Here is a 117,536-nt window from a genome sequence, read left to right on the forward strand (position 1 = left end):
AAATCATTTTCCTCGCCAAATAATGTCTCTTACCACAAATACTTAGTAACTTCTTCAAATTCCAGCTCTTCTTCACTCAACTTGTCTCCTAACATGGAGGTAGACCCCTCGATCTAATTAGATGATAGAAGTGAGAACATCACGAGTCAAAATTTAATAGAAATTGAAGCTGTGCTGCTAACAACAATAATAAATTTGGAATATCCTCGGAGCGGATTGTAAAAGTTATTTCTGCAACAACTAAATAAATTGGGTCAAATCTCAGATTAGACTTAGAATTAGAAATATTCTTGCGTTGACTTTTACGGGTTTCAAGAAATGGAAGTTGTTTTCTTTTTCCTTTATAAATATTTGCGTTTCACATCTTATTTTTGTCTTTCCTGATGTCTTTTGTTAATTTGAATGCAATTGTGATGAAAGAAACAAAATTTTATATTGTATGCGGAAACGGTTTGCTATAGAAGGAATCCATTTTCATGGCATTGAGGAGATTTACTCTTAGAAATTGAGATCCAAACATTCAGAAACGCCTTTAGTTGCTCTCTTTAGCCCATCAGTTGACTGTGAGTGGAGATTTATTCTTTTTTCTTCTTCTTTTTTGTATTTTTTATGTGCAAATTTTTTTTAGTGTAAATTAGAACTTGTCTAGTGATCGTTGTTAAATCTATGGACATGCTTAAAGCCTTGTAGCAGCAAGGCCTATTGAGATTACCCATTGTCATAGATGCCTATCAATATCAGCAGGTGGCTCCGCCCTAACAGGATTTTTTGAGAACATGATGGATATTCATGACCCCTCAATGAGTTCTGACCATAAAGATAACGAGTGTAAAATCACTACTTATATAATTTTACAGCTTGAAAATTTTCAATTTCGACCCAGCAACTCGGAATCCAATATAGTCTTCAATCACTGCTCGAATGTTCAGACCCTTTTTAAAAATTGATAACCAATCTCAAGTTTTTCATAACATGTCAAGACCCCTTTCGAATGTTGAAAATGTTCAAGCGGTTAAAGAACGAGAGATCAAATCAAACACTCATTAAAGAACGAGGCCGTGGAGATACCCAACTTTGGGGCCGTAGATCCTAGCTTGGCGTCATCGGAGAGGCCGCCACACTTGACGGTCGCCGCTGCTAGAGAGGTGGCCCCCTTGCTAGAGAAGTGGCCCAACGTGGCGGAGAGGTAGCTCATGCAGAGGAGAGGCAGTGGCTGTGAGAAAAACCCGACTCTCCTTGTGTTTGCTCTCTTTAGAAATCCTATCATGGTCTATTCCACCCATTTTCCTAAGATTTTTTTATCTTGGCTGTATCCATCCTTTTTATCCCTCTTTTATCTTATCCTAAACAGCTGCCAAACACGGGATATGATAAAATATATCTTATTTTATGTTATATCATGACAACCAAACACAGCCTGAAAACACGTCATAAGAACAATGTACATGCTCAAACCCCGTCAATGGATTTTGATCAGCATTAACTGGAATATAAAAAGCATGCAAAAACAATTCGCAACATTAAAATAGAATATCAAATCACGCTATCATTATTATTATTTTTTATCTAACACGCTATGATGAGTTTACATTAATTGTATTGTAAACGAAAAAACCTTGCATATAAAATAGTACCATCTAAAGCACAATATCTATGGCCGAGTTTTGTAATTACTTTATACCATCTATTGAGAAATATAAAATAAAGTATCATTTTTTATTTTGTGGATATAATACGGGATGAACATATTCTTTTGGTACATAAACATATTAATCGACTAAGTGAAATATGTAAAATAAGTTGAAAATTCAAGTATTCATGTGCGAGTATAATATGACTTGCATTTGATATGTGTGTAATTCGTTTTACTCCAAAGAAAACTAGCATTTTGCGTAAATTTAGTAAACGCACGAGAGACACGAGTTTTATTGAAAATCACGTACACATGCCATGTGACGGCTGGCCAAAAAAAAAATCAAAGTTTGAGACTTGAAATATAAGAGGATATGGACTTGGTAACCTTGGGAGTAATTTGATAGTAACAAGTCTAGCATGAGAAATAGTTTTAGGAGAAGCATATAGTCCGAATTTGCTTTTCAAGCGTTTCCAATTTTGGGGAAACAAAGACAACCATGGAAAAGTTCTATCTTTGAAAATAGGCAACCGAAATTTAGTCCTCTACAATCGGAGGACTAGCGGTTAATCTTGTCCCCCATCACTACATATTGTAACAACTCACATAAGAATTCATCAAACTTCTCCATAACCTCTACTAATCAAGGAAGGCAAGGGGAAAAAAAACAAAGAGAGAAGTCCCGGTGATGAAGCTGTGGATCATTTTCTTAGCCATCGTCGGCATGGTGATGATCCGCCACGCCGAGGCAGCCACCCCGATTTCAATGGGAGCACTTGATCCGTGCAGAGGTCCGCACCCGCCACCCGGTTGCCACACCCACCCGCAAGCCCCTCCCACTCCGGCTAATAAGTATGACCGCGGATGCATCAAATTCAATCGTTGCCGTGGTGATAAACCATGAGAATAGGTTGTGTGGGTGTGGGGTGTCTGATTTATTGATAGATTAACATAGCAAAAGGAAAATATGTAGTGATATTATTGTAGTTTGCTCATAGTTTGTTTGATACTAGCTGAATTGAAAGAATGCGTAGAAATATGTGGATTTGAAGATTCTTATTCTTTTAGATTATTGCTCCCATTAATATTTTTGCCAGAAAATCAATTTCTTTTGTTGAAAGAGAGCCCATTGGTTAACCCATTGTATAATTCTTTCATGAATGTCTATACTTGAAGCTTTTGTGAAAAATAATGCAAAGGCTCAACTTATATCTTAGAAATTCTAAAAGATAGGAACTCATATCCGTTTATACAATAAATAATTAATAGGTTAATTAATGTCAGTGCTTGTTATTTCATATCCAAATGTATGATGACATTGTATTTTTTTGCATTTGAGTACTTTAAAAGGTCGCGAGGGTACTATGCACGATTATTTTTCCGATCTTTTGGAGTATCCAAATTGATAAATTCACATGAATGGAAAATTTATTCTCGGTACCAAAAATTATATTAACGAAAATTGAAGGACCTTTGAAGTGTGAATAATATATAAGTTGGAATTTAACGCGTTCTATTTGTCATTTCGGAGGCCGATTTGTTACGGGTATTATTGATGTCTCTACTTTTATCCTCTTTTTAATAATAGGTGTCATATAGACGAGCATATATCGTGTCCTTAAAAGCACGCGATATTAAAGTAGAATATCGAATCATACCATCATGAGTTTACATCAATTGTATTATAAACGGAAAAAGCTTGCATATAAAAGCACGCGGGATAGACGGAAGTTTTACTGAAGATCACGTATGTCATGCTATAGTTTGAGAAAGACTTAATAATTGAGAGGAAGACGACTTGATGAGCTTTGGAAGTAATCTGGTAATGACAAGTCTAACGTGAGAAATATTTCGAGAAGTAAATAACCATAATTTGTTTTTCAAGAGGTTCTAACTGGGGAAAAAATAACCAATATTTAAAAATAGGCAATATAAATTAGTTTGAATTCCTTCCCAGTCAACAGACTACGGTTCATCTTCTTCCATTGTCACTATATATAGCATAAACTCACAAGAGAATTCATCAAATTTCTCCATAACCTCTACTAATTTAGCAAGACAAGGGAAAAGAATCAGAGAGAGAGAGAGAGAGAGAGAGTGTGTCCGGATAATGAGGCCCTGGATCCTTTGCTTAGCCATCATAGGCATGGTGGTGATCCACCACGTCGAGGCGGCCACGCCAATTTCGATGGGGGTACTTCACCCATGCCTCGGTCCCAACCCGCCACCCGGTTGCCATGCCCGCCCGCAAGACCCTCCCACTCCGGTAAATGAGTACACTCGTGGATGTCTAAAATTCAATCGTTGCCGGGGTTAACGACCATGAGCACACTCGTGGATGTATCAAATTCAGTCGTTGCCGGGGTCATCAACCATGACTATAGATCACGGATGTCGACTGTAATTTATTTGATTTATTAATATTATTGTACCTTGTTCATAATTTGTCCGATAACCGTTCAATTGAAAGAAAGTATGGAGATATATGATTGAATTATTTAAGAAGTCACGAACATAATTTATCTGATTGCATTTTTTCTTTGGAAAGGGTTGCAAGTACCCTACGTGCGTGCCATATTATTTACCCGGTCTTTCGGAGAATCCAAATTGATAAATGCACCTAAATGGAAAATCTATTCTAGGTACCACAAATGTGGGAAGGTTGCCAATTAAAGGATGATAGATAAATTAAAACACCAAAATGGAGGGCCTGTAAAGAAAGTTCAATTGTGAATATTGTACAAGTTGAAGGACTAAATTGATAGATCATGAACTTGAGAGACAGTACATGGGAAACGGACAATTGTCAATAGACTATTCTAAAAATGCCATATCTAGTTTTGTTAAATTGCTTTAATTCTACTGGATTGAATTTAACCAAACTGTTGTCCAGCTACTGTCTAAAAAAAACTATATATTATGTATCTTATGTTTTGGTTTAATTCAAACTTCAAATTCTATAGTTGCAATTAAATCTTTAATTTGAATAAGTCGCCGTATACAATAATTTTTTTTAGCACAAACGAAAAATCAAGCACCACGCTAAATGAAAAATAAAATTTCATATTTCTCATCTTCCACCTAACGATTTGGAAAATTCACTTTTGAAAAAAAAATCCCTCTTTTATCAACTAAATTAGAATTCCAATTTTAAAGATTTAGTTATGATTTTCTATTTATCTTCCGGTTCCTCAAATTTCTAGGCTAATATAGCATGTTGATGACCCATTGCGCTGTCCAATAGCTTTGTTTACTCTATTTTGTAAATTTCAGCACTTTAAATCTGTCCAGTCAGTAATGAAAATAGTTAGTTTTCTACCAAAAAAAAAATCTGACAAACAGAAAAAGGAAAAATTGTATTATCCAGCAACAAAATGAATAAGGATGTTTATCCCGTAAATCAATAAAGATTTTTATTTCTCGACCAAAAAAAAAAAAAGGATTTTTATCCCATACATCAATTCCAAAAGTAAATTATGCCAATTGACAAAATCGCAATTAATCGACAATCACTGGACTGAAAATATAAATAGATGAAATAACTGAAATATTTGAATAAATTCGATCGAAAAAAATGAAATATTTGAATAGATGCAGAAAAACTGGTCTTGATTGTCATAATTCAATGCCATAACGGACATTTGCGTTTGGGTTGTATTGCTTCAGCCAACTTCTCCAGTTTCTTCTGTACCCTTCCGAGATTAAAAGGTTTGCTGAAGGGCATGGCTTTTGATTCCCGATTCTAATTCCTCTGCTCCCGCCGACGCTGGTGCCTGAATTTGACTCTTCTGACTTTTATTTTGCACGGACACAGGCGAGAAGACACGCGTCGGACACGCTCCAACACATAATCAACGAAAGGGATAGGCTGGACCAGAGCTACAAGTCAATCCCAAAATGCTTTGATTGAGTTCCTAATGGAAAGCAGACGGCAGCTCATGCAAGATGGAATGTGCACATTACAGAAATGTGCAAATTCTCATATTACATGTGGCAACCAATTGATCATCACAGAGAAAACCCAGTTGCGAAAAGCTTCCCCTGGTTCTGTTTCTCCCCTGTGAACTTTGAATTTGCTCAACCACATCAAATTCTCAAGGTGACTAACTGAGCCGTACTAGAAAACAATTTCCACAAAGAATCGAACCCGGAGAATCTCACCTAACCCGCGATTTCTCTCTCTCTCTCTCTCTCTCTCTCTCTCTCTCTCATGACAGTACGGCAAGCGGACTAAATTCGAGCTCCTACACCCACAAACAAAAATCTTGTCGGCCTGCTACTATCCGAAGAAACGAAGAATCAAAAGCAGGTGAAAAGGAAGGGAAACCAAAAAAAAAAAAAAAAAATCGATGCTCGGTCGAAGCTTCGTCTCCTCCACAGTTTTCTCTCTCGTTCTTGGAATTTGCTTCTCCAACTGCTGGAATCGAACTTCATCATCGGCTTCCTCGTTACAGAGCTTCTGTGGCGTCGACCACTGACAGCGACCGTGACCGTGGGAAGATGCTTGATATTTTCTTTGAGCGGCAATTTGATTCCTGTCTTTTTTTTATTATTATTTTGGGAGGCCTAAAATCTATAAAATAGAAAAGAAATGCAATTATCATTTTCATGTGAATAATTTTTTTTTAATATGGTTCGTCGACAAAAAAATATTTACTAATCAAATAATTACAAATACTTTAAAACTACGAAAATGATTTCCGATCTAAATAGAGAAAATAAGAGTAAATGATACACATGGTCCCCGAACTTTAACCCCGATGTACAATATTATCTTTGAAATTTTAATTTTATTTAATGTGATACGTGAACTTTTGGTACATGTTCAATTTAATCTTGAGACAATGTGAAAATATTCAATGTACCAAAATTTTGGGAATTATATTGAACAAAATTGAAAGTCCAAAGATCACATTGGGTCAAAATTTAGAAATCGCTTGTGTCATTATACCGATAAAATCATGTTCCTCGCCAAATAATGTCTCTTACCATAAACACTTAGTAACTTCTTCAAATTCTAGCTCTTCTTCGCACAACTTGTCTCCTAATATGGAGGCGGACCGCTGGAGCTAAGTAGAGGATAGAAGCGAGAATATCGCGAGTCAAGATTTAAAAGAAACTGAAGTCGTGCCGCCGACAACAGTAATAAGTTTGGAATATCCTCGGAGCGGATTGGAAAGGTTATTTCTGCAACAAATAAATAAATTGAGTCAAATTTCAGATTAGACTTAGAATTATAAATATTCTTGCGTTGACTTTTATGGGTTTCAAGAAATTGAAGTTTTTTTTTTTCCTTTATAAATATTTGCGTTTTACATCTTATTTTTGTCTTTCCTGATGTCTTTTGTTATTTTATTCAATTGTGATGAAAGAAATAAAATTTTATATTTTATGCGGAAACGGTTTTGCTACAGAAGGAATTCATTTTCATGGCATTGAGGAGATTTACTCTTAGAAATTGAGATCCAAACCTCCAGAAACGTCTTTAGTTGCTCTCTTTAGCTCATAAGTTGACTGTGAGTGGAGATTTATTCTTTTTTCTTCTTCTTCTTCTTCTTCTTTTTTGTATTTTTTTCCTGCAATTTTTTAAATGTAAATCAAAACTTATCTAGTGATCATTGTTAAATCTACGGACATGCTTAAAGCCTTGTAGCAGCAAGGCCTATTAAGACTACCCATTGTCATAGGTGCCTATTAATATCAGCCGGTGGCTCCGCCCTAACAGGATATTTCGAGGATACGTTGGATATCCAAGACCCCTTAATGAGTTCTAACCATAAAGATAACGAGTGTAGAATCACTACTTATATGATTTTATAGCTCGAAAATTTTCAATTTCGACCTGGCAACTCAGAATTTAATATAGTCCTCAATTACAGCTTTATCAAGAAATTCTAAACCATTAGAGGAATCGAGGCTTGGAGCTCTAATCGAACGCTTTGAAAACGACGGTGATTCTAGAGTGTGTGTGTGTGTATATATATGAAGTAAGTCAAAAGTTGAAGTACTTTTTCTAGAGTATAATATGACTTGCATGTTGTAGGTGTATAATTCGTATCTTAACTTTCATAACTTTTATAAAAGCGCGAGGAGCGCGAGTTTTATTGAAATCACATGCGTGTGTCATGTTACAGTCTGAGAAAATCAAAGTGTGAGACTTAACTATTGGGAGGATGATGACTTGGTAATCTTGGGAGTAGTATATGGTCATGACAAACCTAATATGAGAAATGGTTTGAGGAGAAGTATTACTAGAAAGCAGGGACACTCTCCGAGGGCTTCCCTATTGTGTCGGACGTGTGTCGGTGTCTGATAGGCGTGCGACACTCTCCAACACTTAGTCAAAAGGTGTCGGATATCCGATACGTGGTCAATACTTTGGACAGCCAGCGACATACAAGTCTAGCATCTCGACGCGCCATTCCGACATGCACTGGGTTAATTTTAAATATTTTTATTAAATTAGGGTCAAAATATAAATCTATGAAAAATATATATACTTAAATTATATACCTAGCCATTTCAAAATTAATGTATCCAGACAACCCAAAAAAAAACCAATCGTGAATCTCTAATAGAAGAAGAATAATAAACTCACCGTTGATATGAAATTCTCTAATTTTTAAGAAATGAAGTATCGGCATGTCGTGTTGTATTGTATTGGTGCTACTTAGGAAGTATATAGTCGTAATTTTTTTTTTCGGCAATGGAAAAGATAACCACAGTAAAAAATAGGCAATGGAAATTTAGTTTGCGTTCCTCCTCAATCATAGGACTGGGGGTCAATCTTCTTCCGCCGTCACTATATATAGAGCACTGGACTCGTGCAAAGGTCCCAACCCGCCACGCGGTTGCCACGCCCACCCGCAAGCCCCTCTTGCTCCGGCAAATAAGCACGATCGGAGATGCACCAAATTCAATCGTTGCCGTGGCGATCTACCATTAGTATAGACTATAGTTCAGGGGCGTGGAGTGTCCGATTTGTCAATAAATTCGATACGGAACATGGCAAAAGTAAAATGTTCATGGCTTGTCTCGTAATAGTTCAACTGAAAGAACGGATAGAAATATATGGATTGTATAGACTATAGTTCAAGGGCGTGGAGCGTCCGATTTGTCGATAAATTCGATATGGAGCATAGCAAAAGTAAAATGTTCATGGCTTGTCTCGTAATAGTTCGACTGTAAGAATGGATAGAAATATATGGATTGAAAGGTACTTACTCTTTCACATCATATTTTGGAAGGACCTTCACAGAAAGTTCATAGTGTAAATAACATATAAGTTGGGCTTTAACGTATTCTAACTTTTTTGTCTTCCTCTTTTATATGCCCAGAAGTTCTGTTAATGGTCTATAGAAGGAAAAACAGAATATCGAATGATGCTACCATAGTCTCCCAGAACCTAAAACTCTCATTTTCTGAGTGTGCTTCACACCACAACATCTCCGTCCACTATACATCCAAACACGTTAATAAGATACTTAGGCTCCATTAGTTTTGCGAAAAGTAAATAATTTGAAAAGTGTTTTCCTAAAAATGTGATCGTTTATATTATTTTAAAAAAAATGAATGAACGAAAAATATTTTCACCATCCACGAAACTATTTAATCTCTTCCTTTCCTTTCACTTCCTTTCTTTTCTTTTCTTTTCACTTCATTTCCCTTCTGACTTAAATTAATAAAACACAGAGCGATCACAAAATTGAATCACACTCTTGCTGTTTTTGTCCCCCTTACTTCGAGCTTTCTCGATTACCCTAAACAGATGTTATACCAAAATATACACACAGATGGACCCAAGCAACATATCAATCACAACAATTCTTTGATCGGGGAGAATTGAATCATACTTTGAGGCGTGAATACACTATCTTTAAGGAAATTGTTTGCTTTACAAGGTTGCCAATGATTACTGACAAAAATTCTTCCGGATATAAAAAAAAAGTCCTCAAAATTGAGAATACCGCAGAACAATTACGGCGATTCTTGAAAATTTCTCAGAAGAAAAAGCAAGTAGAGAATGAAGGCCGTATTCTAAGAAAGAAACGAAAATTGAAGAAGTGAAAATATTAAACTAAAAACGTTGAATTTATAACCGTGAATTTCAAAAGGACGCAACTTTTCACGTTTTAAAACTGTAAATTTAGTTTTTTTTTTTTTTAATTCTTAAAAATAATTGTTAATCGCAGGTACCAAAAGGTTTAGTCCACTTAGCTTGTAAGGGTGAAACATTCCACGTATATATTGGTCCGTACACTCATAATTTTTTCTACGTGGGACAATGCACCTCTTTGTTTTAAAAATCAAACTATGTACAACTACTGCATGTGCCATCTTTAACTGATCATCGCTGAGAAAACCCAATTGCCAAAAAAAAAAAAAAAAATCCCACGGACTCTGTTTCTCCTCTGTGAACTTCGAATTTGCTCAATTACCTCAAATTCTCAAGATGACCGCCGTTTTCTCTCTCGTTCTTAGAATCTCTTCTCCAACTGTTGGAACAAACTCAACCGACACATCATCGTCGGGTCACTTGTGATGGTTGCGCGTTGAAAATTTCCCTTTTTTCCTTTGATGAGTGTTAAAAAAAAATTATACAAATAATCCATGAACTTTGGCCTAACATATCGAATTGTTTGGAATGTTTAACATGATTCATGAAATATTGGCAAATGGTCAATGTGATCTTTCCTTTCGCTCAAGTTGAATTTTTAAGAATGACGAGTTAGGATATCCATCTACATACTTTATGGAAAAAAAAAATTACCCTCTTCCTTGACATCGACGTTTCTTCCTCCTCCTCCTCAAAATCAGACTCATAAACGAATTGCCTAGAGCTTCACGGACGAAGATGGTTTGATAGGTTGAGTTCGACACCGGCATAGATTCGGATCTTGGGGTAGTTGAAGGCGCGTGACCTAAATATGCCTGTGTAGGTGAAAACGTCGAATCCGAGCGAATTGGATGTGAGGATACTCGAGTCGGAGAATTCTGCCTTGCTTAGGCACTTCGAGCCCCGCTTGTGCCACGGAGCTCGTCTTTGTTATAAAGGAGCTGGTGTTGTCAATGTGGAGATCATATTAAGGTCTCAAAAAGAAAAACTTTGACAGTTTTTACTTAATGGTTATAAGGCTTAGCTTCTTCTTCTTCTTGTCCTTATATATATTTTTGGGGGTCCATCAACCTAGAGCCGAAGAGTGCAAAGCATCATAGAAATTAAGGCTAAGTTCGTTTCGCGAAAAATTATGTGAATTTGGAAAATAATTTTCAAGTCATTTTTTAGGAAAACGAAAATATTTTCCGATATTCGGCTGAAATCTGAAAATAAACTGGAAAATATTTTTTACCGTCCAATATGGAAAATAGATCGATTTTCCTTCATACACTCATTCAATATGGAAAATTGAGTGATTTTCCTCCATGCACTCTTTTTAGTGGTTTTTTTCTTTTCTCTTTTTCAAAAAATTTCAAAATTTTTATTTTTCTCTTTTCTTTTTATTTATTCATGTTTTCAGTGACCGGCCGTTCGCCTCACCTTGCAAGATTTGGCGAGGCTTGAACTCACCGACCTTGGCCTTGGCCGGCGACCAGCCAAAGGTCGAGAGAAAATAAAAATAAAAAAGATTTAAAAAATGAAAATTCTGATTTTCTTAAAAATAAAATAGAAAATAATCAAAAAGAAAAAGAATGTGAAAAAGTAAAGGAAGGAAAAATGAGGGAAAATATTTTTCTCTTCTAAAAAAAAGAAATTATTTTCCACACTTAAAATAAATTATTTTATCCATTTTTGAAGGTGTTGTTTCTATGGGTGAAAAATGTTCTCCTTTACTCATTTATTCTTTGTGAATCCAATGCTGGAGAATCTGGAAAACATTTTGTTTGAAATTTGTTTTCGGCGAAACGAATGGAGAGTAAGTGAAAGAAGAAAAGTGAATGGCCTCTTTGTTTTTTTTTTTTTGGGTCGGCGGTCTGTGTTGGAGTCCCCAGGTTTGAGTTCAGTTGTGATGATTTCTCAGGTGGAAATTTCTTTCTGACTTGAGATGAATATATCTCACGTGGACAATTCACATGGAACCTTTTTTTTTTGTCCATTCAAACTCAACAAATTGCAAGTGACGTTGCCGAATTCCATTAATGAATTAACATAAGGACGGTTCAACCAAAAAAAAAAATTAACATAAGAACGGCATTAAACATTTTCAGAGATCACTTTAAACAATTTAAAGGCCGATGGACGCCATGGATGACAAACAACCCATATGTCGACCGTGAGCCGTGGCATATGTATTATCGGACGGTGTTTTAGGGCCTGCATGGTAACCATTTTCATTCTCCGATTCTCATCCCGGAACAGTAAAAAATGATAATGCTGTTTGATAACGTAAATAATTCTGATTCTGATTCTGTTCTCGAAATCGGTTTTGGAGAATCAGAATCAGTTTTAGAGTAAAATCCAGAAGTAAAAAAAAGTTGCTTCTGGAAAAAGAATGACTTTTGAAAATAGCAAACAGAATGAAGTTTCACATCTTTCATTTTTTCCTTGTAATTTTCTCGTCATTTTTTCCCCTCCACCTAATAAAAATAAATAAAATAAAAATAATTTTTTTAAAAAATAACAAAAAATTTAGAAAATCCTAAAAAATAGAAAAAGCTTAAATTATGCTAGTTTGACCTTATTCTCATAAAGTTGGGCCTAAATTTCATAGATTTCATAGATTTCACTCTCCTACAAGAATATTGCAGAGGATGAGGGCATCCAACATGCATACCGGTAGCCGTGCGTCACAAGATGTTTCTATGTATTTAGAAAACACAACATTTAAAGAACTTTAAACATCATGTATTAAAATTTGTATTTCATTCATGACATGCTAAAAAATAATGTATTTTAAATTATTTGAGTGTGCATTGAAAATTAGTTTTTAATTTAGGATGAAATTTTATAAATTAACCGCATAGTTATTTGACTTAAATGAAAAAAAATAGGGAAAGAATCATTTTTTTTTAAATATAAATTTTGTGCAGTTATCAAACACGTTCTGATTCTCTAAAACTCATTTAGTAACAGAATCAAAAAATTCATTTGAATCAGAATCAGTTTTTTTGGATCATAATGAGAATCAGAGAATGATAATGGTTACCATGCAGGCCCTTAGTCCTTACATATTGCTTATATACATCCTTTTAAACAAAAATGAAAATTAAATCTAATTTAGGGCTCACCGTCAAAACTATAGCCACGCTTAAAGCCCCGAAGAAAGGCCTATAGAGATTCCCCCTTATCGTAGGTCTCTACCTATATCAACGGTGTTTTAGGGCCTGCATGGTAACCATTTTCATTCTTTGATTCTCATCCCAGAACAGTAAAAAATGAGAATGTTGTTTGCTAACGTAAATAATTCTGATTCTGATTCTGTTCTCGTAATCGATTTTGGAGAATCAGAATCGGTTTTAGAGTAAAATCCAGAAGCAAAAAAAAGTTGCTTCTGGAAAAAGAATGACTTTTGAAAATAGCAAACAGAATGAAGTCTCACATCTCTCACTTTTTCCTTGTAATTTTCTCGTCATTTTTTCCCCTCTACCTAATAAAAATAAATAAAATAAAATAAAATAAAAAATAATTTTTTAAAAAACTAACAAAAAATTTAGAAAATCCTAAAAAATAGAAAAAGCTTAAATTATGCTAGTTTGACCTTATTTTCATAAAGTTGGGCCTAAATTTCATAAATTTCATAGATTTCACTCTCCTACAAGAATATTGCAGAGGATGAGGGCATCCAACATGCATATTGGTAGCCGTTGTTGACACCTAAATTTTGACGTTCCATTAGGTGCATATTGCATAGAAAAATTAGGAGCCAACTTCAATTCCTGAAATATATATTATTAGTTAATCGCATATAGTTATTAGGAGCATTTGCATTAGGATCATACAATTGGATATTAATTGGACGACGGCGGATGAGCTTAGATGAACATGATGAATTAAACTCGCATTGGGATACTCCCATTGGAAACTTCAAACTGCTGAAATTTGCACGAACAAGGAAACTTCGTTGATGAGCATTTATAACACTAGAATGGTGGTCACGTTGCAAATATGAAGCAATCGGCACAATCCCACGATATTTGTGCATAATCCATTAATTTGGGAAGCAAGCATTAAAAGGGGAGCGAATCAGGAAAATGAAGAGGGTTGAGAGAAATACTGGACTGTTTCATCGCCCAAATCACGCGAAAGAGGAGGAGAGGTTCTGTCCTTTCCTTGAGTGGATTATGTCTTACGTCTTTCACGTCGAAAAATGGGGATCGGCCAATGATGGGGAGGGCTTATGGAAAGAAAGAAAGATTGAAAGGAAGGAAGCCCATGAAATCATTATTGGCATCATCTTGTGAGCAAATTAGCGAGACTATCAAGCATTATATTGCAAATCAGTGAGATCATGAAGGGGATCAATGATTCATCGACTGTTCTGTGATATTCTCTTGCCTTTTAAGGTCAAAATTAACGCATATACAAGGAGCATTCACGGTAGGGAGAGAGGGGAGAAGGTTCATTGCCATTCTTTTTTTTTTCACGGCCAAGAAAAGTGAGATATAGTGGGGGAGTTGATGATTTCCAAGCACGCATAGTGAGACCAAAAGAAAAAAAAAAAGAGAGGAAAACAGAGAAGACAGAGAGAGAAAAAGGGTCGTCCACAGTGAGAGTTCTTCAGAACACTTTAAGAGATATACGAGCGAGAACCAGAAATCTCTGTGGAGATCTCACAGCTTGATACGCCGAACTCCAGTATTGCGTCCTTCCCCTCGACGATCGACGACTAGCATGCTTTGCGGACTCACCGCGACTCCTTGACCCCTGTTCTACTCCGCCTCGGCGACGAAATTTTCGTTCTCCGACTTGACAACAGCAGCTAACATTTACTTGCTTTTGGAGAATTCTTTACTTTTGCAGATTTCCTCGACGTTCCAGATTCCCTTTCGTTGAGCCATCACGCTAAAAGACCTGCTGGGTATTTCTCCCATTGTCCACCACGGTGACTCACGAGCATCATCGGTTACGTACCAAATCATCTGCGATTCGTTATCTGTCATTACGAATTGGAAATCAAATTGTTCGAAATTAGGTGATTATTTGATCTAATTTTAAATTCCATTTTTTTCCCTGATTTGGACTAATATGATTTTATGTGATTTTAGGCATCATACCATCAAGGGTTACTGCACAATGATCAAGTTTGATTATTAATTTGAGCCGCGAGACATGGGTCGTTTCTCTAAGTAAGCTTGAATTTACCACAGTCAATACTTTGTCAAGATTATGATATCCATTAATTTATGACGCGAGACACGGATTATTTTTTCGGATATCATAACCTTTTGCCTAAAATTCCGAAATGTCATGCAATGGATTGAGTTATATTCTTATCTTATACTGAACATTTTTTTTTTAAAAAAGGGCATAAAAAAGAAGGTTGCATTTTCAATACAAATCTGATAAGGTGCATGTCAAATTAGGTTGATTGTAGTTGGATTAAATTTTTTTTTTCATGCCACGTGACATATTAGAATAGCTGCATTTAATTTTAATCGTGCATCTCACGCATTGCATCTTAGCATAGTCATCACTTAAAAAAAAAACTAATTAAGATTGCATTCTTGCATTAACAGTTTAGTTTGCATGTTAAGACCGAACAAAACAAAAAAGAAAAAAGAAACTTGTTTTGGTTGACTTTTTTTTCTCTCTTGCAATTTATCTATCATTTATTTTTATCGGTTGTATTGCATACCTGCATGGACATTTTCACATGTTAAGAGATAGGTTCTAAAATGAATCCAAACTGTCAGCCAAACATTTTAAAAAAAAGGGTACCGAAAGGTCGTTAGGATAGTCTAGCGTAACCAAGTCCCCGAACTTGTAATCTCTGGTCCGTAGGAATAAAGTATTTCTCCCGATACTTTATTTAGGTGTCTAATCAGTCTACCATAAAATGATTAGTGGCGACTCCAATTTGAAATTCTTTTTTGCTTAATTATTTGAACCATAAGTTGCGAGTTGGTAGAGTTCGGGAGGGCTCGAGCTAGGTTAGTTAATTTAATTAACCTAGTAATCCATTAACCTAGGAAAATTCCGATTTTTAGGTTGCGACAACCGTGCGTCACAAGATGTTTCTATGTATTTAGAAAACACAACATTTAAAGAACTTTAAACATCATGTATTAAAATTTGTATTTCATTCATGACATGCTAAAAAATAATGTATTTTAAATTATTTGAGTGTGCATTTAAAATTAGTTTTTAATTTAGGATGAAATTTTATAAATTAACTGCATAGTTATTTGACTTAAATGAAAAAAATAGGGAAAGAATCATTTGTTTGAAACATAAATTTTGTGCGGTTATCAAACACGTTCTGATTCTCTAAAACTCATTCAATATGAGAATCAAAAAATTCATTTGAACCAGAATCAGTTTTTCCGGATCATAACGAGAATCAGAGAATGAGAATGGTTACCATGCAGGCCCTTAGTCCTTACATATTGCTTATATACATCCTTTTAAACAAAAATGAAAATTAAATCTAATTTAGGGCTCACCGTCAAAACTATAGCCACACTTAAAGCCCCGAAGAAAGGCCTATAGAGATTCCCCCTTATCGTAGGTCTCTACCTATATCAACTGGTGGCTAAGCCTTAAGGTTGTATTTGGTCATCTAGATTTCTAGTCAGAATATGATTGGATAGGATAAAAGAAGAAATCCAAGAATTTCGCCATATCCTATCGATTGTTTGGCGAACTACGGATTTAAAGTCGGATAAACAAATACAAAGCGTGGCTAAAATCGACTCTATTTTGCTGAAAAATCGGGATGCTTTAAAAATTATTCAATAATGAGTTCTGATGATTGAGTTATTATTGAACAGAGGTTTGTGTTATCTAAATTCGGGCACAACATCTACGGAACAAACCCCATAGAATTGGGGGTCTTGATTTGGAGTCGAATAATTTGAGAATGACCTGCTGGCCTTGCTCGTTATCTTGTCGAGTGAGTAAACAAGTGTTAATCAATCTAATTATTTGGCCTCTTTTCGCAAGTTGAAGATGCACCGATGGAGGTCGTCCAAGAGAGCACTTTCGAATGTCGAGACCCTTTTTAAACATCGATAACCAATCTTGAGTTTTTCATAACATGTCAAGACCCCTTTCGAATGTTGGAAAGGTTCAAGCGGTTAAAGAATAAGAGATCACATCAAACAATCATTAAAGAATGAGGTCGTGGAGATACCCAACTTTGTGGTCGTAGATCCCAGCTTGACGTCATCGGAGAGGCAACCACACTTGACGGTCGCCGCTGCTGGAGAGGCGGCCCCCTTGCTAGAGAAGAGGCCCAACGTGGCGGAGAGGCAGCTCAATCCGGAGGAGAGGACGTGGTTGTGAGAAAAACTCAATTCTCCTTGTGTTTGCTCTATTTAGAAATCTTATCATAGTCTATTTTACCCCTTTCTCTAATATTTTGTTATCCTGGCTATATCCAATCCCATGTATCCCTCTTTTATTTTATTCTAGATAGCTGCCAAACACGAGATATGATAAAATATATCTTGTTATGGCTTATATCCTAACAACCAAATATAGCCCGAAACCACATCATAAGATCAGTAGACATGCTCAAACCCGTCAATGGATTTTGATCAACATTGACTGGGCTATAAAAAGCATGCAAAAACAATTCGCAACATTAAAATAGAATATCAAATCACGCTATCATGAGTTTACATTAATTGTATTGTAAACGGAAAAACCTTGCATATAAAATAGTACCAGCTAAAGCACAATATCTATGGCCGAGTTTTGTAATTACTTTATACTATCTATTGAGAAATATAAAATAAAGTGTCATATTTAATTTTGTGGATATAATACCGGATGAACATATTCTTTTGGTACATATACATATTAATTGACAAAGTCAAATATGTAAAATAAGTTGAAAATTCAAGTATTCATGCGCGAGTATAATATGACTTGCATTTGATATGTGTATAATTCGTTTTACTCCAAAGAAAACTAGCATTTTGCGTAAATTTAGTAAACGCACGAGAGACAAGTTTTATTGAAAATCACGTAATTATGCCATTGGACGGCTGGGGAAAAAAAATCAAAGTTTGAGACTTGAAATATAAGAGGATATGGACTTGGTAAGCTTGGGAGTAATTTGATACTAACAAGTCTAGCATGAGAAATAGTTTTAGGAGAAGCATATAGTGCGAATTTGCTTTTCAAGAGGTTCCAATTTTGGGGAAACAAAGACAACCATGGAAAAGTTCTATCTTTGAAAATAGGCAACCGAAATTTAGTCCTCCACAATCGGAGGACTAACGGTTAATCTTGTCCCCCATCACTACATATTGTAACAACTCACATAATAATTCATCAAACTTCTCCATAACCTCTACTAATCAAGCGAGACAAGGGGGAAAAAAACGAAAGAGAGAAGTACCGGTGATGAAGCCGTGGATCCTTTTCTTAGCCATCATCGGCATGGTGGTGATCCGCCAAGCCGAGGCAGCCACCCCGATTTCAATGGGAGCACTCAACCCGTGCAAAGGTCCCAACCCGCCACCCGGTTGCCACGCCCACCCGCAAGCCCCTTCCACTCCGGCTAATAAGTACAACCGCGGATGCATCAAATTCAATCGTTGCCGTGGTGATAAACCATGAGAATTGGTTGTGGGTGTGGAGTGTCTGATTTATTGATAGATTAACATAGCAAAAGGAAAATATGTAGTGATATTATTGTAGTTTGCTCACAGTTTGTTTGATACTAGCTGAATTGAAAGAATGCGTAGAAATATGTGGATTTGAAGATTCTTATTCTTTTAGATTATTGCTCCCATTAATATTTTTGCCAGAAAATCAATTCTTCTGTTGAAAGAGAGCCCATTGGTTAACCCATGGTATAATTCTTTCATGAACGTCTATACTTGAAGCTTTTGTGAAAAATAATGCAAAGGCTCAACTTATATCTTAGAAATTCTAAAAGATAGGAACTCATATCCGTTTATACAATAAATAATTTATAGGTTAATTAACGTCAATGCTTGTTATTTCATCTCCAAATGTATGATGACATTGTATTTTTCGCATTTGAGTACTTTAAAAGGTCGCGAGGGTACTATGCCCGATTATTTTTCCGATCTTTTGGTGTATCCAAATTGATAAATTCACGTAAATGGAAAATTTATTCTCGGTACCAAAAATTATATTAACGAAAATTGAAGGACCTTTGAAGTGTGAGTAATATATAAGTTGGAATTTAACGTGTTCTATTTGTCATTTCGGAGGGCGATTTGTTACGGGTATTATTGATGTCTCTACTTTTATCCTCTTTTTAATAATATGTGTCATATAGACGAGCATATATCGTATCCCTAAAAGCACGCGATATTAAAGTGGAATATCGAATCATACCATCATGAGTTTACATCAATTGTATTATAAACGGAAAAAGCTTGCATATAAAAGCACGCGGGATAGACGGAAGTTTTACTGAAGATCACGTATGTCATGCTATAGTTTGAGAAAGACTTAATAATTGAGAGGAAGACGACTTGATGAGCTTTGGAAGTAATCTGGTAATGACAAGTCTAACGTGAGAAATATTTCGAGAAGTAGATAACCATAATTTGTTTTCCAAGAGGTTCTAACTGGGGAAAAAATAACCAATATTTAAAAATAGGCAATATAAATTAGTTTGAATTCCTTCCCAATCAACAGACTACGGTTAATCTTCTTCCATTGTCACTATATATAGCATAAACTCACAAGAGAATTCATCAAATTTCTCCATAACCTCTACTAATTTAGCAAGACAAGGGAAAAGAATCAGAGAGAGAGAGTGTGTGTGTCCGGATAATGAGGCCCTGGATCCTTTGCTTAGCCATCATAGGCATGGTGGTGATCCACCACGTCGAGGCGGCCACTCCAATTTCGATGGGGGTACTTCACCCGTGCCTCGGTCCCAACCCACCACCCGGTTGCCATGCCCGCCCGCGAGACCCTCCCACTCCGGTAAATGAGTACACTCGTGGATGTCTAAAATTCAATCGTTGCCGGGGTTAACGACCATGAGCACACTCGTGGATGTATCAAATTCAGTCGTTGCCGGGGTCATCAACCATGACTATAGATCACGGATGTGAGCTGTAATTTATTTGATTTATTAATATTACTGTACCTTGTTCATAATTTGTCTGACAACCGTTCAATTGAAAGAATGTATGGAGCTATATGATTGAATTATTTAAGAAGCCACGAACATAATTTATCTGATTGCATTTTTTCTTTGGAAAGGGTTGCAAGTACCCTACGTGCGTGCCATATTATTTACCCGGTCTTTCGGAGAATCCAAATTGATAAATGCACCTAAATGGAAAATCTATTCTAGGTACCACAAATGTGGGAAGGTTGCCAATTAAAGGATGATAGATAAATTAAAACACCAAAATGGAGGGCCTGTAAAGAAAGTTCAATTGTAAATATTGTACAAGTTGAAGGACTAAATTGATAGATCATGAACTTGAGAGACAGTACATGGGAAACGGACAATTGGTCAATAGACTATTCTAAAAGTGCCATATCTAGTTTTGTTAAATTGCTTTAATTCTACTGGATTGAATTTAACCAAACTGTTGTCCAGCTACTGTCTAAAAAAACTGTATATTATGTACCTTATGTTTTGGTTTAATTCAAACTTCAAATTTTATAATTGCAATTAAATCTTTAATTTGAATAAGTCGCCGTATACAATATTTCTTTTTAGCAAAACCGAAAAAGCAAGCACCACAGTAAACGAAAAATAAAATTTCATATTTCTCATCTTCCACCTAACGATTTGGAAAATTCGTTTTTGAAAAAAAAAATCCCTCTTTTATCAAGTAAATTAGAATTACAATTTTAACGATTTAGTTATGATTTTCTATTTATCGTCCGGTTCCTCAAATTTCTAGGCTAATATAACATGTTGATGACCCATTGCGCTGTCCAATAGCTTTGTTTACTCTATTTCTGTAAATTTCAGCACTTTAAATCTGTCTAGTCAGAAATGAAAATAGTTATTTTCGACTCCAAAAAAATTCTGACAAACAGAAAAAGGAAAAATTATATTACCCAGCAACAAAATGAATAAGGATATTTATCCCGTAAATCAATAAAAAAAATTTATTTCTTGACCAAAAAAATAAGGATTTTTATCCCATATATCAATTCCAAAAGTAAATTATGCCAATTGGCAAAATGGCAATTAATCGACAATCTTTGGACTGAAAATATAAATAGATGAAATAACTAAAATATTTGAATAAATTCGATCGAAAAAAGATGAATTATTTGAATAAATGCAAAAAAACTGGTCTTGACTGTCATAATTCAATGCCATGACGGACATCTTGGCTTGGATTGTATTGCTTCGGCCAACTTCTCGAGTTTCTTCCGTACCCTTATGAGATTAAAGGTTTGCTGAAGGGCATGGCTTTTGATGCCCGATTCTAATTCCTCTGCTCCCGCCGACGCCGGTGTCCGAATTTGACTCTTCTGACTTTTATTTTGCACGGACACGGGCGAGAAGCCATTTTTCGTGTGTTGGACAGACACGTGCCCGACACGCTCGGACACACAATCAACGAATGAGATACGCTAGGACTCGCATGTCCCCGACCCACCGTACTCTCTCGTTCTCGGTTCTTTACTCTCGCACAACGACGATACCGTGGACTCACCTCATGTTGCCTCACGGCACCGCCTTTTGTCACCTCACCCGAGGAACTTGCGGAGGAGGGTGGCGGACATGGCGCGGACCTGGACCTAGACGGGGGTGCAGGTGTGGAGGAGGTGGGCGGCTGTGGCTGCGACTGCTGGAAGGGAAAGAAAAAGTAGGGGGTGGGGGCAGAGGACCATTGAGCTGCGCTTGGGAACTGGCTGGGATTGGGTTTCCAAGTGAGAGGGGTCTGTATTCGTGATTTTTTCTCATTTTTTCAGGAAATTTAAAAAGAAAAGAAAAGTACGGGGTGGGGACTAATTAGGGCAAATCAGGGACAAATGGATACTTAGCTGTTAAATGTGAGTAATGATTGTAGTCTTTGGCTTCTTTTTGTGTATTTATTTTTTTTGATTAATTTCTGTTTTGGAGGAAAATGAAATTTGCCATTGCGATAGAAATAATGAATCATTATTTTAAGTGTAAATTCATTCTAGGCCTTTTTTTTTAATTATTTATTCATTTATGAAATCATAAAAAATGATAATTTATTATGTATGTATAAAAATATATGCTTAATATACAACATGTTCCAATGTGCCGAAATTCTATATTTTTTTGGAAATCACGTGTCGGCGTATCGTGTCAATATAACATAGCTTTTGATTGTTAGGAATTGATTGAATTGTTTGACGGCAAAAGACAAAAAAAATAGCATTTTGTTTGGTATTTTTGTCGTAAGAAAATAATCTTCAGAGACTTTTAAAGTCACCGCACGTTGTCAAAATGATTAAACCTAGAGGTAGCTTTGTGGGAACTGCTACGAAAGTACCATGGCCAGACAAGTCAAAACACCCTATTTTACAACCGTAAAAGTTACAGAAAAAACGTAAAACCCGTATTTAAAGATCAAGCGCCAAGCTCCATAACGGGTAAGGAAGACCATGAAAGAGGGCTTCTTTCCATCACTAATTTAGCTCCTATCTTATCTTGTAAATTTCTCCGAAACTTTAGAGAATACTCAATTTGTAGTCAATCTTTTTCTTCTTTGTAATACATTCATCTTTATTTCCCTGCAAGAAGTCTCACTTGAGAGTTTAATCCAACTCTCTTGCATCTACTGGATTTTCAACTTGGCGATCGAAGTATTTTCAATCATTTTAGCAAATAAGGTATTTCCAGTCATTTCAACCATTTGTAAATTTCGGTTCATCAGATGTAATTTTGTCAGTATCATACCCCCTTTTTTACCGTGGCTCAGGGAGCTTGAATTCTTTGAAAAATATCTCCTACGACATCAACTCGGCTGACGCTTTTTCCACTCCTCCTCTAGTTTCGACACTCCGTTTTTATGTGTTTTGACCATCCTATCTTTTGTGCGGCCTACCACTTATTGTATAGATTTATATGCTTCTTTCTATTTATTATTTTGTCAACTGTTTTGTTTCCCGTCTTCTTTTTTCCCTTACGGGTCCCACTTTCTTCTTCCTCCTTCTTCATCCTTTCCACACTTGTTTATTATCCTTCTTCGTCCTCCACACTTTTGCTGTAAAGAAGTGGTGCTTCTCAATATTATCTTCCATGATAAAAACAGGAAGAGAGAAGCCGTTCTTCTCAATATTACCTTCCATGATGGAAGAAAGCCTGCGTGCGGAGAAGGAGGGCTCGTTGGGGAGGTCACCGACGAGCCTAATGCCGATGCCGACGAAAGTGAGGAGGATGACAGGATTGGCATCATAGATAATAAATCAGGGTTTCTGGAAGGAGTGGAGGCATACAGAGGGAATGCCTTGCGACGGAGGGAACAGAAAGATGGGAGGCGTGGAAAGGAAGAAAAAGGCGGAGGAGGAGGAGGAAAGCGAGATCCAAAAGGGGAAAAAGGAAGAAACTAAATAAAAGAGTTGAGAAAATAATAAATAAAAAAGAAAATATTAATTTATATCAAAAGTGGTGGGTCACATAAATGATAGGATAGTCAAAATACAGGGAAAAAAAATATATATGAGTGTTAAAATCATATAGAGAGAGGAAAAAGCGCGAGTCCACCAACTCGATTTGAGTAAATGAATCAATTATGATATCTCATAACAGACCTTCTTTGATAGATTAAGATTACCTTAGAAAGGAAATTTTCTCTCAAGATAATTATGGAAGGAAAAAGCTGCTTTTTCCCAAAATTTAGTAAAGAACAAAGGGACCTTTCACAATCAAAATGGTATATTATTGACATGCTTTCTCTACATGGAATAAAGATTCTCTATATTGATAAAGCAAGAAAAGCTGCTCTGTTTTAAATTACTAATTTGGAAAATTGTCTCCTGATTAAGGCTGTATTTTTGTCAAAACCTTTTTTTTTTATTTTTATGAGGAGAGATTGCAATCACGCCTATTAGAAAGCAAGATTTACGGCAGGATTACCAAAATTACATGGAGAAATGGTAAAAGAATAGAACTTTTACTTGGGGCAATTAATTCCAGTGGGTTGGTAAACTCTGAGCCGAGAAATGGTCATTGTCATTTTGCCAATTGGCCGAGAGCCAACCCACTCGGGAACCGATCGACTTTTTATTTATGCGAAAGACAATACACTCATAATAAAATATAAAAAGTCGCACCATTTCACTACAAATTATATGTTGGTTAAGTGATTGTGCTGCGGTTCGGTTCAATTCTTAATAGGTGCAAAAGTACTTATATTTCCAAACGAGTTTTTGAAACCAGATCCAAACCGAAAACGGGGCCTTAAACCAGTTCCTGGGTAACATGCTCACCCCTTAGTTTTACTTCAAGGAAATAATGGTTATGCTCACATAATTTACTGATTTATAAGTAGTACAACCAAACTGCTTTCTCAAAGTTCCATAATAAAACATGAGTTCAAGTTTCCTTTAAGCCTTTACATCGTTTGGGAATAGATAACCCCAAATTTAATCCTATAACCCCAAATTTATTCCATGTTAAAGAGATCGTATTAATGACTTTAATCGGTAAGTTTTAGCGGTACTTCAATCAAATCTACAAAATGGATCTCATTAATAGGGATGTGTTTGTTTCCTGAAAAATGAATTGTTTTGAAAATATTTAATTAAGAATGATCGCTTGTATCAGTTATAAAAATAAATAAACGAGAATATTCTCTTCTCTCACGAAAATATTTATACATAAATTGTTGTCGATAATGGAAATATTTGTCATCAACTAATTATTTCAAGCGATACAAGCAATCATTTTAAAGAAATTTTTTAAATATTTTATTTTTCACGAAACAAATGGACAAAATCTTATTTTCTTTTACGCTCTCCTGAATTTTCAAACGGCACTTTGTTGACAAAATAGACAGAAATTATCTCGACCAAGTTAAAACGAAAATATTTATCTCAAGAAGTAATGAGTACTTGATATGTTGAGCACTTTGTAGGCATTGTCATGTGAAAAAATCATGCATGAGACCAAAATAATTGTTCCTTTTTAACACTTTTAAAAGGGAATAAAAGGAAATTGTTCCCTCCATCTTTATTTATCATTATTTCTTTAAAATCGACTTCGATTGTTCTAAATTCATGATATTATAACCGCGAAATCGCAAAAGTTACTTTTACCCCACTCGACTACTTTGCTAACTTGAATTTAATTTCGGACGCAGGAGTGTAACAGTAATTGACAAGGCGAGCACCAAAATTTGGAAGAGACGACTCTTTATCATAGATCGGGCAAGGGGAGCCTCTTTTTGCAAATCTTTATTTTCTTAGTTCTTTTCGAAGCAATTAATGTTGTCGATCATCACCGATACTGCTCGCATTTTCTCGGAGGTATTAAAGCATATCGAACACTTGGTGTAAGATCACGAATTTTCTCCACATTGAAGGACATTAGTCGTTATTTGAAAAATAACAAGAGCAAAAATAGATAAAAAAATATTTATTTTTTTGGATAAATGTCATATACAAAAAATAAAAGGAATAGATAATAAAATAATCAAAATAAAGTAAATATCGTAAGACGGCCGAAACCCAAAAGCCCACACCCCACCACCATCTCCAAAGCCCAACTCCAGAAAAACCATCGAAGCAGCAAACCTGCCCTCCCCGATCAGCTCAGAACCAGAGAGCAACAGAGAGAGCAGGGAAGAAATCGGAGAAGCAGGAGAAATCCGCCCGACTCTAGGTCTCAGAATCGATCGGCGAAATGAGGAGCAGGAGCGGGAAGGGGTGACCCCGCCGGGCCAGCACCGACGATTTCGAGGCCGGCCGGCCGCCGCGTTCGCCGGCGACCACCAACAGCGGCGTTGCCCTCTTCCGGCGCCTTCGAGGCCACCTACCTCGGGTAACCGCGGTGCAGAGGCTGGCTGACCTCGCTGAGGTCGGTCGTGTCAGGATTTTGTAAGTTTCGAGGCGTCTGAGGGTTTTAATCGGTCATGCAGATCATGTAGGAGTTAACAGTGAACACTCCTTTTAATTTTATTTTGGGTCATTTTTTCTCCTATGGTTGGCGGAAGGGTCTGGTAATCGTGTGCCTGTGCTGTGCAATTTATGGTGGAAGGCGCTTTTCTGAGTGCGAATGGCCTGGATTTGACGTGCTTTGATGTCTTTCTGGTTTGTGAAGCTTCATTCTGGGGTTTGCATAGTGTGATCGGACCGAATGGCGGCGCCTTCGTCGTCGCACCATGTCGAGTTGGAGGCGGCCAAGTTCCTGCAGAAGCTCATTCAAGAATCCAAAGACGAGCCTGCCAAGCTGGCTACGAAACTCTTTGTGGTGCGTGCTTGTTCTTTGACCATTCACTGTTTCTGTTGTTCCCTTGAAGTGCTTTAATCTTCCCTCTTTGGTAGTACTTATTGACTGCCATTAATTGCTTAGATATTGCAACACATGAAGTCGAGCGGGAAAGAACACTCGATGCCGTATCAAGTAATATCAAGGTAACAGCCTTGTTTTAACCAGCATATGTGGAGGATTCTTCAAATAGCTAGATTTGAAATGTTCTAGAGACTTGCTTGAGGGGAAGAGTTACCTCTTTGGTGTGTGGATATGCTGACTGTAAGTGCTAATTGTCTTTATGGACATGTTTCTTCAGTTTCACGTCTTACTTGACTGCCATCATGTGGATTTGGTGTGAAAAATGCAGGCGAATAGATCTTCAACTGTATTTCACATTTCTTAACCTGCAGCATCTCTGTTACAATGATCAATTGATGCTTTTTATGCTTGAATATGAGGTTTTCCTTTTCGGCTTATGCAGAAGGAGATGTTTTATTTACCAGTTGTGTGAGGATCGCTACTCTCTTTGGTGCAAATAGCCTAATGATGGTTTTCTTTGATTTTGTAATATGTATCTTATGGCATCTGTAAAGTGGCAGATCGAAGCAGGAGGGACTTTTGAATATGTCTGAATTACATTTTTGTCGATTCTTTCTTCTTGATCTGGTTTCTCTCACATAGCTTTTACTTTCGTCCGCTTCTCTTAAGGGCTATGGAGACTGTGATTAATCAACATGGTCTCGATATTGAGGCCTTGAAGTCTTCACGCCTTCCTTTATCGGGGGGAAGTCAAACAGGAGAAGCTGCCGCACCTACACATGCTGGTAAAATCTCCTATAAAATTTCATTACCCTCATGTGGGAAAAATTACTTTACAAACTTGATGTGGCACTGGCAGTGCGTCACTTTTTGCTTATATGATCTTTCAGGATCTTCACAAGCGGCCCTCCCTACCACAGCAGGCCTGGCTGAAAATGAGATGTCTAAGAGCGATCCATTTTCTTCAAATAGGCAACCAGTTGGTCCAAACGTTGGACCTGTTTATTTTCACGAATCCGCAGCGCATAGAAGTGGTCATTCACTCGAAAATGAAGGTTTATCCAGTTTTGACCCAAGGTCTGCTGGTTTACAGTCACAGGAAAGGCATGATCAGGCAAGTTGGGGAAGACAGCCGGAGGGTAGAAAGCTCGACACTAAGAGAAAAAGAGGAGACTCATCAGGTGCTGAATCAAATGCCGAGAATTTCCAGAAAGTCGATTCCTCTAATTCTTTGGTCCATCAGAGGAAGGGAAAAATGAACAAGGTTGAACCACTGGGGAGTTCAATAGTTGGAGGTGAGTAATTAAACTCTTTTTTTTCCCCCTTGAAATGGCTATTTGATGGTTCGACCTCATCTTTACCACTTACTGTGTAATCAGTTTCAAGATCCAGGCTGGAAGATCAAATGCAGGCGGGTGGTTCTTCACATGGTTTTGCTCATAAGATGCATGGTGAAAGAAGCATGGAAGTCCTTCCTGTTGCAAGTTCTACCGAGATTGAGCAGAGCATGAGCAAAAGTGCCTCCCAATTCATATCCTCTGCTCGAAGGGACGACGTTTCTACTGCTGTTGGCTCTGGAAGTCTGTTGGAACATGATAGAGGAAAGTCAAGCTTTCTAGACCATGCAAGAAGGAACATTCAGGTATTCAATTTTTATACTTGAAGTTTGAATGTGCGCGAGGATGTCGTATGAAGGGGCTGCTATTCAGTTCGGTAGTTAACTTTATAAAACACTTCCTTCCAAACGCGAATTCCCTTATGTTTATGAAATAAGTTTTTGTTGAGGTCTGATGTCCATGGACTCAAAATCCACTTGCAGATGTATCTTTTATTTTATATGTTGTGATCTGACTTGAATGCATTTCGTGAATAATTAGATACTGGCCTGCAAATTGTGTCTAATGGTGGAGATTTCATTTTCTATCTTGACTGTTGCTGCCAAGGACAATACTGTTCGCTCTACTTTGATCATCTTGTTGTTGCCTGGTCATTCAATGCACTTTCTTGTCAGGATCTTTTGAATTCACTTCTTTTTCAGAAAGCCTCTTATGAGAAAAGGGGGAAAACACTTGGTCATTATCACCAAGGACTAAGAAAGGTAGGTGTTGCAGCCAAAATACAACAATATCCATCAACAGTTGATGTAGAGTGATAATAACAAGCTTGCCCTGTAACAGTATTGGGCAGTGGGCCATATTGTTAAGAGGCTGAGTTAGCAACTGGACACGAAACTTTACCTTTAGCTAGTTGAATTGGTCATTAGGACTTCTGCATTATGGCTAGAGGTAGCAGTGGCTGTTGTAGTAGTGCATTTCTGGTATCAACAGTTGATATTATACTGTCCGATCCTGCCACAAACTCTTTCAAGTACTTCAACAGCCTTCCATCAAGGTGATCTTGTTGTTTTTTATTTTCCCATCAGTGCCTGTCAAGAGTGTAGCATGGAAAAAGAGGGTTGTCTTTGACAGGAGACACTCTTTAAAAGACACAGGCATCTTTCAACCCGGAAACGGGCTTTAGGCAAACTTGCTGGGCTGGACTAATATCTTCTTCTAGAATTTTTGAAGGCTTTTACAATAGTGAGATATAGGGCCATTTACCAAAGAATGGGCATGGGCATATTTTAACACGGAAATGGGCTTAAGGCATACTTGCCGGGCAGGAATAATATCTCTGTTTATAATTTGTAGAGGTTCTTACTATAGTGAGTTTTAGGGCCATTTACCAAAGAAATATAGTAGTTTATCAAGTTTTGGGCAAAATAAAAGTAAACACAATGGGCTTTAAAACTGGTTAGCTCAATAAAGCCCATGACCCAAATAAGGTAAATAGTTTTTAGTGGTCTTGACTAATTATTGCAAATGTAACTGGATTATAGAAAACAAAATTTGATGACTTACATTGTGCTTTTTTATCTGTTTCTTTATAATCGATGAGTCTCAACCATCTTGACACAAGAATAAGGTGGTTCATCGATTTAATTCTCTCTCTATTCTTCCAGTTTTCACGGCAAAATCAATGTTAAGATGTGACAAAAATATTCAGCCTCTCGATAATTATTGGAGTCCTTGAGTTATCAACGGTGTACTCTTTAACTGTAAATGTAGAGTATGACAATAAGCTGTTAGATCATCGTGAAAGGATTAGGGAGAAGTTCTAATGATACCTGACCGTGAGATGCTGGCACAGAAGTTCCAGAAAGAGGTCTTGGAGATAAAAGGAGCACTTTTTGGTCTGGTTTAATAGTAATATCTCTCTGCCTTGGTCCCCTCCTTCCTCCTTCATTTTTGCTTTGGTTTGATGGATTTTTCCAGTTTCGCCTATGAGCTTATGATAGCTGCATATTGGTCCCTTTTTTGGTCCAAAGTTTCTCGTGAAACAAACAAAATGGTTTCATGATGACTGAAGTTCTGTTGAAGATCTAAATGGCAGATTTGAATTTTGCTCCACATATGCATTGCTGCAAATGCGCACTTCAATGTTAGTTTGGCGTGGAATCAAAGAGGTGGTTGTTGAAGGATAATGAAAGGTTTATGATTAATGACTAGGAATCTATCTGTACAATACTAGAGAAGTACTTTGAAGTAATGGTGACAGACATTAGCTGTGGAGTGCTTGGAATATACAGGGCAACATGGAGAAGAAATTATGTGCAGTAGGCCTGAAGATGATGAGAAAAAGATAATCTAATTATTGGGACCTGAGCTACCAAACTGTAATCTCTAAATCTTAATTCAATGTAAGAGTTGAGCACTTCCTGAGCCACCAAACTGTAATCTCTAAGTCATAATTCAATGTAAGAGCTGTGCTTTAATTACTTGAGCGCTTCTTGAATTGTTATTGAAGGAGGTATTTGTAATATTAATTGTTGAGGTGACAATATGGCTTGATGTAGTCATCAACTCCTGGTTTGATATTGCATTTTAGTGTCAAAGCCTTGATCTATTGTTTTCAACTCTATTGTCGATTCTTCAAGCTACAGCAAATGCAAGAACCTTTCTTCATGTGACATATCTTGTTCATACTCTCTGAGATCTGTTTGAAGGTACCTTGTCAAGCTTGCTAAGGTGCTCGTCTTTAGGTTTTCCCAGTAATTTCACTGGAGTTAGCATTCTGTCCCTTCTGGGTGTTGTCCTTTAATGGGCTCCTATGCTTAAATTTTGGCACATGCTGAGTTTCTGGTATGTAGGATTTACACCACCCACTGACATGTATATTGGGAACCCATGCTTGTTTGCTTGTGCAGGATCCTGGGCAGAATAGTGTCTCCGAAGCGATGTTGCCTAGAAGTTCGACTTTCAAAGAGACAGGGAAACGCCTTTCTGTCCCTGGCATGCTGTTTAAGGAACAACAGTTAAAACAACTCAGAGCTCAGTGCCTCGTTTTCTTAGCCTTCAGGTAATAAGCTCTTTATGAACCTATTTTGGGTAGACATATTTCTTATCAAACTTTTGGTTGCTCACAGGAATGGTATGGCACCAAAGCCTTTGCACCTGGACATAGCTCTTGGAAATATGTATCAAAAAGAAGGTATGCATCTTTTCGATTGAACATTCTAGTTTTAATCCCTTTGCATCTTTGCAAGTTAATGAGCAAATAACAGGTGGCTCTATGGATGGACATCGACCTGAGCTAGTTGCTTCTAAAGAAGTTGCACAATTGTCTAATGAGCCCTCAAAAGTTCCTAATCTGGCAAATCCACTTGGTAGACTGAATAAGGTCGGGGAAACTGAGAGAAACTACCCAGCTTCAGCAGCTGGAAATCTATTGGGTTCCAATTTTTCGAAAGAAGCCAACCAGCCAAAGCTGTTGGAGATTAGTGGCAAATCATCTTTAGACCATAACGCTCATGAAGAAGAAAGGAGACGCCTTATAGCTAATAAAAATCTGGAGTCTGAGATGCAAAATCAAAGTGACTCACAGTTTCGTGGTGATACCCGCCAGCCAATAGTATCAAGTGCTATGGAGTTGGGAGTTGGCGGTCAGGTCGGAAATGTCGAGAAGGATAGAAGAGCTTTTATCGATGAACATCACAATGGAATTCTGATGGATGCTGAAAATGGGATGCCAAGAAGTGTATCTCGTGGTAAGAACTTAAAATATTCGAAGAGATTATTTTGGAGGTAAATGTATTTTGAGATGGGTCTCTCGATGGAGGCAATAAGCCTTCAGTTCATCAATTTGCTATTAATAGCTGTTTCTCTTTATCCTAGAAGTGCCAGCAGTGGGAGCAGAAGAGGAAGAAGAAGATAACTCACCCTCTTGTGGGCTGCCACCTCCAAAGCACACCATGTTGGAGAAGTGGATTATGCATCAGCAGAGAATAAAATTCTCTGATGAGCAGAACTGGTCTCAAAAGCGGCAGAAAGCTCGGCAAAGAATTGCCACGTCCTTTGAGAGGTTAAAGGTCAGTCAAGGGAAATGTGCTAGTCGCTTACTCTTTGTACTTTGTTGTGCTGTATGTCCATATTTATACTTTTCCACCCGACCCTCCTGATATCTGGAGCTAAATTTTTTGGGGTTTTTATTGTTTATGTAAGAAATTCTATCTATTTGCGGCTTCAAAATGTTTGGACAAGAAAGTATTGCTTCTGGTGGAAAAGGAGTTTAACCTATTTCTTTGACTTTCTCTAGGTTTATGGGACAAATGAAGCTACGGAACATTTTACTTTATGTGCTTATTTAGTCAGTGAATTCTGCTTTCTTCATAGGACCTTTAAGTGAAATTCAATCAAGCCCATGATAATCACACTGAAGATATAGTTTTGTTGATGACATGAATTTTCATTAAACTGATGCTGAATCTATGGGACAAGGACCAACAAACATGAGTTAGGACATTGTTGTCATCCTTACTAAAATGCTTTGATTAGATCCCTGTGTATGAAAGGTACATTGTGATTATGGCCTCTGCTAACTGCTATAATGCCTGGCAGAAATCTGTGAGCTCTTCTGAGGATTTGTCCACAAAAACCAAAAGTGTCATTGAATTGAAAAAGCTGCAGCTATTGGCGCTTCAACACCGTCTGCGGAGGTATTTGTTGTCCATTCAGATTTTCATTTATTTTAACGGAGAATACTTTTCTCATTTGTGGCATACTCTATTTGTCCTTAAAAGTTCTGATGCAGTCTGCATTGTTTGTGCAGTGATTTTATGAATGATTTCTTTAAACCAGTAGTGGCTGAAATGGATCACTTGCGATTATTCAAGAAACATAAACATGGTCGCAGGACAAGACAGATAGAAAGATATGAACAGAAAATGAAGGAAGAACGTCAAAAGAGAATTCGTGAGCGGCAGAAGGAGTTCTTTGGTGATCTAGAAGTTCACAAGTATGTCTCTGTTTCTGGCTTTAGTTTGTGGTATTTTCATGTTGTTTGTATGTTTTTGATTTCAATTACCTGTCCCCTATGGTGCTCTAACTGCTTATTATGACTTCATTTATTCTTGACCTTCAGAGAACGACTCGATGATGTGTTTAAGATTAAGAGAGAACGATTGAGGGGTTTTAACAAGTATGTGAAGGAATTTCACAAAAGGAAAGAAAGAATACATCGTGAGAAGAATGACAGAATCCAGCGTGAGAAGCTCACTCTACTTAAGATCAATGATGTTGAGGGGTACCTGCGCATGGTACAGGTAGGACTTAGATTCATTCAGACGCCATTGATTCTTCCTATCATTTATTTTTGTCGTTTTGACATGGAATTTCAACATTGTCGCAGGATACGAAATCAGATCGTGTTAAGCAGTTGCTCAAAGAAACTGAGAAGTATCTTCAGAAGCTTGGTTCCAAGCTACAAGAGGCGAAGGCAGTGGCAAAACGCTGTGACAATGATATTGATGAAGAACAATCTTTAAATGTATTGGACAAGAGTGAATCTATTTTTGAGAATGAAGATGATTGTGACCAGGCAAAGGTATGTTACTTTTTCTGTTTTGTTTGGTAAACAAGTGTCACTTCTGAACTCTCCTTAATTTATACTTGTCTGGCTTGTTGTATGTTCCGAACGCGTTCTGCAGCACTATAAAGAGAGCAATGAAAAATACTACATGATGGCTCACAGGTACTGTTCCATCTCTCGTCATAACATTTTGTAGCTGCTGAAGATTTACTCTATAATCTTATGGCCACTGTCATGTCCTGGTTATCGATATGCATGCATTTTCTACTTTTACTGGGATTACTTGTGTTTCATGTACTTATTGAGAAAGAATAATCTTCTGCAGCATAAAAGAGAGTATAGCAGAGCAGCCAACCACTCTAAAAGGTGGAAAGTTGAGGGAGTAAGTCTCTCTGTCTGTCTCTGTCTCTCTCTTTCCTGCAACTTCCTTTTCCCTTCCAAAAGCCTTATGTTTATCCTTCTTACCTGTCTGAGGGAGGTTTCTTTTGCCTTACCCAATTTGAGATCCTTTACAACATAGTATCTTGCCTTCAGGTACCAATTAAATGGTCTAAGATGGTTGGTCTCTCTGTACAACAATCATTTAAATGGAATACTTGCCGATGAAATGGGCCTTGGTAAAACTGTTCAGGTTGTTATCCGATAGACCCATTATTATTATGAAGCAGCTTTTCTTGCTTTCGGTAGTCAGAGTTTTCTTTACATGCTACTGATTTTCTGATACTATTTGTTTTAGGTTATTTCCTTAATTTGTTATCTGATGGAGGCAAAAAATGACCAAGGGCCTTTTCTAGTTGTTGTACCTTCTTCGGTTTTACCCGGCTGGGAGTCTGAAATCAAGTTCTGGGCCCCTGGCGTGCTTCAAATAGTCTATGCTGGTTCTCCAGAAGAAAGACGTAGATTATTCAAGTAAGTTAATCATCTCTCTTAGTTTAATTTACTTGTTTTTTTTTTTTTTGGGGGGGGAGGGGAGGGGAGGGAGGCAGCAGTCAGCTTCATCTGAGTGAGAAATTAGTCAATCTTCTGGAAATCGTTCTTCCTTGGCCTTCTTGTGGCATGATGGCTGCCCCTAATCCCTGGTTAGAGATTGCCACTGCGATAGGCATCTCAGTAGTATGTGGAATTTACAAAAGTAAAGGGTTCATCATCTGAGTAGCGCTCAGTGTCTTTATGCATCAGGTTCATCTCAGTAGTATTGTAGCTCAGAAAGACGGATATTCCTTGCTCATTGTCAGACAATCAGTAGCCCTCAAATTCATCAGTCACCAACTGTTAATATGCTTGTTTGAGTGTTGATTTATACTTCCAGAAGTAATTATCTGAATATATACCCGAAGATGTTCACGACTTATGGCATAGATTTGTAGATTCAATATTTTTAGAGTACAGCTCTGTTTTTGTTTTCTGCAATCAGCACCCTTTCAGGATCCTTCATTCATCCTTCAAATGAATTGATTAGAAGGTAGGAAAGTAAATTGTAAATGGTGCTCTCTGTACCTAGATACCTGCCCTTGGTTGTTGGAGCTTTGCTGCTTTCAGCTTTGGTCTCGATGTGGATTTCACCTACATGCATCCTGAATAAGTTCACTTGTGTCAGTTTCTCATTGAATTTTGCTGTGACCAAAAAGTTCTATGCATCTGAGTCTGGCATTATATGGAACATTGACAGTTACTTGTCCAGTAAATCTTTTGACTTTGACACTAGAAGTCTTGAGATTTGTTTTGCTTCAACATATGATGCTTCGTGTTATGTTTTCCAGGGAAAAAATTGTTCATCAGAAGTTCAATGTCCTTCTGACAACATATGAGTATCTTATGAACAAGCATGACAGACCGAAATTATGCAAAATACACTGGCGCTACCTTATCATTGATGAAGGTCACAGAATTAAGAATGCTTCTTGCAAGTTGAATGCTGAGTTGAAACACTATCAGAGCTCCCACAGATTGCTTTTGACTGGGACACCATTACAGGTGCATCATATAGGAGATTGTTCGGTCTTTATCTTGTTAGTGGGTGTTGGGGCAATATATTGACCACAGTATATATCCAAATTTGTCCAGAACAACCTTGAGGAGCTGTGGGCGCTACTTAACTTCTTATTGCCAAATATTTTCAACTCATCAGAGGATTTTTCTCAGTGGTTCAACAAACCATTTGAGAGCAATGGTGATAATTCACCAGATGAAGTTAGTTCTTCCTAAACTTTTGATATTTAGGGTACACAGAGATATTGGTATGCAGCAAAATCTCACATTAATGTGTCCTTGTGTCATTCAGGCACTGTTGTCTGAGGAGGAGAATCTTTTGATTATCAACCGGCTTCACCAAGTTCTTCGACCATTTGTGCTTCGAAGGCTGAAACACAAGGTATGTGGTGTTTAATAGATGAAATGCATCTGATGTCCCTTCTTAAGAATGCAACCAGTTGTGCATTTGTCTTGGTAACTGTAATTACCGTAAATTTGATACTTTTGTTGTCCTATTCATGGGAAGGTATTTGGAATATCTGTTGTCATTTGACACTGTAACTAGCATGCTGGACCAGAATTTGGTTTAATTCGTTATAATACCTCTTTGGCCGTTTCGTTGGCTCTGGATTTTGTGCCTTGATAAGGCATTGTCCCTACGTAGTAGAGCATGCCCTCCCTGGAACTTGGTTATACGCGCATTAAGAGTTCAAGGTCGTATTAATGCACTGACCTTAACTTTCTTATGAATGTGGTGAAAAGCTGAATCCAAGCAAAACTTTTAAGTTACTGGAGCACTTAGTATGTACAAACTACAACAGCAATAAGTATTCTAACTGAAAAAGGTGCTGTAATCAAGTTGTCTTATTTATTACTTTTATGAGTTCTACTGAAAAATCCAGAAGCATCCAATATCTACTACATTCACCTGGCCGCCTTAAGTCAGTACAGAAATGCCACTGTTAAGACAATTTCCTAGATAGCTTTATGCGTATGTTAGATAGCTTTACGCATATGTAACAATGGACTGGCACTTAAGGAGCTACAAAAAATTGAATGTGGCCTACATAATATACAACGGGAATAATGCACCTCTTTACAGAGAGAGCTAGTGACATATTTTTATTACTGCTCCAAGGAATGGGATAATATTTCATAAGCCAGGCTTGCACCTTACGGGCTTAGACAGAGCTTTTATGCTAAACCATATTTTCAGGGAAGAGAACGAAAATAGACTGCGGATGGTGGATCCGCTACCTTACTATGTCTACTGAACTGCCCTTACTACCCGCTTCCATATGATTGACGCTTGAAACAAAAGATTTCTCTCCTTCCTGTATTTAAGTTACATGGCCCAAGGAAAAAACCTGAGCGACGGAATATTCTCTTTCGAAGTTTCCCCTCTCAAACTTCTTTCAACAGGACAAGTAACAGGAGATGTGCTCCAATAGCTTGATTCCAATATTTTGTGTAATTTAGGCAATCTCCAAAAGACTTGTCAGTTAGTCTTTTCTGGTTAGATTAGCAGTGCCATCGAGCCGAAATCCTCTTTTCTTGCTATATCTTAGCTCAAGCAACTGGGCTCAAACCCATTCAATGGGTTAAGATACTTTAGTAAGTGTAGCTTGATCTACATACGGTTATTTCTAACAGAATACGTACTTACTGAATATCTGTCATGTACAAACTCATTTCTGATGGAAAGTTTTCCGAGTGGGCCTTTCTAATCAAATTTGGCAACTTGCTATTCTGGTAAGTTATGTGGTTGGCTTCCATATTATCAGGCATCTTTATGCTGGTCGCATTTGGTGTCTTATTGATCACCTTTTGCTGATGCATATGTAAATTACCAATGTGACATATGTAAATTATCACCGTTTTCTGAGTGGGCCTTTCTAATCAAATTTGGCAACTTGCTATTCTGGTAAGTTATGTGGTTGGCTTCCATATTATCAGGCATCTTTATGCGGGACGCATTTGGTGTCTTATTGATCACCTTTTGCTGATGCATATGTAAATTACCACTGTGACATCTGTTAATTTGATCATTGAGATGAAGAGATGGGTTAAGGATGCTGAACGTGGTTTCTTTGTCAGCTGAATGTTGATGTTTCTCATACCTTTGACAAGTTACTTGGCTAATTCATTGCAATGTTCCATGCTCTTCTGGTAGGTTGAAAATCAGCTTCCCGAAAAGATTGAAAGGCTAATAAGATGTGAAGCCTCTGCATATCAAAAGCTGCTGATGAAGAGAGTGGAACAGAATCTGGGGTCTCTGGGGAATTTTAAGGTTTAGTTTCTGGAATTTTGCTCTCTAATGGAAGAATTTTGTAAATTGTCTCACTAATCGCAAGTTTTTGGCCAATATTAAAGTATTCCTTTCATTTGGCTGCTTCTTTGCCAGGCACGGGCAGTGCAGAACTCTGTAATTGAGCTTAGGAATATATGCAATCATCCTTATATCAGTCAGCTTCATGCAGATGAGGTTTTTCTCTTCATTCATAATGTGTTTCGTTCTCTGTGATGTATTGATTTGCAAGTTTAGGAGGTATTCTTGAAATTCTTTTTTGAGATAAACAACTCCAAAACTAAAGCTTTTATGGTACCTTTTACTCTGAAATTGTAGCATACGGTCATTTTATGCTTGCATACTTTTTTCACTTGGACATATAGAATTAATTGAGTTGTGTTTTTGCTAGGTTGATAGTTTAATCCCCAGGCATTATCTGCCTCCAATCATCAGACTCTGCGGGAAGCTAGAGATGCTAGATCGTTTGCTGCCGAAACTGAAAGCTACGGATCATCGTGTAAGAGGGTCATGTGCATACTTATATTACCCACACTATATGTATGAATGTCATCTATCATATCCATGTTGAACATTTCATTATTGAGACTCTTCCACTGGTCAGTAAAATTAGATTACTGTATTATAGTGATGGACGTTAATTTTACTAGTGTCACTTTAGAGTGACATCTGAAATTATGATTCTCATATCATGCATCAATGATCTTATGATTTAGAGGAATGTTTCCTTTATGGACCTCGTCGACATCTACATAGTTTTGCTTGGAAAAACTTGGCATTTTTGTACCTTTTGAATGGGCTGGTTTCTGTGCTAAGAAACTCATATTAGGGAGAAAATTAAATTTTCTTATTCATCAGGTTCTGTTCTTTTCCACAATGACGAGGTTGCTTGATGTAATGGAGGAATATCTCGGCATGAAACAGTATCGCTATCTTCGTTTGGATGGGCACACATCTGGGGGCGACCGTGGTGCTCTTATTGACTTATTCAACAAGCCTAATTCTCCCTTTTTTATATTTTTACTGAGGTAATATTGGGTAACTTCCTGAAAATTGTAAGTTATTAATTTGTTGGAAATTGGTTTTTTCTTTGCCATCTAGCTCTAACAATGAATGTGGTAAGATGGCCGCTTGCATTATACTTGGCCAATTTTCGGGCACTGCTTCTCATAGGATGTTCTTTGCTATTTTCTATGATACTGATGTACCACTTGCAGAAAAATGCCGAGCCCCAATTATTTAATAGTTTTGTTGATGGATCTTGTGGTTGGATTAGTTTTGTTCTGTATTGATGACAAAGCTTTTTCTATGTTAGCATCCGTGCTGGTGGTGTTGGAGTAAACCTTCAGGCAGCTGATACTGTAATCATATTTGACACTGACTGGAATCCACAGGCAATATATGAGATCCTTCCCTCTTATTTTTTAGCTATCATATAGGAAGATTCTTTGTAGCTGAAAAAGCTTCTCTTTTACTTGGAGCTTCTCAGGTCGATCTCCAGGCACAGGCTAGAGCACATAGGATTGGCCAGAAAAAGGATGTACTGGTTCTTCGATTTGAAACGGTTAGTTTGTTTGTGCATGAAGTTGCCAAGTTCATGTTTTAGTATTCAAGTGTCTGAAGTTGACAAGTTTTCGGACTTGCATGGTCATTTTCCCATTATAAGATTAGCATAACGCTCACAACAGAAGTGATTTTCCCCTAGCATTACAAAATTTCCGCACAAATATTCAATAACCAACTTCCTTAAATGGAATGAAAACAATTTCTACTTAGCTATATCATATCTTGAAGAAATGAAATATGCAGCTGTCAATGGATTCTGTGATTGAATGCTGCTAGACAGAATTTCTCAATATGAGAAAGCGATTCTAAATAGTGTCAAACCAGAATTATTAGATATAGATTAGATCAACCGCGGATATGCGACTCCATTGGAAAGAACATTGTGCCTATCGTGATTTGGCGCAACTGATGCACCAGCTTCCGATGTAGTATCGAGAGAAGCCTGCCCTACGGTATTGTAACTTTATTCAGCTGGCCTAGCCGATGGAGTGGATGTAGCATCCCACTCTATTAGCTCTTGTAGACCTTCCTTTTAAGAACCGAGGGAATGAAAGTGGAACCCTTCCTTAAAGATAGGAGAAAGGAATCAGATAATTTAGGCTCTTCAGCAAGTTGGAATTGATGTCAGGCCCTTGGTTAGGCCGACATAGAGGAAACCATACCCTAGGATCAGCTTGCGAATTTGTGGGACCATATTAGAATCATTACCAATGGCATGCTGTGTGCCTAAGTGCGAATAGACAGTGCAAGCCTTGTTATGCCGGAACTTTTGTCCACGTTATTAGGAAGTGCTTCCAGTGTGCCTTTGATATGTTGCTTGCCTTGTTCTAAAAAATTCCCCATATCTGTTGGGTGTAACATGCCAGACACTAGCATTTGGAATGTGCATTTGCTGAAATCTCTCTATCTACTTAATGTTCTAAGGTTCAAACTGTAGAAGAACAAGTGAGAAAATCAGCGGAGCACAAGCTTGGAGTTGCCAATCAGAGTATTACTGCTGGCTTTTTTGATAATGACACCAGGTAAAATGATATTCTTAAGCCAGTAGTTCCTCCTGACCAGTGACAATTCCTTTCTCAGCGAAGTAGAAGTTCAAAGGTCTCTTAGAATTAACATAAGATGTGTTTGTTTCATTTCACAGTCCAGAGGATCGAAGAGAATACCTAGAGTCTCTGCTTAGAGAGTGCAAGAAAGAGGAAGCTGCTCCTGTCCTAGATGATGATCGTCTAAATGACATTTTAGCCCGCAGGTACCACAAGTATAAATTAAAAATTAGAAAGTTTTCCCTGCTGCATTTAGTGTACTTGTGGACCTCAGGCAAAGTAGTTCAGTGGTTTTCATTTTTTTTTTTAACATTCCTGCTTGGTGGCAGGTGAAAATTGATTAACATAGCCATCGGAATCTGTTTGTTCTTTCATTTTTTTGGTTGAGAAGATGTTTTGGGATACTTGTGTCTGTGTAGGTAGTTGAATGGAAATCAATCTCCATTTGGAGCAACCCACTCTCTTTTTTTGGGTGTTCCTCTTTAGCTTTGCTCTTGTTGATGTCGATCGATTGTTTAGCCAGAATCCCATATTAAAACTGCATGCTTGCACATCACTTTGTATTGCTCCCTTTGTTGGACTGACCTTCTGAGCTGTAATTTTCCATGACATAGAACTCTTCTATTTGCCAGGTCCTCTTTCGCCTTTATTCAGTATTTGTAGTTTTCTTTACTTCTTTCCTTCCTGTTTCGTCTTCATGGCTTGAACTCTCATCCCTGTATGTATATGTGGTATAACTACTTGCAGCGAGCCAGAGATTGATGTGTTCGAGTCAATTGACAAACAAAGACATGAAGAGGAGATGGTATGCTTTGTAGGATGATTAATGTAATGTATTTGCCGAACTGTTGTTGCCAACTGATAATTGATATGGATTGATGCTTCAACAATGCAGGCCACATGGGCAAAATTGGTACATGGACGGGAGAAAGATGATTCGAAACCTCTACCTCCATTGCCTCCTCGCCTATTGACTGATGATGAGTTGAAAGAATTTTATGAAGCAATGAAGGTGTATGAAGTATCAAACAGCGGGATGACGTCGACAAATGGTGTGAAGCGGAAATCTGGGTATGCAGGCAGCCTTGATACTGAACAATATGGACGGGGCAAGCGTGCAAGAGAGGTTTGTTTATTTTGTCTGTTTTTAGAAATCTCCCGATTGACTATGATGATCTTCTATGGCATGTGCTCGCTTTGAAGGATCCCTTACCTTTTCTTTGTATGGTTACTTGCTCAGGTGAGGTCATACGAAGAGCAAATGACTGAAGAGGAATTTGAGAAAATGTGTCAAGTCGAATCTCCTGGATCTCCTAAGTTGAAGGATGAAGATGTAAAAACAAACTTACCTGTAGAGCCCAAAGGGCAGGCCGTTGTTACACAGCCTTCGGCTCCACTTCCTCTGCCTGTGGCTCCACTTCCTCTGCCTGCATCATCTCCTTCTATACAGCCATCACCCGTGAGCGCAAAGAATGAGGTAACACCTCCAGCTAAACGAGGACGAGGAAGACCAAAACGAGTGGTTGCACATAGTTCTCCAACAGTACCTGTTGTTATAGCCCCTACTGAAGCTGTTAAACTTCATGGAGACTCACAAGGAGTTCTTTCTACCCACCCAGCTTCCTCCGGTCTTGAGCAATCTCAGGTATCAACTCCTTTGAAAACTGATGTCATGGTCATGCCTCAATCTGCTGGCGGATTCACACCTACATCCCAGGCAAGTCCTTTTCCTCCTACTGTTGGTCCTCAAACTACCCCTGGAAGTCATTCTGTTCCGCCAGAGGCAAAAGAACCCGGACGGAAGGCTCCAGGTCGAGCGGAAGCACCAAGAGGCAGGGGAAGAAAAAGGGCTGTGGTGGGTCACGCAGCTTCGGATCACTTACCTATTCTGGATCCAACAACAAAGGAGCAATTTCCGAGTAAATCTGCTGATTCAACAATGATTAAGACCATTACTCCCAGTGAAGGTGCTTCCATTTCTCCTGCAACCCAAGGTCCTCAATCTACTTCTGCAGCATTAGTTGGAGTAGATTCGAGTGGGACATCGATTCCTGTTGTAGGAAGTGCTTTGAACTCCATGCAGCCATCAGGCCCTTCACCTCTGTCTTCTACTGTCGTAGGTTCTCCATTGATGAGTTCTAGCCCTTCCACAGTTTTGGAGATTAGAGGGGATAGTCAAAAAAGTCAAAGTGGTGGTGAAGCACCAAGGCGTGGGCGAAGGAGAAAGACTCCCACATCTCACACTTTATCTGATGGCCCTATTGGTCAGGATGTGAAATTGAATTCAAAAGCAGACCAAACTGGCAAATTAAGTGTTAATGAGATGAATAAGCTAGAGGTCTTTAGTATTGAAATCGGTAATGTTGGGACTGCAAGAGCTGGTGAGCTCTGTACACCAACAGGTGGATCTGTTCTGGACACGAAAAATTCAGACTCTGTTCAAAGCAAGCAGTCAGTGGGCTCATCAGCAGCTCAAGGTGGTGGCCATGATGTCTCAAGTGAGTACCTGCAGATGCATGAATGATAAAACGAAATGTCAGTTTCTTAAAACAAGATAAGTTTTTGTAGAGAGGTTACTAAGCATTTGGAATTTATGCAGGTTCCTTAGGTCAAATTCAAAGTGCTACTTCAGCTGATGTGGCATCTGCATCTTCAAAAAGTGGCGGGCCACCAGGAAGTGCAGGTGGAAGTCCATTGCCTTTCCCTGTACTAACAAGTACTCTTTTGGAAGGAGCACACGTGGCTTTGTCAACATCTAAGTCTGCAGCATCCATTAGCCTTGATTGTTCTACACCTTCAGAAAGTAGCAGTAGAGCTGTGTACTCTCAAGACGGGAAAAATGCTCATGGCTTCGTTTCAGCCTCAACTTGTCCTCCTGGTTCTGTTCAAGTTACAAGGCAAACTCGTAAAAACCAGGGCAGAGCTGAGACACCCAGGCGGAGGGGCAGGAGGCCGGCTTCTGTTTTGACTCAGGTTCCAGATGTCTCATCAGGTCAGCATACAAAATCTATTTTTCAGACACATGTTAAACTTGCAGAATCATTTGTAAATAAAGCAATTCTTATGATAGGCAAACAAGATGTTGATGGTCAGCAGCTGATAGATGTTACCAAGGATCCAAAGTCTACATGCCCAACTGATTCTCCTTCTAAATTTAAATCACCTGCCAACTCAACAGGAGGCCAGGACACTTCCTCCAGACCTCAGAGTAAAAGTCCACCTCACTTTCTTTTTCTCTTTCTAGGCTTATATTATAAGCCTCAATTTTGGACTTGTGATCTTTTGCAGGCCTCAATTTTGGACAAAAGAACAATGCTGATGTCCGTTATGTTGCTACTATGATGAAGGAAATTTTGTCGGAAAACCGGTTGTCCAAAACTAAAATTGGTGAACGGTTGCATGGAGAGAGTTTGTGTACCTCAATCTTGCAAAGTTCAGGTGATGCTTCTGTTGAGGTGAACAAAGAGCAGAGTGTAATGAACTCAACTTTTTCAGGTAGATCAATTGCAGAAATGGATACTCCTGGGGTTGATCTTCAAACTCAGAGTAATCAGCATGAGTTTGAAGGTAGTGGAGCGGTAGAAGAGAAAAAGTTGCCAATTGTTTCAAAACTTGTAGTCTGTGCCCTTGAAAGTAAGGTAGCCACTGGCTCTTTAGGCACTTTTGTCAAAGGGCAAGTTACTTCTGAAAGCTTGGATGAAATGCCTGCTGTTCCTCCTGGTTTTGAGAAATTTGACATTTCAGCAAGCAAAATGAAGATTGGTGGACAAAGTGAAGTTGTGTACGCACTTCCATCAGTTGCAAGTGAGACCTCCCGTGAGGTGACTGTAAACCGAACTTCTGAATATGCGAAGGAGTCAGCTATTTCATCAAAAAAAGTAGCTACAGATAGTGACAAGAACTCCTCTATGAGAGATGATTCTGTTTCAAACGAGGCTCACGACTCAAGCTCTTGTATCCGTGAACCTCCATCCCTGACCACTGTTGGCTCTGCTGAAACAGGCACTGGTTTAACACTACCTGATGGAGAGTATTTCGTGAAGGATGTTGCCACAGAAGTTATACATGCAGATTTAAATCTTGTAGAAGAAGACAATGTTAAACAATGTGCTTCTGACGATGAGAATAAACTGAAGACCATTGAGAAAACCCCTGCAGATGCAGTAGAATCGACTGAAAATTTTTGTCAGAGACAAGCTGCTTGTGGTTCGGACAATGAGAATAAATTCAAGTCCATGGAGAAAGCTCCTGCAGATGCTATAGAATCGACTGAAAATTTTTCTCGGAGACAATCTGCTTCGGTTGATGGTCACGCATCCTGCATGGGGGTGCCTTTGGCATCTTTAGGCAAAGCAGGGCTGACAGTGACTGGCGTGAATAGTTTTGGTTCTGAAGCAGATATCTCTTGTAGGGACTCCGGGAAGTCTTCTTTTATTGATGTTGCCAGTTCTATTGGCCCCTCCTCAGAGACAACAATTGGCAGTGATTCAGGTGGTTGTGAAGTAGAGACAGCAATCCTTGAGAGTCAAGGCCATTCTGCTGTGCCTGATCCTACTGCCTTACAGGAAAGCGATGCTGAACGAAAAACTGAGCTTCCATCAGAGGAGCACCTGAATTCACCCCATGGCAGCAGCCTCGATGGCTTCGGAAGATCAACGAAAATTGATGCTGTCAGTGATTATCATGAAGTGGTTAGATCTTCGCTTTCAGAGCATTCAGTACAATTGGTGCCCCCTGAGACTTATTTGGTTGGTGATGGCCGAATAAATGATTCCCAGGCTGTTCGGGCTAGCTCAGGAAATATCTCAGAAAGTGCTCTCCCCTCGCTCTCTTTGATGACAGAGGAAGGACAGAGCGTGAATGCATGTGAAAAAGTTCATGTTGGAGGCTCTGAAGCAACCCAGGACAAGGAGACTGCTGTTTGTGATGCTGTCCCTCAGGTTAGTGAAATTGTCTCAGGAAGCGTGCCGAAGAACATGGATCTGATGCTAGCTTTGGCGATGAAAGGAGATAAAACTGAAGCCCCCTCAGAGAATGTTCCGATGACCAGTGGAGTTGCTTTACTGGAAGCAAAAGTTGACGAAGCTCAGACTTCTGACAGAATGGAAGTTTCTGAGAATGCTGACAGGGTGTTAGGTAATTTGTCAAGAAATGCAGATTTACCTTTAACAACCAATGGAGAAAATTCAGAAAGCTCAATCCCCATGGATATCGACATTGGCAGCTCAGTTGTGAAAATACAAAGAGAAGGGGAGGAGAATGGTGCTGTAGATAGAACCAACTTGCCTGTGGTCAACGGGGCTTTGCCTACATGTATATTGGAAGAAACACATCCCTCTTCAAATATCTGTGCAGGTGAAGGACCTATAGGGGGCTCAAATGTCATGTCTTCGGCTGATTTTGTTGAGACACTGGGTGGAGAAAAACTTGAAGCTGAGGCAGATGCTTCTCTGGAATTAGGGAATGGTTCAGAGAATCGATTGGGAGATGCATGTCTGCCTTCATCTTCCATGGTAATACATGAAGGAAAAAGTGACAATTCACCAGTCAAGGAAATCAATGATGGTGAAATTGCTTCACAAGGGAGTGAGATTGTGCCTGAACTTGCATCAAGAAGCATGGAATCTTCTCAAGTGAATCAGCTCGAGCCCAGATTGGTATCTGAAAAACACATTGCTTCCCCAGTGACAAACATCGAGTTGTCTGAGATGAAACCTGGAGTACAAGAAACTGATATTGGTGCTGGCAAGGATAATTCTCAGTTTGCTGAGGTTCTTCCTGAAGATGCTTCCGACAGAAATGAACCATTACCAATGCAAAGGACAAGTATGGAAAAAATTCAGGATGACTATGAGGAGGAAGCAGATGAGATTTGCGATGGGATTGATGCTCCTCATGTTGATGGGAATGTACCTGTAAACCTACATGAGGGAAAAAGTGACAATTCACCGGTCAAGTGTCCTGTTGAGAGTTCGGCATCATTTGAGAAAGTACAAGGGCCTATCGAGGAAATCAATGATGGGGAAAATGCTTCACAAGGGAGTGAAATTGTGCCTGACCTAGCATCGGGAGACAAGGAATCTTCTCAAGTAAATCAGCTTGAGCCCGGAGTGGTATCTGAAAGACTGGTTTTTTCCCCTGCGACATACGTCGAGTTATCTGAGATAAAACCAGGAGGACATGAAACTGATATTGGTGATGGCAACGATACTTCTCACATTGCTGAGGTTCTTCCTGAAGATGCTTCCGACAGAAATGAACCATTACCAATGCAAAGGACAAGTGTAGAAAAGATTCGGGATGACTATGAGGAGAAATCAGATGAGATTTGTGATGGGACTGGTGCTCCTTGTGTTGATGGGAATGAACCTGTAAACCTACCACAAAGGATGGAATGCTCTCAGGAAGAATTAGTTGAGGACTCCTCCAAGAAGAGAGCCGACGAGTATGAAATTGTTGATGTGAGAGATCCTTCTCGGCTTGGGGTTGTACCTGATGATGGATCTAATGTGGATCCTACTGATGTTGCGACTGAACGTACATCTGGAAGAAGTGAGCCTTTATCTACCCAAATTATAGGCACAGAAAATGTTCAGGACTCCTTCGAGCAGAAACCAGGACATGGTACTTCAACTGATGATGGAATAGATAATACTCCGGTGGGCGCAGTTGTGCATGAAAATCCATTGGAAACCATGGATCCTCCTCAGGTAGTTGAGCTTGAGAATGCCTTTGACAAAAATGAACCTTTATCTTTTCAATTGACAGAAGAAGAAACTGTTCAGCCTTCCTTTGAGGAGAAACCAGCAGAGCATGAAACTGCAATTTGTGAGGGAATGGATGCTGCTAAGTTGGGTGGTTCTGTGCGTGAGTATCCATCTGAAAGCATGGATGTGGATCCTGTGGATACATCTGAGAGAGATGGACCACTGTCTTTCCAACTGCAAAACAAAGAGAAGATTGAGGATTCCTTGGAGGGGAAAGCTAATGAAATTGTACAAGGCGATGGGGGCATTGCTCTCCTAATTGAGGAGGGGCCTGAAAATATATCAGAAAGCAAGGACCCCTCTCAGGTTCCTGCAGTTACTTTGGAAGATGTATTAGAGGAAAATTCCTCTTTGTCCTTGCCAACGGAAGATGAGAAGGTTGAAATCTCATCAGAGAGAAAAGAGGAACGGCGTGATACTGAATTTGGCAATGAGATAGATGCTTCTCCGGTTGGTGGGGCTGGGCTTGAAATGGTGCCAAGTGTCGATGAGTCTCAGTCTGCTAGTATCGTACCTGAAGATGTTTGCACTATTGATCAGTGCTCTCGCCAAGTGAAGAATGAAGAGAAAGTTGAGGACCCTGCTGAGGTGAGACTGGATACTGAAGTTGGTGACGGGAAGCATACTTCTCCGATGGGTGCGGCTGTGCTTGAAGAGGTACCCAGTGTTGATGAATCTCAGCCTGCTAGTATTGAACCCGAAGATGTTTCCACAATTGATCAGTCCTTTCTCCAAGGGAAGAATCAAGAGAAAGTTGAGGACCCTGCCGAGGTGAGACTAGATACTGAAGGTGGTGATGGGAAGGACGCTTTTTTGGTTGGTGGGGCTGTGCTTGAAGAGGAGGCCAGTGTGGATGAATCTCAGCCTGCTAGTATTGAACCCGAAGATGTTTCCACAATTGATCAGCCCTCTCACCTAGGGAAGAATCAAGAGAAAGTTGAGGACCTTGCCGAGGTGAGACTAGATACTGAAGTTGGTAATGGGAAGGACGCTTCGCCAGTTGGTGGGGCTGTGCTTGAAGAGGTGCCCAGTGTGGATGAATCTCAGCCTGCTAGTATTGAACCCGAAGATGTTTCCACAATTGATCAGTCCTCTCTCCAAGGGAAGAATCAAGACAAAGTTGAGGACCCTGCCGAGGTAAGACTAGATACTGAAGTTGGTAATGAGAAGGACGCTTCTTCGGTTGGTGGGGCTGTGCTTGAAGAGGTGCCCAGTGTGGATGAATCTCAGTCTGCTAGTATGGAACCTGAAGATGTTTCCATAATAGATCAGTCCTCTTTCCAAGGGAAGAATCAAGAGAAAGTTGAGGACCCTGCCGAGGTGAGACTAGATACTGAAGTTGGTGATGGGAAGGATGCTCTCTCGGTTGGTGCGGCTGTGCTTGAAGAGGTGCCCAATGTGGTTGAATCTCAGTCTGCTAGTGTTGCACCTGAAGATGTTTCCACAATTGATCAGTCTCTCTTAGGGAAGAATGAAGAGAATCTTGAGGACCCCTCTGAGGTGAGAATGGAAATGTGTGGAGCTGATGATGGGGGGGATCCTACTCAGCTTACTGGGGTTGCGCTGGCAAATGTACAGACTGGAGGTCAGTCACAGGTTGCTGCATCGTTGCCGGAAACCAAAAATGCATCTTTCCAGGTGGATGGCGAAGAGAAAGTCGAGGATTCGTCTTTGGAGAAGATGGAAGCTCATGAAGATATACTTGGTGATGGAATTGATGCAGGTGGGAATGCTCCTGGAAGTGCATCAGAAAGGTTGGGTCATTTTCAGGACGTTGGAACTCTGACTGAAGACTCGTCAGAAAAGAACCCACCTCCATCTTCTGCCGATGCAAACGATGAGTCGGTAGAGAAAGTTGCCGAGGAAATTCCAGTTTCTGATGACACAGAAGGAAGTAGGAGTGAGCTGGATACGTAGAGATTGCTACGGAGAGTCCTTGTAATTTATTGTGTTAACTACAACGTCACCAAACATTAGCTCATACAATGTGTTTTAGTAGCTTAGAAAATCATATTGCTCTTGTACCAACCTGTCTTGCAGTCGATGTATATGGAGAATAGGGACACATCTTTATATGTAAATTGCAAAGGCTAGTGCCTGTTTCGGGGTTGCTGTCACACGTGTCATCTGAAAACCTTATGATGCAGGGCTTATTATCATTAGTCGGAAGTCTCTGAAAGCTCTGTATTTTTACCTAACTTAAAATGGATTTTAAAGCTTTAAGACAGACAATCAGGGCTCGCACGTTTATGACCGGTTTTGTACATACGGGAAGTGTTACTGCTAAAAGCCATTTTTGAGACCAGAATGCGGAGCTTCATTTATAGCCAAAACTTTATTGGACTGCTCGCCAGGATTGATCGTCTACTCAGTCCCGTGGTAAACTAATGGCGTAGGATAATTAAGCATAGTGACAGCCATACTCAAGTTGTGATAATTTGAGGGAATAAACATGTGATATTTATTACAAAAAAACTCTCTACTACTATGACATTTGGATTTGGAGCTTGTCTGGTCCTCCAAACCTTTTCCCATATTGTTTAGGAGGGTGAGTAGAAACAAGTTATACCTAGATTTGTTTGATAGTGGTTATGATCGCTATGAAAGCCATATCATTCTGCAATGGTTTTGCAAAGGCCATTTAACGGCTTTCTAATAGTTTTGTAAAGTTTGATTTATTTCTTCATAAAATATTCAATATTTTATAACGTCTATATAACGGTCATCGTTTTCGATTATTACCAATTAATTTATAACGCTTTCTTGACGACTTTCTCTTTCGTTTTGAATATAAAAAGAGGTTTTCTTTTCTTTTTTTTCACTCTTGTTCAAATTTTTTGTCTTTTCTTTCTTTGTTGGGTCACATTGTTCTTGTTCCTTCTATTATTTTATGCGGAATAGAGAAGAAGTTCCTTCTATTATTTTACGTGGAATAGAGAAAAACATCTGTTTTTTTCAATAATCTTAAGAATAATAGCCTTATGGATTCTCAAACTGAATTGTCGCCGCCACCGCCATAGTTGACGCCTCTACCTGCACCGCTCCAATTGTGCTATCGCCCTAACCATGTATGTCCTTCAAGGCTCTAATTGAGCTTTGGTTTGTCCTTGTTATAATATGTCTCGAGTTTGAACCAACAACGAAATCGACATAAGATGAATTGTGATTTACGTGGACCTTCAAGTATTGAGCAAAGAAAGATGGCACGGGCACGTAATCTTTCTTTGGCAATTGTTAGATGTAAAAGAAAAAGAAAAAAGTTGACCATGGACTCTGTTGACTGGAGTGACCGAATTTTAGTGGATATCCAAGATATATCACGTGGGTTCTTATCACGTGGGTTCTTAATTTTTGAAAAGTTCAACTTGGACTTTTGAATAAGAGATATTTTGGATCTCTTTGGAAGTGGATAAGATGCATGAGATTTGTTTTGGATTTCTTTCCTGTTGAAATCCAAAGTGGCGTTGGTCTATTCAACGTGAGAAGTAAACTTGTGGCGGTGGACTTCACATCCATATATATTCATTGAGATCGTGAGTTTTTAGAAGGCCTTGAAGCACCGATTTCGTGTGAGTGCTTGGTGTGCCGAAGTTGATGCAGAGTTCTTGAAGCACCGTTTGTCGAGTGCTTGCTCGTGGGATTTATTCTGTGGAATTACATCAAGTATTCAAGTGTCGAAGCCGATTAAATCTTGAGGTTAGATTTATGTAATTCCTTTGCGAGATTGAGAGATTGTTTCGCTAGGAATTGTGGGCTAAACACTGAGTGCGTTCTTGAATGTAATTGGGGCTGAGAAACACTGTGAGTGTTTGAGTGACTCGAGTGTGGTTCTGTAATCTCCGTGTATCGCTTGTTCTATAGTGGAATTCGTTCTTGCTCTCCCCGTGGACGTAGGTCTCTACGACCGAACCACGTATATCCGGTGTCCGATTTATTTTCTTGTTTCGTCTATTTATTGTTCGATCGCTTGTTCCGCGCAACAATTGGTATCAGAGCTAGGCTTGTCGAAGTTGAAGCGAATCGATGGCGACGGAAGAAGTAAAAGTGAAAATCGACAGATTTGAGGGGAAGGACTTTGGTTTCTGGAAGATACAGATTGAAGACTATCTCTATCGGATGAAGCTGCACTTGCCCCTGTCCGGGGAGAAACCAGAGACGATGAAGCAAGCTGATTGGGAATTGCTAGATAGACGAGTGCTGGGTGTTATTCGAGCGACGTTGGCTCGTAACGTCGCGTTTAATATCGTCAAAGAGAAGACCACTGCGGGTTTGATGAAAGCCTTGTCGGATATGTACGAGAAGCCCTCTGCGATCAACAAGGTCTATTTGATGCGACGTCTGTTTAATTTGAAGATGAGCAAAGGTGCGTCTGTTACTAATCATATCAATGAATTCAATGTGATCGTTAGTCAATTGAGTTCAGTTGATATTGACTTTGAAGACGAGGTATGTGCTTTGATTCTATTATCCTCATTGCACGATAGCTGGAATACCTTCATTATCGCTGTTAGTAATTCCTCCGGGTCAACAAGTTTGACGTTTGATGGTATTCGAGATTTGATTTTAAGTGAGGATATCCGTAGAAGAGAATCTGGCGAATATGTATCTATTGCTTTAGTAGGTGAGAATAGAGGAAGAACCGATACTCGTGGTAGTAGAAGTAGTATGAGCTCGAATAGACGCGATCGATCTAGGACCGGTGGTGCTGTCTGTTGGAACCGTGGCAAGAGAGGGCATCTTAAAAGGAATTGTTTTAAGCTGAAAAACGAAACGGGTAAGGGAATTAGAGTTGAATCTGCGGATGATGTTGCAGCTATAGCCGATGATTCTGATGTTGTCGATAGGGTCTTGTCTGTCACTGAGAATTCGTCATTTGACGGATGGATTATGGATTCTGGTTGTTCTTTTCATGCTACACCAAACAGGAATTGGTTTGCTACTTATCAATGTACGGATAGTAGTAAAGTGCGGTTGGGGAACAACGCTGAATGCGATGTTGTGGGTGTTGGTGATGTTAAAATCGGGATGCATGATGGTATTGTGAGGACATTGATCGGAGTAAGACATGTTCCGTAATTGAAAAAGAACTTAATTTCCTTAGGAACCCTAGATTCAGTTGGATGCGGGTATTCTTCACAAGGTGGAGTTCTGAAGATTGTTCGAGGTGCCCTGGTGATAATGAAAGGAATCAAGCATGGTGGTCTGTATGAACTTCAAGGTGAGACATTGACGGGTTTCGCTCCGGAGACGTCGACATCCGTTCGAGAGTCTAACGATTGCTCAAGGAAGGCCCGGGTGTACGTGCCGGTGCACAAGTTTGATGCTGTTGTCGGGAACACGCGGTCGAGAGCTTTGATTGAGGTGGAGACTGCTAAGTCAATCAAGCATGTGCGAACCGACGGTAGCATGGAGTTCTGCTCAAAGCTAGTAAATAAATTCTGCATGATAAAGGGCATAGTGAAACATCGCACTAGTGCCAGTATACCACAACCGTTTGCGGAATTGATGAGCAAAACATTACTAGAGACAGCCCGTAAAATGATCTCTAGTGCTGGTATGGCTAGAAGAGTTCTAGTGGATGCGCTTAGTATGGCGAGCTACCCGGTGAATAGATCTCCATCGATTGCGATAAGATTTCGGACTCCCGAAGAAGTGTGGTCAGGTAACGTTGCTAATTATTCTACTTTTAGAATGTTTGGTTGCCCGTGTTATTATCGAGTAAGTGATGGTAAGCTCGATGTGAGGGCAAGGTGTATATTCCATGGCTATGCACGAGGTGAGCGGGGCTATCGGTTGTGGTGCTCAAATATAAATTCACCTGTTCGCAATAGAAAAGTTACCTTTGACAAGTCTCCAGTACTTCGGGCTAGGAGTGTTTGTGGCGGTGTTAACACGGATCCGAACGGTGTTCGGCTTGAGGTGGAGTTGCAACCAGAAACTCCCGAGATAGCGAGTACTAGCGTGGTAATCGACACAGATAGTGCTTATAGCGAGGTGGAGCCTGTAGAGCCAACGGTTGCTATAACTGCTGATATTGATAAGGTACATGTTCGATCTCCCGACGGATATAGATGCAACGGTGGTTTTGTTTTATCTGTGGTTAAAGAGCTTGTATCGGAAAGTTCTTGTGGAGCAGTTAAAAGTGCATGTGGAGTTGGTGTTCTAATGAGATCCACGGTTATAGCGAAGTTCAAGCGCGACTTGAACTTGGATGATATTTGTGGCGGTTAAGCCCATTGGGGCTGTGGGAGAGTAGTAGCAAGAAGTTCGGATTATAGCGAAGTGATTGTGATTTGGCTCAAACGTCGAGCCAAGGTGGAGATTGTTATAATATGTCTCGAGTTTGAACCAACAACGAAATCGACATAAGATGAATTGTGATTTACGTGGACCTTCAAGTATTGAGCAAAGAAAGATGGCACGGGCACGTAATCTTTCTTTGGCAATTGTTAGATGTAAAAGAAAAAGAAAAAAGTTGACCATGGACTCTGTTGACTGGAGTGACCGAATTTTAGTGGATATCCAAGATATATCACGTGGGTTCTTAATTTTTGAAAAGTTCAACTTGGACTTTTGAATAAGAGATATTTTGGATCTCTTTGGAAGTGGATAAGATGCATGAGATTGTTTTGGATTTCTTTCCTATTGAAATCCAAAGTGGCGTTGGTCTATTCAACGTGAGAAGTAAACTTGTGGCGGTGGACTTCACATCCATATATATTCATTGAGATCGTGAGTTTTTAGAAGGCCTTGAAGCACCGATTTCGTGTGAGTGCTTGGTGTGCCGAAGTTGATGCAGAGTTCTTGAAGCACCGTTTGTCGAGTGCTTGCTCGTGGGATTTATTCTGTGGAATTACATCAAGTATTCAAGTGTCGAAGCCGATTAAATCTTGAGGTTAGATTTGTGTAATTCCTTTGCGAGATTAAGAGATTGTTTCGCTAGGAATTGTGGGCTAAACACTGAGTGCGTTCTTGAATGTAATTGGGGCTGAGAAACACTGTGAGTGTTTGAGTGACTCGAGTGTGGTTCTGTAATCTCCGTGTATCGCTCGTTCTATAGTGGAATTCGTTACTGCTCTCCCCGTGGACGTAGGTCTCTACGACCGAACCACGTACATCTGGTGTCCGATTTATTTTCTTGTTCTGTCTATTTATTGTTCGATCGCTTGTTCCGCGCAACAGTCCTGTTTTGTTGTCAAACTGACTTCTTGTTTTTGCTAGTAGACCAATGCTTTAATGGTGTTGTGGATGTTTTTGTCATGTTAACAGAAATCATGAAAATGGAATGATTTGAAGAACTTTGATTTTGACCCGTCTCTGTTTAGTTGGTGAATGCTATTCTCCTTGAGTTTTATGAGAGAGTTCCACCAAATGGTATCGTTAATGAGCGTAGAAATTGTTCATTGGTTGAGCCAATTGGGTGGATAAGTATGCCCTCGGAATTTGTATTTTCTGTTTGGTCCCTATTAAATCGGCAGATCTTGTCATGACAATTCATTGCATTGCGAGATGAAGTTGCCACCCTATCTCATCATCCCTCGAGAGTCAGAAAGCGAAGCGGACTCTTCTTTCGAGTCGGAAGTCCATTAAGAATTGGCTATTTTGACCCTTTCGAAACAACTCGATGAATTTAGTAGATCCTTCCAGGAGGAATCAATGACCATAGATCGAACATATCAAATTTTTACAGTGGGATGGTTAGCTATTCATGGGCTAGCTCTGCCTGCCGTTTCTTTTTTAGGGTCAATATCAGCAATGTAGTTCATTCAACGATAAATCTAATAGAAATTATACAGCTACGACACAATCAAACCCGAACGAACAAAATGTTGTTTATGTTGTTCGCGAATCCACTCTCGATTTTGATTTGTGTGCCATGTTCAAATGCATTGGTTTAGACTTACATGTCATGATGTTAACTAAGGAATAAATCCATTACTTCCTATACACTACGGCTGCATTACTCTCCATCAGAAAGAATTTTAGGGGGCGAGTCCTTGAGAGGTTCAGAACCCAACTTGCCCAAAAAAACTCGTCTTGCGGACTGTTCCTAATATTCTCAAGGGGTCACAAGATCATATCAGATCCTCTGTGAAATCGAAGTGTTACATTAACATTGTTAGGAGATAGAACCAAATTCCGGTCCTCTAACTTATACTATTCTTTTCGATCGATCCTTCGACTTCGTTTCGCGCAATTTGGAATCCTCCAGTTTGCTCGATATCTGCAATCAAAACCGCGTCCCCTGTTTTGCCTCCTTCCTGATGCAGGGCTCGAAAGCCGCTTCGCAAGAGAATGTGTACATGTTACTATGTTAGTTCAACAAGCAAATGTGCAAGACACAGAAGTTTTTGTCTTTTAATTTTATTAAATCAAGTTAGAGATTTTTCATGAGGCGGTAAAGACAGAAAACTGTCTTCATGATAGAATGAAGAAAGGGGGCTTTTCCAAATCTCTGTATAAAGCTCAATCAAACAGCAGTTGGATACAACGCAATTGAAGATTTCAGGTCTTTCTTCCTCCTGTTTTTCGGTGGTGTGAATCGCGAATTTGATTACCGTGCTATCGAAAAACTGGAGAGTGGTTCGATACCGAATATCAATCCCCATTAACGCTGGGAAGAGATGGCAGTTGGAGGGAATTTCGCATCTGAAGGACGGGGTGGGAACTATGACGGTGGCGTCACGCCTTTCGTGGTCGTCGCCTGCATTGTGGCAGCCATGGGCGGTCTCCTGTTCGGTGATGACCTCGGTATCTCAGGTTGGTCACTCATTTCCTTGACGGTACAAGCTTTGAGATGGTCCACTTCAGTAATGAATCTGTCCCAAGCAGATGCTCTTGCTATAACGTGGTGCATCTTGCTTTTACAATGGACGTAGATGAACCTTTCTACACGTTTTTGCAGGTGGGGTTGCTTCAATGGACGATTTCTTGCTCAAGTTCTTCCCATCAGTGTACCATAAAACGAAAGACGGTTCGCTGCACGAGAGCCAGTACTGCAAGTACGCAAACGAGCTCCTGACCCTGTTCACCTCGTCCCTCTACCTCGCGGCCCTCGTGGCTTCCTTCGCTGCATCCGTGATCACCAGGGTCTACGGCCAAAAGATCTCCATGTTCGTGGGAGGCCTGGCCTTTCTCATCGGTGCAATCCTCAACGGGAACATCGCAGTGCTGATAATTGGCCGTTTATTGCACGGTGTCGGGGTTGGATTTGCTAATCAGGCAGATAAAACTTAGCTGCCATGCTGCTCATTCTCTTGCGTTGTTTTAAGCTGTCAATTAAAGTTTTGCTTTTTGATTACCATGGCAGTCGGTTCCGGTCCATCTGTCGGAAATGGCGCCAGCGAAGATGGAGCGCTCAACATCGGCTTCCAAATGGCCATCACAATCAGCATTCTGGCGGCAAATTTCGTCAACTACGGACTGCAAAGATCGAGGGTGGATGGGGCTGGAAAGTCTCTCTGGCTCTAGCAGGTGTCCCTGCGATGCTAACGATCGTCGGATCACTCTTCCTGCCGGACACTCCTAAATCCATCATTGAAAGAGGCCACCGTGAGGAGGCCAAGAAAATGCTTCAGAAGATCCGCGGGACCGAGAATGTGGACCACGAGTTCCGGGACCTGGTCCAAGCCAGCGAGGCCGCGAAAAAGGTCGACCATCCCTGGAGGAACATATTGGAGCCGAGGTACAGGCCTCAGCTCGTGATCTGCTTCCGCGTCCCATTCTTCCAGCAGCTCACCGGCATCAACGTCGTCATGTTTTACGCGCCTGTTCTGTTCAAGACTTTGGGTTTCGGTGACGACGCCTCCCTCATTTCTTCAGCCATCACCGGCATTGTTAACGTCGTTGCAACGGTGGTTTCGATAGTCTCGGTTGACAGGTTTGGAAGGAGAGGCTTGTTCCTTGAAGGAGGAATCCAGATGATAATTTGCCAGGTAAAACCTCGGATAGTTTTTCAACGGCCATGGTAACATTGCACAGTGAAGACGGAGAGTAATCTCATCACATAGTGAATCACAATCAAAACAAAGTCGGTTACTGTCAGCGAATGCACCTGCTAATGGATGACCACATTACAGATTGCGGCAGGAGCACTGATTGGCGTAAACTTCGGAGTCGTCAGCCAAGGATCCTTCTCCAAAGTCAAAGCCGATCTGCTCTTGATGTTGATCTGCTTATATGTAGCGGCATTCGCATGGTCGTGGGGTCCCCTTGGGTGGTTGGAGCCTAGCGAGATCTGCCCGATGGAGATCCGGTCGGCCGGCCAAGCGATCAGCATATCGGTCAACATGTTCTTCACCTTCGTCGTCACTCAGGGGTTCCTCTCTACGCTCTGCACCCTGAAGTTCAGCCTCTTCTTCTTCTTTGGCGGCTTCGTGGTCATCATAACCATCTTCATATTCTTCTTCCTGCCCGAGACGAAGAACGTTCCAATCGAAGAGATGAACGGAGTGTGGAAGGCGCATTGGTTCTGGGGAAAGTACATTCCCGACGAGGCCGTCCTAGGTGAGAATCCACATTTTAGCAGATAGGAGTACATAGAAGAAGCTTACTGATTTCTAGCATGTGTACATATTATTCTTTGGTAAATCTATCTGCACATGATATGCTAAAAGCAAAATAGTAGCCTCTACTCGTCTCATGATTTAAGTACCATGCACGTAAAAGTTATGGTGGTTTTCGAATTGGTGCGAGGCGATGATACTAAACAAAAACTTGCACTTAACAAGTCCGATGTCAAACGAGGAACCGAGCTACGGTTTGAAGCATCTATACCGGAGAATGCAACGGGTGTATTGTCTACGGGTTTCACGAATCACAGTAGTTGAAGGCCCGGCTTTGCTTCTGGGGAAAAGGGACCAGGAACTACAAATCGATTGCATCGACGCGGTAAGAAGTCGTAACGACAGCAACCAATGAGGCACTAAAGATGAGATGCAGGAGAAAGTTAAACTGGTTTCTGCAATCATGTGATACAGCCAGAGTTCTATAACTTCGACTTCTATCGACGAATTGGCAATTATCTTTAGGAGTAGGCTAAACACCTGTAGATGCCATTCCTCTACTGTAGATTAGAGGCATTAGCACGAAGAATGACATAAATGTTGGCAGAACTGCCTTTGGCAATTATTCAACTTCTTGTCAACTGCGTAGGACACCATCGCATGAGAGACAGCCATAAAACCTACTCTAAAGTCCGACATATCTGCAGACATATCGATGAACAAAACTCGAATGCAGTATACAGCCCGACTCCTTGATTGTACCAGCATTACAGAAATTCTGGAATAGTAGACAATTTACATCTTAACGACATGTTTATTTCAGAATACTATCATGTTACAAGAAGCTAGCAAAGAATTCTGTCTCCTGCACAGTGCAGAAGAAATCGCAAAACAAAGCTACACTGAGCATGACTTCCAAACAAACTCAAGTTGATGATCATCTGTAGATCCCAAACATGCTCAAAGGCTAAGCCGAAAAGGCTTCTTGCGAACTAGCGGACGACATAAATAAATCCTGGGAATCAATATTCGTCGTGTGAATGCATTGTAATTAATCTGGACCAAGAGCATGAATTGAGAAGAATCCAAGCTTACAAGATAACAAAGAAATCACAAGGACCCCCCTGAAGATCGACTTAGCCATTAGAAGGATCCTAACCTGACTCACTGCATGAGGATACATGTTACCTATCAGAATCATTGTTTTACCATTGTGTGAATTATTGTCACACGACAGTACACTCGATGGACATTGCCAGTTTGGTGCTATTAAGCAGAAGAGCAGAGGTGACTTGTTCATGAAGGATTCAAGTAGGTGAAATATGGAGGGAAGGAGGAGGCTAAATTCTGCGAAAAGAAGCGGAAAAAAGGTTTCGCCAGAAGCTGGCTTATATGTGGTTAGGCCGTGCATGACACCGCTTCCGGAGCAGAATTTCTCCCCTTATTCGGGCTAGAAACCATTCATCTCTCTTCGTCGCTCCCTCCGGCGACTTCCCGCATGAGGCTATTAGCAACGCCGCAGTCCGGCCGCACAGCTGATTCACCGTTTCAGGGATCTCCATGAAGCTCGCGGCGATGAGGATGTCGGTTAGATGGCATTGGATTTATTAGGCAGGTGTTCCAGTATTTTTTGTGGATATTAGAGAATTGTTCGATCGGAGTGTCATTGATATTTTGTTTTTTTTTTTTACATTCATCGCTTTCTTTTTGGATTAAATTACTTCTTAACCTGCACTCATTGCTCAAGTATAATTGAAGGTATCAGCTTTTGCTTTGGGTGTCCGATGAAATAGCCATTTTTTCATTTTTTATTGTTGGGAAAGTTCCAAATGAGGATCAGAAGTGTCCTTATTTTCTCAAATAAGGACCTAAAGTGAAATCTTATTTTAAATATAGGCCTAAAATATTGTCATTGTTTCAAAGAATGCCCTAAACAAGGTATTTTCATCATTTACTTTGTTATTATTTTTTCTCCTTTTTTTTTCCTCCTTCCTTTTCGCCGGTGGCCGGAACAGGTCGCCCTCGCCGGTTTTGGGTGAGGGTCGCCTTGCCAATAGGCGGCAAGGGCGACATCGCCCCTGCCTAGGGGAGGGGACCCTTGATTGCTCTCTACAAGGATTGCCCTCACCGGCCATAGATAGAGATGTCAAACGAGAGACTCGAGTTCGGTTTGGGTCAAGTCGAATATGATCCAACTCATACCGATCCATGTAACTCGTTTTGACTCATTTTCTTTCGGTACAAATTTAATGACTAATATCTGATTCAATATGTAATACTTAGATACTTGATTTTTTTATAATTTATTAAGAAATTAAAATAATTTCATGTAATTAAAATTTCTTTAATTTTAAAAAAATAACTTTTTTTATAAAAATTTATCGTGTGCGGCCGCCCGCCACCTCCGTGTGCCTGTGCCACCCGCCGCCTAAGATGCACCGACACGCGCAGAGAGCCACCACGTCAGTGTTGGACACGGTCGCGTGTCCGACACGCGTCCGACACTCTCGGACACGTCCGGACACACGGTCAACGCGTGTCGGACTTCCGACGCGTGGTCAACGAGCTGGATACTCGAGCGACACGCGAGTCCGAGAAGATCTGTTGTAGTTCGAAAGAGGAGAGGAACTGAAGGAGTACAGGGTGGCGGAGGACGTCGGCAAGGGAGGTGGGGTAGAGGCTGCTCGTAAGGTCGAAGGGGGCGAGCTAGCCGTTGGGGACGGCGAATCGGTGAGTAATATAGACCTCACAGGATGTTGATGAGAATCGCGAGCCTCTGTCTTGAGCTCGGTCTCCTCTGTTTCGTTTCTTTCTCCGTTGTTGGTATGGGCCTTTCGCGGTGCCAGAGAACAGCGATGGTGGCCGGCACGACGGCAGGGCTGCAACCGAAGTTCGCCAGTAGTGTGCGACGATGGGTGAAACGGCAGAGCTTACGGGCTGCCTCGCGGGCGAGGAAAGGCAACTTTCACGCCACCTATAACAGCCTAGAACTTGCTCAAGTCGTCCTCGAAATCAGATGGGTACGTCAAAAGATCCTCGGAGGGAGCAAACTGGCCGCGGTTCACGTAGACAGAGACCACGATGACGTTGGCGTCGCGGTGGGCTTCTCGGATCAGGGACAGGTGGACCTCGTGGAGGCAAACCGTGGTGGGCACAAGGTCGAGGGATAAATACAGTACAAGTGTCATAATTTTGTACGGTATTCACTTGAGTGTTATTATTTTCAAAAAATTCACTTAACTGTCATGTCGGAGCAAAATGGTTCACTCGAGTGCCATTTTTGCCGGAAAAGTTGACGTGAACTTTTTGCTATTATTTTATTAATTTCTTAGTGCCGCGTGGATCTTCTTCATATATTTTAAATATTTTATGGAGCTTTTTATTATTATTTATTCATTTTGATGTTTTTATTTTTATTTTTATTATTTAATATTTAAAAAAAAAGATACCTTTAGGTTTCTCGATGGTGGCCGGCCTAGGAACCAAGGTCGGTGAGGCTACGACGGCTTGGCCGACTATCGTCGCGGCCTCAGCGGCTACGGGCGAGGGCGCAAAGTCCTCACCGGATCTAGGCGAGGGTCTAGCCGGCCACCACCGGCCGGCCCGGGGGCCGGGGTCGGCCACCATAGAGAAATCAAGGATTTGTTTTTTTTTTTAAAAAAATTCAATAATTAAACAAATCAGAAAAATAAAATCTGCAAAAAAAAATGAATTAATGAAAATTTTCATGTGTACATTAAATATTCAAAAAATCGGTTTGCTGGTGTCATGTCAATTTTTTCAGCATCCACGTCGCCTTTTCCGACATCCACGTCAACGATAGCACTCAAATGAATGATTTTTGAAAGTTATGGTACTCAAGTGAACGCCGTACAAAAATTATGATACCGATAGTATACTTATCCCCAAAGCCGATGCTCTTGTCCCGGCATCTCACGGACCTCGACCACTCCCTCATCTCGGTTTTGTTCGTGATGACCAGTGGTTCTTCGGTGGACGACGCCATTGGAAGACACTGGAAGGGATGTGGAGCGAGGAATTCCTTGGGTTAGTTTGGAGAAGGAGAGCAGAAATTGGCCAAGGCCGAAGGAGAATGCAGCAGCTCGAATGGATTGGGCTGCTGTTAGGCGGTTGAGTCATTGAGGGTGCGTATGGTAACGCTCCGGAAAAAGTGTTTCTGTTCCCAAAGTGTTCCCGGAACACTTTGGGAACAGAAACGCGTATGGTAAAAAAGTGTTCCCAAAGTGTTCCGGGAACACTTTTCAAAAACAGGAACACTTTTGGAGCAGAAACGAGAAACAAAAAATACTTGTTTCTTTGTTCCCGGAACACTTTTTATCAAAGCTTTTGAACACATTTTATAACGCAAGACGAACACTTTTTGCAACCCTCTGTTCCTGGACTATTCCTTCACACTCTCAAAGACGACGACTTTTTATCAAAACTTTTGAACACATTTTTTTTTGTTAGTTACCAAACGCGTTTCTGTTCCCAAAAATCGTAGCCGGGAACAGAAACAGAAAAAAGTGTTTCTGTTCCAAAAGTTGTTCCGGGAATGTAAACGTTACCATACGCACCACGAAGAACGTCGCAAAGCGAAAGGAGATGGCGGGAGGAGGCGATGGGCGGAGTCAACGGGCGAAGGCGGTCGCCGGTGATGGGTTAATGTAATTGATGCCAATTTACAAGTGATGCACGGGAAGTTGGCGGCCACGGGTCAAAAGCGAGTTGAGTTGAAACCCATATTTGAATAAGTTTTATTATATTAAATCCATATTTGACCTGTTTTTCAAATCTACTGAATCCATATGTGCCGAAACATTTATTTCACTAATTACTTCAAAGGGAGATGGGATAAGAACTTAGATCACTCATATGGCTCCTTCAAATTTGGTTTCTATCTCTCTCATACCCAAAAGCTGGACTCTAATACCAGTATTGGGTGGTTTTGGACACATCTCATCCCAAAAGCTAGCTCAAAAGATGAGATTTTCCCTCACTTGTCTAAACCGATCAGCAGTCTATTCCACAATCGATGTGAGATAACCCCGACAGTATGTACATTTCTCAAATTTGTAAAGATTTTCATCTAATCCAAAAAAATTTCAATAGAAAATCAAGTTCATTCCTCCTTGGCCATTTTCCGAATGGTAATTAACTTTTCAAACAATATTCCTCCCAACCAAATCCTATCCTCTGGCAATTTTGTTGGGGGGGAATTTCATGAGCGTGATAGTTTGAATGGATATGGCTTTCCCTTTGTGCTCTAATATGGATCTATAGGAACTTCTTTTGATTTCGTAGAATTTGCAATTTACAGAGATTTTTCTTTATGCACATTAGCAGGCATGTGTAAGAAATTTTTTCTTTTTATTTCGATTTTCTCGATGATGTATAGGAATTCCTCTTCATAAATTTTGACGTAATTAATGAAAATTCCTTTTACAATGTACTCCGTTTCTAACGAATTCAATTTGCTTCTAATGGGATATAGAATGGGCATCCGATCAATTGCTATGTATTGCCCTGTTTCATTCTCAAATCTCTTATGTAGAAATCTTGATAAGAAATCATTTACACAAGGGTTGGGCTTGTGGTCGCGGTGGCCACCGTGTCGATGGCCATCACGTACGGCTCGACGGTCTTCTCCGTCACTCCCAAGTCGCCCGACCAGATCTAGCGGCGGCTCTTCCATGGCTTCGCGCCGTTCTTGCTGAGGCTACTGTTCCAGACAAGCAAGTATTGATTGTGGGTCATGTCCTACCGAACTTAACTAATTAGGAGGTGCGGATTAGTCTCCATTGATTATGTGGTAAATAATTTAATTTCGTGAGAAGTTCTCTCTAATTTCTCATTATCGGTGCCTCTTCTCCTTCCTAAAGCCGCTTTGCATGTGGCCTTTCCAGCCCCCTATTTTTTTCGCCAATTTTTCTAAAACAGGGAAATCGAATTTATCATGCATGGATACTTGAACAAATCAGATTCAAATCGAAAACAATAACGAGGCAAAGAAAATACAAAGGTTTCAGAAAACATTGTAATTAACAAAATTTGATAATACCCACTCATGGGTGGCTCGGTTGGTTAGGACACACCGGTTTCGGGTTCGATTTCTCAACTAAGCACCTGTGATTTAAGTAAAAGGTCATGGCGGTAGGTTGTTGTGCTAATCTCCTTCGATGAATAATCGAGGTGCGCACAAGCTGGTCCGGACATCTCGATCATAGAAGAAAAAAAAATAAATTTGATGATCGAGCTCAAAATGGGTTCTCTAGATACGCATGATACTCAATAGTTTCGCTTGATATTGAGGTATTTTCGAGTGCTTCAGGAAGAGTAGATGAACAATTTAAATATATTCGTTTTGGTATCGAGCGACATAAATATCGAGCTAAAGAGGATCCGTCGTCATGAAGACATGTGTAGATACGTATAGAATTTTTATGGACGCAATGTAGGTAAGAACGTTAGTGACACAGGATTGGGGAAATTGTAGGGTTTTTTTTCAATTTAATTTTTTGTAAAATATTTATGAAATCATTTTTTAAAAATAAATATTTACTAGTTTGGGCCTCGCTCGGCAGTTGGGTTGCCGAGCAAGGCTGGGCCTTTTTTTTATTTATTTATAATTTCATTTTTTTAACTGTTTTAATTATTTATATTTATAATATTTAGTTTATTTCATATTTTTTTAACCTGTTTATATTTATTTTATTTATAGTTTTTTTTTCTTGTGAAGCTTATCTTTATAACATAATTAGTAATAATTAATAGAAAAATTATTAAGATCTATAATTAATAACTAATGTTGTAATTATGTAATTAATTAAAAATATTCATAAAATAAAATTGATAAGATATATGAAATTAAGGAACCCCCTTCTTAATTCAATATCTTTATAACATAATCAATCGAAAACTCATCTAGACGATCACGAATAGCAAAAATTGCCATTAATAAATCCCAAAAATACTAAAAAAAAAATAGGAAAAATTCTCTAACTACTAATTAAAAAACCCATCTAGACGATCCCGAATCGCAAAAATCCACACTCATCACCGCCAACGGCGGTGAATATTGATTAGGACACCGTTTCGCTTCAAGAGACCAAATTTGAGCCCGATCCGATGTTGTCGACTTGATCCGCCGATTCTTAACATATCACTGTTTCGCCTTTCGATTGAATTTTTGTCTGTCCAATTCATCTAGAAACGTACTACTAATACATTCTGCATCACTCTAGCAAAACTACAAAAGCTGATAAAATTTGTCATTTATGAAATGTAGGGAAAATGGCAAAAGAAGGGTTTTTTTTTTCAATTTAATTTTAAAAAAATATTTACGAAATGACATCTAGATCCTCGTCCTCCTTAATTTCATATATCTCACCAATTTTATTTTATGAATATTTTCAATTAATTACATAATTACAACGTTATTTATGAATTATAGATCTTAATAATTTTTTATATTAATTATTACTAATTATGTTATAAAGATAAGCTTCACAAAAAAAATTATAAATAAAATAAATATAAACAGGTTAAAAAATACTAAATAAACTAAATATTATAAATATAAATAATTAAAACAATTAGAAAAACGAAATTTAAAAAAAAAAAAAAAACCAAGCCTTGCTCGGCAACTGCCGTTGGCAGTTTTTTCTATATCGATTGGAAAAAAAAAACCCTCCTTTCCCTCTTTCCTCTTTCAATCCATTGGCAAACTGTCGTAGGTAGTTTTTTCGATATCGAGAAGTAGCATCGAAGGGAGAAAATGCAAAATTGACAAGGAAAACGACGTTTTTTGGGGAAAAAGCCGGGCCAAACCGCCTCTATGGGGGTTTGCCAATGGATTCGTCTCGAAAAATTACGTGAAATAAAAAAAAAATCTTCTCAAACGAACGTCCGAGCGATGAGATATGCTCTTCTAAAGTTTTGTCCTTTCTTTACTCGTTTCCACTATTTTGCTGCGGTTTTTAATCTTTCCATGCGATTTTTAACTCCTTTGCTGCGGTTTCCCATCTATCTATTACTGCGGTTTCCAACATATTCTTGCGGTTATATTACATTATATCATAACATTATTTATTAATTATAGATTTTAATAAATATTTACATTAATTATTACTAATAATGTTATAAATATAAGCTTCACAAGAAAAAAATTATAAATAAAATAAATATTCTAAGTATCAATAATTAAAAAAAATTCGAAATTTAAATTTTGTAAATACTAAAAAAATAGGAAAACCTATCTAGATGATCTCAAATCGTAAAAATCCATTGTTCATCACCGCCAACGGCGGTGAATATTGATTAGGATGCCGTTTCGCTTCAACCGACCGAATTTGAGCCCGATCCGATGTCGTCGATCCGATCCGCCGGTTCTTGATACATATTATTTCGCCTTCCGATTGGATTTATGTCTGTCCAATATATGAATATATCATGAACATCTCATTTTTTTTTTCATATATCTTACCAATTTTATTTTATGAATATTTTAAATTAATTACATAATTACAACAATATTTATTAATTATAGATCTTAATAAATTTTTACATTAATTATTGCTAATTATGTTATAAAGATAAGCTTCACAAGAAAAAATTTATAAATAAAATAAATGTAAACATGTTAAAAAAATACGAAATAAACTAAATATTATAAATATAAATAATTAAAACACTTAAAAATGAAATTAAAAAAAAAAGCCCCGCTCGGCAGCCCAACTACCGAGCGAAGCCCAAACTCGTAAATATTTATTTTTAAAAAATAGTTTCGTAAATATTTTAAAAAAAATTAAATTGAAAAAAAAACCCGAAATTGTAACGGAGGGTGGTGGATCGAACCTCTTGTTCTTATCCGAAACACCCCCCCTAAAAACAAAAACCCTTTTGTTCACGAGATCGATGCGAAAGAGAGAGCGGAGGGCCGCACACGTGGCTTCAGGGCGCAGGCGGATTGGTCAACGTCGGAACCCGAAGATAAGTAGGGCCCACTTGCTGCAAGGCTCCTGACAATGGGGACGACACGTGTCAACCGATGTGGGGTCCGATATCATCCGGATGTTTCGGGATGCGATGATCGACTATACGAGTCCATTGGAAAACTCATTGCAACCGGGACCGCTCAATCAATCGGAGCGGTCCACGTCGGCACGTAGGCGTTGGAGCTGCGCGCAGAGTATCCTCCCACTTTCATTTAGAGAGAGAGAGATTGTACTTCGTGCTTTTTCTTACCTGGCTCGATTACGGCGCCATGGGACAGATCTTCGACAAATTCCAAGGTAACCGAACCGCCATCTCTCTCTCTCTCTCTCTCGCTCTCTCTCCGATTCATCGTTTCCAGTAATCAACACCTCTCCGAACGGGATGATTCGGGCGTCTCTGAGACTTGTTTTTTTTTTTTTTTTGGCTACGTGGTGATTCATTTTTTAGTCTCGAATCGTTGAGAGTTGTTGCTATACGAATCGTTCCAATCCTTTTTCAGACAGAGAATCAAGTAGTCCCCTTTTGTCTGCAGCATGCATGTCTTTTGGATTGAGAAACCTTTTCAGTTCATAACTCACGGCGACGGAATTCTTGTCTGGGTGAGCTAGATAACTTTTGGGTTCTTGTCTAGCGGCAGCTGCCCTGGTTTCTGTTGACGCAGGACGTTCTGCTACTGATCCTGTACACGGTGGTGTTGGTTGAGTTCTTATGGAACTCCCTTTGCGGGGCTTCGTGGCATATTCTGTTCATTTTCCATCTTCTATTACAAGATGGTAATTTGTTTGCTGTAGGGGATCTGAATGCATCCTTGATATTGCTCACCATGTCAGATTTATGCTTGAAAAATTGCATTTTTTTGGTGCATCGTAGATGCGTGCGTTTATGGTGCTTCGCGCATGCTTTTCCAGTTAAGCTTCAACTTCGCGATGGAGTACCCAAGACAAAGCAACTTGTTAGTGAACTTTTTAAGATGCGCTTGACAGTTTTAACATATTGTTCAGGCAAGGAATGGAGGCGAAAGCAAATCAGAAAAATTACCGATAAGGTTTTCGATCGCGTGACAAACAATGTTGAAAGAGCTAGCCTGACGTTTGAAGATCTATATATTGCTGTTTTGCTTGTGTACAAGTAAGAGTCTCTGGCGAACACCTCTCTATACTTTATTTACCCGGCAAGTAGGATAATTTTTTTTTTCTGTTGTAGTGATATCAATAAGCATCTGCCTGGTCCACATTTTGATCCACCCTCAAAAGACCGAGTTCAAATAATGATACAGGTACTTCTCTCATATCCTCAATCGTACGCATCAAAGTGCATTACACCACGAAGTGGAGTTTAGTCCTCTACGTCCTGTTCTTCTTTTTCTTTGCAACGCAACCTTCCCTCCACGGTGCTTGACACGTGGGGATTTTAGACTTTAGAACATGCATTTCCTTGAAGAAGTGTTCTACTACCGCTTCGTATGTCTATATGGTACTAGTTGGTGTGGTCGGGCAAGTTTTGGCATGCCATTCAGATGCTGACTCTGAACTTCCTAGAAATAGGAGTGTTAGGTTGTGCAAATGGCTATAGTAAGCAGTGGTCATTCAGATGCTAACTCTGAACTTCCTAGGAAAAGGAGTGTTAGGTTGTGCAAATGGCTATAGTAATCAGTGGTCCTCAAAGACATGGCCTCCAATCCATTGATGGCTGATTTATAGATCATCTATGTTGATGTTGACATGGATGATCACATGGGGTAAGCTATATAGCTTGTTGCTTTTCCATGGTTATAGGATATTAGCGATTGTTAGTTGAACTCGAGGTTCGAAGAACTCAAACTAGTATGTATTTATCTCCCTGGAAGTATCAAATGCATTTTATTTGAAATTCTCGAAAGGATCCTCATTGAAATGATGGTCGTAGCCTTTTTGATCCAAAATACTTTAATGCTTGATAGATTGATTCGGGAAGCGAAGAAAAAATAGTGGAATCAATATTTGTACAAATTGACCGATCCATACATCTGATGGTGCTTGTGCTTGAAATTCTTGAAAGCGTATTCGTTGCCTTGTGCACAGGAATCCGATGTCAACATAGATGGACAAATCGATCGTGAAGAATTTGTGAGTTTCATCGAGCGGCTAACGTCCGACACATTTATAGTCGTCAGTCAGGGATTGATTATCACATTGGTTGTGGCACCTACTATTGCAATGGCAACAAAGAGAACTACCGAGGGTGTCCCAGGAATTGGTAAAGTGGTGCAAAAGTTACCAAACTCAGTTTATGCATCGCTTGTGACCATGGCCGTTGTGCTGTTCCAGAAGTCAATCCAGGAGGTTTAACATTCCAGTTTAATATAGTATTGGATACCTACATCTACAATATACTGAATGATATTGTCGTTATGTACATGTTACTTGCGAAACAAATGTTATGCTTAACAGCTAAGATTATGATATTTATTTTTCCTCGATTGATTATCTGTGAGAAGATTCGAATTCTTGAAACTTGAAGGGCCTGGTCGCCGATAATAGCAGCTGGATATTGCCACTCGCCACACATTCTCAGCTGCTACCTGTGCTGTGCTGAGCTGTGGGAGCCTAATCAAAGCCGACATTTTATTTTCACGGTTTTCTGTGGTCTTGGAGAAGAACATTTAAAGATGAACTTAAGATATGATAGTATAAAATTAGAAAATCTCTTTCATACTGTTGAGGGTTGCTTCACAACATCTCATCATATTTGCTTTCGTGTAAATATGAAGTGAAGAACGTGAATTTGGTATTGCTTGGAATTTCATGCATTTTGAATCAGTTTGGTGGCTGATTACAAGAGATCAGTTATCACCTATTGCCGTGCCTTCTCTAACATGCTACATATCCAGAAAACGCCTTGTTTTTTCTCCTAGTATCCTTCTGTTTTGTAACTGGAGTCGAGGGGAAAGAAACAGAAAAAGCTCATTGAATTGGCCGACCCACTGGTTGCAGAGATTACCTTGGTGGGCATTTCTTGCAACCCATAAGTTCGCCACAGATTTAATTGAGTTTCGATTCGATTATGTAGATGGAAGACTTGCAGGAGACCAGGTACTGCTCTTGAACTTGAACTTGAACGTTCAAAAGCAGAATAATAATGCAATCTGAAGGTACACGGCAAGCAGGTACACGAGACGACGAAACTGGCAACGGTGATTCCATATTGACAAGAGTAATATCAAAATGCATCTATTATTTCTGGTACGAGACGCGCACTGTGCATGTACCATCCACTTCACTCGATTCAACAGCCGGGGAGGCTCCTCTTGAACCAGTAGCTGGCCTATCTGAGAGGAACTCAAATGGGATTCAGAGCTAAAGACAGCAAAAACTACAGCTGAACAGGCGCTTCTCGTCGATCTTCTGCTCACGGCCCAACAATAATCTCGAGCACCTCGCAGTTAAACATTGAAGAACAGAAAAAAGCATCAGATCAGCCTACCTTCCAGCAGCTTGTGCCAATTTCATGGTACCTTCGTGCCTTTCCAGCTTTGCTTTTGGCCGAATCAAGTTGTTCTGCCAATATTAACATTGGTCACCTAAGTTCCGATCAAGTCTTTCACCCAATCGGTAGGATAGATCACATACTTAGCTCAGATGCTTTCGCCTTCTGGATGGTCATTCCGAAGTACATGTTCCGGTTTTTCTAATAAACAGACTGATCAAAGAATAGAGAAGTAAATGACTCCTCTTTACCTATCTTCAAAAAGACACATTCATTGTATTTATTTAAATCTATAATGATACATATTTGGTTTTATGAAGTTCAAATTCTAAACTCCAACAATCTTCCTTTGTTTTTATGGTAAAGAGCAAGAAATGATAGATTCAGTATCTACAGTATGAAATATGAATCTCTTCAATTCAAAACCTTTTCAGTACATAGAGGTTAGTGTTCTATCCATGCTTCCTGGAAGTTTCTGCCGATAACTCTGGTCTTCTCAACTCATAAGATTGCAGTTCAGATCTCACAGCGACAGAATTCATGTCTAGATAGTAAACTAAATAACTGCTGAGTTTTTGTCTAAGCAGCACCCCGGTTGCTGTTGCTGCGCGACATTCTGCTATTGATCTTGTACATGATGTTGGTCAAGTTATAATGAAATTTACCATTTCCTATTACCAAAGAAGCAATTTGTTGCTGTAGGGGATCTGAATGCATCCTTGACATTGCTTGTCACGTCACGTGTATGCTTAAAAAATGCATTTTCGGTCCATCTAGATTTCGTGTGTTTTATGGTGCTTCACCCACTATTTTCCAGTCGTGCTTAGTAGTTAGTAAACTTTTTAGATGCATTTGACAGTTTTAGCTTATAATTCAGGGAAGGAATGGAGGCGAAAGCTAATCAGGAAAATCAACGATAAGGTTTCGATCGCGGAACTAACAATGTTGAAAGAGCTAACCTCTGGTTTGAAGATCTATACATTGCTATTTTGCTTGTGTACAAGTATGAATCTCTGCGCCAACAACTCTTTATACTTTATTAACCCAGCAAATAGATTAAACGTTTTCTCTCTTCCAGCAATACAAATAAGCATCTGCCTATTCCACATTTCGATCTGCCCTCGAAAGACCAAGTCCGAAATATGATGAAGGTACCTCTTCTTGTATCTTGAATGGTATGCCCAAAGTCTATTACGCTGTGTAATGAAGTTTGCTCCTCTACATTCTTTTCTTCTTCTCTATGCAAATGTGAGCTTCCTTACACAGTGCATACTCGTCAGCATCTTCGACTTCTAGAGTATGGATTCCTTTAAAGAAATATTACCACTTCATATCTCTATTTGGTACTAGTTTTCAAAATTCTTGAAAGGATCCTCATTGATATGATGGTTTTGTAGCCTTGGTTTTGGTGTTTGAATGATGGGCTCGGGAGGAGAAGAGGAGGTTGTGGAATGAATATTTGTACAGATTAACCGACGCATACATCCAGCAGTGCTTGTGCTCGAAAGTCATATCATTTGCCCTGTTTACAGGACTGCGATGTCGACCTGGATGGAGAGATTGATCGTGAAGAATTTGTAAGGTCCCAGCGGCTAACATCCGACACGATTGAAGTGAAACAAAGAGAACTGCTGAGAGTGTCCCTGGAATTGGTAGAGGGGTGCAAAAGTTACCGAATTTCAGTTTATGCATCGCTTGTGACCATGGCAGTTGTGCTGTTCCAGAAGTCAATCCAGAAGGCTTAACACTCTTTAAGTAATTCAATATGTTGGTATCGGATAGCTTCATCTACAATGCAGCACATGATATTGTAGTCGTGTAACACGTCACTTGCAAAACAAATGTTGATACTAAGCTGAAATTATGATACTTATCTTGCTTTGATTGATCCTCTGCGAAAAGATTCGAATAATAGCAGCAGGACATTGGCAAATTGCAAGAAGCACAGACAGTTACGGGCGGAGTTAGGTCTGCTTCGTTTTCTCTGTTTTCTTTAGTCTTGGAGAACATTTAAAGATGAGCTAGGTCGCTTCGCAAAAAGCTAAGTAAAGACCGCGGATTTGGTTTCACTTGGAATTTCATTCTGAATCAGTTCGGTAGTACTTGGTTCGTTTTGTTTTAAGAAAAACTGCAGAAAGCTTCCGAACAAACCTAGTCAGCCATACCATGGCTGGTTACAAGAGATCAGATCATCACTCATTGCCGTTCCTTCTCTCTAGCATGCTACATATCCAGAAAGCGCCTTGTTTTATCTCCTAATATCCCTACGTAGGGCAACTGGAGTGAGGGGAAGAAGGAAAAATCTCATTCAATAGGTTGACCCATTGGTTGCAGAGATTAGCTCGGTGTGCATCACTTGTAACCCATTCCACAGATTCAACTAAATTTAAATAAGATTCTATGCATGAAGTTACCGCAGAAGACCCAGTAATGCTGCTTTGAACTTGAACTAATAACTAGCCAAAGGTTTTTTTTTTTTTTTTTGGACAATAAGTAGCCAAAGTTGAATAATAGGGTTTTGGTTCCTTTGGGTGAGTGTGCACAAATTAGCACTCGGAAGAGGTGGGGTCGAGAGCTCGTTTCTAGCTTTCCGAATTTGACAACTTGTAAAAGCAGAATACCGCAATCAGAATGTACACAGCAAGCAGGCACACGAGACAATGAAAATGGCAACGTAACGCGATATTGACAAGACTAGTATCAAAATGCATTTATCATTTCCGATACCAGTCGAACTCAGAGCATGTAGTACCATCCACTATGCTTACTACAATAGCTGGGAGGCTCCTCTTTAACCATTTAGCCAGCCCTTCTGAGAGGAATTCAAATGGGATTCAGAGCAAAAGCCCGCAAAACTACAGCTCAAAAGGCGTTTCTTATCAAACTTTTGTTCTAGGGTATAACAGCTTGAGTACCTTGTAGCTGAAGATTGAAGAGCAGAAGAAGCATAGCCAGCTATCTGCCATTTTGTGCCGACTTCATGTTACATTCAGCCTCTCCAGCTTTGCTTTGGCCGAACCGACTTGTTCTGCCAAATAGTCATTATTACTACCGGTCATAAAAGCTATGATCGCGGAATGAAAAAGTCTTTCACCCGAACAGTAGGACAGATCACATACTTTGCTCAGATGCTTTCGCCTTCTGGATTGTCGTTCTAAAGTATATGTTCCCATCTTTCTGATAAACAGACTGACAAAGAAAACAGACACAAATGAACCCCCTCCATTTCTTTCAGGGAAATCAAATTTGGAATACATGTCAAGAGAGAAAACACTCATTTATCGGGGCAAGGTCACTCAAAACAACAGTTTTCGATCTGTTCTGGCCCTTGCACTTATGTAATCAGATCAGTCAAACATCGAAGAAATCGCCGCATTATTCTGCAATAATCTTCACATAACGGCATCCGTTTTACGAAGAATTCATTCCTACTGCAGCAAGAGGCTTGCTTTAGTCTCTCTGAACAATTTTTCTTTTTTTTTTATCCTGAGGAAACAGCAGCTAAACATATGCACTCATTGGGGCTTCTGCTAAGGAGAGGCTACTACTATCAAACTTTGAAAAGTGAAAAAAGAAGCAGGATAACCCGTAAAACCGTCCCATTTACGCGCGGATCAGAATCAAAATCGCAGCTTTTGACGATTGAACACTCGAAAGAGGGCAGGAAATTACGAAATTAGGGCTTTGAAGGTACCCGAGAAGGCCGAAGACTGTCGAGCTCAGCGATGGCGATCTCATGGTTTCTCACCTGAATCAGCCACACCATGGCTTTGTGATCAGTGGAAAGCTACAATTTCAGGAAATGCACCACACACAGAGACACTAAGCGCGCGTATGAAGAAGAGAGTAGACCTGCTTGATGAGATCGCGTTTGGCGTCTTCCATCTCTCTCGCTTCTCTCCTTGTCTCTCCTGCTTATTCTGGGATTCGAGTCCCGGCAAACGTCCCTCGGGGGTCTTGCGTTGTGACTTGTCTGTGCTCTGCACAGATTTTGGCTTTTACCTTATAGAGCAAGAACCTTCTTGAAGAAATGTAGCGTTAATTCAAACGAAAAATCCTTGTCGCCTAAAATTTATTCTAAACCTTTCGATTTAATTAATTTAGTCACTTTTTAATAATTTTTTAATTATTTCAATTCCATATTTTTTTTAATTTATTTTTATTTTTTTTTTCTTATCCTTGTATTATTTTAATTTTTCCACTGTAGCTGACTAGGGTCATTGGAGCTTGCCCGCCAACTAGACAAAGGCTACAAAGTCCTCACTCGGCCTTACGCCTCCCCCGACCATCGTCGGTTATGGGCGAGGTGCAGGTGCAAGTGATCGCAAGTGAGGCAAGTGGTGAGGTTGCCCTCACCCACCTTCACCTGTGCCTTGTCCTAGTAGGTGGTAAGCTCCGGCAACCCTCGTTGGCTACCGTAGAAAAAGAAAGAAAAAAAGAAAAAAATGGAAATAATTAAAAATAAAAAAAAAAAAAATTTTCAAAGATTATTATAAAAATATATACGTAAACGCCAACTGTGACATGTAGGACGACCAACATCCACGTTAATAATTTTTGACCTAAATGATCCGGATGGGATAAATTAGCAAAACGTGAAATTATTTTTGACTAAATTAATCCAATTGAAAAGTTTAGAGCCGAATTGACTACAATTAACACAATATGAAATTTATAAAACGTTTAGTCAATTCAATCATAAACTTTTCAATTGGACTAATTTAGTAAAAAATAATAAAAAGTCCTAAATATTTTGTCATTATGTCAATTCAGTCCTAAATTTTTTTTTTGTTTACCAATTGAGTTCTAAACATTTTGTATTTATACCAATTTAGTCAATTCGGCTAATTTTGGTCATAAATCATTAACATGGACGCCACCCATTGCACGTGTAAATGCTGGTCTTGAGTGAACAATTATTTACTAAGCATTTTAATGTATTTTTTTATTTTTATTTTGTATTTTTTTTTTCCTGTTTTTTCTTTTTCTTTCTTTTGTTTTTCCTACCCTTCCTTCTTTCTCTAGTTCTTTTGGATCACATTTTTCCTACCCTTCCTTCTTTCTGGGCTAAGTTTGGTAACTAAAAAAAAATGTGTTCAAAAGCTTTGATAAAAACTCGTCTTTGAAAGTATGAAGGAGTAGTCCGGAACAAAGGGTTGCAAAAGTGTTCATTTTGGTTATAAATGGTGTTAAAGCTTTGATAAAAGTGTTAAAAAGAAACAGTATTTTGTTTCGTACTCAAATGTTCCATTTTGTTCCGACCTTTCACTTTTGGCGTTACTACGCCTCGACTAGACACATTGGCTCGAGATGAGGGCAAGGGAGTGGACCTCGCATGCCAATGACCGGTAGGGGCAAGCCTGGCTCGCCCATCACCGAGGTCTGGGGATTGGTTGGAGGAAGAAGGAAGGGAAGAAAAAAAAAAACAAAGAAAAATAAAAGAAATAAATAAAAAAAATTGAAAATTATTAGCAATTTTACACGTTAGTGTTGGCCATGCCATGGAGGACGGCCAACGTCTATATTAGCCATCTTGGCTATTTATTGGCCAAATAGACTAAATTGTCACAAATGTAAAAGGCTTAGGACTCAATTGACCAAAAAAATTAGCTAAAAAAAAATTTAAGACTAAATTGATACAATTGCAATAAGTTTATGACTTTTTTGGTAACTTTCCCGATTTTTTTTTTTTGTACTTTTTCCTAATCAAATTGAGTCCTACTTTTGTGAAAACCTTGTGTAAACCCTTTTTTCCCAAGAAATTGATTAAAATCGAAATGATGCATCTCTAATTTGTCTTTGTCAAAATTAAAGCTCCATCTTTATAAGTTTTCACTTTCTGTTTCGAATTCCAGAAAACTCCTCAACCCACGCCACCCTTACCATCTACCAACACGATCCAAGGTACCATTCCCCGCTCGGATTTGGGCTTTTAGCCTAGACAAGAACAATTTTTGAATAAAAATATAGGATATTACCATAATAAATTCTTTTACACTAGTTGTCTATTAAGAGAAACTCGTCATCCTATGTCATGTTAACATGTTTCGTGAGCTTTCAAGTGCAAATTTACCTGCTTTGGATTTCTTTTATAGGGCATTTGCCTTAGCAAGCTTGCTGTTCTAGCCACTTGATTCATGGGAACTACTGAGCATTCAACCCAAATCGTTTAATCAACCAAATAGGTCTGTGCCAACATCCATCTCACACCGCCGGACCGCAGCGCCTGCTCTACAATATAAAACGGCCTGCGACCAACAGCCTGACTCTGAAATTAGTCCTGGCAACACAGACTTGGCACATCGCGGTGTCCTAGTAAAACCAAATTGTTGCTGCAAAACGACTTCTGTGCTTCGTTTACCGATCGACATCGAACTATAAACGCGGTGCATGTTAACAAAATGGCGGTCAATAAGGAGAAAATTGTTCCTTAACTAAATACACAATACAATCCTAGTCTTTCACCGGTCAATAAATGAAATAACAATTACATCTACAGCAGTCTTAACAATTGCAAAGCCACAAGATGAGAAATAATATGTCAAGGCTTCCACAGTTTCATCGTGCTATCTTCACTGAATGTCGCAACAAGATTACGGTGGGGATGGTGTGTTACCCCGATTACATCCTTTTCATGAACCTGCCAATACCAAGGAAAAACTGAGTCTCACACCGTCTTTGCTATTTTTTCTTGTAGAAAGTGAATCACCATGAAGAAGTGCAATGCAAGAAGAATTAGTCCACCCTACATTCTGAAAACAAAAGGTGCAGTTTGCAGTTCATCCAGAATTTCAAATTCCAATTGTGCCCTGTGCACATCTTTGAATCTATAGAGCGAGAGTAATATTATCGCGCAAATTTACCAGCCTAGAGGAAACTGTAGCCTAGACAGAGTAACAGTAAGTTACCCCACCACCATTTAAGGAGGAGGAAAGAAAGGGTGTTCAAGGAATTTCTATTTTACGTCAGCTCTATTGCATAATGCATTCCTTTATAGCCACAAGGGTCTTGGCAGTACGAAGGATGACAGAAAATAGTATCACTCCAAACAAACATCGTGAATTTCTGATAGAGATGCAGTCTGAATATTGCATCAGATTTTAGAAGGTTCGAAGAGCCATAATGGGAAAGGAAACTATCATGCTAATTATGACTAGCTGAGGCAAGTGCCACAGCTTCTAACTTGTAACATAAAGCAAGCACCACAATGCATGACTTTGCAGTCAAAAGTTCATGAGCGATTCCAAAATTCCATGATTTCTTTTGTGGCAAGCTAACAATGATATTACCTTCATAAGATGCTCTAATTTACCAGACTGGTGGCTGAAACAGTACAAGTTCCTGCAAATTGTCCATTATAAGTGCAGTTCCATAAAAACTCACAACAATGACTTAGAACAAAAAAATGGCCGATAAAAGGGATGAAACTCATTGATCGCCTGCCATGAGTAACCATAACAACGGCCCAAAATCCAGTCAATCTAATAACAACAATGACCCAGAATCCAGTCAATCTATTCACATTATTGATGATAACTAAATGATACAACTGCTCCACCTTTCGCACGATCAAATAATGAAGAGAACATTTCTTATTCAACCTAGTCAATGGACTATCTTATGATTGGCCACTAGTCAACAGTATTCTTTTTAAATATGAGATACTAATTTTCCCTAATATTAATATCAACACTGTTAGAACACCAACTAGAAGCTTAAGTTGATAGGTGGAGGGAAATTATGTGAAAATAAGGCCAACTAAACCCCATGGACAAGCAATGTGGGATACTTTAACACCCTCTCACAATGTTATCAGAAGACTAAACCTGCTGGTTATCCGGTAATATCTCTGCGAAAGATTCATAGAATGGGTCTGTTTGACTAGTCGGCTCAAGTAGAGTGACACTATGTCAAACCCACAAGTTTCAAGCATTATAATCTAATTAGCTTACATAGGTTCAGACTAAAAAAGAATTACAAATTGTCAGCAGTTCCCACAAATCTCATAGCATACAGTTTTAACTGCTCCAAAACAGAAGTCCAGTATCAGCAATTCACTGGACAAGGGAAACAACACTCCTAAAGAAAAGTCGGCACTCACTAGTATCCTGTAACTTCCATATTTTGTGCTTTCTTTTACGTTTGTTTTCATATTCCAATTTTTGGATTGGTCTAGTGGCCAGCGTATGGGATGGGGTAGTCCTTCCCTTCTGCCTTAAAATAGAGCTGATACCAGTATTAGCTATCAGGAAAAACTTCACAAGCTGGACTAGCAGTCATCAATAAAGCAAATTAGGTGATAAATAAGCAATGAACTATAACCAAGTGTGAAAAAGGACTGTTAATGTTTTTTTTGGTAAGGAAGGACTGTTAATGTTCATTTCAACAATATTGAAGAAATTTGCTTATGTGCTTGCACGAGTCGCCGAACAATGCACAATAGTGCACTGGATTGTGAATCGTGATGCTCCAACACAGAATACCAAAAAGAAAAATCAAAAGGCAGCAGCAATCAAGACTCCACCTGTCTTCACCGACACAGTAAATCCATTCGCCTTTTGGTGATACACAGGCTGCCACAAAATCTCCACCCTCTCTTTTACCAGATGAAAGACTCTTCACCACCTGTAGAGGAGTTTCCCAAAAGAATAACTTTGTTTGCTGATGCGAAAACAGAGAAAACTAAATTACATAGCCTAACTTGTTTGCCTTCCCACTTATGACCAACTAACAGATCTTGCAAAAAGGGGCCAAGGACAATGCAAACAAGAAATACTGTGCCAATATCATAACCCGAAAGTGATATCAGAACAAATAGTGAGGAAAAGACAAAAACAACAAACAAAAATAGATGCAATTCTTCTCTGCCCATAAGTATTGATGCTTCCATCCAGATCTACTATATCCTTTAGCTTAACTGGTGGTTCAGCCAGTTAAGGTGTGGCAGTGGGAAGCCAAATTTAGGATATACCACGCTAACATATCATTTCACACCAAATACAGAAGTGACAGCAAACAAGAAGCAAAACATGGTTAGAGGGGCACAGCTGCCATGAGGCATCATGTCAACTTCAGATCACATCATACAATGCTTTAGTGAATGCATGTCTTCAACTCATTAAGTGGATAAACCTTTGTTCTGAAGTAATTTATATTTGCTAGCATGCTCGACCACTAGGTTAGATCAAATTAAAAGGAACCAAAGAAGAAAAAAGGATGTAATTATAATGAAATGATGGAGCAATCTCATGCAACAATAGTAGTGCTGCAACTGAGTGAATGGCTGCTGATATGGACTTCAAAATAATTGCAATAGTCAACAGATCTTAATATGATTCCAGTACCTGTCCCTGAAGAGTCATGATATAAATTGAAGACGTCTTATTGCAAACAACAATGTGATCAGCATTCTTTGGGAAGAGATGAACAGAATTAACAGAAGCATCACCTCCCTGAAAGTCAGATAGGAGCAAACCAATATTAGGCAAAAAAATAGACATCGCAAAAGAAAATAAAAACATGCATTTCAGGAATGATTACCCTCAAAGGAGGTGGAGGCTTGAATGTTTGAAGACATTCTGAAGTCTTAACATCCCAGACCTATAAAGCTCAAATAGGATCAGCAGCTTACTAAGAAAGGAACCCTTTTAAATCTTGAGAAACAATAGTACTACCTTTACAGTACAATCACTTGAGGCAGTAATAACACGATTGCCATCATTGCTAAATATTGCATCATTGACATAAGATGAGTGGCCTCGAAACTCTTTCAGCTGCTTCCCAGATTTAAGGCCATGGATTCTGCATCACCAGAGTTTGCATGAAGTTCGTAATCATATGACAAAAGCAACAAACATCCAAGTTTTCCCAAAGATCGTGGCAGTTGAATGAAAGGTTGCATGTTCCCAAGTCAGCAAACATCTTTATTCCGCTGCCTAACACAAGTATGGGTGACTAATTCTATATTAATGATTTCTCTGTGGTTCCAAATTTCTTATCAAAATCATCCAATCCAGGCCTTCAACACAATGATAGTCAAGAATGAACAGGATACTCAAAATAAGATAACAAAAGCATATCAAACAGATAATATGAGGTACAAAGTTTCATGTTCGAACAACTTGTAAACAAGAAGCTCCACAAAACAGTGATTACCTGGCTGTGCCATCAAAGGAGGTACTGAGTAACTGGCTGCCATCACGGGAGAAGAGGAGACTTGTGACACCCTGAGAATGTGCACGTTCAAGACGACGCAAGCATTGACCTGTTCTTATTCGCCAAACCTGAAATAGCAGCAACTATTAACCACAATACCAAAGAGGTGGGTATTAAGCTTATCGCGTTACAAACAATGATGCAATCATGGACACCAGTGAAGGGCTGTAAGATACAGACACAATAGCCACTCATCAAGCTGATTAGGATACTGCCGATTTCTTTAACAGCAAAAAGTTTCTATAAATCTAAGACGTGTTTTCCACCAACTAGTAAATAAGAAGCTTGACAAATCAGTCACTTCCTGCGTATGCAACATAGCAACACACAAAACTTCATGTTACAAGAAGCACCAGTTCTTGCCTCCTCTCTTTAAGATAACATAACAGTTACATAATCGCCAAAGGAGAATGGCAAAACAGATCAATTCCTTCACATAAAACCTAATGCTGTCTCTATATCAGTCGGAAGAGAAAGATGCAGAATTTGAAGAAAGTAACTCTTTTTGCTGAAATCTTCCATGCGAGATCTATTGCTGTCTCTATCAACTTGAAGTGAAAATACAGTAGATGCATCTGCATTTGGATCTTTCACACTCATGTTCTATGCTTTAAAGGTATGCCATTTCCATAATTTCAATTGTTTAGTTTTGTTCAACTAACGGCACTCACACCTTCATCACAAGTAACTCTTCCTTTCCCTGTTTGAAGCTTCTTTTAAAGCATAAACACAATCTCTATGGCAAAAGTACCAAGGGGGTACCACTCTTACACAAAATGACTACCGGGGGGAAGCCACCCATATACAAAAACTATGAAACAAGCTGTAATTATGAAATTTAACTTCCCACTGTACCAAAAGCGAAGAGTGTATGACCTCATATATTTCTCAATCACTATTCTCCAGAAGATTCATCTAGAAATGCACATGGAACTACTAAAAAGTCGTAAAATCTGAACGTCACTTGAAAAAAAAAAAGCAGCATTTCACACATCTAGTCAATCACTACAAAGAAATTCATAAAGGCTGGGGAGAGGGAAGAAAATTCACACTGAGTTTACCTCCCTCCACCACCACAACGGGAGACTTACCAATATCTTATTTTTGTAAGATGCAAAATTTTAATTCAATGTTTGCCAAAAACGGATATTTGTAACACTGGTGGTGAGTTTGAAATGTGATGGTAAATAAAAAGTGACCGTAATTTATTAGTCCGGGCAATTGCTTGTAAGTTACCAATGAAATAAGAATCTTATCACACGAAAACACAACAGTAGATTACCACTTGTTTTTAGATCTTACAAGTGAGCACAGAACTGTTTGTAAGTTATCAATGAATTAACAACTTTACCACTCACGAAAATAATAATTTTACCACCCGTAAACCTAACAGTAAACTACCCCTTCTTTTGGATTTGACAAGTGGTCACGTAACTATTTGCAAGTTACAAATGAAATAATGATTTTACCCTCCACAAACCTAACAGTAGGTTACCCCCTTTTTTGGACTTCAAAAGTGGGTGCGCACAACTGTTTGTTAGTTACTAATCGAAGAACAATTTTGCCATCTACAAACCTAATAATAAATTACCACTTGCATAAAGATTTTACAAGTGTTCACATAATTTGTTGCTAGTTATCCATAAAATAACAATTTTACTGTCCACAAACCTAATATTAGATTACCACTTGTTTGTAGATTTTACAAGTGGGTGCTTAACTATTTGCAAATAACCAATGAAATAACTTTACTATCTCCATACCAAGCAGTAGATTACCACAAAACCTAAGAATTTAGCTTGAACAGTAAATAAATGACATAGCCAGTATTGATGGTTGTAAATAGCTGACACAGTTTGCAAACTACAACCCGTAACCTCATCAGCAAGTCACCGGAGCACAAATTTACCACCATGATTTAGTATTTAAAATTAGTGTTACATATTTAGCACGTACGCAAATTTTTCTGTTTTCCCAAACGAAATTTGGAATTGCCCCTAGGGTGATATACCCATTAGAATGAGTTCTAGCGACAACACCTCTTAATATTGCATGATAAGTATAATGGCAAGAAATAATATATTCTCACGAGCAATTGAAACTTAACTCACTTTGATCTTGCCATCTTGTGACCCAGAAGCAAGCATCTCTGAGTCTCTACTAAAGTCAACACAAAGGACAGGATCATCATGCATCATGAAGGTCTCCTGCAAAAAACGAAAAGATGTTTTCATTTCCAGAAGTTGTTACCCTACACCATAAGGCTAAAGGCTAGAGCCTACTTTGAGGAGCTTTTAGTTCCTTCTCCCCTTGAAAGCTTTTGCTTTCACACATTCAAAGTGCATTGGACAAGAACATTAAGCACAAAAAAGGAGCGGCTTCTTGATGCAAGAGACATAGGTAAATTTACGCACTAACTAAATAAACTTAAGAACAACCTTTAGGTGCATTGTTGGCATGAATTTAAGAACTATGGCTCTTGCACAAAAGTTGAATAGAGGCCATAAGAAAAGTCACAGCAATGTTAAGCCAGAGACTGCCAAAGCATAAGAAGAAATTACCTCCAACAAAAATCTAAGACTTTCTTAGTTAGATAACATGACCAATTGTTCTTCAGCCTCCTATGAACTCCATGTTAAGAATATTCGAAAAGACCATATCCTACAATACAAGGGAATTTTCATCCTCATTGCACCGGTGAATTGAAGTCCATAGCTTCGACCTACCACCTTAGCGAATACTCTATTGTTTAACTGACCACAGTTTGGAAAGTGGTATCTTGTCATTCAGACATAACCTGTACTAAAGGAACATCGCACTTACAAAAGGAAAAGGACTTAAACCATTGTATTTCATACATAGAAGCTAGATGTCATCAGGCATCAAAAGATAATTTAGCCTGGCATATAAATAGATAAAAGAAAGCATCGTCGAGCCTAATCACACGATGCCTTTCTGAAGGGAAGTAAAACCATTCACAATTTTTTTTTTCTACCATCAGGACAAAACAAGCATGAATCTCCCACAAAAGTTACAGAAAGTAAGCACTCACATCAGCCTGATACTGAAGATCCTTTTTGAGCTTCCCACTCATGTAATCCCAGACCTAGCCACAACAACAGATGGAATCATATTTTCTTTTTTCTTTTTTTTCTGTCGACAAATGTAACTAGATTTTCTTAACTCACTTACCTCAATGAATCCATCGACAGAGCAAGAAACAAGAAACTGTCCATCTGGTGAGAACCTAGCGCACTCTGCATGACTTTTGGTTCCAAACTGCAGTATAGCAGCATGAAGCACATGACATTGGAAGTTTATGTACAAAATTTCATGACTACTACAAAATTGTCAGCAGATTTTCCAAAAATTTAATGTTGACATTGTTAGTAGAGTCTGGTATCTGATCACAAAAAAGCGCAAGTTTCATTCGAGAAATCTTCTGCAACATTCTTCTGCATTTCATCAACACTGTAACCATTCTGTTGTTTTCCACTATGTACAAAGTTTCGTGACTACTAAAATTATCAACAGATTATCCGAAAAATGAATGTTGACATTATTAGTAGAGTCCGGCATCTGAACACAAAATAGTGTAAGTTTCATTCACGAAATCTTCGCCACCATTCTTCTGCATTGCACGAACATTGTAAAGACTGTTGTTTTCCACTATTTGAAGCTTTCATCTACATTTGTCTTTAAGATTTAACTTGACATAACTACAGCAATTCATTCACAAAATGGGCATCGAGGAAAAAGAGTATGCCCATCGTATTCTAGTCATGGTGGTGGTTGTATCAGGTTCCTGCTTTACATTGTTACTTTAGAAATATTGATTCGAGCAATTTGATAACAACTACTTTGTCTCAACTGAAGTGTCAAAAATAGAGTTCATCAAGTTCCAATCAACCAAACTTTGTGCTCCTATGATGTTCATGATGGGTGAACTCATTTTTCTTATCATTGGAAGAGACAAAATTTGATTGGAGTGGCACCGAATGATTGCCAACCCTATACAACAATCATCACAAGATATATACACGTCTAACAGTATAATCAACTTGAACAGCATACAAATTGTAAATAGGATAATACCATAACTGTAAATCATCATATAAGCGTAACATAAAGATGATAGTTGTTGATCGGATGACATGAAGACATTACAGAGTACTGTTATTCGTAACTAGTGAACAAAAATACAACCCTGGGTTCATTAGAGGGTTTTTAGAGAACACAGAGGTTCACATTACTTATGTAGAAACAATGAGAGACATTCATAATTAAGTTGTGACTTCTGTTGGAGGAAGAACAAAGGATGCCCCAATAATAGGGATATTACCTGATGTATACTCTTGCTGAGGATATCACACCGGTGGATTACAATTAATGTGAAGCTAGAACCATACAGGAAAACTTTGGAATCCAAGGGCTTCTATTTGAGTTGTGATGTTTACTAAACTAAGCGACTCAAATGAAGTATTAGCAAAAATTGTCACTTGGAGATACCAAAGTAAGCAATTTCAGTATCCATTTTACAAAGGAATGGAGAATTTGTCATGGAACCAATCAACTACATGCAAACAGGATGGATATAATAAAGCGCATTTGGTATCTTGCATGACAAAAAATACCACCTAAGCTTAGGGAAATTCTATTGGACAAACATTAACAACAGCAATACTGAATCCCACAGAATGATGCTGGCCAAAGTCAATTGCACATGACATTAGTACAGCGAAAATGAGAATGCTTCCAAGCACATGTGCATACACAAAAGAGGTAGAATCAGAATAAATGCATTGGAAGTCAAATGACGGTGGCAGTAGGAAAGATTGGCGTGGTTCTACTTGATGATACGATTAACCAATCTGTTTATAATGATTTGGACATGTGAAGATAGACTTTAATGTCTATAAAGATTAACATGTGGCATTATGGGCAACACAGAGGGTAAGGGGGACTAAAGAACAACAAAAAAGACAGGCGGATACTTTGAAGAGAGATTTTCGGCCCTTTTTATATTGAGGAAGTATATGCTATACTACATAAGGAAATTCCCTAAAAGAATCCACATAGCAAACCCCACTTAGTGGTGGTTACTACTGTATCAGTCATCAGTCTCCATCATGTCAAATGTCGCAGACCAGTTTTGAGCACAAGAAAGTTAATTTTAATCTAGAAAGTTTCGATGGGTGAGAAAAAAGTTCTATGTGAAAGAAATGAAGCAGAAAAGATTTGAGCAGCAAGAGTCAATTAATCTAAGGGAATATAAACACATCACAGCCTACCTTTATGGTGTGTGAAAGAGTTGTAGGGTACATATCATCCACATCTTGCTTCATGGCAGCAGTTCCTCGAAATAGATCAAATTGGGTTCCTGGAGGTAGTAATCCTAAAAGAATGGCAGAACATTTCCAAAACAATATCAGCAAAACTTTAATCTAAAGCAAGGAAATGAAGTATTAACCTTAAGCATCACCAGATAATGCCACTTTCCACATTCATTTACAGTTATAGTTCGGCACTTCATCCAAGTCATGCATGCCATGGAAAGCGAAGGACGTCGTCTAATATGATTCACTCTAAAATTACATTTGCTCAGCTAAGTTTTATTTTAACCAGAAAAATATATGAAGGCAAACCAAACCAAACCAAACAAAAGTAAAGCTACTACCAAGTAATGTAGCAGGATAAATTATGATAATCTAGACAAAAACATGATAAATATTGAAAGAGAGCATCTGCATCCCTACCTTGGTGCTGCTGCCACTTGAGCGCCTGCCCCACTAGGGCCATCAGTCGTGAAGGCGGCACTACAGTAACTTCTGCAGCAATAGCTTAGAAATGCCAACGAGCAGAAGGAAGGAAAACCAAATAGGAAGTGTGAGTTGAAATTTCAAGTCAAGAACCAGAATAAGGACTATAATTGAAGCTAAAAACCATAAGAGACCAAACGCAGGGCGGGCACAGCAGGCAGTTGCTCATATTTTACCATACCAAAGAAATAAAAGAGAGCAGCATTTGTAAATTAACAATTAAATTCCATGCTGGAAACTACATCCTTGGTATTATAAGACTTCACTTTTCAGTGACACCAATCACCAGTTTTACCCAGTCCAATGTCTGAAGGGAGTTTAGGAGGAAGCTCGAAGTATGTTTTCTCATGTCATTACTGCAAGACAACAAAAACCTTAGGAAACTATCTTACAATATTTCTAATGTCAATGAGATTAACAATTAGTTCATCACACTGTCTAAAATACACAGTAGTCTGCCGTGCCATGTAAATGAGACAGGAAAGAATTCCTTCTTCTTTTACAGAAAACAGCAGGCACAACCATAAATTTAGCATTGTTTACTCGTCAAAGCAACACAGCTATACATTTGATTACATTGAGAAACCCCAAAATAATATTAGTGAGAAAGGAAAGTGGAGATGGATTACACCTTGGGCAATTTGTGCACGCCGTTTCTCTTTCGTTGAGTCTTGGTAAGCCTGGCAAAGAATATGCAACCTTCAGACATGCTATAAAACATGTAAGCATAAATGAAAAAGAAGATAACAGGAGAAAATGTCCTTAGGAATAATAGTAGTAATTTAAACAATATTCACATGCATCCGAATCACCATTAACCAATTAACAATTTCTTTATGTAAACATAGATCCAAATCGAGCTTGTAAAAGGAATATATAAACTAAGACAAGCATGCAAGCATGCCGACACATAGCAAGTGTACACACACAAGCACACATGTGCACCCGAAAAAGTAGCCACACACATATACGCATGCAAGGATGCATTGCTGTAAAACAACCTGCCGCACATTGTTGATATCTCCAACATCTAGCTTTTTGCACAAATCTAAGATCAGGCAATGATAATGACATTGATCCTTATTCAGATTCAGCACAGTCTGGTGATTCAGAGGCTTATCAATAAAAGATGGAGAACAAGATTGGAAATGGCATGGAATTTTCTTTCATTTGTTCATATGGTCTCCAAAGTGATAGAAACTAAGATCCTATTGATTTACCTAGCATTTTCAAGTACTCTCTCGAGTCTGCACATCCGATGAGTTGCAGTAACCAGACTATATCCGTTGGCCAAAAAAGAGTGCAAAATCCAAGCCAGCAAATTTCTGACCATGATGAAATTATTCTATCAAAATGTAAGTGTTGAGAGTATTTGCTCGATGGGGGCATATTTGTCTATTTTCTTTATTATTTTCTGAATAGCAGCAATAAGGGCAATCTTGTAATTCTGGCCTTTTGGCTTTATTATAAATACATAGCTTGGGGTCCCATTGACCTAACCAAGCATTCAGTTCAGTTTTTTTTTTCTCTCAACAGTAAGCAATTTTCCAGAATGAGCTTCTTCCTGTATACTCGCTGAATTTTTAATCTCACTATACCATTTTGTACATCCAAGTGGGAAGAAACACTCAGGTACATTTGAAGGCGGAAAAGAGCCCCAAAAAATTCTTCATGTCTCAAATGAAAAAGCAACTCTAGAAGGTCAATATAATCTAGGCAATTTTACAAGATTCATTCTTTGACCTCATCAAGAAATATGATCACGTAGTATAAGTTATGCCAAAACATCGATTTGAAGGGAATGTAACTCTGAGAAAAAAGCAGCACGACCTAACCTTAACATAAGAAAAGCAACAAAAGAGCTAAAAACCAAATTGACAAAACCTTGCACTAACCAATCATCATGTTTCATTAAACAGGGACCCTAACCTCGTTGGGATCAAAATACGTTCTAACAAGGAGATGCTCGAGTCGCAAGTATCGTTCAGGTTGCTCCTGCTTCATGACACCCATTGCCTGAGTTTGCCTTAAAATTGCACGAGCAGTATCCAACTCACGAAGTTCAATCATTTCCAATACAATCTGAAAAAAGAAAACACAGGAATTGTTATCCTAAACAACCTCAAGTAAGGGACATGCCAAAAAGAAAAGAAGCCTAAGTGACTTTTTCTTATCTAACAGACCGTAAGTGGGAAGCTTTCTAATCGAGTGTTTGACCACTGATAATGCATAACCTCGGAAAAGAAGGAGAAGTCTTGGTGAATATATGCAGCATTTGAAAGAATTCAGCTAAAATAATGAAGCATTTGCAACTGCATTGTTACTCGACAATGAAATTATGAAGCACGATATTTGCTGTAGTGGGTTTAAGCTGGGCAATTACGATGATGATGGAGAAGAAATTAAGGCTGTGAGATGGCATCCATGTACAAAAGGAAGGGAAGAAGCTTCTCCACTATACTTCTTAAAAAACTTAGTTGCTGATCAGCAGAGAGAGACTCAGAAGAGTGGTCGATGGAATAGAGACAGATCCAGGGCCATTGGATGGATTCTTGGTTCATCACTTAAAGTTGGTATAATTTCCATACAGCGTCAATGGGGATTACAACACTGATCAAGGATAATTTGCCTGGCATATATTTTGTGTAGGAGCCAGCAACCCTATCGTACCCCACTAATGAGAGTTATTTTCTTACTGAATTAGAAAAAGAAAAACTGAAAAAGCGCAAAGTAAAGAATCACATGCGCAACAATCACTCATCATTGCCAACTTTCCAGTTTGTCCCATCAAAGAAAAACGAAAAGAAAAAGATGTGCTCACCTCATTCACAGTTACCATTTTCCTCCTACTTTTACATAATCCCAAATCCTTGAGAAGCGTTTGCTCCTACAACTATGCCAAATGTCACTCCAACAAGTATGGGCCAACGTGATATCCTCGCCAAATCTCAACTACCATTATATAGCCGCAACTATAGCACCATTTCAATTTTCTCACAGTATATAAATATCAGAAGTTTGACCTCAAGCAAGGCAGGTTTCAACAGCCAAGCCAGGCACTTTGGTCTTCCTTGATCACTTTCCTAACATAACCAAAGGAAGCACTCCCTACTACCTCCTCACCCTTCGATCATATGTTGGCAAAGATTAGACCCTCCGATTCTAAGTCGTCAATCGTCATCACAGCCCAAAAAACATGTCGATGGCAAACATCAAGGCAACATCAAAATCATAATTATCACCCACCTGCTCATACAAATCTTCCAATTTATTCCTGGGAAGCTTAAGCTGGGCGACTTGAGGCAATATGGCATCCCACCTGCCGCTGTTGATATCGGCAACGAATGTCTCGATGCTGTCAACGGTGTTAAGGGAGACCTGGCACTCGCTCTGCAAGGTCTGGAACGTCTGGTGCAACGAATTCTCTTTGCAGAACTGAAGCACAATCTTCACCACACTGGGAAACGGTTGTCATAGTCACTAGAAGTGAACAATTCACCCTATGATAGGACACTCAAGCATGCACAAACAGAGACTAACCATTTTTTGAAACCAGCAGGTTAAAGAGTGAGAAAGACAGAGAACGACACAAGTCTTCCAAAAAGATCAAACCTTTAAAATCAAAACAACCCAAGCTACAGGAAATCTAGTCTACTCGCAGACGACCACCCAAAACAACCAACAGAGGGAAGAAGAAGAAGAGGAGAACTTACTCGCGGGCTTCGATTTCCAGCATAGGCGCGGACATTTTGGCAGCTCAGATACAGAGAGACAGAGAGAGAATGTGCGTGTTAGGGTTTCGCAGAGAGAACGGAAGATGAATCAATCGATTGAATTTGGGTGCCCCATGGACAAAGGGAGCGGCTTTTGCTTCTTCTTCTTCTTCGTCCAGCTCTCGACTGGAGTGGCGCGGGCGGAGGAAGGGGGAGGCAAGAGGCAACTCTGACTCGCAGCCACAGTCGAACCGGTTCGGTCTGACCGGCCCAGTCCGGTCCGACCCTTTCCATCTAGCGCGGGTTTTGAAAGGGTTTTACCTATATTACACCGACACGACACGCGACACGAGATATGACGCGACACGATATACCGATACTTGATTTCTTAAAAAATAAAAAATTTCGTCACATTGAGACATGCTATATATCAAATCTACATGTATATATAAAAACATTAGTAGTGGGTTTCTTTTTCTTTTTTTATTAGGGATTCATGATTAAAATTTTTTTGGGCGGGTTGGACATATTAATTTTGGGATTGTTGTATATATGACTTAAGTAAATATATTTTTTATAGATTTATATTTTGATCCATAATTTATTGAAAATGCTTAAAATTGACTCCGTGCATGTCGAAATGACAAGTCGAGATGCTGAACTCGCGTGTTGTTGGTTTGTCCGGAGCGTTGACTACGTGTTAGTCACATGTCAGAGAGTGTCGGAGTGTCAAAAAGTGTTCGACACGAAGACCTTCGTAGAGTATCCATTTAACATAGGGCTTTACTTTTAATAGATCTTCCTTCTTCCTCTTTTGTTGAGTTTTGGTCAACGAAAGAATAATAAAAAAATCTTAAATTTATTGTAATTATGTAGATTCAATTCTTTTTTTTTTTTTTAGTCAACTCAGTCCTGAACCTTTTTGCAGCTGTATCAATTCATTCGATTTGATCGGCCGGCATTGACTTGGCAAATTCCTAACAATGTTTAAGTATTTTTCAAATGCTACGAATTTGGGAAATTCATGAGCTGCGATTTGAACACATGATAGTCCCCAGAACATGGTCCGTTGGGATAATGTGGACGGGACCCCATACAATTTTTACGAATCTTGTGTTTTTGCACCAACAGAATCGAGCGCATGAAGGGTGTCGTCAACTATATTTACAAATAGTTCAAGATTTTCTCCATCTTTTGGTCTAGTTTGAATGCTTGTAATGCAACAAACATCGCTTGTGATCACATTTTGGTAAACATATTCTCCGACCAAAAAAAAAAAAAAAAAAAGGAAAAACAACAAATAACTCTTGCCGACCACTATGTTCTTGATGACATATGCCGTACATTATTAGCAATATCTTGTTCAAACATATATGCATTGTAAACGTGTGTAGAGACACAATTATAGAGTTCATTCGTTACATAAACAAAAACCATATGGTATTGTTTGTGGGTAACGACGCCCTAAGTGCCTAATCGTTCGTTTAGAGTGCAATTTGGTACCTGAGCTTCTCCTTTTTTCTAATTACGTACGCATGGCGATTTTCGAAGTTTGAGATATTTAATTGAGTGAAAATAATGAAGTACCAAATTGTTAGGTAGAGAGTTACACGTGAGAAGGAGTGTTAGTATAATTTTATATCGCCTAACACATGGTTGTAATTATGTGTTATATACATCTATTTAGGTAAAGAAAGCGAAAATGAGCATCTTTTCTCAAAAACAGGAGATATATATCTAATTTTTTTACTCAATAACTTATATTACATTACTTTATGAGGGGGTTTTTTTTTTTTTGGGTTAATACCATGGAAAACCCCAAACTGGTACACTTGTGACAAATTTACCCCAAATTATTTTTTTGACCACAAAAAACCCTAAACTGGTACACCCGTGACAAATTTACCCTAAACTGGTACACATGTGACAAATTTACCCTCCGTTAATTTTCATTAAATTTAACTATCAAATTGTTGATTTAGTGATATGTGATAGTTGACGGGTATACCAATATGGGGTTTTAACCCTTTATTTGTTACATGTTTATCAATTTGAGATAGGCGGTCTTCGGATCTGACGGGTAAGTCTTCGAGCCATTGCCTTTCTTTGTAAGATCGAAGACTTGCTTTCCGTATCATTGTTACCGGGTTATCCCCATGGTCTCCATGGTCGGGATCTTCGCCCATTGGTCGCCCCTAAGGCTTACCTATTTATGTCAAATCGTGAACCTCCTTCCTTCGGTAGTCTCTTCTTGTACGATGACACCATTCATAGCGCACGGATGGGTGGAGCACCAAGGGTTGTGTCCTCCCATACCGTAGCCGACCAAAAGCCAAAACAAAGTGACGATTTAACGGAGGGGTGAATTTGTCACATGTATACCGGTTTAGGGTATTTCGTGGTCAAAATAATTAGTTTAGGGTAAATTTATCACAAATATACCAGTTTAGGGTTTTTGGTGGTAAAAAAAATAGTTTGGGGTAAATTTGTCACATATGTACCAGTTTGGGGTTTTTCGTGGTCAAAAAAATAGTTTGGGGTAAATTTGTCACGGGTGTACCAGTTTAGGGTTTTTCATGGTATTAACCCTTTTTTTTTTGAACAATTTTATGAGGGTTGGTTGTTCACCATTGTTTACATTACTAGATACATTTAAATATTGAATAGCTCATCATCTAATTTACTATGGTCAATTCTCAATTGTGTTAACGCGTGTCAAACATGATTTTCTGATTTTACGAGATTAAAACAAAGGGTATATAAAGTTTCGTCGTAGACAACCGTAGAACGTCCTAGAGTACGGATTTCTAACCTTACAATATTGTACAAGTGTTTGCTATATCTAACCTATTCAAACTCGAAAGGTCCTGATGCCTAAATTCTTAAATTTACAGCATTTTGCCCGTCGACATTTTACCACATTTTTTTTTTTTGGTTTAATCAAACCTAACCTTTGAAGAAATAATCTTCTAAAGAAAACCATTTTTTTTTGTAAACTGGATGAACAGGCGATCCTGTTCAGGGAGAATAATTTTGTGGACTATAGTAAACCTTCACTCTATGTGGAGCGACGGGACGGTCTTTTTCTTACTTCTCTTAAAAATTATATCAGGATATAAATGTGAGATAATTATTATCGTATAGGCCCAACATATGATCCGTTAGATCATGCGGATCCTATATAAAACTCACGTGCGATGCACCAACCAAATTTAGTGAATGCAATAACCTTTTACAAGGGCGTCGCGGCCTCGCCTAGATCGGGTAAGGGACTGCACGACCTTGCTTTGGACAGGTAAGGAGTCGCGGTTCTCGCCTAGACCTCAACTGCGAGGGCATCGTGGCCGGCAAAGGGCATTGAACAAGGGCCACAACACGCCCGCCCGGTGCCAGCTAGGGGTCGTCGGCCCTCGGTCCAAACAAAAAAAAAGTAAAGAAAAAACAAACCAAAAAAATTCAAAAAAAAGTTAAAAAATTATATTAAAAAAATATCCACTTTAACACGGGTTGTGCAAGTCTGAAAATTGAGAACTCGGATCATGAGTTTGAGAGAATTCAAGGGCTTCAGCTTTCGGGTCCGTGGTCGGACCGTCGAAATCCATGTTAACGATTTTCAACTTAAATTGGCCGGATGGATTAAATTGGCAAAATGTGAAAAGGTTTAGGACTAAATTGGCACAATTGAAAAGTTTATGACTAAATTGACATAAATATAATGTGTAACTTTGTTGTTTCTTTTCTCCAAAGAAAATACTATTAACCCAGCTTAATATAACCTTTTAGATACGAAGCTTATGACCCATGAAAAGCCTACATGATACACACAAGTGTGCTAGAACAGTGATTTTTCAAATATCAAGGGAGTCAATCAAAGTATACGGTTAAGATTTTGTCCATCTTTTGGTTTTGGTTGAATGCTTGTAAAGCAGCAAACATTGCTTATGGTCATATTTTGCCTTCACATATGGGGAGATCAACTGGTTAATGTATGGTTACTCGATCATCTTCATTGAGAAGTTACATATTCAATTATGCAGATGACGAAACGATATACAAAACGCACCGCGTTGCGGACATCCGATTGTACATAAAGGTTCTCAATCTGACAATGGATGCGCACACCTTTGAAGCCAACCTTCACAAGAAAGAAAGCCACTTTGTCTGTAGCTTATGGATTTTGATACTTTGATCCCAATGTCATTGTTCTTCTCAGCAGCAGAAATTGCAATCTGGGCTGAAAGCTGTCAGTGAACAATGATGACCTCTTTCTGAGGTTGAAGCAGGAAGGCCTGCTATATCAGGTTGATATAGTAGGCCTTCCCCATTGAAGTTAGCGGTGGCCGGTTCGGTGGAACTGCCGGTTCCGGTTCCACGAAAAGGTGGAACCGAACCGGCCATGTATACTTCCGGTTCCGATTCGGAACCGCCGGTTCATTCCGATTCCTTTTTTAATAATAATTTTTAAAATAATAAATAATAAAATAAACATAATAAATTATAAATTATAAAATACAATTAAATTATACATTGTAATAAAATATGGGGAAAAAAAAAAAGAAGGAATGGGCTTGAACTTAATGAATTATCATTAAGTGCCTACATATCTTCTTGCGGATAGAAGAATCAAAGCCAATGTAGTTCTTTTACCTTTGAGAACCCCAACTTACCTCATCGTCAATCGTCGCTACCCGTTGTGGTACCCATGGTGGTGGTATCTCCAACATCATCGCTAAAAAATTCGTGTTCACGATCTAACTCTTGGTGTCGATATTTCGCCCTCGTCCAATCGCCGACACAAGCTTGAGCTTCTACAGAGTCCGAGCTTAATCTTGAACGGCGAGAGTCCAAAATTAATCATCTAGCACTAAATGCTTGTTCAACCGCAACCGTTGAAGAAGGGGTTACTAATATTTGACGAGCGATGAGGGCGAGAACTGGATAATCGATTTGGTGACTCTTCCACCACTTCGGGATTTCGAAATCTGTACTATGTTTTGCATTACGAAACTCAAATTGAGTGGTTAAATATTTTTCTAATTCAGAAATACTACCTGTTGCCCCTTTTTGTTTTTTTTTTGCCTACTTTTAAGCATATTATACCTCTACTAAGTGAACTACCACCTTCGCTACGTGAGGCAGTAGATTGTAAAGATCCAGAATCACTTAAACCATATCTACTACAAAATTCTCCATATAATGCTACTATAGATTCTTTAACATCTCCTAATAAATTTGAAATATCTATTGAATCTTCCAAATGTAAACAATCATGATAATACACATTCAAATAATCTTGTAAACCGTCTAATTTAATACGTGGATCAAAAACAATACCAACTAAATAGACAAGAGGAATTTGCAAATAATAATGCAACCATTTTTCTCGCATTACTAAAATAGTTCGACCTAACTCGGTATCATTTTCATATTCACTAAAAACACTACCAATATTAACACACTCTATTAAAAATAAATGCGTTGTAAGATAATAAATACCAGATAAAGTCTTAGTAGCATCATTAAAAAATTTCAAAATATCTAAAATTTTCTTGCAAACGTCCCAATATTGAGGAAGTAAAGTAATTTCGGGAATATTTTGTGAAATAAACATACATAATAAATCTTTATATTCAAAAGTTTGCCGAAGCAACTGGTACGTAGAATTCCAACGAGTCGGAATATCTTTTGGAAATCTTCTTGCCCTTCTCCCATTTTGTTTACAAAATTTTCCCCATGATTTCATACAATGGGGACGACTCCATAAAAATTTAATTGCACTTTTTATTGGGGCGAGAGAAGTGTCAAGAGTTCGTAACCCATCTTGTACACATAAATTTAAAACATGACAAGCACATCTAATGTGAAAAAATTGTCCGCCAAAAGTGGGTTTGCAAATATTTTCTAATTCGAGAATAGAAGCGGTATTTGCGACGGCATTATCAAAACCAATTGAAAATACTTTATTTATTAAATTATATGCTTCTAAAACTTGCCTAATTATTCTATAAATATTATGAGCCGAATGTCTTTCATCAAAAACTCGGAATGCAATAAGTCTTTTTTGAATCATCCAATCGTCACTTATCCAATGACACGTGACACCCATATAAGAATGAATTTGCTAAGGATCACTCCAAATATCGCTACCTATATGCACACGTCCATTGAATTCCGCAAAAAATTTTGCTAAAGATTTTTTTCCTTTTTTATAAAGTTGAAAAACTTCGCGTTTAAGAGTATTTTTTGGAATAGTTGGCGCTTGCGGAACCAACGCAGTATTTATCAAATATTTCATATTAAAATTTTCACCAGTATTAAACGGAGCATGATCAAGGGCAACATATTCACCTAATGTTTGTTTATAAAGTGCTTCAGTGAAACGAAATATAGGATGAGGATTAGAAGTGGCGTACCTGGAAATTTGTTGTTGCGTATTGTCGATCCCCGCTTGCGTTGGATGTTTTTTCGTCAAATGCCGACGGAATGTTCCGTAGACGTCTCCTTTCGTAAATTTATATGTTTGCGAACAATATTTACATTTTATATTATACTTACCTTCAACTTCATCACGTACCTTGTCGAAGTGTAGCCACAAGTCCGATGTATTATCTCGGCCCTTCCGTTCCGGCTCATTTGCCGTTGACGTTTCTTCGACACCAGTGGGAGGATGAAAACTTTCTTGTGTTGGGATGTGCTCGACGTTCGGAATCGGGACATAGTTGATATTATTGTCGTCGTCTTCCCAACTTGCATACTCACGAGGATCATATTCGGGAATGGGATACTCGGAATCTCCCATAGTCATCTTGCCCTTGTCAGCATTTCTGCTTCCACTTGCCATTTTTGAGAGAATTGATCGGAAATCCAATTGAGAAAATTGAATCGAGATTGAGAGAATTGAGAGAATTTGAGCGATTTGAGAGGATTTCGGAGAGAATTCGAGAGATTGTTCAGAGAATTTGTGACAAAAATGAAAGGGAGAGCATATGTATTTATAGGCAAGAATTATTTTTAATTATTTAACGGCCAATTTGGCCGTTGCACGTTAACAACGGCTCTTTGGGCCGTTGCCAACAGCCCAAAGAGGAGGGGGGTAGGGGGCCCGGGCGAGAGAGCCCAACGGCTCTTCGCCCTCGGGCCCCATTTTTTTTTTATTTATAATTTAACGGTTCCGAACCGGCCCGGTTCCCACGGTTCCGGTTCCGGGTTGGAACCGTGGGCCCGGTCAACGGGCCGGTTCCGGGCCCACGGGCCCAAATGGCATCCTCTAATTGAAGTTCTCCAAATTGGGTAATTTAGTGTCTTCTTGTATTATCTTGTTTTCAATTCTACATGTTGAATGATGCATTTTCGTGGAATGGTTTCCATGGTTATGTTGATGCTTTCATGTCCCTTTTGAAGAGCAAAAATGCAAAAGACATAAAGAAGAGTAAGTACAATAAGCATCGATCAAATTTTTGAGTGTTTGCATTTGCTAGGTTGACATCGACCGATTGAAGTCCTTATTGAAACTACTGTAGCTACATTTCTCAACCTTTATAATCTCTACCATTGTGGTTGAAGCAGCACATATATGATATAAGGCTGATTTATGCTCATCTTATTTGGGTTATGGGGGTAAACAATATGGTGTTAAGAAGTCCAATTCTTTAAAGCAACCAATTATATTCTATGTGCCTTTTGGAATTTGTGTTCCTTTCTTTTGGAAAGAAAGTATCTGGTGGTTCTGCGTTCTTCATTATTCTGTTTTTTTCTTTCTTGTTGCATGTTAATTTATTTGTCTTTGGTCACTTCCCCGGATAAACTATTAGGCTATTTGCCAATTTTTCTAATGGTTTTCCTTCAATGTCAGACACCCATAATGCAACCTAATGATATAGTCTTATTGGTAGTCTATGCCACCCGCTAAGTGTCATCTCATGCACTATATCTTAACTCTATTGCAGAATAAGACCTATTTTATGCTTGGCAAAGTTTTAGTAAAATTGTCTTTTTCAGATTCTCTGGTTTTTTGGGTTTCTTTACATGATATTGGTAGTTGCAAAAACTAAAAATTTCAGTTTGATATGGAAACTGATATTCTTATGTCACTCTTGCGGAACATCCACTCGTATATGAATTTGGCAACTGGGAAGGTGGAAATCATATTCCATACACAACCGTTGCTTGTTTCTGAGAGAAGTTGTGGTTCTATTACTTGCTTTATTGGTATATGGATTGAATGAGTGAAGCTATTAGCACAAATAAAAGGTGGTCGATGAGATCCAATGCGTGGGATCACTTTAAGAGATAGATGATGGCGAAGGTAAAGGCGAATGTGTATATTGTGAGGCTTCTATTGTTTTTAAGCATGGGACAACTACAATGCTTAACCATTTAAATATATGTAAGTAATATCCTTATGGGAACGTGGAGAAAAGGCAAAAAGATGCATCGGGTTAACTTGTTGGGTTAGGTAGTTCATCTACTCCATGGAAATTCGACCAAGACGTAAGTCAAAGAGACCTAGCCGCCATGTTCATTATTGCTGAATTGCCTCTCAAGTTTGTAGAAAATGAGGCATTTCGAAAATTCGTGAGGGGAATCCAACTAAAGTTTTTAATCCCCTCAAGAAACACCTTGAGGCAAGCTTGTTATGACTTGTTCTTGGAGCAAAAAAACAAATTAAAAACATATTTTTATGATACATCTCCAAGAGTATGTCTTACAACTGACACATAGACCTCATGTCAAAACTTGAGTAATATGTGTCTCACCACACATTTTGTAGACAGTGAATGGAAGCTGCAAAAAAGAATTTTGAATTTTTGTCAAATTCCGAGACATTCAGATGAGATTATAGGAAAAGCGGTGGAGAAATGTTTGATTGGTTGGGGGATTAAAAATATTTTTTCTATTACCGTGGATAATGCAAGCTCTAATGACTTGGAAGTTCAATACTTGAAAAAGAGACTCATCCATTGGAACTCTCTACTATTATATGGTGAGTTACTCCACATGAGATGTTGTGCACATATATTGAGCTTGATTGTGAGAGAGGAGTTGAAAGAAATTGATGATTCAATTGTTAGAATACGCTCAGTTGTGCGTTATGTGAGGTCCTCTCCATCGAGGTTGCAACGGTTTAAGAAATGCATTGAGTTAGAAAATATCGAGTCTAAGAGTCTTGTATGTTTGGATGTAGAGACTCGTTGGAACTCTACATACTTGATGTTGGAAGCGGCTTTAAAGTTTGAAAAGGCTTTTATCTCGTTAGAGATTGAGGATTGCAAATTTTTTGAAGAGCTTTCCAAGGTGAGAGGAGGGACTGGATTGCCTACTAGTGTCGATTGGGAATATGCCTGTGGAATTCTTCCTTTCTTGAAGATGTTCTATGACATGACTTTAAAAGTATCAGGTACTTCTTATGTCACTAGTAATTGTTTGGTGAAAGATGTCTATGGGATTCTTATGATGATTAACAGATATTGTGAGAATGAGAAGGAGGACAAGAGTTTGCGGGAAATGGCCACGAAAGTGAAGATCAAATTCAATAAGTATTTTGGCAATGTGAACAACATCAATCTATCTTTGTTCATTGCTTGCATATTGTTGACACCTAAATTTTAATTTTCATTTCTCATTTCATAAAAATGAGAATTAGTAATGGTTCTCACAAAAATAATTTTATCATGCATAGCACATTTATTTTCTGTCGGTCAAAGGCATGTTATGGCATTTAAGGTCGGATGCCGGGTCAATTGAGCTTAATTTGATAGGCGGCTGGACCGGACTAGTTTGAAAATTTCGAATGAGGCTCGGAGGAGATGCCGAATTTTTCATCATAATTTTGGACTTAAAACAACCCGTTTGAGCTCTTATCCATTTGATTAGTTAATGTCCAATTGGGTCCGGAATGACAAAATGAGCCCACAAAAGCCTAGAATTTTGGTCCAACTTGTGGGAGTTCTCATTTGGACGAAAATTCTAGCTATTTTTAATAAATAGGACTCCTCAAAAGTCAGAATTTTTAATCCGACGATCGATATCTAATAAGAGTTTCTGAATCGAACTGTCGTCGGTAAATCCTACGCTTGCGTGCAACCCTTTGTTCTATAAATACACAGTTATGCCTAGGGTTTATGGGAGAAAGACAATTCACACGTTCAGAAAATTTAGAGTATTCACGTGAGAGTTGAGGGGAAAAAGAAAAAGGTTCTCGGCAAAAAGCTCCTTCGGCGGAAGAATCACAATTTCTGAGGGTTCGAGCTGCTGTCCACGAAACGATTTTGCTGATCTTAGGGGGCTGTTCTACTGCTGTTTGGAGTGAAAAACAGCACCATTTAGAGACAATTTTCAAGCGAATTCGTTGCTCTTGAAGTACAGATTTACGGGCTCGATTCAAGGTAATCTCCCTATACTTTTGCAGATTTACTTGATGATTTTTTGAGTTGAAAAACAAGTTGTTTTGCCACCATTTCAATGCTATTTCGTGCTGTTTTGCATGCTGTTTCGCGCTATTTTGCATGTTGTTTTGTCTGAATCAAGTCCGCTTTTGGTGTGTTTTATGATTTCTAACCATGCAGATTTTTGGGGGGAGCATAAAGGTAAGTTTCTTGACTATTTCTACGCAGATTTTGCATGAATTCCATGTTGAATTGCTGTTGTCTTTGGACTAAAACGCATTTTTTTCGGAAATTCAAGAAGCAATTATTTCGTATGAACTAAAAATCAAAACCCTAATTTTATTACAAGTTTCAAAAGTTGGGTTTTAATTGGATTCATTTGACATGTTTTTAGAATAAAAAATTCTAAATTAGGAAATTTTATTTCCTAATAGGTAACATCCTTATCTCGATATATTCTGGAGATTGTTTGCATTCCTTGGATGTGAACAAATTGTTGATGAATATGGAAATTGATTTTTTCGGATAAGTTATGTTGCTCAATTTTAATTTCTGAACTTGAAATATATCTTGGGGATATTGAGCATATATATTTCTAGATCACTATGAGCATATCCTTGAACAATTTTGTCGCCAAATCTTGTATGTTCGAAATTTCCGAGTGAATCTTGAGATATGATGCTTATTTTCTTGGATCTTTTACATATCTTCTGGTGATGGATTTTGAGGTAATCTGAATTTCAATCACATCTTGTAAGATATTGACATATTTTCGAAATATTAGAACAATATCTCATGGCCTAATCAAAATTTTCGGAAATGTTGAAGAAATCTTTAAGATTAGGAAGTTACCTCAATTATCCTGAAAATCCTAAGAGATAACTTTCTTAAAATTAAAAGATATGCGAATCTTTTGTGGACAGGAGCTTATCTCCTTGAAAATTCTGGAATCCCTTAAGATTTTCAGAAATTCAATAAATATTTGCATATCTTTAAACAAAGCTACCTATAATGTATGCTCCCCTGGTGCATAGTCCCGTCGGAATATTAAATTGCAAACCTTAACCATGATCTTATGGGGTGGGATGGCAATTTAGTATAAGATTTCGTATTCTTCCCTTTGTCGAGAAGGGACGTTGATATCTTATACCACTATCCGTATACTAGCTCGAATCCCCAAGAATTTAGCGAATAAAATCTCGCTCTAGCCCCGATTTTCGGGAATAAGAAGATTTATCGGAAAATCGGATTTTAAGGTATATTATGGGCATTATGGGCATTTTTGTTTAACTTTGTCCAAATTCAAGCTTAAAAGAAATTCGAAAAAACAAAAAATAATAAAAGGGAAAACGAAAAAAAAAAAACATTCATTTCGCATCATCAATCAAGAAAAGACATTTTCATGAAATCTGGTACCGAAAGGGTGTTAATTAAAAATTAACATAATCAAGTCCCCGAACCCTAAATATCTGGTTAGCGGAAAATAAAGTATTCTCCCGTACTTTATTTATGTATCTAATCTACCTACCAAAAAAGATTAGTGGCGGCTCCTACAAAAAAAAAAAATCAAACCTAAGTTGCGAATTGGTAGGGCTTGGGAGAGTCCATATTAGGTTAGTTAATTCATCTAATTAACATAATAATCCATTAACCTAAATTAATTTTTAGGTCGCGACACATACTTGACCCTCGGCATAAGTGGGAGTATGTGAAATGGTTGATTAATCGTTTTTATGAAAGCAATCGGGCGGAAACTTTAAGAGATAAAGTAACAACATCTCTAAAGTTCTTGTTTGAGCAATATCGCACCGGTGTATGCCCCCAAAGCAACTTGAGGTTGAAGGGTACAAGAACAACGAGTGTGGTAAAGTCTCTAGCGGTTGGTGCGGACATTCTGACTGAAGTGTATCTTAACGAAACATGATAACAATATTTTGAAGAAAAATCCGAATTAGATACGTATTTGGAAGAAGAAAGTGAACGTTATAGTCCTGATTTTGATATCTTAACTTGGTGGAAAGTCAATTCTTCAAGATATCATATCCTCTCTTCCATTGCTCGGGATATTTTGGCAATGCCCGTCTCTCTTGTAGCATCGTAGTCCGCATTCAACACAAGAGGTCATGTACTTGACGTGTTTCGTAGCTCCTTGACCCCAAGCATGGTGGAGGCTCTTGTATGTACTCAAGATTGGTTACGATCCATACCACTTTCGGTTTCAATTGAGGAACACTTAGCAAAACTCGAAAATTTTGAGTCAAGTGAGAAATTACCCTGGAATTTTTATACCCTTCAATATTTCAATAGATATTATAATTCTCATTTTCATTGTGAATTTAATGCAGATTTGTCAACTACGACAATGGAGCTTAACTCGATATCGATTTCTCTTGACGATTGATGAATAGGATAATGACTATTAGCTTCTCTTTGCTGTTCTAAATGCTTTTTTTTTTTGTTATTGTGATTCCGAAAAGCCTTGACATGCCGGTTTTCCTTTTGCCCATGTTATATCGTATTGCTAAATAGCCGATTGTTTTTCTAGATGGTCATTCTCTTGTAAGCAAAACTTATTATGGTGCATAAGTTTGACTTGTTTCATTCTTGCTTTGATCTTCATACGATGAGATCATCGTGAGTCCTGTTGTGATCTCCCATAATTTTGGTCATCGTAAGGTTCTCATTGGTTGAATAGAAAATTTGAGGTGTAGAGACAAATCATTTCAAAACTTATAGTGAAGTTTGCGGGAAGAGGAGCATCTTAGCTCTACATAAGAAGTGGCAAGCATTTGCATCTTCGGACTTGGTTCTTCATCTCTTGTGGCTGCGGTGATTAACATGAGCATGAACTTACAGTGAGGACTTGTAATGGGATTAAGGCATATTCCTGTCATACTTGTGCATGTATAGTGAAAGTGTTAGTGGCAGCTTAATTTTGGATTCTTTTGGTTTTAATGTTGTTGACACCTAATTTTGTCAGCCTTGTATTTTATTATTCCTCCGCAAAATAGAATAGATCGATTCATGTAAATTCACCCATTGTGCTTTTAAAAAGAAAAAAAAAAGAAAAAAAGAGAAAAATGAAAAAATGAAAAAAAAAAAAGAAAAAGAAAAAGAAAGAGGAAGGATGTTGGATCGAGTCGTTAAGAAAAGAAGAAGAAGAAGATGATGATGACCCGGTTTTCTAAAAAAAAAAAAAAAAAAAAAGAGAAGAGAGAGAGATCTACACAAAGAATTTGCAAATGGAGAATATCTCGAAATATCATCTACAGGAGAGAATATTATTTGCAACGGAAGATATTATCTACACTAGAGGATAAGAAGAAATGGAAACCGATTAAGTTGGTCTCCAAGACCAACAACTTGTCGCCGAATACACTGCACTTGGAGATTTTCGTTTGAAAGGACAGGGGAGCAGAACACCAAACGCAAAGAAGAATGATGACTGAAGATTTAGAAAAACAACTTGCAATGGCCAAATTGCAGCTTGAGTCATCCAGTTCCCAAGAAGCCGCAAGCAACGAGATTGGCTATTGAGAGAGGCCGAAGAGCCAAGGAACAAAGCATATGGGACAAAAAAGGATGATGACAGAGGCAAGTGGAAGTTGCAAGTTGAAGCCGATCGGTCTTTAGAAGGCGATTTGGGCGACTCGGCAAAGCGGGAAATCCAGCAGAGAATTTCAGTTGCAGCAAAAGGAATGATGAATTTAGATCGGCAAGCAAGTTGAGACCGATATGGAACCGACGTGAAGGCGATGTGGATGGCTCTTGAAGATAACTTGGGGGCGACTTCTCGGAGAAGAAGCAACAGAAAATTTCGGCCAAAGACCGGATGCGGAACACCTTCGGTGGCGAGCATGATATTCAATCACTTTGGCAAGTTAGAGCGATGTGGAGCTGAGGTGGGCCACTCTTATAGGCTGTTTTGGGCAGTTTGTTTAGGGGGCAATCAATAGGAAATAGCTGCTTTGTGCAGAAACAGCAGAAAATCTACTTTGAGATAGAGAGGAGCAGAGGATTAGGAAGGTGTTGCCTCTTGTGGTGCAAGGGGGCTGAATTTCCTGAAGTGATGAGAAAAAAAATGTTAGTTGGTGAAAGATATAAAAAGAGAGAAAGGACAGTACACCAGGGAAAAAACACCAGCTCTCTCACGTACTCTCTACGCAACAAAAGGAGAATGGCAATAAAAAAGGGAGAGGATGAGGGATAAAAAAAAGGGGGTGAACAAGGAGGACTCCTAGGCTCTAACGTCAAGTTCATCACTTTTTTTTGAGGTTCCAACCTTTAACAGGTAGCATATCTACTGTTGGGTTTTTACTTTTGTTTCTCTTGCTACTCGGGTTCGCCGGGCCGAGATCCTTGGTTTCCTCGGTCCGGCGAACTCGAGTTTAAGGTGGCATTGTAATTCGAGCAAAAATGGAATTCGTTCATGTCATGTTACGGCTATGTATTGTGCTGTTTTTGTTTTTATTTTCTTGTCCTTCTTTTCCTTGACCTGAGTTTGGTGTTGAGTGATTGTGCTTTTCTGCTGCAAAACCGTTGAATCTGAGTCACATGGCCGGTGAACAGGGGTCTCCTATATAACTTACTTCACGTTGCTTTTTCAATGAGTGCGCCTAACCATTTTCAGAACCGATCAATGTGCCGGAAACTACACGTTACCTAGTTTCATTAAGACCGAACACTTTTTCTGTTCTAGTGTATACATGAAAGATTTTCCGATCGGAATGAAGCTTATCTACTTGTTTGACTCTAAACCCGGTTTTTCTCGAGCATGTCAAACTCGCATATTGGGGTGAACTTTCATTGGGATTTCATTTGATCCATCCTTCGCTACTTAGTTCGAATCATTTTGCGTGCATGGTAGTTTGTATCTCTGTTTGAGTTTGCTGTTTGCGATACCCGAAGTTCGTGATTTGCGGTCATGAAAACACTCCTTCAGGCGGTTTTTATAGATTCTCTAAATGCAAGTGTCTAAGGAAAGACCAAAAAAAAAAAAAAGAAGGAATCCCCTTTGTTTTTGATCCATGGTGCTTTAAGATGATTCATATTAGACTTAGGGTTCTGTTATTTTGTTTGTGTCTTGCAAAAAAATTTTTTTTTTTTTTTTAGAAGATTTCGTAACCTAAAAATGACATAGAATCAGAAATACTTTTTTCTCTTTTGTATATGAAAGACCAAAGGAAAGTAAATAAGAAAGGCAAAAAAAAGAGGGGAATCCATTTTATACAACTCATGTCATTTTCTTTTATATAACGTAGAGTCAGATTTTTTTTTCTTATTTATAGAAGAAAAGTAAAAAAAAAAAAGGATATCGAAAAGGACAAAAATTTGGAAGAACCAAATAATCCTTGCTTTTTTCATTTCCGCCGAATTAGTTTCCTTTGTCGTTATTTTGCAATGAGGGTCGACTGATGTGTATTCTTGTTTAGTTCGTTATATACCCGACCGCATTTCGTGTCCGATTATTCGTGTTTACAATTGATCCGCGAGTTTATTTTTATTTTATTTATTTATTTATTTATTTTTGTTGTTGTTGTCAATGGATAGTCATTTTTTTAGGAATGCATGGTCACTTTAGGAATACCAATTGGTTAGGTACCGAAAGGGCGTTAGTTAAAAATAATTAGCGTAAGTAAGTCCCCGAACCTAGATGCTCCGGTTGCGTAGGAATTGAGATAATACTCCCGTATCTCGATTGGTTTCTAGTCGACCCCAAAGGCTAGTGGCGACTCTTAATGGTTTAGAATGTTAGTTCATAAATACGAATTCCAATGTCACGCGAGGTAAGATTTGGGAGAATTTGCGCCTAAATGGATAGGTAATGCCTCTAAACCTAAACGATCCTCGGGAGGGGAAAGGGTAGGTCGTGACAAATGTCGAACGGTTTCTCTCCCATTTGTCGGTCTTAACTTATACAGTGTTATATTTTGCAGGAACTTTTGGACACATACTGTACTAGAACGATGACGAAGTAGCAGAATTGTTTAGTTACATGCTAAAAAGTGAACCTGAGCACTTCATTTTCTTGTACTTGCTGCTGCTTTCTTCCACAGGATTATTGTTATTGACTAATCAATCTTGATGAAATTAGCACACGCCTAATTATGGGGTTTTCCATCATATGACATTGTCATTGGCATTGCCATGTTGCAATCTGAGTTGGGCCAAGTGGGGGTGATATGGAAGGCTGATTTTGCCTATGCCAAGGGCAAAAAGGAAATGGTTACGGAAACAGAGCATGGGGGCAAGTGAATAGTGGAACATAATTTCGTGTTTTTTTTCCTATGGGGCAATGGGGACAAAGGCAGGGGCTAGACATTTTGTTCTTTTGATTGTCTTGTTTTGTAAGGATTAAGAATTACTATTATCACATGTAGAACCTGAAACATTATAATCCTAGTTCAAGCCAAAGCCATGCCCATTATCATCGGGTGACAGGCAGTGCCGCTTTTGTTTTTCCCATAAGAGAGCTCATGTGTCATAATGTAACATGCATGAAGCAAGAGAAGTTTTCTGTTGATGATGTTAAATCCGTCGCAAGATGATAGTCCCAACATGTTGCTGGAATATTCAAAATTTTCTTGCAAAATAATGTTGGATTTTTTGGAAAGGCTAGCCATATGAGGTGAAAAAAAATTATTAATATTCAGTAATTAATTAATAACTATGCATTATTCACTTGGATTTTAATAGCAAATAGGTTGGTGAGGGTTAGATATGGAGCAAGAGCAAAAATAAAAATAAAAAACAGAACCGAAAACCGAACCGAACCAAACTAAGTTTTTTAATTCAATTCAGTTTAGTTGGGACGGGTTTCGGTTCAATTCAGGCATATTCCTTAATGGTTCGGTTCAATTTGGTTATTCAAATAACTGAACTGAACTAACCATTGATACCCCTATCAGCACAGGGGAATTTTTTCTTCACGTTATTGATGCTGATGCAGAATTTTACAAAAAAGTCACAATGAGCAAAGACTGAGTACGCCAGAAAGTACGATCGAATACAGAAGGTGACTTCAATCCTCATCGTATGTCACATGACATTGGCATATCTTGCGGTGCCAGTGGGCAGGTTGACCTGGGAGAGATGGATCTCCTGAGGCAGGAGATGATACTTGATGTCCAAGTTCTCGAACATCTTCTTCAGTTCCAGGATGAGCTCCGACTTCCGGCTGCTCCTCTCGCCGTAGTTCTGGTGGTTCATCGTGTGCTGGACGCACAGGCACATCTTCATCTTGTTCACGTTCTCGATCTCCTTCACTATCACCGAGTGCTTGGGGCTCCAGTTCTTCGGCTTGCTCTCTATGTACCTGAATTCACACGTTTCGCTGCTGAGCATGGCATGCTTTTCACCTTGTTTAATCAAGTTTTGGACATATGTAGCTTCGTAGTCACATATGCAGATTGATGGCATCGGTTGTAACTTACGATTGGATGGCCTTCTTGAGAGCATTGATGATGTCAATCGAAGTGGAAATGTCGATAGCGAAATCAATAGCATCGGCCATTTCCGGGCTTCTCCTGAAATTGCTAATCGGCTTTGTGAGCAGGACTGAGTTGGGGTAATAAATTTTCTCCATGTCGTAGCGCAGGAACACCGTCGTCAGAATGTTCATTTCCTCTACAATCATCTGCAGAAAGGAACAAGATGATCTGTCAGCTCTTGTAGCGGTTTCAGGATTGTGATTGAAATCCTTAGTTACTACTTTGAGCAAAAGTGCCACCTGAATGCCATCAATGACGCAGCGGTCGCCGACGTCAAAAGGGTGCATCACGAAGACGAAGATGATGGACTCGAACACGGTCTTGCAGGTGTTTTGGAACATGAACCCCACGAGGAGCAGCTGCGACGTGACCACAAAGATCACCTTGGTGGTGGCCAGCCCCAACACCAGGAGCGAGATGATGATTATGATCACCACCACGATCGCACTGGCCAACTTGTGCAGCTGTTGCACGGCGGTCTTAGTGTCGTTAAGGGAATGCGCGAGCGCCTTACGCTCGAAATAGGCGTGCACCTGCCGTTGCAGAGAATGAAAAAGATTGCAGATCGCCAGAACAAGGATTCAATTAAAACTTTTTCCTCAATAAACTTCCGAGGAATACTTAGAACGAACAAAAATTTTGCGAAAGCATTAATACCACCCAATTTCTGAATGAAGACTTGGTGATTTTGCCGGTCTCCATCGCGCCTTCGAAGAGCGGAAATACGGTATGCACCTCCTCTCTCTTCAGGAACCTCAGTAGATCCTCTTCTTCGATGTACCTGCACCGCCGGCCATCACGAGACAGGCAAGAGATCACATTTACAACCACATTAGCATCTCATAGATGCAAAAGAGGAGGAAATTTTTTTCAGCTTTTTTGACATCATTGCCATGTCCAGAGTGAATTATGAACTTTCCTTGAGATGAAGCTGTGACCAATATGTATCTACTGATGAAGAAGATTACTTGGTCAGTGTTCACAGGGCATTAGCTCAAGTATCTTGCTGCTGATGGACCTTTATTATCTAACAAAGTTCTCTTCTCAAACATCTAAATTCAACAGCCCAAGCTGATCCTGAATGATATCCAGGCTCATACAAATTTTCTAACTTACTATAAGCTAGTCAACCACAGTATGCTCATTGCATGCATGCATGTCTTTGCTCTTTGCAACCACAGTAAATTTCAGTCCCAATACGTTAAAAATTTCATGAGCCAGTATTAAACGTGAGACATGGTTTTGGTAGATAATTCAAACATGAGGTTGTTTATCCTCAAGAATGTGAGGAATCGAACACGTGTCATGCGCCTAATCCACACAGAGCTCAATTACTTTTATGGAGCCACGCAGTATTATATAGTCCAATCCACAAGTTTTGGCGTGGAGAAAAGACTAGACGAACATATAGTCATTCAAACCCCCACAAGCAAGCGATATCAAATGCTGTAGCAATGAATCATCTTAGAATCCGTGGAAAGGATGGCCTTCTGACTGTGTGGAAGAAGAAAGGAAATCAAAGGGGGATGGCAATTCTTCACGTGTTACAATCACAACTCAAACACGAATATAATTTACTAAAAGAAACTCCGACGATATGACACGATTAGCTCGAAATTGACACGAAATGATAGGTTTTTCGAACCATTTTCAATAAGAAGACTTTATAACCATGCGAAAATATTTGGGTGATGATGACACGAATTACTAGTATGAACACCTTGAACTGCCACTCCTAAATTCAACTAAATTACCTGTCAAACCAAGTCTACACCACACAAAATTAAATCACTTGGCTTAACTTCCAAATTTGTGCTCTTTTGTCGGAGATAATTTGATAAGTAAAATGTATGTAGTTTATTTGCAATACAATAGATGATTTGCGACTGAATAGTAGCTACATTAAATTCGCAGGATTCTGCTATTTCATGACAAAGAACACATTTTTTTTTCCAATTCTGACAAGAAAGATATTCATAATTGGTAAAAGTTAATAAAAAAAATCGGCAAGAAAGTAAAAGATAATAAAAAAAATCGGCAATTTGCATACCAAGAATAAGAGTATGTAATTTCATCAAAGTATCGATAAGCTAATAAGGAGAGATTGGGTGACTATGAATTTTTTTATCAATACCCTTTCATATTAGCAAGATACGAAAGAAAATAGTCTTTGTTTAATCTTTCTCTTTATGAAAAGACAACCTTAACATTGATGTGACTATTTTTTCTTTTCCTTGTGGGAATGAATGGGGATCCACGATTCGGAAATTCAATTCAAGATTGCGATTGATGATGATGCTTGCGCATTCAGGAATGGAATTCGGTACGTAACGGAGACCACGGTGGGCTTTAATGGGTGGGTGGTAAGTTCTGCAGCTTTTCTAGGTCCACTTCAGGAATAACTAAATAGCACCACCAATCAATATGGTCCAATGTGGGACTCCAACTTGTCTCTGACAGACACGCCAATAGACAGACAAGCAACAAAATATGTTGTTTTTCAACCCTCACATTGCCCCGTCGACGAGGACCACGGGTGACGGTGGCGGCAGCGGCGACAAGCTGAGATTTGAGGCCCGCCCCCGGTGGAGCTGGACCGAGCCCTAGGTTTAAGCTCTAGAGCTTCATCGAATCACTAAATCTGAGATCCAAGGCTCGACTCAGCCTCGAAGATCTTAGATTTGATCATACGTCGACTGCTCGGATTGGCCCCGATATGAGGTCGAATGGGGATAATAGATGATGTAGGTGGCATGCGTGAGATCATGATCACCATATAGTCCCTGCCCAACAAATGCAGAGCGAGGGAAGGGGAAGAGGAGGGAGATAGAGGGGCGACTGGGTGGATCTTATTGTTTTTTCAAAGTCAAAGAGAAAATCACGAAAAAATGTTTACGATGGTTCTATCCTAATTAAGATGGTATGATATATATTTATATGAGTGATTAATTACAGTCAAGATACCAATAGAAATATAGTCAGAGAAAGATCATGCAATCCATATAAATTGCACATTAATAGATCTAGGCGGCCCAGCTCTTGCCTTTTAGTTCGGACGTAGGCCATGGGATCTCCAACGACATAGGGGCAACGGATAGCAACGCAAGGCAACAAGGGGAGGTTTTGAATTGACAGTTGAGTCACTTTTGATGGTTTGTTCGATAGCCACATTCTATATACTCAACTGCGAATTGGATGGTTATAGAGAGTGAGTACAATAATTGGTAGCAATACCACTTTGGAGAAGTGGATTCTCTACCAAGTATGATGTTCTTCTGCGGTCTCAATAAATTTCGACCACTAATTTACAAAAATCAACGGTTGAGATTCGTGGAACCATAAGGTAAAAGGATTTTTACCCTTGCGAGCAAACACAATAATAGGATTTTATGTCTTTTAGAAGGATTCTCTAGCCCGACTTCCATGTCAATCAGTTGATTTAATCTAATAGAACGAGTCTACACTTAATTCAAAGCATACTCCTAACAAGAAATTATGGATAAGGCCTTTGGAAAAAAAAAAAAAGCCCCCTTTTTTTTTTGTGATGCTCGTCGCTAGTCATCATTGTCAATTTGAGCACTGTGGTAACTAGTGGCTGGTGAGCAGTGACTCAGTGAGGGCCACCACTCAATCAAAGGCATGCTACATGTGTGAATATTATGTCTATTGTCCACCTCCACGCACACACATGACGATGACACACATGATTCATAAGTTTTGACCCAATGTATAACGTGACCGTGAATTTTATCCCAATATATAATATGGCCCTTGAACGTTTACTTTGTCAAATATAGTACATGAACTTTTGATACGTATTTAATGTAGTTATGAACTATATGAAAAAGTTTAATAATTGTCATTTCATTAGTTCGAGTTTAGAGCCAACATTAAATATTTTTATATAGTTTAATAAATAAATTAAACATGTACCAAAAGTCTAGAGATTATGTTGAACAATTTAAAATCCAGGGACCATTTGGACATGCACATACATTTTTTTATTGTTTTTCTGTTTCACTGATTGATAGAAGATTCGGCACAATGAGAGTAATTCGAGAAGAGGGGACCATCTTTTCGTTATCATGCTCCACTTTCGGAGTCAACTAAAAGCACGAAAACCACCTGATTCGTGATCATTATTAAGTGGGCACGCATGGACACATTTGTTGATTTTGATACTTTGATCATTTCATGCCCCTAGCAATATTATAACCAGCCACCTTAATCATGTAAAACCTTGGACGTTCGACCAAAAAAAAAAAATTAAAAGAGGCCATGTAATGATGATCAATGATACTAACTACAGACTAGGCCAGGTGTGGAGAGAATATTGCATATTTCTTAGTAACTGGGACACAAGTTTACACAAATATTTGGGCCTAACTCCCTAAAAAAAAAATCGACCAAAAAAAAAATTCCCATCATTAAGTTTAGTCCCAAATTTGTTTGGAACATTTTTTTTGTCTAGAAAAAATCCCTCAATTTTAGGTTCAGTCTCAAATCTATCTCAATTGTTTCTTTTTGTCTAAGAGAAAAATTACTAATTTTTACTCTAGTTCCAAATCTGCCCCCTATCCCAAAATCGCTACTAGTCATCTTTGATTTTCATTTCCCAAAACGGTTTCATTTTGAAGATATATCTCCTTGTCACATTTGCTAATGTGAGTCTGTTATCGACGTGAAAATGCCACGTCCACGTCAATATGTCACTGGACCATGGGGTAGATTTGAAAATAGATTGAAAGTTTGATTATTGATTTTTAGACAAAACAAGATTCGATGCTGATTTGAGACTGAAAAAAAAAAAGTTTCGAGCAGAATTGAGATCAGACCTAATGTGGGGTTTTTTTTTTTTAGGAAATTAAGTCTAAATTCTTGAAGTGAAAACTTGTGTCCTTATTAAGTGGAATTGGTGTCGTGACGTATCCTTGTAGTGTAATTGAGTTGGCGCAGTGAATTGATTAACAGAAACGGTACGGTAGGGAGGGGGAGAGCGGGCAATGTATTTTGACATTTCCATGGTTTGACGGTCACTTACTTGGCACCAGATTTGGCGACGTTCTTGAAGATCCGGTGGGCGCAGCTCCTGGCCTCCCACTCGCTGTTGATCTCGGAGGACTCGGCGGCGAAGTCGTCGACGGTCCGGGAAATGGTGGACAGGCCGGAGAAGCGGATGTAGTTGACGAGCCGCTTCACGGTCCAAGCCGAGGGCCGGCTCTTCGTGCTCAGCTTCTTCAGCTTCTCCATGTCGATCTTCCTTGACCCGAAGTTCTTCGACCTCGTCGCCATCAGCAGTTGTTGCTGAGCCGACTTGTCGCCTCTCAACCTCGCCGGCAGCGACTTCGACCCCTAGTTGAATAAAAGAAGATCACTAACTGGAGCATTCTTGGATAATGGTGTGTGTATGAATTTATCAGAAACGACTAAACTAAGGTGACCATTTTGTGTTCGTTCTGATAAAAGCAATAGCGTTGTCATGCGTAGCAATGTGACCTAAAATAGCACTTGGTCTACATGCACTAAATCCCAACAATTTTACCTGGAAGCCGTGCCGGAGCGGAGCCTCCCTCTCCTCCTCCTCCAGCGGCGGGCCGGAGAGCGCGTCGAGCACGTAGTGGTGGAACACGCTCTCCTTCATCCGGTCAAAGAAGGTCGCCACGTGGAACGACGACGCCAGCACCTTCACCAGCACGATCTTCACCAGCCAGAAGGTGGCCGCAACGAGCACCGCGACCAGCGTCCGGAACGCCCGCCTCACCGCCTGGTAGTGGGCGCCGTGCACATTCGGGAACATGATCACCCACGCGACGAGCACGAGCGCGAGCCACGCGCAGTTCTGGAAGCTCCGCCGGAGGTATTACACGAAGTAGAGGACCTTCTCGCGGAGCATGAAGTTGCGCTCGATGAGGAAGACGAGGATCCCCACGGCCCATCCGGAGACGAGGCGGCCGCAGAACAGGACCAGGACCATGACGCACCACTTCCACGGCTTGAGGCCAAGGACGGGGCGGCGAGCGAGGGGCTGGATCGTGAGGGAGCAGACGAGGCAGGTGGTGAGGATGAGGAAGAGAGTCCACTCGATGGCGGCTCGCTTGTTGACCTTGTTGTTGCGGCGCCACCTCCGGTGCTTTCTCTGCTGTTCACTTTCGTCGCCGTCGGCCCATTCGTCATCATCGTCGTCCTCATCGGAAGAGGAGGTAGAGGTGGTGCTGGTGGGTTCTGGTGGGTTTAACGGCCGGAGTTCGTTGGGATCTTCTAAGATGGTGGTGGTGGGTTTGGGTGGCAATGGAAAGGTGGCGGGTTCCGAGAAGCGGGACTTGGGTTTGGAGAAGGCGAGGCGGCGGAGGGTTTTGGTTCGGGACGGGGTTTGGAGGGTTGGTTTGGTGGCGGCGGCGGCAGTTGCGGCGGGAGAGGGTTTGAGTATGGAGTTTGGTTGGTCTGCACTGGTGATTAGGATAATGTGGTCGTTCGTGAAGTTGTTAAGGCCAAGCTCTGCATCTGCAACGTCCATGGCTGGTTAGAGAGAGAGAGGGGTTATGCAGGTGGCGGTTTGCTTTTTGGAGAAGAAGAAGAAGAAGAAGAAGATTGCTTTGTTATTTCCTTGAAGATGGCTGGGTCGCCATGCTGAGAAGAAAAAGGAAGGAAGCTAGTGAAAGAAAAATATTGATATCTTCTTCCTTTCCATAATTAATTTATATATTACTTTTACATCGGAGATTGACTTGATAGATATCATATCTCTATTATAGGATCCTCCCCATCTCGCCATAGTTTCCTCGTGGGAAAAGTCTCCTTCAAACAATCTCGGGGTTTGTTTGTTCCGAAGAAAATTTCGTCATGAAAAGAAATTTAGAAAATGGCACAAATTATTTTTGAACTTTGGCTTAATATGTAATGTGGTCTCTAAACTTTCAATTTAATTGATACAGTCCATGAACTTTACCCCAATACACAATATGGTCCCTGAACTTTTATTTATTTAATGTGGTCCCCGAACTTTTAAAACATGTTTAATTTAGAATGGATTTGGTTCAGCTTTTCCAAAGTCCATTGGAGCCCCAAAGCCCCTTGGGGAAAATATAGGGCATTTGGCAACCATTCTCAAGAGGCTTAGGGATGAAAGTTGGCCTTGAAAATATTGAAAGCTCAATAGTAGGAACCAGCATTGAGCTTTCAGTATTTAGCCAAATGCTGAGCTAGGATTTTTTCTTCCAAAAATGTCCTCACTTTTTCTTTTGAATTCTGATTTTGTCAATTATTTTTTATTAAAAAATAAATTTTTAAAAAATGAAACCCTACCCCACCGGCGAGCCGGATCCGGCTTGGCTCGCCGGCGAATGCGTTCGACATTGCCAAGGGTCGGGTGACCCCCGATGATGGCTGCCTGGGGCCGCGTGACCCTCGACAATCGTCGATTGGGCGGCATGACCCCAGGCAACGATCGTCGGGGGTCACCCGACCCCAGCTGGCTATCGCTTAGGCCGCGTGACTCTAGGCAACGGTTGTCGGGGGTCACGCGACTCCAACAACAGCCGCTGGGGTCGCTCGACCCAAGTGACCCTAGCAAGCCGTCACCCGGGTCGTGCAACCCTAGTGATGGCTACTTGGGTCGCGCGATCTCGAGCCTCGTTGCCATGCTCACGCAACCTAGGAGACGGTCATCGGAGGTCGCCCGACCTCTAATGGCTTTGGCCGACCGCCGATGACGCGAGATCTACCTCACCGCGGCCGCTGACCATTGCCCTAGGTTTTATTTTCCTTTGTTTTATTTCTAATTATATTTTATTTAAAAAAATATTGTAAAAAAGCTCATTTACAAATTTTTCTTATCAAATACTAGTTAAGCGAAAGTTGCTTTTCAAAGTATTTTTTACCAAATGCTATTTGCATTTTTCCAAAGCCCCTTAAGCTAAGGTATTTATATTCTCCAAAAGCTCATTTGCATTCTCCGAACTATAAGAAAATGTCAAATATCATCCTTGAACTTCGGGGACCATATTACACATTAGGTTAACGTTCAAAGATCATTTGTGTCATTATTCCACGAAAATTCTTTCCGAAAAATTATATTTTAGGAAAATATTTTTTCTGCTTTCCGGTTTGGGGAATTCATTTTATTAAATTTAATCATGCATCTTTTATTTTGCTTTAAACGCGTAAAAATCCAGAAAGTTAATTCGCAGTAAATATTCTTTTTTTCAATCAAACAAACACAATCTCAGTTTAATTGATTACATGTTTAAATGTAGCCAACATTGAGGTTTTATTATGACAAAAAGGAGAGTAAAAAAAAGGGGCAACGCGCATCCATGCCCATCCGCTCAGTTCTCTAGTCCTGGTCGTTAACCCACACCACACCGAGTTTCATTTCCAGAATCGGTTTCACCAGCTCCGCCGTGGCCTGTAGAAGCACCACCTCTCTCTCTCTTCCCCCGCCACCTCGGTCACCTCGGCTTCCGACGGTGACCTGGCGCGCGGTCTCAAGGGCCAATCCGAGATAATGCAAAGAGTGAGGGAGAGGGGGGGTGCGAGCTCGATACCGGTTTGTGAGGGGTTAGTCGACGGCGAAGGCGCCAATGACCACGGCAACGACCACGGCACTGTAGCAGGAGGAGGTGCAGAGAAAAGATGAGCAGAGGGAGAGGAGACTTTATTTAAGATAAGGTTATTAATCTGCCCTAAATTTTTCATTTGAGAAGGCCCACCAATTAGATATAAAGGATAGAAAACCCTGACTTCTCTAAACTTAGGATGTAAATTAACAATTTTTAAACTTATCCTTTTCTAAAGTAAGAAGCATTAGAACATGTGATATGAATGTTTGAATTGTGTTCTCTCTCTTTTTCTTTTCTTTATTTTCTTAACTTTCCGTTACATTATTTTCCCCGACCTCGTAACCATGCCACCACCATCCCCCACTATCGCCTCCGCCAACCGCCGTGGCCATCACCCCCCTCTCTCTCTCTCTCTCTATCCAAGATTGAGATCAATATTGAGTCGATGACCCATGATTTACATTGTCAAAGGCAGCATCAATACACGATCATTAGAGAAAGATAGGCATCACCACAAGATGGCGGAAAAAAAATACCAAAAAAGCCATAGATCAATTGCATTTGTGTCAATTCAGTAATAAACTTTTTAGTTGGACTAATTCGGTTAAATCATTTCGCATTTATGTCAATTTTGACTAGAAATCACTGATATTTATGTAATATGTCCTATGTGGTACGACCGGCCTCGACGTAGACAAAATTTGACAATTTTTTAGTATTTCTTTTCATATTGTTTATATGTTTTTCTTTTCTTTTTATGTATGTTTTCTTTTTCCATTGTGGCTGGTGAGAGCTTGACCCCGGTGGCCGGGTGAGGGCCGCCCTCATCGAATTTTGCCCGGGTCTCGCAGCCCCTCACCCTCGCTAGTCACAATGAAAAATAAAAATAAAAATAAAAATAAAAAAGACAATCGCAATATTAAGAAAAAGTATAAAAAATCACTAAAAAAATTTACCAACGTCGGTGCCAATCTTGTCGCGTAAGATGGTCTTGCCGCGTAGGACGGTCGGCATCCATGTCGGTAATTTCCGACTAAAATTGGCCACGAATGCTCATGGAAATAAGAATTCCTTCAATAAGTTTTGCTCGTGTTATCAAAGGAGCTCGTGGAAGGAAGAGTACGCATTGCGCATTTCCTTTCTTTGACCCAAAACGCCTGACTTTGTTTTTTTTGGCGAAAGAATTTTATTGAGTGGCCATCTTGAACAAAGGTGGATGCTCGTATGAAATTCAGTTGCTGGTGGTCTTATTAATAAATGCTCTTTTGTTTTTCTTTTCTTTTTCAATTAAGACAGCCGACTTTCTCTTACTCCTGCATTTTTTTTTTTGGACAAACTTACTCCTACACTCGTGCGGGCATGTCCATACAAGTGTACAAAGTATAATCAAAATTATATACTAAGTTTTATTGGGGCGACTACTGGTATATGAAATAGGAAAATTTACTGAAAAAATATCATTAACTTATTCCATTTGTGTCAATTTAGTTATAAACCTTTGATTTGACCAGTATATTCCTAAACCTTTTGAATCCTTTCGATCGATTTTCGCTGGAAATCACCGACGTGGATGCCGGCAATAGCACGTAGGACGACCGGTGTCGACATGACAATTTTTATAATTTTTTATGATTGACATAG

General features: G+C 39.2%; 5 protein-coding genes, 2 long non-coding RNA genes and 1 pseudogene across 16 annotated transcripts; 3 read left to right on the top strand and 5 right to left on the bottom strand.

The window, feature by feature from the left end:
• Positions 1-5,687: 5,687 nt before the first annotated feature.
• Positions 5,688-5,988, bottom strand: LOC125314414. Its single transcript, XR_007197911.1, has 2 exons — positions 5,882-5,988; positions 5,688-5,794 (listed from the first exon to the last, which is right to left on the bottom strand). It is a non-coding gene; the product is annotated as an uncharacterized LOC125314414 (long non-coding RNA).
• A 19,483-nt stretch (positions 5,989-25,471) lies between these two features.
• LOC115757152 (chromatin structure-remodeling complex protein SYD) lies at positions 25,472-48,865 on the top strand. 10 transcript variants are annotated; one of them, XM_048276117.1, is made up of 37 exons: positions 25,473-25,772; positions 25,996-26,145; positions 26,248-26,309; positions 26,857-26,972; positions 27,078-27,482; positions 27,567-27,829; positions 30,434-30,585; positions 30,653-30,717; positions 30,791-31,273; positions 31,401-31,594; positions 32,124-32,221; positions 32,335-32,520; positions 32,647-32,827; positions 32,914-33,108; positions 33,212-33,255; positions 33,419-33,475; positions 33,628-33,724; positions 33,830-34,002; positions 34,854-35,067; positions 35,158-35,283; positions 35,375-35,464; positions 37,238-37,354; positions 37,469-37,549; positions 37,764-37,871; positions 38,231-38,400; positions 38,688-38,766; positions 38,862-38,936; positions 39,863-39,960; positions 40,080-40,187; positions 40,729-40,786; positions 40,877-41,107; positions 41,222-42,479; positions 42,581-42,973; positions 43,052-43,189; positions 43,270-46,858; positions 46,892-46,917; positions 46,948-48,865. In XM_048276117.1, exons 2-37 carry the CDS (start codon positions 26,032-26,034, stop codon positions 48,663-48,665), a joined length of 11,562 nt encoding a protein of 3,853 aa, XP_048132074.1. In that variant the 5' UTR covers positions 25,473-25,772; positions 25,996-26,031; the 3' UTR covers positions 48,666-48,865. The 10 variants fall into 10 exon arrangements, with proteins under 10 accessions (XP_048132076.1, XP_048132074.1, XP_048132071.1 ...); XM_048276119.1 differs by having other exon boundaries at positions 25,472-25,772; positions 43,270-47,447; positions 48,084-48,865; XM_048276114.1 differs by having other exon boundaries at positions 43,270-48,000; positions 48,034-48,865.
• Positions 48,866-55,372: 6,507 nt separating this feature from the next.
• On the top strand, positions 55,373-57,280 carry LOC115729035 (annotated as a pseudogene).
• A 9,157-nt stretch (positions 57,281-66,437) lies between these two features.
• LOC115729039 lies at positions 66,438-68,708 on the top strand. Its single transcript, XM_030659469.2, has 4 exons — positions 66,438-66,546; positions 67,252-67,378; positions 67,454-67,526; positions 68,311-68,708. The coding sequence occupies exons 1-4, from the start codon at positions 66,519-66,521 to the stop codon at positions 68,575-68,577; spliced, it is 495 nt and encodes a 164-aa protein (XP_030515329.1). The 5' UTR covers positions 66,438-66,518; the 3' UTR covers positions 68,578-68,708.
• Positions 68,709-72,627: 3,919 nt separating this feature from the next.
• LOC115757141 lies at positions 72,628-73,675 on the bottom strand. Its single transcript, XR_004017291.2, has 4 exons — positions 73,568-73,675; positions 73,410-73,463; positions 72,835-72,904; positions 72,628-72,743 (listed from the first exon to the last, which is right to left on the bottom strand). It is a non-coding gene; the product is annotated as an uncharacterized LOC115757141 (long non-coding RNA).
• Positions 73,676-76,108: 2,433 nt separating this feature from the next.
• Positions 76,109-89,678, bottom strand: LOC115757140 (suppressor of mec-8 and unc-52 protein homolog 1). Its single transcript, XM_030697257.2, has 16 exons — positions 89,463-89,678; positions 88,996-89,206; positions 87,679-87,831; positions 86,381-86,429; positions 85,687-85,770; positions 85,222-85,325; positions 83,123-83,209; positions 82,983-83,036; positions 82,042-82,137; positions 79,871-79,998; positions 79,390-79,516; positions 79,256-79,315; positions 79,060-79,167; positions 78,240-78,340; positions 77,005-77,056; positions 76,109-76,355 (listed from the first exon to the last, which is right to left on the bottom strand). The coding sequence occupies exons 1-16, from the start codon at positions 89,495-89,497 to the stop codon at positions 76,257-76,259; spliced, it is 1,548 nt and encodes a 515-aa protein (XP_030553117.1). The 5' UTR covers positions 89,498-89,678; the 3' UTR covers positions 76,109-76,256.
• A 17,191-nt stretch (positions 89,679-106,869) lies between these two features.
• On the bottom strand, positions 106,870-113,134 carry LOC115729036 (mechanosensitive ion channel protein 10-like). The gene is made up of 6 exons (XM_048276808.1): positions 112,880-113,134; positions 112,379-112,689; positions 107,995-108,118; positions 107,577-107,870; positions 107,281-107,483; positions 106,870-107,162 (listed from the first exon to the last, which is right to left on the bottom strand). Exons 1-6 carry the CDS (start codon positions 113,132-113,134, stop codon positions 106,886-106,888), a joined length of 1,464 nt encoding a protein of 487 aa, XP_048132765.1. The 3' UTR covers positions 106,870-106,885.
• Positions 113,135-113,197: 63 nt separating this feature from the next.
• Positions 113,198-113,851, bottom strand: LOC125314468 (mechanosensitive ion channel protein 10-like). Its single transcript, XM_048276809.1, has one exon. It carries the CDS (start codon positions 113,849-113,851, stop codon positions 113,198-113,200), a length of 654 nt encoding a protein of 217 aa, XP_048132766.1.
• Between the last annotated feature and the right edge of the window lie 3,685 nt (positions 113,852-117,536).

This window comes from Rhodamnia argentea, chromosome 3, assembly GCF_020921035.1.
Source record: "Rhodamnia argentea isolate NSW1041297 chromosome 3, ASM2092103v1, whole genome shotgun sequence".
Classification (NCBI taxonomy): domain Eukaryota; kingdom Viridiplantae; phylum Streptophyta; class Magnoliopsida; order Myrtales; family Myrtaceae; genus Rhodamnia; species Rhodamnia argentea.

What these genes read in the sequence shown, in the direction of transcription:
- LOC125314468 (XM_048276809.1), bottom strand. Translation starts at nt 113,851, where the DNA reads ATGGACGTTGCAGATGCAGAGCTTGGCCTTAACAACTTCACGAACGAC.
- LOC115729036 (XM_048276808.1), bottom strand. Translation starts at nt 113,134, where the DNA reads ATGTTCCCGAATGTGCACGGCGCCCACTACCAGGCGGTGAGGCGGGCG. An exon ending in CGCTCCGGCACGGCTTCCAG is followed by an intron (nt 112,690 to 112,879) that starts GTAAAATTGTTG and finishes TTATTCAACTAG; the next exon opens with GGGTCGAAGTCGCTGCCGGC. An exon ending in GCGTCATTGATGGCATTCAG is followed by an intron (nt 107,484 to 107,576) that starts GTGGCACTTTTG and finishes TCCTTTCTGCAG; the next exon opens with ATGATTGTAGAGGAAATGAA.
- LOC115757152 (XM_048276110.1), top strand. Translation starts at nt 26,032, where the DNA reads ATGGCGGCGCCTTCGTCGTCGCACCATGTCGAGTTGGAGGCGGCCAAG. An exon ending in GCCTTGGTAAAACTGTTCAG is followed by an intron (nt 33,725 to 33,829) that starts GTTGTTATCCGA and finishes TATTTGTTTTAG; the next exon opens with GTTATTTCCTTAATTTGTTA. An exon ending in AAAGACATGAAGAGGAGATG is followed by an intron (nt 40,787 to 40,876) that starts GTATGCTTTGTA and finishes TCAACAATGCAG; the next exon opens with GCCACATGGGCAAAATTGGT.
- LOC115757140 (XM_030697257.2), bottom strand. Translation starts at nt 89,497, where the DNA reads ATGTCCGCGCCTATGCTGGAAATCGAAGCCCGCGA. An exon ending in CTGGAAATCGAAGCCCGCGA is followed by an intron (nt 89,207 to 89,462) that starts GTAAGTTCTCCT and finishes ACCGTTTCCCAG; the next exon opens with TGTGGTGAAGATTGTGCTTC. An exon ending in TCCTTTGATGGCACAGCCAG is followed by an intron (nt 79,517 to 79,870) that starts GTAATCACTGTT and finishes CTGGTGATGCAG; the next exon opens with AATCCATGGCCTTAAATCTG.
- LOC115729039 (XM_030659469.2), top strand. Translation starts at nt 66,519, where the DNA reads ATGGGACAGATCTTCGACAAATTCCAAG. An exon ending in GATCTTCGACAAATTCCAAG is followed by an intron (nt 66,547 to 67,251) that starts GTAACCGAACCG and finishes CATATTGTTCAG; the next exon opens with GCAAGGAATGGAGGCGAAAG. An exon ending in GAGTTCAAATAATGATACAG is followed by an intron (nt 67,527 to 68,310) that starts GTACTTCTCTCA and finishes CCTTGTGCACAG; the next exon opens with GAATCCGATGTCAACATAGA.